The sequence below is a fragment of the Callospermophilus lateralis genome, chromosome 1, assembly GCF_048772815.1.
Source record: "Callospermophilus lateralis isolate mCalLat2 chromosome 1, mCalLat2.hap1, whole genome shotgun sequence".
Taxonomy (NCBI): Eukaryota; Metazoa; Chordata; class Mammalia; order Rodentia; family Sciuridae; genus Callospermophilus; species Callospermophilus lateralis.
Genome location: NC_135305.1, coordinates 199,537,963 through 199,659,858, shown reverse-complemented (window position 1 = coordinate 199,659,858; position 121,896 = coordinate 199,537,963). Strand labels below are relative to the sequence as shown.

The window sequence follows — 121,896 nt, the reverse complement described above, 5'->3', positions numbered from 1 at the left end:
TTTTTAAAACTAAATTTGTGATACAATAACATGTCCTTTATTTTATTTATTTTTGAGATGGGGGTTGCTCAGGTGGATCTTGAACTCATGAGCTCAAATGATCCTCCTGCCTCAGCCTTCTGAGTATCTGGGACTGCAGGCAGGTATGTGCTACCATGCCCATCGTGTCCCCTTCCCCTTCCCCTTCCCCTTTCTTCCTCTTTCTTCTTGTTCTTCTCCTCCTCCTCTTCCTCCTCCTCCCCCCCTCCTCCTCTTCTTCTTCTTTTTTTCCACATTTTTAATTGCTGCATAATAGTTAAACATATTGGTGGGATTTGTTGTTACATATTCTTATATGCACACAATATAACACTATACTTTGGCCAATATCACTCCCTAGCACTTCCCCTCTCCCTCCCTGCCTCCCATTCCTTGGTCCCTTTCCTCTTCTAATCTCTGATTTTAAGGAGATCAACCTTCAACTTTGTTTTTACATCTTTTGAGTAGTGGAAGTCCTTTTCAGTTGGTTGCAGGATCCTTTTACACAACCCTATTAGTCTTTGGTGACTTCTTTGATTTCTGGAAAAACTAAATATCCCAGCAACTTGTACATTTCTGCCTCAGATTTGGAACTAGTGATTTTCTTTACAGAGTCCTGGTTTCTTGTAGAGAGGAAAAATGTTTGGAGAGTACCTCCTGGGTACCATGGGTGCACTTTATTATCAAACCTAGAAATAGTATGTCACATCCAAGATGGAGAGAACAAATAGAACTAGAAAGTAATGAGTTCTATTGATAGTTCCAATTCATTTTTCAGAATTCAGAAAAATTTTTAACATCTTTGATTTATATTTGTATTTCTTTTTTTCTTATTCTAGTTTACACATAAAAATAATTTACACATAAATAAATGTTTTAAAATAATATGCCAAAATTACTTAGTAACAATAACTATTGAGTTCAAGATCTTTTTGTTGGTTTGCTTAAATTTGTATTCCTTACAGTAAATTCCATTATTCAAAATACTGTGTTTTAAAGTTACATAAAAGAATTTTTGTGGGGATATGCTATCCACTTGATACACTACGTTAAAACTACAAAACAAAGCATATCTAAAGAAACCTAGCTTCCGTCTGTCTTCTTTACCCTGTTTCTCCTTATAAGTAGCCATGTATGTTATTTGGTTTTCTTTCCATTCGGTCTTTTAGAAAATAGAAATAAATACATAAAACTATTTACCTCTTTGTATTACCCTAAAAGCAGAGTAATATAAACACAATTCCCACTTACATTTCTCCCATTTAATATTTCCTGGCCATCAGTCCATAATGTTATGTAGAGATACTTCCTATTTCTTTGTATAGCTGTATAATTTCCCAATGTGTGGATGCCATAGTTTATTCAATCTGTTCTCTACAGATGGACATCTTACTCCCTAGTCTTTTTTTATTTTTATTTTTTTGTAGTTGGACAGCATGCCTTTATTTTATTTGTTTGTTTTTTTTATGTGGTGTTAAGGATCAAACCCAGTGCTTCATACATGCAAGGCAAGCGCTCTGCCACTGAGATACGGCCCCAGCCCACTCCATAGTCTTACTCATAAGCAGAAAAGCATCTGAAGAAAATCTTTAACAAGGGAAACAAAACAAAAACATAAACAGTAAAAGGATCCTGAAGCATAAAGCCTTTGCAGCAGGCAAAACCAAAAAATCCACCATTAAGAGTTGCAGGGATTATGTGCATAATCATAAAAAAAATTGGGATACTCCAAAAAAGGAAGAATTCAAAAAGAATTCTTGGAAAAAGTAAAAGTTTGTTATAAAAAAAGACTTGTAACATAAAATTGAGGAAATTTCCCAGAAACTAATTCAAATAAAACTAAAAAGATGGAAACTAGCATTGATTTGAAAATTAAGGGACACTATCACAGAGACCAATATTGGAAGTCTCATATATAAATAATATTTCAAAAAAAAAAAAAAAAGAAAACAAGAAAAATAAAGGAGAAAAAACCAATTAACAAAATAGTTTAAGATCATATTTCCCAGATTGAAGAGCTTGAGTGTTAAGACAAAGAACCCACCGGGTACCAAGTAGAACGCACAAATATACCATTATCCAAGCACATCATGTGTCATTTCAAAACATTGAGGAGAAAAAGAAGATTCTTCTGTCTTTGAAAGATTAAAACAAAAAGAGGTCCAATGAAGATTGGTGATGGAATGTATTTGGAATTCTCAACAACAGTCCTGGAATTTAGAGCTCACTGGATCAAGAGCTTCAAAATTCTGAAGGAAAATGATTTCCATCCTAGAACTTCATACCTAGACAAACTAATATATCAAGGGTGGAGGTTTTCATATAGGAAAACAATCTCAAAAAATTTACTTGATGTATAACATGGGGAGAAAGGCTTCCAACAACAAATAGTAAGCAAACGTGATATTTAAAATAATCAGCTCAAAGACATAAAAGTGACTACTTCTGGGAAAGTCAGATGGGAGCGAGGGCACTGCTCTGTTAACTGTACCAATGTATAATTGTGATAAAGGTGAAAAAAATAAAAGAAGAATAATGAACAAATTTAAAAGGAAGACACAGCCAACGGGGGTGATGGCTCAGTGGTTGAGCGCAGGCCTAATAAGTGCAAGGTCCTGGGTTCCATTTCTGATCTCGTGAAACAAAACAAAACTCAGCACCCTGATGTGACTGTTTCGAGGACAGTGGTGAAAGATACGAGAAGGGAAAGTGTGACAAGCTCTTGAGGTGCTTATGAAAACTGGTGAAAAAGCCCCAGGATAGTGGCACTTCTTCACCGCGACTCACTCGCCCATCCCTCTTGGCCTTGCCCTCCTGACGTCAGAGGCTGGCTAGGCCTTCTCCATCTGGAGACTCCAGGGAGCTGCCAGGGAAATGGCAGTACTCAGCGAGGTGGCGTGGGTCTTCTCCACGTCAGTCAGTCTTTCCTCGCTCTGATCAAAACACCGGACAAGAACAACTTTGAGGAGGAAAAGTTAATTTTGGGCTTGCGGTTTCAGTCCACGGTGCGGGGACTCCACTGCTCTGGACCGAGGTGAGGAGAAACATGGCGGAAGAACGTGGTGGAGGAACGCAGTTGGGCTCACCGCAGCCTGGAAACAGAGAGCGAGCGAGAGCTGAGGGACACGAGAAAGGAACCCCAGAGGCAGCCCCCAGCCACCTACATCCTTCAGCCATGCCCCACCTGCATCCAGCCACCACCCAGTAATCCGTCCTAGTTCTTAATCCATCAAATGAATGGATCCACTGGAGAGGCTACAGCTCTCATAATCTAGTCGGTTCACCCGTGAACATTCCAGAATTGTCTAACGTGATTTTTTTTTTTTTTTGGTGGTGGGTGGTAGGTGGTGGGTGGTGAGTGGTGGTGGTGGTGGACCTCACATCCAAACCATAATACTAACAGAATTGGGCCATGTTGGGCAATGGATCCCAAGAAGGGCATGTAAAGACCCCTGGAAGTTGAAGGACCATCGACGTCTGGTAAATAGCCAGCAGCCTGGACCATTTGGAAGCTGGCAGTGGTTTCCAAGCCTTGCTACCTGTCATAGTCACCTGGGCAACTTTGAAAACCCGGCTGCCCCTGACATATCCCCTACCAATTAAATCAGACTGCTTGGGAGTAGGACTCCGATATCATGATTTTTAAAAGTTCTCGAAGATTCGGAACCATGGGAGTTTCGCGTTCGTACCAGGAGGTCGGTGGGAAGGGTAGGATGAAACTGAGCCTCAATTGCTGGGTTACTAATGGAGTCTCTTGTTGGCAACCGGGTGCCGCTGGAGGCATTTCAACGGGGAAGTGATGCAATATATTTGAGGACGGTGAATGCACAGGCGACATGGGAGGCGGTAGATTCTAGAATCAAGGAGACCACTAGATGAGACTGGGAGACCACGTCTTGACTCACAGGAAAGCACGTGGGGTGGGTGTCTCAGGCGCGTCACTGCGTTAGGAAGGCCTCTCTGCCTCTTTTAAAAAACAACACCGCTCCTCTGGCTGAAGCTCCGTGGTGGTCTTCTCCTCCCCCAGGAGGGGCGCCTGGTGTGGTGGGCTCCCCAGAAGGGCGTGAGGGCCACCAGGAGGCGGTGTAGGCCTCGGCCTCGCCCAGGGTAGAGAGCTTCCCTCTCTGGTTGGGTCGGATCCCTGTCCCAGAGAAGCTGTGAAGGCCCAACCCAGTGGAGGGTGGAAGTGGGTATGTTGCCCAGAACCGTTGGGGATGTGACAGCCTGGGGTGGCCCTAACCGTCCCCCAACTCTTTGGGTCTTCATTGTCTTTCCAGGACGTAGGGGAAGTAGGCCAAGACCTCGCTTGGTTCCTTGCCTGTTGCGGCCCGCGGGGAGCCGTGGACTCGACATGAACACTGCCGTGAGCGTCAAGAAGCCCGGGACCCCGCTGCCCGCCCCACTCCAGAACCCCCAGCGCCCCCAGAGTGGAGGGGCGAGCACACAGTGAGTATCAGCGTTCGCCCATGGCTGAGGTGGCCGGAAGTGGGAGCCTGGGCCGCTTAGAGCTGGAGGGAGACCGAGGGAAGGAGGGACGCCACGGCGGCCGTTAGCGACCACGCTGGGCTTCCCGACCACTGAGAGGAGCGAGTTGGCTGACCGCCGAGGCTGGGGCAGGAGTGTGCGCCCCGTCCCTCGAGGCAACGGGCGCGAAGCACTCGTTTTTCAAAGGCGGCCGAGAGCCACCCCATTGGAGCCCTCACATGCATGATGTGAGACACCGAAACGCCCCTTTTGAACACGATGACAAACACCCCCTCCCACCCAGCGGCGACGTGCACGTGACAGTTTTCGGGCTCTCGCAACTACGTGGAAACTTGGCCTCGGTCTGGTCTGCGGCTGCATTCCGCCCAGGCGCCGGGGTCCCGGCGCCCCCGCTCTGTTCAACACGGCCGGGGAACCGAGCCGCAGGGAGCAGGGGCCCCCGCGGGCGGCCGCTGCCCCGCGCCGCCCCTGCCCCGCGCTACGGCGCCCGGAGCTTGCGGGCTTCCGCACCGCCCGCCGCGCGCGCCCCCCGGGCAGCGGCTCCCGAGGCGGCGGCGGTCCTGGCGCGGTCCCTCCGGCCCCAGCCATGTGGGACCCGCGGGCAGCTAGGTGCGTAGCGGCGCTGGAAGCGCGGGGCGCCTCCGGCCTTCTGGGCCCGCGCCCCTGCCTGGCGGGAAACGGCCGCGCGGGGGCCGGCGACCCCCGAGGCGGCGGCGCAGCAGGCCTGGCGAGCCATCCCCGGGAGGCCGCAGCGGTCCAGACACAGACCTGGGCCTGTCGCGCGTGGGCGGGCGTGGGGGCGGCTCCGGCCTTCCGCCCCGGGGGACTAGGGCACGCGCTGCGACAGGACTGCGGCGGCGCGCGGCCTGCCTGGATCCCACCGGGACCTCGAACCTGCCGCCCTGGGCCCACTTCCCCTCCTCCGGGACCCCAGCCCGCTGGCGTAGTCCCCGCGGACGCACCCCCGGGGCACGCACTGGGGAAGGCTGGCTCTCGGGCGCTGGGTTCGGCGGGGCATGGAACGGCGCCAGGCTGGAAGGGCGGGATTCGCGGGGAACTTAGAGAACGCTGGCCTCTTCCCGGCAGGAGGAGGCCTCCTTCCCTGCCCATCCGGATGGGCTTGCCTGAATGGGGCCGCATGGCCCACCTTCCTCCCCTGACCGAGTAACGGGGCAGGGTGGCAGCTGGGGGCCCAAGACAGAGCACCAGAGTCCTCAGGAGCCCAAGCTTGCGAGAGTTTCCCAGCGTGTGCTCGGACCCTGTTGCTTTGGAAGAGCTCTCTGCTCTGCTCACTTCCCCAACCCTAGTCCCGCGCTCATGCCAGCAGGGAGCCCTCAGCCCCACTGAGATGGGCTTGCTGTGCTGGCCACCGGTTCTTCAATTTGGGGGCGTTTCTGGCCTGATGAAAGCTTTGGTGTTTCCTAGGGAAATTTTTTAGGGAGGTGTGCAACTTGAAAAAAAAAATTGAAGAGAAAGAAAAAGGGGGTTCTGTGGTCTCCAGTGTCCCTATCTGCCCCCAGCCCAGTTGCTGTTGGCCCAGTTGCCGTGCAGCAGGCAAGTTTGGACCCAAGTACTGATGTTCTCTCCTGCTGCCTAATGCTGAGCCTTCTTGTGCCAGGCATCTTTTTGAGGCAAGGCTGTTACCCTGATGGTGTCTTTTGTTGAACAACTTTGGTGCTTTCTAGAAAGTATCGTATTGTGGGGCGGGTTTGGTGGCGGGTGTCAGAAGTTTGTTTCAATTGTGTTTAGTCAAGTCTGTTTTGTAGGATTGTAGGATGGGTTCTTGAGTCCGAAGTACCCTTTGCAGGCTTTTGCATCCTCTACAGGGGATAAAGGTGGGATGGGTGTATGTGGCAAGTGCTCCCAGAGTACAATCTCCCTGCTACTGAGGGTTTTCAGTCTTTTTTTTTTTTTTTTGGATCAAGACCCACAATAGAGATTCTCACACCCATGTACATAGAGGTTTATAAAACTGCAACAAGAGCTTCTTTTGGTCGACCCTTGTTTTCTACAAGGTGAGACACACTAATTCTATTCTGTTGGACTTAATGTATTTGAAAAAGCTAATCATAATTCATTAACTTGGTTTTATGACTGACTAACCAGTTTTAGGTGACAACTGCAGAGCTACAGATGCTTTTGGTTATTCTGGTTCTGGCTGTCTATTCACAGGGTGCCCAGTTGGGCATTGTGAGAGTTCTGGGAAGGTGGGTGCATAATGATTCCTTTTTTTTTTTTTTTTTTTTTTTCATATTTTGGAAAGAAGAAGAAAGAGGAGAGTGCTTCAAGACTGCAGTAGACTTTGGACCTAAAGCTTTCAAAGGGGATTCTAAAAGTCTTTCCTTAGAATTTCACAGCTGCAGTGTCAAGAACTGAGCCTTAATTATTTCATAGAGGAAACATTTGCACCCCAGGAAGACCATGGCTTGTTAGTCATTAGCTGCTAGGAGTAGTGGATATGGTATTAGACATCTGCTTTCTTGACTTCCCTGCCCGTGACAAATAGAGAATTTGTCCTCTGGCATTTTTAAACTTTCCTTTACAACTTGGTACTGTTTTTCTGTGGTTGCTACCAAAGGCCCATTCTGTGGTGTATACCCTCTTATTTTATCTTTGCTTCTTGGAATGAAGATTCTTTTAGCAGCAAAGAAGAGTCTACAGGTCCCATGTCTGCGACATTTTTGAGAACTGAAGTGGAGGTTGGAGTGTGGGCATCTGGCCATTATTTTTAATGACCTTGAGGAATGAACCCTCCTTTGCTTTTCCAGATGGGCAAGTGAAGCTGACAAGTCAGAGCTTTGCCCTCAGAATGACTGCAGGCTCACTGGTTTTGGAGCAAGTTTCCTTGGAGTGCAGCCTGAGGTTTTCAAGGCCAAACTTCATTACAAGAAATCTTTTCAAGGAAGAGGAGTTTGGGGGAAATGAACTTTCATCTTAGCAAAGATGACACTAAGTTTCAGCAAAATTCAGTGCTGGGGGCAAGTGGTAGGATGAATTTAACGTTTTTTTAAAAAAGCATTAAAGCAGATAAAAGTCATTTTGGGAACTCAAAAATGTCATAGTGTTGAAACCAACAGCAGTATGGTTTTCTTTTCTTTTCTTTTTTTTTTTTTTTGGTTGTTCATTCTTCCCGACATTTTTGGTTGTTCATTTTTCCTGACATTTTTCTTGTTCTCAGGTTGTATAAGTAAGTATTGCCTTATTTCTTTGGTTTTGTTGAAAATATGGAAGAGTGAATGAACTGGGTAAGTCAATGATACTCTGGACTCAGTTAACCTGAATCAATTCCATTTATTGCCTGGATGTTGACTCTTAATGCCCATGCTGCAGTCACCATAGCATGCCTGTCTAAGTGTCCACGAGCCTGGTGAGCTGATGGTACTCCCTGTATGTCTTTTGGAACCAAGCCAAATCTAATATCTGTCTTCAAAGTTCCAGTGATATTATTTGGATTGGGATGTTTTTATTTAGTTAATTTTTCTGTGCTGGGGTTTGAACCTAGGGCCTTGTGCATGGTAGGTAGGCACTTTACCTTTGAGTTACATTCCCAGCCCAAATGTTTTTATTTTCTAAGCACTGAGTCTTTCTATCAATGGGATAACACTTGAAAAGGGTCAGGGTTGCTAGCCTTGGATAAACAGTGATGCTATTTTAGAGGAGACAAGACCAGTGTAGAAAATATGAAGAATTATAGCACCATACTGGGCTTTTTTTTTTTTTTTGGCAGTACTAGCGATTGAACGATAGGATCTTAAGCATGCTAGACAAGTGCTCTACCACTGAGCTACATCCCCAGACCCCTTTAAAAATTTTTTTTTTTTATTTTGAGACAGTGTTTCTAAATTGTTCAGACTGACCTCGAACTTGTGATCCTCCTGCCTCAGCTTACTGAGAAGCTAGGATTACAGATAAGCACCACTGTGCCCAGCTCATCCTGGGCAATCTTGATTCACTGTGACAAGAATGCTTAGATAGAAGCCTTGAACTGGGATGGACTTATCTTTCATGTCCAGCTGTGGCTTCCTGGGCAATCTCATTTGGTTGAGCCTGGGCCACGTCATTCTTTATCAGAGTCTACTGTACCTGGGAGCCTCCAAACTTGGTGACTTCTAGGGGTCATCTCATTCAGTTCTGAACACTCTGTTCAGGTACTAAGGATACTCATGAGCTAGCCTCCAGAATTTCTGATGTGCTCTTTCTCCTTATCTATTCCCACCTCTTTTTTTTGCTTTTCATTTTTTCAGGTCAATTTTGCTCCTTAGATATATCTGAGGGCATTGTATTGGGCTAAAGAAGGGTGTAAACATAAAACAGACCTGCTGATGATGATGAAACAGAGTTAATGTCAGGAAGACCTGTGAGAATGGGTTAGTGAAAATGTAGGCAAGCACTTGGGGTTTCTAGGTCCTGAATGCATCTCATGAGGAAGTATGGGAGGTCAATTTAGCTGTACCTAAACAAGATGAAGAGAACTTCAAGCAGGTGGAATGAGATAGATAGATAGATAGATAGATAGAGAGAGAGAGAGAGATTTTTACAAAAAAGAAATTATACTCCAAATACCAATGTAATCATAATCATAATAGTTTATCCTGTACCAGGCTCTATATAAAGTGTATTTCATATATTATTTAATTTCCATAGAAGTATTGTGAGTAATCCTCATTTTACGTCTCTACCTACACAGAATATGAGCTTCATGAGGAGAGTAGTGGTTTTTTGTCAGCCTTATTCACATATTCCAAGCATCCAGCAGAGTGCCTAGAACACAGTAGACAATCAATTAACATTTATTGATTGAGAAAATGTAGAGTCCAGGTCCAAGTCATGTAAGGCAATACCGTTCCTGTTTCTAGTAAGTAAAACTGAGACCTGGAGTTAAGTGAATTTTGCTGCCTGACATTAGGCCTGAAAGAGGTGAAAATGGGACTTGAACTCAGGTTTCTAGGCTTTTTGTTCTGTTAGGAGGATACTGAGTTCTTATGTCACCCTCTGGTGCTAGCCCCAGCCCTATTACATTGAATTGCAAAGGCCTTTAAGTTGGAGGGAGCCGGGTGAATTTGGAGTCATATGAATATAACATAGCAAGAATAGTGTTGGAGAATGTTGGGAAGGAAGGTAAGTGTTGTGTATGGAAATCTGAGCTATTTGGGCATTATTCTAAACAAGGTTAGAAGCCATGGAGAGAGAGAGAGAGAGAGAGAGAGAGAGAGAGAGAGAGAGAGAGAGAGAGAGAGAGAGAGAGTGTGTGTGTGTGTGTGTGTGTGTGTGTAGCTCTCTGTGTTTTATTTATAAGGTTAACTCTGGAGGGTGGGGGTGTGGATGAATCAACCTGGCCAAAGTCTACAGATTTTTCAAGGCCAAATCAAGGCCCTGTTTTTCAGGAAATTGTCAGCACACATGTTTTCATTAAAGAACTTTTGAGAAATGCATCCTTAGATGACTTCATTATTGTGTGAACATCATAGAGTGTATGTACACACACTTGGAGGGCTGGGAGGTCACTGAGTGATGTAGTTTAACAGGATCACCCTCATATCTGCAGTCTGTTCTTAACCAAAACATTGTTATGGAGTGCATGACTGTATTACAGAGAGACTAGGGGAGGGATGTGGAGGAGGGAATGACTGGACTGCTATTATTCATAACTCAGGATCTCCTTTGAATGAGAAAGCACCTTTGTTCAAGACCTGTCACAGGAATGCTGTGTGCCTTTTTTTTGGCTTCTCAACTTCACAAGTGTAGCTTCCAGGTGCTCCAAGGGAGAGCAGAAGCCTAAATGAGGGGAATAGCAAACTGGATTTAGCACAAATACCTGAATCAAGATTTTTAAATAAATGGCTGGAAATTATGGCTGGTGGATACTTAACCTCTTCATTTGTCTTGAGGTAGAATGTTCAATGCTAACCTCTCAGTGGTTCTTCAGATTGGCTTTTGCCGGAGTTTGATTTTAAAGCTTATCTTCTACTTTTTCCCACTCATCCTCACCTTTTGTGTACTTCATCTCTTTCAGGGATTGTGAACAGTTTTTGGTTTTAGACTTGGGTTTGAATCTTTTTAGAGAACTACATTCACTTGTATGGATATTTGGATTTTTATAATTGGGCTAATTGTATCCCTCTTTTATTGAATGTTGTTAGAAGTATTCAGGGAGAAAATGCCTGGAAGAGTTTGGCACAGGGCCTTTCATATGGTAAGTACACAAAAGATTTTACCTGTTCCCATGCAACTGTCTTGAATTACTCTCATTCAAACAGCAATAGGGAAAACAGCAGTCTGTGGCCTCTGAGGAGGTATTGTGGGTCTACCACTGCCACAAACTGAGAGGGAGGTGTTCATATGGCTCCCTCTTTGGAGGTTTAATGCACCAGTAGTAGAAACTGATCTATCTTTGCCTTTTAGTGTTATTTCTTGATAATTTTCCAGGGGTCTGACTTGGTTTTTAGGACTTGAAATGTCTATCAAGGCCCAAATCATCTGTATACTATCCAAGATTAAAATTTGATGTAAGGCTTTTAGCTTGTTTTTTCTTGAGGATGACTATCTTTAGGCAGAGTTCACATTCTTCTTTCTTTGGAGTTAAAGTATTTCTTTTTTTGGGGGGGTGAAATTGTGGGGATGGTAGATGGTACTCATTTTCTTGGAAAATGTTCTTACTTGGAAAAATAATGAGTTGGAAACTCTAATTTAGGTCCCCTTCAGTTTCTTTTGGTGTGTGCAAATGTTATTATTTGCCAGTTCCAAAAATTTAGGAACTGATGATCTATGGGATTATTCTTTACCTTAACAGTTTTGAATCTTCAGGACTATAATTGCACATGCAGATATGTGGCCTTGGATGCTGACCATTAAATTCTGAATGAATATTTTTAAATTTGTAGGTGTCTTTCTCCTTTTCTCCCCTGTTAGCCAACAGCTTTGGTGATTTTATTTCAGTTGGACTTAATCTGGTTATTTCTGGTTTGTATTTTGTGTGGTTGGCTTTAATTTGGCATCTTTATCCAGGGGAACAGCTGACAGTTCAACATTTCTTGGCTTTCCAAGAAATGGCAAGAAATCCAGCATTATTAGTGAAATCATTTAGTCCAAAATAACTGTCCCTCCAACTTTCTTCCTTTTCCACTAAGCTAATCATCTGTCTCTGATAAAGAAGCAGCCAGGAAATTATTTATTTATTCAACAATGCTGAGCCCTTGGGTTGCAGAAATAATGATTAACAAAAGACTTAGTTTCTGCCTTACGACAATAGGCTGCTGGTGAAAACATTTAAATAAATAAATGTTTAGCACAGAGTTTCTGAGACTTAGCACAGTACCTAAAACATAGATGCTGTTGTCAGAAATATATTTCCAAAAAGGTGAGTAAAGAGCTCATACAGAGGTGTTCAGAGCAGCAGCAGTTACTGTGGCCAGAGAATGGCCCAGAAAATCTGAAAGTTCCCTGGGGAAGAGCTGATGTGGATGGAGGCAGGTAGGGTGAGGCCCTAGGTGATATTGGAGGGTTTTTCATCCTGGACACAGCACATGATCTGATGGACTTGGGAAATGACTCACTGATGGTGTTGAGGAGGCCAAGCTGGAGCTGAGTGAGACTAGAACAGGGAGAGCAATGAAAAAGACAGTACTACATTAACACAGGATGGTGAGGAAGATATTTCTGGAGGGTGTGTTGAACCAAATTCAGAGATAGCTATTCTGGGGCCTGCAAATGCCCCTTTTTCTGCTTCTCTCTGGGTATAGGTATCATGTTCTCTTACTGAAGATTGACTTCTTAATGGAAAGTAAGGCTGATCCCCTCTGGAGCCTCCTACCCCAGCTTCCATCTCCAGAGGATTCTTCCCAAAGTTCCAGTTCAGAAACTCCCAGAGAAGGGCTCTGACCTGTTATATTTGGCACATGAAGAGCACAAGGCCCTGGGGCTTGTGTCTGTGCACCTTAGCTCTCCCTGAGAAGGCCTTTGCATTGAGGTGAGCAACCAAACCAGAGCATGCCTACTATGATGACACTGTCCTCTAGCTGGAAAGTGTTTCTTAGGTCCTGTAAACAGATGCTTTTCTTCCCAAAGGAACAATTCATTAGGAAAAGATTTGGGGCCATTTTCAAATATCCTAGTGCTGACCTCTCCTACTCTAATCATCAGCCTCATCTGCCTTGGGAAGTGGTCAAGGCCTTGAGATTCATAGATTTTCTTTGCGGTAGCTGATTACCTGCCTGGTAATTTCAGGTAACCCCTTTCAAAAATACTAGGGCATTGTTTTCACTAAAGGTTTTCTGTTTGTTGGGCAAACAAAACAAAGGTTCTGTAAATATTGCAGGAATTATACTCAATAATGGGCAGGGATCCTCAGTGCCTCTTGGACATTAGCTGAGCTGCCATGGACCAAAAGTAAGACTTGCATTCTAGTCTTGGCTTTCCTGCCTACCCAGAGGTGATGGGGGCAGGGAGCTGAGGTGAGTGAGCCCAGATTTCACCTTTGGTGTTCTTTACTGTGTCATCTGACTTTAGTCTTAAGAGTCTCCAAGTCTTGGATTACTTGCTCTAGAAATTGTAGTTCAAATATCTCAATTTATTAAATTCTTTCTATTTATATGATTCAATGAGGTATTGTATTAGTTTCCTAGGGTAGCAGTAAAGAATCACCACAAACTGGGTGACTTAACAGAAATTTATTCTTTCATAGTTCAGGATTATTCTGCCAACTCCTAGATCTATTCCCTAAAGATCACCACTCTCACTAGTTTCCTAAGTGCTCTTCCAGAATTTCTCTCAATAGATCAAGTGTACACATACATGCACACATTCATACACATCCTTAGAGCTCTCCAAGTTGTTCTCCAAGTTGCTCTACAAATTGCTCTACATTTTGATTTATTCACTTTAATTGCATATTTTGACATCCTTTCATTTTTATCTAGGTCTACCTTATAGTTTTAAACAACTCTACAATGTTCTGTTCTAAGCTGTATCACACTTTATCTAAACTTCTCCAGTTGTTGGACTTTCGGATTTGTATTATTTTGCTTTTACAGAGAATGAGGCAGTGAACCTCCTTATATCCTTGAATAAAATGTGGTTGTAGAATAAATTCCCAACAGCTAAATAGCTATGTTACAAGTTTGTGCATTTAACATATACCACTTCATTCTGCCATCAGCAGTACATGAGAGTGCTCTATTCACAATTTTGTTGATTTAGGGTACTATTAAACTTTTTTCAGGTCCTTTTAATGTATTCCTATAGATTCCTATACATTGTAGTTTTCATGAATTCATATATTTCACTTTTCTTTATGGTTTCTACTTTTAGTATCAGTAGAGTAGACTTCTCAAAATTGAAGATTACCTACTTTCCCCCCCACTACATTAAAAATTGCTATAATTTATGTCATTCAGGTATCTAGAATATTAAAAGGTTATGAAGAAAAATCTTCCCTTCTCCACCCTCTGCCCTGCTTCCAATAAAGATAAATAGTTTAATTTCTAGAAGTTCCTTCCAGAATTTCTTTATGCATTTGTAAGCAAATGCAAATAAATATTCTTATTCAGCTCCTCATTTATTTATTTATTTTTTTACACAAAAGGTAGTGTAGAAGGCACAATGTTCTATATCTCTTTTCTGTATCTCTTTTTTTGAAATATATTTTGGATCCCAGATTGGTACATCTTTTTGTTCTTTTTTTTTTTTTTTTGGTACTGGGGATTAAACCCAGAGGGGTTTAACCACATCCTTTTTTGTATTTTATTTAGAGACAGGGTCCCACTGAGTTGCTTAGAGCCTCACTAAGTGGCTGAGGCTGGCTTTGAACTCAGGGTCCTCCTGCCTCAGCCTCCCAAGGCGCTGGGATTACAGGCGTGTGGCACCGCACCTGGCTCTTTAAAAAATATGTTGTATAATATCCTGTTGTAAGATTCTGTGAAATCAATTCTTGGCTGATGTGTTGGCACACACCTGTAATTCCAGGGACTTAGGAGGTTGAGGCAGGAGGATTGCAAATTCAAGGCCAGCCTAGGCAACTTAGCACAATCCTGTTTCAAAATAAAAGAAGGAAAAGAACTAGGTATGTAGCTCAGTGGTAGAGTGCCCTGAGTTTAATTTATAGTCCTGCAAAACAAAACAACAAACAACCACTCCCAACCAATTCCATGTTGATGGGCATTAAAGTTAAGTCCAAATCAAAGTGATATAAACATCACTTTTTTAGATATTGGGCATATTTCTTCTTCAAGTGATTAAAGATGATCTAAAATTTGTACCTATATTTTCTTTTAGCGCTTTTCATTTCTTTTTCTCAGTACTTTAAAAAATGGGATATTTATACGCAATAAAATAGATTTTAAGTGCCCTTAGTCGATCAATAAGCACAGCAAATGTATCCATACACCTATGTGACCAATCACCCTGATCAAAATATAGAACAATTCCACTCTGCCAGAATGCTCATTCATATCTCTTTCTAGTCAGTATACCTGTATCCCTAGGCAACCAGTTTTTACTCTTTCTTTTTTAAATATCTGTATTTATTTATTTGTATGTGGTGCGGAGAATCGAACTCGGTGCCTTACACACGCTAGGCAAGTACTCTTCCACTGAGCCACAACCCCAGCCCTGACAACCACTCTTCTTATTGTTTAGATTTGCCTGTTCTAGAACTTCATCTAAATGGAATCACACAACATTTGCTATTTTGAGTCTGACTTCTTGTGTTCAGTCTAATAATTTTTGAGATTCTTTATACTGCTATGTGCATTAGCGGTTTGTTCTTTTTTATTGCTATGCTATTTTTTTTACATTCACTTGTTTTTATTCATTTGGAACTAATTTTGGCATTTGATGTGTATTTTCTATGCTGCCATATAAAATGACTACAAACAGTAGTTTAAAACAACACAAACTTATCGTCTCATTGTCTGTAGGACACAAGTCTCGGTTAACTTGGTTTGTTTCACAAAGCTAAAATTGGGATGTTGGCTGCTGGGCTCTCTTTAGGAGAGTCTGCAAAGAATCCTCAACCAAACTCATTCATGTTGTGGCAGGATCTAGTTCCTTGTAGCTATAGGTGTGAGGTGTCCTATATCCTTACTGAATGTCAGCTGGGAGCCCTTTGGTGTTTTAGGGCCACCTACGTTCCTTTACCTTCAAGGCCTACAGTGATCGACCTAGTCCTTTGTGAAGCTTGGTCTGCTACCTCTGTCCTGCCTTCATCTTCCCCTGTATCTTTCTGGTTCTAGCCACAGAGAGTTCTTTGTGTTTAAGGATTCATGTTATTTAGATTGAGCTCATTCAGATAATCCAGGATAACATCCCTGTCTTAAGGTGTATAATCCCAATTATATCTACAAATTCCCTTTGCCATATAATGCTATGTATCCACAAGTACTGGATACTGATCAGGGTATGGACATCTTTGGAGGGTCCATCACTTAGTTTACCATATGGTGTGAAGTAGAAATTTAACCTCTTTTCCAGACATTTAGCCAGTTGTGCTGATTGATTCATTTTTTTCCAGTTTATTTCAAAAGCAACCTTTATCACATATGGAATTCTTTTATAATATATATTTATTTCCTATTTTTCTGTTTTATTACATTGGTGTGTTTACTTTCATATGTGAGTACTACATTGTTAAAAATAATAATCTTATAAATACATTTTAAAATGTTAGAGAAGATTCTCTTTTGATACTTCTGTTTTAATTAAATTCTACTGGCTATTTTGGTATGTTTATTCCTTTGAATGAACTTGATAGTTCTTTCATTAATTTTTTTAAACATCTTTTTATAAAATTAAATTTTTGTTGAAAATATATAGTCATTGATATGGAAAGATTTGACATTTTATGATAACGAATTTGCCCAAGCAGAAACGTGGAGTATTTTTAAAATTCAAGACTATGTGTTTGAGTGAATTTTGCTTTTTCCTCAAATAAATCTTGCAAACTTAAATCTATTCATATATACTTTATAAAGATATTTTTTAAAATGCTCCTATAAGAATTACATGTTCATTTTTTAAATTAAAAACTTTTTAGTTACTCTAGTTTTTCTTTGAAAATCTGTAGTTTATGTTCTCAGGTTATTTTAGTCCTCTGATAATTTAAGCCTGCAAACCTCAAATCATAAAGCAGTGTCAATATAATTAACCTCCCTAGGAGTCCTGCTTCTACTTTTCTCACATAGCAAACTGTTCCATTTGTAATCTAAAATTTAATGAAAAACATGTTTTGAAGTACTGTTTAGTCGAGGGACAAGAGTGAGTCAGTCTGAGGTGAGTCAGGTCCTAAAATGAATATCAGGGGAAATTTAGGACTTTAAAGTTGGCTATATTGAAAATTCTGAACAGCTAATCAAATAGGGATCAAACCAGTGGAATAAAAGGCTTTTTTCCTTCTCCCCTTTAAACAAAACAAATTGTTTCATGAAGTCAGGAAATTTTCTTTACACTTGCTTTGCAAGGTTAACAGCAGTATTATTGGGTCTCACCTTGGTTTTGCAGGTTGTCACTCCATTTTTTTTTTAAGGGGACAAGTAGTAAGGAAACTTAGAATTTCATATTTATGGGGATGCTCTGAAGCAGTTAACAAGTTTCTAATTGTAATACTGTGGGCAGTAATAGGGGATGCTTGGAGGAGATATGAATTGAGTTTACTCAATACAACCTGTGATCCCACATTCGGTACCAAAATGTGGTACAGAAATAATTTCAAGAGAACTTAGTTCATAATTACAGGTGTTATTCATCTTTATATGTTGAGTGTTGTGCATCATAGAAAGAATGCATGAAGCTCAGAGATGGCAACAGGATAGTGCAAAGAGCATGGAAATACCCTGCACACTGAAATTCTGGGAAATAGCCTTCATTTATCCATCATGTTCACACACAAGGAATTGGAAGCTAAATTTTCCACTGAATAGAAAAATAACATTTTAGATGTTGCACCTGGATTACTGTTCTATCCAGAACCACATTCTCCAATAGAACTTTCTGCAATGATGGAGGTACTCTGGCTCTGTACTGTCAGATATGGTAACCAGGAGCCAGCCACACCCTGCCATGGAGCACTTGAGACATGAATAGAGTGACTGGGAAGCAGAAGTTTAATTGTATTTTGGTTAATTTAAATTAAAATTTCAATATATTCATGTGTCTAGAGGCCACCATATTGGACAGAGTGTTCTAAATAGAATAATAAAAGAATAGTATAGGAGCCAGATCAAATAGTAATAGTTAAAGCTAAATCACCATGTTTTTAGCTTTAAGTAACAGAAAACCCAATGTAATCAATAAGAATATTTATTGCTTCATTTTGAGACACTCTATTGTTTGGCAAACCCAACAGTCCCTGTCAACCTCTTTTTCTGCCTTCCATTATAGATCCAGATAGTTATTTCTGACCAGTGACACAGGTGGGATCTACTTAGGGACTTTGGAAAGTTTCCTCTTTTGTGGAAGAATTGAGTGGTATGGGGTTGTGTGTGGCTCTTCCCTTTGCCCTGTTACTGCCTTGAAGATTATACCTAGAGTTTTAGCAGCTTTCTTCAACCCTCCGCAGACAAACATGAGGGCACAAAGCCAATGTGTTTATAATGGTGTCACAGAAAGATGCAGAACTACTTTTACCCCCTGACTTTTGATTATGTGAGAAAATTACTGCTCCTGGTTTAAGCCATGTTCACATATTCTGTTTCTGGGAGCAGATACATCCTAACTGATGTATTCACATAAACAGAAGTAAGTCCAGAGATGGGGCAGGCTTTAACATTCTCTCAAATCAATGCCTCCCATCAGTTTTCCTGTGATTCCCTGGGCTCGGTCCTCTTTATTTGAGTGTTGGTTTTATCCTTAGGCCCGAAGCAAACTGAAGCTGAAGTTAGGGTCACATATCTACACATCACAATGTCTAGATTCACAGCCTCACATCCATATTAGACATGCCCCAAGAAATAATGATCCTTTTCTGGAAGCTTGTTCAAAAAAGTGATAAAACATTTCTCCAGAGTCCTTCATAAAACACTTCTTTACGTTTTGAGGTCCAGAACTGTGCCCCATGCTCAGTACTGAACCAATCCCTGGCAGGGAGATAGGATTTGCTCATCAAAACCTTAGAAATGGGGCTGGGGTTATAGCTTAGCAGTAGAGCACTTGCCTCACACATGTGAGGCACCGGGTTTGATCCTCATCACCACATAAAAATAAATAAAATAAGTGAAGATATTAAAAAACAAACAAACATTAGGAACTAGGAATAGAGTTGGCTTTTCTTAAAGCCAGAGGCTTTTAGAGGGGACAGAGGTAAATAACTGAATCAAAATTGGGGTTCAGTTAGACAGGAGCAGTTACTTTAAATGGCCCAAGAATGGACCCTATAGCCAAATGGGTAGATTATCAGAGCTTCCTAAGTTATAAATATCATTAAGGATCAACTTTCACATTTCTACCATAAAAGATTAACCTGTTTTTATTACAAAACCATTTCCTGGCACCAGGCTATCTCTAGAATCTAATGAAATCTCCTTAGCCACTTATCGGTAATCGGTGCCTTAGAAAATTTATTTCCTGAGCTTATTTGTGCGCTGTATAACTGAATGATGACTGTAAGGTGTCTAGGTCAGAGTCCATTCTTCTCCCAGCTCTTTGGTAGTGATATTACTAAGCTGAGAAAATGGTTCTCATTGTTATCTAGTGGTCTTACATATTGCTACCTAATAGTTACTTATTAAAAACAACACAGGGCTGGGGATATAGCTCAGTTGGTAGAGTGCTTGTCTCACACGCATAATGCCCTGGATTCAATCCCCAGCACCGCAAAAAACCAACAACACAATTCTCTATGGTTGAGTCAGATCTTCATAAAAGAGGACATTCATATGGCCCATAAACTTAAGAAAAGGCACTCAATGTTTTTAGTCATCAGGAAAATGCTAATTAAAACCACAGTGAGATACCACACTGGCTAAATTTGAAAACACTGACAATACCTAGCATTGAAAATACTGGCAGTTTATACTCTCAGCATACTGCTTTTGGGAGTATAAATCGATTCAACCACTTAGAAAACTGGTGGTATCTACTAAAACTAAACAGTGTACTTCCTCTGCACCTCAGCGATTTTCTTCCTGGGAAGGTACCCCCCACCCAGTGCAGACATTATTCACTGAGAGACGTGTACAAGAATGTTTATAACAACTTCATTCATAATTATCTCAAACTCATCAACATATGGATAAATAAGTGCTCATCAATAGAATGGATAAGTAAATTGTGACATGTTCATACAACAAAACATTGCACTGCAATAAGAGAATGGGACTGGTACTTGCAATACTATAGGTGAGTCTTACACAGATAAAGTTCAAGAAAAGAAATCATTTAAGAAAGGTACCCACTGTGTGGTTATGAGGTTCAAGGACAGGCAAGACTCATCTGTGGTTGAGAAGTCAAAATAGTGCTGGAGGAGGGATTAGATTAGAAATGGGCAAGAGGGAATCTTCTCAGGACCTGGAAATGTTCAAATACAAATTTTGGTGGGGAGTTACATGAATTTAAAAATTCAATGAGCCAGACATTTAAGACCAGTGCCTGTTACATGCATTATTGTGTTTTATCTCAATAAAAATGTTACCAGAAAAAAAGGGGGGCCTGTTTAAGATAATGGGATATGACAGATCCCTATTGTATCTCTTTTTATTACCAATGTATGGTAATTTTGATATATGTTATCTGACAATTTGTAACCCCACGTGTATTTGTTGCATAATGAGGTTATTCTTATGGTCACAGAAATTATACTGTGAATTCCACCTGCTTGTGATGCCTGCTAAGAGATGAGTTTTAATTGTTATCTTGTCAATAGGGCCAGGCCTTCTTGTGGTTTTGTAAATAATTTGTATCTTGGCTGCCTTTACTTCTGGGGTATGCATGTAAATAATTACTAGTAAAGATGGGGGAGTCTTTGGTATCCTGCCATGTTTTAGGGATTTTGGTGTAGCATAGTGTGCATAAGTTATATAAGTAAATTTCCTGTTAAACATGGAATAGAAATACAAGTCTAGAAAATGTTCCTTTACATTGATGCATTAATGTTTCTATTTCTAGATTTCTGATTCATTTCTTTTTTACTTAGATTTCCTTTTAAACTGTGGTAAAAACCACAAAATTTTTCATTACTGTTTTTAAGTGTGTTTACAGGTTAGTAGCATTAAGTACATTTTCACTGTTGTCCAACTGATCTCTAGAACTTTTTCATTTGCAAAACCGAAACTCTGTATTTCTTAGACATACCTCCACATCTCTCCTTTACCCCACTCCAGTCAGCCACCATTCTGCTTTCTGACTATATGAATTTTATTTCTGTAGACACTTAAGAGAAATGGAACTATATACCATTTGTCCTTCTGTGTCTTGTTTTTTTTTTTTTTTTTTTTTGTGTGTGTGTGTGTGTGTGGCATTTAGGATTGAATCCAGGGGCATTCTATTATTAAGCTATACTCCCAGCCATTTTTATTTTATTATCTTTTACAAAATTTTGTCTCACTAAGTTGCTGAGGCTGGCCTTGTACCTGTGATTTTCTTGCCTCAGCCTCCTGAAGTCTCTGAGATTATTGATGTTAAATGTTTTACCCCATAGAGTCAGTGACATAGAATGGTTATTCACAGGGGGCTGGAGACTATGTGTATGTAAAAGAAAATTCCGTAGTATTACATTTATATTTGAAATCAAAGCTCCCATTTGTATAATGCAGAGTAAAGTTTGGCTAAAAGACTTGAGATTGATTTCTCCTGCCCCCTACTCTCAGTCCCATGAAGTCCATCAGCAACTCTTATTGGCTCTTCCATCTGAATTCATTCTATATTGGCCTATTCTTTTCCATTTTGCCTTTGGCTAGGATGATCCAGAGACATCCCTTAGAACTTATTAATTCTTAGCTTAAAATCTTCTAGTGCTGTACTGTTCAGTGCAATAGCCACTAATCAAATATGGCTCTGTATGTATTTACTTAATTAAAATTAAGTAAAATTTAAAATTCAGTTTTTCAGTCATACTAACCATATATGTAATAACTGCATGCAGCTAGTGTATTGGATAGTGCAGAACAGAACATTTGCATTGTTAAAAAGTTGTAATGAACAGTGTTGCTTTCCCAGTTGCATTTAAGATGAACTCCAAGCCCCTCTGAAGTCCTTTACGATCCTAGTTCACTTATCTTTGTAGACATTGCTTATCCTTCAGCTTCACTTCTGCATCCTACTTACCTGTCTTCTTGAACTGTGAAGCTCAGAGCCTTTGTACATACTGTTGCTCTCTCCTGAACACCTACCCTTCGCTGGGATAACTGCTCTTCTAGAATTTTGGCTTTAAAAGTCAATTCCAAGAGAGGCAATCTTGCATTTTGACCCCTAGAAACTAAGCTGTTTTTCTGTTATATGATTTCTTATAACCTTGACTTTTTCTTTGTTAGAAGAAAAATCTATTTAATATTTTCATAATTATTTATTTAATGTTTTCCTCCCTGGGGATAGTAGCTATTCTTTTACCTTCAAACTTCTGATATGCAGCATAGTGCCTAGCATAGGTTAGGCATTGTATAATTTCCAGGGCTGGAGCATTCTGCAAGATACAGACTCTACTGGGAAGCACATGTGTTCAGTGAGTGTCTGAGATTTCACGAGAAGAGGCATGTAGGTTTAGAAAGTCAAGAGATCCTGCATATGAGGGAGGTATTTATTTATGGTGTTTACTTTTTACTGGAAGTATGACTCATAGGATGCAAAGTCCAGGACAGTTCAGAGCTGGACTAGTCAACTGGTTTTAGAATCATCATCTTGTCTTTGATGTATATGTAGTTGGGCGTGGATGAGGCTGTGTATATTAAGGAGGAATCATTTGAAGTTGATAGACAAAGGAGACCAGCTAGAATGGAACAGCTGTCAGTTTTTAGAGGCCACTTAACTGAGTTTTGGTGGGTTGGGGCAGGCAGTGAGACTGCTGAGGCCTGGTGGCAAGGTGAACAGGCCACCTTGTTCCTTTTAGCACCTGAAGAGGAAAGGCTTTGGAATAGCACCTTACTTATCCAGAAGCCTCTGAAAGATTTTGAATGAGTTTCTTAAGAAAATCCCTACTCTTCTCCTCCCACATTTGTATCCTTTCTTTTATGTGGGGGGAAAAGAAATCAAAGAAAATAAATTGGAATCTTCAGAATGAGTTCTTAGTTTGGATTCTTAATTTGAACTGTCTATAGCCCCCTGCCTGGGGAAAAGGAAATACTCAGTTGTAAGAGGAACTGTCTTTGAATTCAGTGAGAATTGTCTCTCACCCAGCATTCCAGAACTGATAATGGATCATTGACTGCTTTGGGAGTCTTTAGATTTAAAAAAAGAAGGGCACCAAAAAAAGTAAGCAGTTTTTTTGGCAAAGAGGGGAGCTCTGCTTAAGAACTCCCTTAGTGCTTCTATGGATTCCTTGGCTGGATTTAGGAATTCAGTTAATATAAGAACTGATTATCATGTGAAAAGCACAAAAATTCTATCAGTTTTACATGTACATAGGAGTGAAGTTCAAAGAAATGACCAAAGCATGATGCTTTTATATTTTTCAGACAAAGAATAATAAATCTGTGAAGGAATGACAGGACAAATGGATATCTGGACTAGAGCCGTAAATTCAAAGGGAGTTACCAAGAGATATGTGTGGGAGGAAGATGGAGAAGCTAGTGAAGGAAAAAGATTAAAGTTTGTTTACTCAAGTTCATTGCAGCCCCAGTTACTAGTATGTGGTGATCATGGTTCTTTTCCAGCCTTGGTATGTAAAGGGCATCCCTCCTGAAAGAATCTCCATGGTTTGCTGCACGTAGGGAGGCCAGGTCATATGGCCTTTCTACAATTACAGATCTTCAAATGATTGCAGTCTGAAACAACCAATATACAAATTTGGCATGTTTTGAGATGGTACATTTTTAATCCCTTTATTGTCAAGAATTCTACTAGTATCTGGAAAAGATATGAAGACAAATCCTTCTTCTGCCCATCTCAGCTCCGCAGGAATGCCACCACTTGTAATCTTGCTCTATTCCAATAACTCAATTATAGAAGTTCAAGTGTAAATACACAGCATATATACACAGTAATAAGAAGCCATAACTTCTTGATTCTGCTGTGTTTCAGACTTGTTTGTTTCAAAATCTACTAAGTACATTTGCATTTTTCTTGCTTTTGCTTCCTCAACTTAGTGAGGCAGCCTGTGACACTTTCCAACAACTAGACTTTGAACTCTCATAGCCACGTGGTAACACTGACCAAAAGCCAGTAGTGCAGCTGTGAAACTGTCTTTATGTATCATGTAGCTTTTGCATCATTAATAAAACTGAAAGCATAGGGGAATAAATGCTTGGTACCAGCCCCAACTATCATATATTACAGTGATTTTACTGGATGCTAACATTTTAGTTTCTGTCCTGGCCTGTCAGAGTGTAGTTCTTAGTTCTTGTTTAAATTCCAGAACTGCCACTTTCCCATGTGAATGTGCCAAGTAGCTTAACTTCTTTTTGCCTCAGTTCCCCTACATATAAAACAGTGATGCGAGCATGCCTACCTGGGGTAAGAATGAAAGACACAATAATGTAAAGCACACTAATAAAGTACATATTAGCTCTCAAAAGTATTCTCATTATAGTAAATTATTGTCACTTTAATTTAATAATTTTATATTACAAATTGACTGCCAGTGATTTTAAAAAGAATCAAAAGACCCAACAATTGAGCTGTCTGTCTTCTGTGGTGGAGATATAAAGCATTCTTCCTTATAATGAGAACATAGTTTTCAAGGAATCCTATTGGGAAGCAAAAAGCCTTTTTAGTGGTTGGCATTCCTCCTATCCTCTTGGCATGAGTGTACCAAGGAAAAGCAGAAACAGGTGAATGAATACCTTAGATATTTGCCTACATAACATTAGTGCTCATGTTGGTTTTCTAAAGGGGTAAGAAAAAAATTTGAAGTGAATAGCTTTTATTGTTATTTGCAAATACAGTAGAAGCATTTTATGTTTAAATTTTCAATTAGACCCTTAAAGAGTTTCATTTTAATAACATTTATGGTCTGATTATTAAGGTGATACATTGCACAGCAGTTGGAAATTCAGAAAAATATAAGGAAGAGAATTAAAACCCTGCCTAATCACAATGGCCTGGCTGTTAACATTGTGGCATATTTCAGTATATTTTATTACATTAAGTATATTTTAAATATATTTAAATTTTAATTTGATGGGCTGGGGATGTGGCTCAAGCGGTAGCGTGCTCACCTGGCATGCTTGGGGCACTGGGTTCGATCCTTAGCATCACATAAAAATAAAATAAAGATGTTGTGTCCACCGAAAAACTAAAAAATAAATATTAAAAAATTTTCTCTCTTTAAAAAAAATAATTTGACATCACACACTTCTTACATATAGCTTGTATTTTTCATTTACTAACTTTATCAATAAATGTCCTTTTATAATATGATTTTTAAAATAAATATATGGCTTTATGTGTATTTACTGATTTCAATCCATTATGTACTATGGATCAGTTTTTCACCATGGTGAACATCCGTGGGGTTGAATCTATTTATGACATAGTATATTTCTTCTGTAAGCAATGCCTCATCACTTGGGATCATTCTTTTCATCATTTTCCAATGTTACTTTGTTTAATTTTCTATTTCTTTACTTAGTAGTGAGGGTAATCCTACTTATCCACTGTTTTGGACTCTTACATATGTTGGTCAGAATATTGATCTTTTCTTGCAATGGACAGGTATTGTCCCTTTGTCAGTTGTCACAGTGATTTCCTTGTTCTTGTTTTCTAATCATGGCCAGTTTAAAGACTTTCTATTGGACAAATGGCTAACAGTATTAGAGAAACATGTCTATTCCCTAGCAAATCAGTGCCTTATGTTTTTCTCATATTTTCTTTCCTCAGTCATCTCTTTGTAAATGTGTCGTATAATTTAGAGATTATTGGATTGAAAGTATATGTAGAATTTTGTATTCTGACTTATTTAGGAGTCATGCCTCATTCTGAAAAAATGCAGTACAGTTCAAAAACCCACTCCCAACAAGCTTGGATGTACTTAAAATAAGCCACAACATATATCTGCTTGGTCTTGCTGCTTTTCCTAATGCTCTGTTGAAATTTGAAATGATAAAGACTATAAGGAATATTATCTGTTCAAGAATTGAATTGATCAACAAGATACGCTCTAGATTTTTATAACCTCTTTGGTACATGCTCTGCATGAATGCCTGTATTGTCCTCCCATTTAAGGCCCTCCTTTCTGCTTTGCCTTGTCCACTGTGATCCTGAGAGAGGGAAATCCTAGGGGACATCTCTTTTGACCTCTTCCTTTTTCCTGTCTCCTTGGAAGCTGCTTCTAGAGGCATTCTTGGAAACTCTGCTTTCCTGCCTTTGTTCCCCCTCCACTGAGTCCCAGCATGTGGTCAGGGCTGCCAGGTACTTCTTTCCAACCCCTTGGCCACACCCAAGAAAATCAGTAATGTACCTTCTTTATGGATCTGGCATTCAAACTTTTACACCACAGACATTTAAGTACCCTTATGTGTTAGGCCATAGAGCCACGAAAATGAATAAGACAGAAATTGACCCAAAAGAGGTACCCTTGAGAGATTTGTATAAGTAAGCAAGCAGTGGCAACTTCAGGTACAAACACTTCAATGCTCTTTTTATAGTGTTTTAAGAAGGGAATGGGGCAGGAGAAATAAGAGGCCTTCAGAACTACACCTGCCTTCTGCATTTTACTAAGAGGGCAGAAAGACTGTCAATGGGGTCTTGTTTATTGATGTGGTACAGTGACCAAGGACAGAAGCTTGGAAATTTTCAGATCTGGGATCAGAACTGGGAAATGCCATAGCAGATTCTTAGGAAAGTGACTTGAGCCTGTTTGGGTTTCAGTTTCCTTATCTGAACAGTGGGGATAGTACCCCCTTATGGGCTTTGGTGATGGGTAAACAAGAGAATAATCATGGTACCAGTTGCAGAAATAGTGCTCACTACCTGCCAGTTTTATGTTGTCCCATGCATGAAAGCAGCCTCCAGTAGATCATTAATACCGAATAAATGAAGTGTTCTGGCTGCCCGCAACGTCAGAAAAGAACTGAGAAGGAAAAGTTCTTCTCAGAAGCCCTGTCTAAGCCCTGTGCTGGTGAGAAGTGTTGCCAGGGTGTGGTCTCTGAAGGTGGGTGGGGCCAGAATGAACAAACTCCTCCAGGCTCTGGGCAATACAAATGTGAAGGTGAACTTGCCTTACACGGGCAGCAAGCCTTTCCTCGTCCCCTACAGGATGGACCCAGCAGCTTATGCTGAGCTTTTGAAAGAATCTGGCAACCAGGTTCTTAAGAATGGGAACTTCTCTTTGGCCATCAGAAAGTACGATGAAGCCATCCAGATTCTCCTGCAGTTATACCAATGGGGGTAAGTATTTGGATTTTATATCCACTTAAAAAAAATGAATATTCTGTTGTTTATGTTTTCTTCTCATTTCTTACTGCACCATCTTGTTTCTGTTTCCTTTCTCCCTCACTTCCTATACATTGTCAGCATAGAAATTGAATGAGAATGTTAGTGGAAAAAGGGAAACAGAAACTGAAACACAGAGGGCTGTTGATAAACATAACAAGAGCTTCTACTTCTGTCTGGTTAAGGGATCGCACTTTCTGGGACAGCTGAAGTCCCCTCTTTCTTTCATCTTCTTGATGTTCTTGCCCTTTACCCCTTACCACAGGGGCACACCTTCCAGGCACCAAGGCTTACTCTTGCTTTCCTTGCCCCTTCGCTTTAGGAGACCTGTTCTCAAACACTATAGTCATGACAGGATGAGAAATTATTGAGGACTTCAAACAGCCTTTGTTTATGTAGGTTATAGCCATCTGTTAATCCAAATTAAAACTTAAAACTGAGAAAGATTTAAAATATGTAATTTTTAATTTATTAAAAGTACCCCAAGTCTATTATGTTTTTATGAAAAATACCTACGTTTTTCAAAACAAAAGTTTGTGAGAAGAGTGACACATTTTTGCAAGTTTCCTCAGCATTTACCTTAGTAAAAGATAGTTTGCTACATCACTTGTTTCTGCATTCATTTTGTTTTGATATTACATTATGTAGCCTCTAGAAAATTCCTTGTATGCTGTAAGAGACTAAGTGTGAAAAAGGTTCATAGTATTTTAATATTATTGTTCTGTTATTTCCTGATGTTGCTGTAACAAATTACCATGAACTTAGTAGTTTAAAACAATACATATTTTTCTTTTACATTTCTGAAGGTCAGAAGCTGAAATGAATTTTGTGGGGCTAAAATAAAAGTTTTATCAGGGTGACTGCTTTTGGGACTCAGAGGAGAATCCACTTTCTTGCCTTTATTATCTTTTAGTGTCTACCTATATTCCTTGGTTTTTGTCCCCTTCCATTATCAAAGCTCATTGTTCCAATCTCTGTGCCCATCATCATAGTGCCTTCTCCTTTCCTGTAGTAGTGTTTCACTTTGTCTCCCACTCCTAAAGATCCTTGTGATTGTATCATAGTCCAAGATTATCTTCCTTCTCAAGATCCATAAACTTGTCATAACTGCAAAATCCTTTTTGCTGTAAAAGGTTATATTTGGGAGCCATTGTTTGGCATATTATGATGGTGAAAATATTTTGACCCTGTGAACAATCTGAAATGAAATGGTCTTGCAACCCTCAGAGATTTGGAGATCATTTTGGGGGAAATGGCTATAATAGATGGAGCAGAATTTGGCATCTGTGGGGTATACACAGTCTAAACATGTCTTGTGAATTAAATTACTGAAACATAGCTCTCACCTCTTTTTCTATCATCCCTGGTGTCTGAACTCTAAATGAACTTGAGTTGAGTGTGATTGATTTATGCCTGTAGCCTCTCTTGTTCTGTTTTAGCCTGGTATATAGATCAGGATTGTGTAAGACTGGGCCTAGAACTCCTCATTTAGTATAAAACATTCAAATTTCCTAATGAGGTACTGTTGCAGAGTGGTTTTGATGGTACACTGATTCCACACTGTTTGTGCTTAGATCTTAGCTCCTTCACTACTTTTGTGACCACTAATTGGGACTTCTGCCTCAGTCCTCACATGCTGCCGAACCTTCCTGACACTATCACCTTGCCTACTCCCGGCTGCTTGCTTTCCTGTCTTTGTTAGCAAACATAGGGATTAGGTGTGTGTGATTTTCTGAGGGAATCCTCTCAGGAGAATGGGACCCAGGGAAGCAGGCTGGGGCAGGTTAGAGCTCCAAGCAGGGATAATACTTTCAGGGTGGATTCAGCCTGATTCCACTGGAAGTTCTGGAGCATGAATTCTACCATAGAGCTGGTTCCACTTTCAAACCAGAGGGCTAACCTTTTCATTGCCATGTCAGTCATTGTAGGCTGTCCAGCCTCTGGGGGTTGACCTAGGGAGTGGACTGCCATAACAAAATACTATAGACTGGGTGGCTTAAACAAAGCGAATTTATTTCTCATAGTTTTGTAGGCTGGACATTCAAGGTGCTAGACGATTTGGTTCCCCTATGAAGGCTCTCTTCCTGGCTTATAGGTAGCTGCCTTCTTCCTGTGTCCTTACATGGCAGATAGAGAAGAGAGCGAGTATGCTCTCTAGTGTCTCTTCTTACAGGGGCACTAGTCTTGTTATGAGGGCCCCACCCTCATTACCTCATCTAAACATAATTACCTCACAAAGGCCATATCTCTAAAACTGTAACAGTAGGGGATTAGGGCTTCAACATATGAATTGTGGGGGGCATAATTCAGTCTGTGCATGGTGTAACTTCCTGGGGAGAGGGCAGCTTTTGTTAATCAAAGGGTAGGTCACTGGAGAAGGGAGTTCTGAGAGCCCCTAGATGGAGCCAACAGTTGCTGCAGCTGGAAATGGTTACACATGTCTGGAAAAGTCACCATGGTATCACTTAAGTTTGTGGTCATGGGTACCCTGATAATACCTGCTACCTGCTTTGCCATTTCCTGCCTTCTGAGTCTTATCCCTTCATCTGAAGGAACTCATAGGCAGTGAAATAAGCCAGATACACAGAAAACCAAGGGTGGGGACAGTAATAGAGGTGATTATTACTTTATTTTTTTTTTGTATTACCTAACTTTTCTACAGTGATTTGTATTGTTTCACAATTAAAATATTAAATACAAAAGTCGTAAGTCTTGCTTTTCTCCTTTGTGTGTTTTACATCTCAGTGGCACTTGGGCTTCTCTTGACACTGTAGTATATTTTGTATCTTACTTCTTCCAACCTGGTTCCAGTTCTAACCTTGCTACTGTACTACCTATAGACACAGGCAGGAGGGGTTCTCTGCTGTGCTTTAGAGGGCCCCCCCCCTTTGGCCATCCTCCAGCTGTGACCCTCCCTACAGGCAGGAGTCTGTGGGTTGGGGCTTCACTCACCCAGAGCCCTTGCCTCCCCTTTGTCAACACTGTGATTAGCAGAACCCTGGAGTTCCCTGCCCATAGACCCTGCTCCCAGGGCCTGCGGGAGTCTTTAATCTGCAGCCTATGGTGTGGTCATGTGTTCTGCAAGATCCTTCCTGTGTATTACTCTGCATCCATTCAGCACCAGCATCTGTGTGGAGTGGTTCCTGTAAAGGCCCAGTGGGAATTCCCCTCCTTAGCACCAGTCACCATTTTTATAACATCTTCTCCAACAATCTCTGAAAAATAAAAAGATTTGTGGAGATCAGTGGGAGATGAAACTAAGGTAATGAGAACATTTGCCATTAGAAGGTGGGAGCAGAGAACTTGGAAGTGAAGAAGAACAAATTTGTACATTGTAAATGCTCTAGGCTTTCTAGGGGGCTATAGAGGACAGATCTGATGGGTATAATTGAGACATTTCCTGCTGGAACCCTCTTCCTGATGCCAGGGTGGCCTTCAAGGATTGTTTTCCATGTTTGCTTTATTGACCACCATTTTGTTTTTTCTCACAGGGTCCCCCCGAGGGACTTGGCTGTGCTGCTGTGCAACAAGTCCAATGCATTTTACAGTCTTGGGAAATGGAATGAGGCTTTTCTTGCTGCCAAGGAGTGTCTTCAGTGGGATCCAACCTATGTGAAGGTATGAGTTGGTAGCAGCTTTGGGTGGTGACTGCTGCCCTCTTCCTCTTAACCTGCCTCTTTTCCTCCTGTCTTTTTTTTAAAGCATAGAAAACTAGTTTTATTTAAAGGATAGAACAGAGATAGACTTCTCTGAAGAGAAGGGGCCCCAGAGCTGGGTGTCTGAAAGTGGGAGTATCCTGCCCCTTTTATACATTTTAGATTTCCTTTGTTCTCATGCTCTCTCCTCCCTCCTTTCTTTGTAAAATGTACATGCTAGGTGTGCTTCTCCTGAAATTTTCTTTGTACTTAAGATAGCGGCCCATAGGGCAGGTGAGCATTACCTGGAAAAGAGTAAAACCAGTGTTAGCAAATAATTCACTTTTTTGGGACAGTGGAGCTTGGCCTCCTGGCATCTGGAGGATAGTGAGATTTTGGAGGAGCTCATATTATTCTTATATAGTTATACCAATACTTCTAATCTGTTCATGTTTTTTGCTGTTTATAAGTTTCATTATAGCCAGGCTTTCTTTCAGATGCAAGCTGGGTAGATGACATGATGCCAGTTCTTCAGAGAGAATTTCTTAGTGTAGAAATCAGCTCCTTGAGGAGAAATCATGGAAGTTTGAGAGGCTGCATTTCAGTTAAAATGCCCTAAGTGTCCACTTTTTTTGGGAGGAAGGGCTTGTTGTTACAGTGCTGGGGATTGAACTCAGAGCCTCATGCATGCTAGGCAAGTACCCTACCACTGGACTGCATTCCCAGCCCTAGTGCCCACTCATCAAGGCAGGTTCACAGGTTCTTGATGCCTCAAGGCAGACAAAAGGAGCAGAGGACACCATCCCAGCCATTTAGTATTTCACATTCAAGTTGGCAAGAGGAATCTGGTGTAAATAAAATAACAGGATTTAAATCAAATAGCAATTCTGGAGCTATCTGAAGCAAATGGCAATTAAGTGTCAAATTAGTGGTCTAGACAGTTTTTAGAGAGGCTCCACAGTAAAGTGGGAAAAGCCTAGGCCTTTCTGTCTCATGTTCTACAGTGTTCTGGTTTCAGCAGATTGGCTGAATTACACTTCTCTCAGCCTTAATTTCTTCCACTGCAAACTGAGATAATGCTTATGTGTTGCTTCAAGGATTAAGGAGACAGTAACCAAAGTTGTTAGTACTTAGTAAGTAGGAGTTATTGTTATATCCTTAGTGGCATTTGTGTATGATTACTGGAAGTAGACTGAAGTGAAAAGGGGTGGGGAGGCTAGGCCTAGTGATTACTACCACCCTGAGAGAGGAGTGTGGATATTGTACATTGTAAGTAGGCACTGACCTTAAGCCTCTCTTTTGGAGAATGAATACTTCTTTTTTTCCCTGCAGTTCTGGGGTTCATACCTATGGTCTAATGCATGTCTGGAAAGCACTCTGTACCACTGAGCCACACCCCCAGCCTGGAGGGTGGATATTTTGAAAGTCACTGACTAATTTTAAATGGGGCTAGGGTTGTGGCCCAGTGGTAGAGTGCTGGCCTAGCATGCATGAGACACTGGGTTCAATCCTCAGCACCACATAAAAATAAAACAAAAATATAGTGTCCACCTAAAACTAAAAAATGAATATTTAATAAAAAAATTTCTTAAAAAAAAATGAGAGTGCAGGTCTGGGGTTGTGGCTCAGTGGTAACGTACTTGCCTCACATGTGAGAGGCACTGAGTTCAATCCTCAGCACCACATAAAAATAAATGAATAAATAAAATATTGTGTCCATCTACAACTAAAAATAAAAAATAAAAAAATGGGAGTACATTCCTGAGAAACTCTTCCCAAAAGCATTTCAGGATTGTCTCATTTTCTAAGCAGGACAGGGTAAGGAGTAGTTAATGTTTGTCTGCATCTCAGAAGTTGTGACTGTGGCCCAAGGGGCAAGAGGTGCTGAATGATACTCCAGGCTTCTTCCTTGAGTGGCCAAACTTACAACTCTTGATAGCACAGCCACCAGGGCCATTCCTCCATTCTTATGCAGGGATTCTATGTGTCATTGTCCTCTGCTCCCCATTTCCATTGTTCTCTATAGGAGAGGAAAAAATTTTTCTCCTCTGCCTATTTTTGGTACAATAGTTGGGCCCCTATAAACAACACTGATAAGAGACAGTTTACCAGAAGGAAAGCATACAAATTTTATTTTTGATGCTGATTTTTGTGTGACATGAGGACCTTTATAGAAAAGAAGTAAACACCCCAAACAACGGGATAGGCCGTAAATGTATATGTAATTTTCAACAAAGTAATAAATTGTGTAGATATGGAAAGACAAAGGAAAAGAACTTTTAGGGCTGTGACCTGTGGGAAGGTTGATATATGGAGAAACAAATGGAAGGTAAGGACAATCTTAGCAAGGTTTGTGCAGGTCCATCTTGGAATCAACTTTCTTTCTTTCTCATGATCATACAACTTTTCTGGTAAAATATTTCTTAGGAGTTTTTGCATTTAGTCATTTAAACTCTGGGAAGGCTTCTTTTTGCATCTGCTGAATCTTAAATTCCTTCAGTTTAAAATAATCTATATGCCAAGGTGGCATATTCAGATTCCCTTCACCTCTCTTCAAAATAAAAAATGAAATCTAAATCTGAGAGTCAAAGAAATGGAAGAATCTGTACCAGCTTGCCTGGTTGGGGTATAATACAAACAACAAACATATTTTTTTTCTTCTCTCTCTCTCTCTTTTTGACTGTTAACCTGAGGTCCTTAAACTCTCTTTTTTCTTTCTTTTTGGTACCAGAGATTTAACACAGGGGTGCTTAACCACTGAGCCACATCCCCAGCCCTTTTTTATATCTTATTTAGAGACAGGGCCATGCTAAATTGCTGAGATTGGCTTTGAACTTGTAATCCTCCTGCCTTAGCTTCCAAGTTGCTGGGATTACAGATGTGCACCACCATGCCCGGCTAAACTTTAAAATGAAGATTAAAACAAATAAAAAACAATCTTAGTTGAAATGTTTAAGTGCTTTCCCTTTTATGAACCTAGTTTGTGAACACTTAGTGTATTATCTTAGAAAGTTGTATTGATAGATCCTGGTACTGATTTGGATGATCAAAATGGGGCAGGCAATGTCATTCCTAATTTAGAGTCTTTCAATTAGTATGTAGGCAAAACTAGACTTTTTAAAAATTAATCTTTATAGAAATCAAAATTTTTGCTCTCTTATATATATTACTTATAACACAGAGCACAGTAAACCTCAATGCTTGCCATTACAATTTTTTTTTCTTAAATACCTAGTAGAGATTGTGTTTATTTTGATTGAAAGAATCAGGAAACAATTTCTGTGTTTACATGAAAATCTCATTCTTTTCCTGAATACCAGTCATGGGATTTTTTTCATTCCTTTGTCTGGCCCAGACTGTGATTAGAAGTATGAATAATAAGCCACACATATAATTGGAACCAGGCCTGCTTCCTTCTCTCTGTGTCACATGTTAGATGCTGTGTACATTATAGAGTCAAACTGTGATTTATGTATTCGTTTGGCAGTTACAACATTATAGAAAGAATGTGGCACAGAATATAATTTGGAAACCCTGTAACCTGTGCTTGTTAGAAACCTGTGTCTGCCTGGAAATGAGGCTTCTGAGTTGATTCTCCCATATCACTAGTCTTGCCTTTCCTTTCAGCAGCAGGTTAGAGGAGATGGGGACATTATAATTTTGCTCTTTTTTCCTGCTCCAGGGATACTACCGAGCTGGTTATTCCTTGCTGCGATTGCTCCAGCCTTATGAAGCAGCCCGCATGTTTTTCGAGGGTCTGCGACTTCTGCAAAGTGGCCAAGATCAAGCACAGATTGCTGATTTCCTTGTTGGTGTCTTCACCACCATGAGCAGTAAGTCACACTGGGGGAAATTAACTTAAAAAAAAAAAATCACTGTTGGGATTGGGATTGTGGCTCAGCGGTAGAGCGCTCGCCTAGTACAGGTGGGACCTGGGTTCGATTCTCAGCACCACATAAAAATAAAGGCATTGTGTTGTGTCCATCTACCAAAAAAAAAAAAAATCATTGTTATTTTATTTGAGTGCCTTGTGTTGAGATAATTCCATGTTGTTTCTTCATGGCCGAAGTATGTAATTTGAATGAAACTGGTTTGCACATTAGAAAGCATTTTGGAAGCCTTGCTGGCTCATGCTTATGTAAAAACAAGGAAGTACTAATGTACAAATGACTTCAGGCTTTCGAAGTTTTTTTCAGACCCTATAAGTTTTCTGTATTGCTATTTATAGTGATTTCTCTCCTTCTCTCTCTATGTGTGTGTGTGTGTGTGTGATTTCCTTGTTTTTATAGACATGAGCCAACAAAGCTTCTGGTATATATCATTTGTCTTATGTGATTTTTGCATGCATTTCTCTAATCTGTTAAGAAAATACTCTTATTTGCTATGAAAATAACCTGGAAGGCTGATGGATGGTCCTGGGAAAGCTCCCTGCCTGGTACAGTACTGGTTTCAGCAGAGGACCCACCCACTCAATCTAGGAGGGACTCCTAGGGGAACCTTCTGAATCTCTGTATTAGATCACCACTCTGATGACCTGGCCTGTGAGATGCCCTGGTCAGTGTGTAGTTTAGGCAAAACCAGAAGCCTGTAAGCACAATGAGATGGTGTACTATCAAGTCCTGCCAATATCCAGGTCTTTGTTTTGAAGTATTGTATTTGATCAAATTTAAATTGCACTGATTTAAGATGTGTCACTAATTTATGGTTTGCCAGTGAGAACATCAGTTGTAAGACATGTTCCTATTTCATAGTATAGAATGTGAAAAAAAGTACGTATTAAGAGTTACTGAGAAATGGTCTTTGGCTTTCAGAAGTGGGAAATCACTAATAGTTGAGTCAACTGTTATCAATTCAACTGTTCCCATTGTTATTATGGGAAAGCAAATTATATGATCTGTTTGTGGAACCCTGTGAATTTTGACTAGGTTGGCCCAGAGAGGTTAGCACGGTTGCAGTGGGAAGGCTTAGAGGCAGGCACAGCCATGGTCCTCAGACAGAGAAATACAAGGTCTCCAGACAGGTGTGGGTGAGCCACAGCCAGACAGGTGTGGGTGAGACACAGCTCTCCAGTACCCGCTTTGCTCACAGTGGCCAAAGCTGGACTCTTTCTGTTAAAAAAAAATTAATATTTTATTAGTGAATTATAGTTATACATAATAGTGGGTTCATTTTTGACAAATTCATACATGCATGAAATATAATTTGCTCCATTTCAATCTCCAGTACTTCCACTTTCCCTCCCTTCCTCCGTCCCTTATTCCCCATCCTCTACTCTACTGGTCTTTCTTCTATTTCTTTATTGTTTTTTTAATTGGTGCTTTATTGATATACATAAAGGTGGAATTCACTGTGGTATAGTCATATGTGTACATGGCATAGTTTGGTCAGTTTCGTTCCATAGTTCCTCCCCTTGTCCCTACCCCCAATCTCCTTCCTCTACTCCACTAATCCCCCTTCCGTCTTCATGGGATTCATCCCCTTTTATTTTTTCTTCTTTAACTTCTGCATAGAAGAAAGCATTCGACCCTTGACTTCTGAGTCTGACTTATTTCACTTAGCATGATGTTCTCCAGTTCTGTTTATTTACCAGCAAATTCCATAATTTTATTCTTATTTATGCAAAATGGCCTCTTTTTCCACCTAATCTAGTGGCTTGGCCCATTCTCTGAACTTCCCCACTGTCTTTTCTTTATCTTTTAAAAGCCGTTGTCCTGTCAGAAGCCAGGCAACAATTATGGGAATTCAAACAACTGCTTTTTGGTGACTGTACCTTAAGAGAACCTGAGTGATTTCCATTCTGCCCATCCTGAGGGGGCAGTTAACAGGATTTCTTAGGGCAATAAATACATCTAATACTTTTTTTACCAAAGTACTTCATTTTGGAGAATATGGTCCAAATTTTGAAATTTTGAGAAATATATTTATGGAAATTTTGTAATCTTTCATACAGTGTTTGTTTGTTTAAATGTTTATTTATGCCTTGAACTTAATAACCCCAGAAGAGGTGCCATGTTATTCTGGCACTTGGCCTGTCCCTTTGGTCATTCTCATCCTAGAGTTTGAGAGGGGTGATGCAGAGGATCATGAAATGCTTTAGGTTGATGGGACACTAGGTTAGAAGAAGGTGTATTGACTAGAAGAATTGGTAGATCTCAGCTTCAGTCTTGGTTTTTGTCATGACCAGCTAAACTATATGCCATGAAACCTGCCTTCAGTGATGATAGTTTCAATCTGTTAGATAACAATAATATTTGTCACATTTTTCTTAAGTGAATTGAGTTTTGTAATTTCCCTTGAGCTTCCATTTCCTCCTCTGTAAGTGCAGAAAATAGACACTGCCTTAGTGGTTTGTTTGAGAGATTAAATATAAGCATTTATCACTGGGCCCTGCAAATAGAAAGACGAAGTAGATGTTAGCTCACATTATGCCTCCTGACTCTTTGGAGATTAATTTTATGGGTAAATGTAAAATGATTGCCACTCAGTCAATTATAAAGGACTTTATACTTTGAAATGCCTTTCTTTTTAAGATTTTTAATTACCATTTGTCTGTGTGTGGTCTACATTAACATTTCTAAACTATGGAACTTTTTTTCAGGTGACTCCATTGTTTTGCAGAGCTTTTTGCCCTGCTTTGATCATATTTTCACTACTGGATTTTCAACAGAAGTGTGGCAATCTGTAATAGAAAAGTTGGCAAAGAAAGGATTATGGCATGTAAGTAAAAGGAACTGGCTCTCTTATGGGGAAAGTATACTTTTTTATATTTATTTTTTAGTTGTAGTTGGACACAATACCTTTTATTTATTTATTTATTTTTATGTGGTGCTGAGGATCAAACCCAGGGCCTTGCACATGCTAGGCAAGCGGTCTACCGCTGAGCCACCACCCCAGCCTTGGAAAGTATGTTTTTGATGAAATTATTTCTTTCTTTTCACACTGAGGAATTGTGAAGTATTATTTGTTTATCTTGATGTCAGTAGCTTTTTAATTGAAATAGTGTTAAAGATAGAAAGTTACTGAGAAATCTTAATGAACCAATTTCTCTCTCTCTTTTTTTTAAGATAGTAAAAATACTTAGTCTGTGGCAATCTGGCCTCTTGATCTGTGTCTTCAGTGTTATCAAAGAGTTGTAAAGTTTGAATGCTAATGGTAATGTGAGATGAGGACAATGAACATTGTACATTCATTTTCATAATTCCTTGTTGTGCTTCAGCTATTCTGGGCCCCAGAGGACCTGTGTGCTGATCAGAGGGTTTCTGAATAATTTTAAGTGTCTGCAAAAACCAGGGAATAGCTGCTAAATGAGGGTGTAGGTATCCATGAATCCTAATCCTCCACTTGCTGCTTTGGTTTGATTACTTCCCCTTTGAGCTTCATTTCCTAATTTGCAAGTTGCAACATACAAACTTTTTCTTTAAAGTTTTGTTTTTGAGAATTAAGAAATAATGGACTAAAGTATCTAATAATAACATTAGCTAATACCTATTGAAGTCTTCTGATGTGCTAGGCACTGAGCTAGGAAGTTCTGTGATACCTGATATATGCTAAGTGCCCAGTGAATAGTAGTTTTCCTTGATGATGGGTTGTAAGTGCTCACGAGAATAAGGTGGCCAAGGCTGGGATATTGATTAGGAAGGGGCTGTTAGGTTTTCTAAAGTTGGACATTCCAGAAAGTTCACCAGAATCAAGGGAAAACTGTTAAGGACTCTAGGTCTAGGCAAGTTAGATGACTTTAGAATAGATAAATTCAATTTTTGGCACGGTCATAAATTCCAGTAGAAATCTAATGAAAACTATGGGGCTCTCTTTGCATTCACAGATAATTGTACATATAGATTCATGGGTTCATGGGAAACTCCATTAAGTTTAGCCATGGTCTCTTGAAGCTTACTTCCGTATTAAAAGTTCTTAGGAGGGCAGGCAGCAAGCATCAGGAAAGCAGACTAAACTCTTGGAGATCAAGAAATCAGAAATCCAGGACCCCGTTATGACATTTTGGATCTTCTCTCTTTGGATAAAAAAGGTGGACTCAGATCTATCAATAAGGATCTTTATAGCTTTATTTTTAGAAAGTTCTGAAATTCTGTGATTCTACTACTAAGGTAAATCTCTAGGAGGTCTTAGTCTTCATTAGCAGAAATGCTAATTTATACAGACTTAGGAAGGAGCTCGGTTCTCTCTTCCCAGTGTGAGGTGGACATGAATAAAATTCCATGGCCTAGGTGGATGTGAAAGAATGGGATCCAGGCAGCTTCTAATAGATTATCATTCCATGCAAACAATAAACATTAAGAATACAGCCCAAGTAGTAGGTTGTGTTAGTCAGTTTTTTGTCACTGTGACCAAAATACCCAGCAAGAACCACTTAGAATAGGAAAAATTTATTTTGGGTTCACAGTTTCAGAGGTTCAGTTCATGGTTGATTGGCTCCATTGCTCTGGGTCCAAGAGGAGACAGATATCATTGTAGAAAGGTATGGTATAAGAAAGCTGCTCAGCTCATGGCAGCCAGGAAGCAGAGAAGGGAGGACAAGGTGCCAGGGGGAGGGGGAACAAAAACCCAAAGTTATGCTCCCAGTGACATTCTTTCTACACCCTACTTGCCTAGAGTTACCACCCAGTGCAGTAGTTCATTCAAATTATTAATCCATCAAATGGATTAACCCACCAATTAGTTTGCATCTCTTATAATCTGATCATTTTACCTCCAAATAGGCCTGCATCATCTCACACATGAGCTTTTGGAGGATACCTCATGTTCAAACCAGAGCACAGTTCTGACATTTTGGCTGCAGTGGGGCCTGGTAATTCTCAAATACTGGAAACAGGCATCTCGTGAAAGCCAGACCAGCAATCAGGACTGTCAAAGGCCTAGATGTATCATCTTGGGTTAAGTGTGGTGGGCACGTGCTTATTTAAGTGACACCAAACTGAAAGAAGTTAGGAGAAAGATGAGGCCATAGTATCAATTTCTGAAGTCCTAAGTCTTTTGACAAGGGCATATATCAGGGAGGTTGGAATTGAGAGTGGGTCATACCAGAGCCTGGAATTATTCATCCTGTTGGCATACCTGAATGATCTCATTAGGGGCATTTCAGAGTATGCCTGACCTTGGAAAATTTGCTTAAATTCTCTGAAGTTAGGTTTCATGATTTTACATAAGGTCATGGTTGAACAACTGACCTTCTGGCGTGGGTGGGCCGGCGCGGGGGGGGGGGAGAGAGAGAGAGAGAGAGAAACCTGATTTGTAGTATTTGCCAATTTCCATAGTGTAAATACTCTCATCACAGCCAAGATAGGAAGAGATGTGCACAATCAGCTCACTAGTTGGTTCTACCATACCACACAATAGGGCTAATGGGCCCCAAGTACTTGGGGCTTATGAAACACTGGTATGTTAAAGAATTAATCAGGATGTAATATTTCTGAAGGAGTCAAGTCTTCTGGTCATACTTTAAGCACCTGGCAGGGAATTACTTTTTTACCCTGCTGTCACTATACTGTCTGTGTGCAATGCTGTGTGACATGGGCTGCTCCTGTCCTCAGCAGGCATTGAGGAAGTATGGAGAGAACTTAGTCTTCAGCAAGAACAGGAAGACATTGATTCTCAAGACCTAGGCTGAAAAACTTGGTAGGTAGCTTAACAACAGCAAAAAAAGGACAGAGCTAGAGCATGTTTTTTTGTTTGTTTGTTTGTTTGTTTAAGGCTTAAAATAATCTTTATGCTTTGATAACCTATGTGAAGAACATTATTACTCCAACCTTTTCTTTTTCCCCCCCTCCTATCAGTCATTTCTACTATTGTCAGCAAAAAAAGACAGACTACCAGAAAATATTCATGTCCCTGAGTTGTCACTGAAAAGTCTCTTTGAGGTAAGATGACTTCTTGAAACTTATGGTTTCAAATCAGGCCACCTCAGCCTTGTATTTGGGACTTCCCTTTCAGCTGCCTCACCACAAATTTGTTATTTATAATAATCTTAAATTTGGACTACAGCAAATCCAGGTTTTATTAATTCCAAACTTCATGGGCAAAGGAATTTTAAATTACATATTTTTGTGTTAGCTTTTTGTTGCTGTGACAAAATACCTGAGATTAACAATTTAAAAGGAGGAAAGATTTATTTTGGCTCATGGTTTCAGTCCATGGTCAGCTGGCAGCACTGCTTTAGGACCTGTGGTAAGGTAGAACATCATGGTGGGGAGCACAAGGTAGAACAAAGATGCTCACCTCCTCATGGCTGCTGAAAAGCAGAGAGAAAGGGGACGGGGCCCCAGTCCTAATATCTACTTCAAAGACATGCCCCTTATGATCTGCTTCTTCAACTAGGCTCTACCTCCTGAAGTTTCCACCACATCTTTGTAGTGCCACCATCTGGGGACCAAGCTTTTTGGCACATGAGCCTTTGTTGGACATTCCAAATCCAAACCATAATAATATAGTTGTATTTAATTTCCATAATTCTTATGATTATTCCTCTGTGTGTGTGTCTGAATGTTTTCCAGAAATATGTCTTCATTGGACTTTATGAGAAAATGGAACAGGTGCCCAAGTTAGTCCAGTGGCTCATCTCCATTGGTGCAAGTATTGAGACGATAGGACCATATCCTCTTCATGCGCTCATGCGACTCTGTATCCAAGCAAGTGAGTGTTCTCCTAGTTACACCCTCCAAGCTGCCCTCCAGCTCTTAGACCTTGGTCTCTGCTGAGCTCAAAATAAAATCAGAATTTAACCAGTTGAATGGAGACTATCCAAATGATTTAAAATTTCAAATGAATTAAAGGAGCAGCACAATGGTGTCATTTTCATTTCTCCTGGGACCTAATAGCTATAAGAGATTTAAATTGAAAGGATTCTGTGATCCTGGACAGATCTGGCAACAGGGTAATCCCTGGGACCTAAGGAAAGGACTTGGAACAGACAGATGCTTCTGGGCAGCATTCTAGGGAGAGCTGTGATTTTCCCTGCCAGCAAAGGCAGTTTTGATGGTCCTCTCCCCTCCACATTTATTTTCTCTGTAGCCCAGAGGGCCTGCTGCTGTGTTGTGGAACTTCAGCTGTGAGATCCTAAGGGAAACATGGTTATTATTGATACAGTTGGGTTCTGTTCTTTTAGACGACTGCTATTTTTGTAAAAAAAAATTTCATAAGCTTCACCATCTGGTTATAAGATTTAAATTTAAAAATATTTTTATTCTATCATTGACACATACACTCACTCACACTTTAGACAGAAGCTTGTTTTTCTTTGCCAGACATACCGGGCATCAATGTTGAACATTTGCCCAAACCATTTTAGAGCCAAAAGGTGTCAAGAAAACAAGTTCCCATCTACTTGTCTCCATAGGAATGGGAGTGGTTGGGATGGCCAGAAGCTTGAGGCCTTAGACCCCATCTTTGTTTTTGACAGATTTTTGTCTTGCCATATCTATTTCATAGGTGCCCCTGGGTTCAATCCCTAGTACAAAAAAAAAAAAAAAAAAAAAGACAGTTGAATCCAATCTTCTCAGTTTCAAATTAGGTAACTGGAATGCAGAAAAGTGTTTTCCTGGTTAATTATCCTAGTTATAATGTCATTTCTCTCCACTAGTCTACTCTTTAAGTAAGCTCCTGCTGTTATAGGCAGAATTGGTAAAATGAAGTCTTTAAGTTTATCCCTGATTGGTTTCTTAGAGGACAACTCTAACATGGTGCAAATGGTATCCACAGAGTTGACAGAGGTATGTGGCTTTCCTAGATCTCAGGAGCTACAAGGAAGGAATCTAGGGAAACACTTAAAATCTATTTCCTGTTGATAATGATGGAGTAGGGCAATCTAATCAGAGATCCTAACTTGATAACTGAAATGGAGGCTAGTGATGCCCTTTCCATAGTCTCTTTACAACAATGCCTGTCCCCACCTGCTGTCTTTGTTGGCATATAACAACCCACAGTTGCTTCTTTGGCCAGGAGCTTTTTACTCCTAGGCATCCCTTCCCAGGGAGGTTCTCCCTCAACCTTGCCTTATTTCCTGGGGACATTCTGTTCATTTTTGACTGTTGAGTAGGGAATATAAAAGTCAGCCCAGGCCTTGAAGGTAGGTCAGAGCTGTAGTACAATTCATGCCCTAGAACTGCTGGAGAGATCAGGCTGGAGCCAACTGCAGCCAAGACCATTTCTTTGCTTAGCTCCTTTCCTAACCCTGTCCTGCTGTCTTTCTCCTGAGGTCTCTGTCTTTCCCTTGATAAATCATGTGTATAAAAATCTCTGACAAAATGGTGATATTACCAAAAGTTCTCTATAGGTTCAGTGCAATGCCAATCAAAATCCCAATGACATTTCTTGTAGAAATAGATAAAGCAATCATGAAATTCATATGGAAAAATAAAAGACCCAGAATAGCAAAAGCAACTCTAAGCAGAAAGTGTGAATCAGGCGGTATAGCGATACCAGATTTCAAACTATACTACAGAGCAATAGTTACAAAAACAGCATGGTACAGGCGGGTGGACCAATGGTACAGAATAGAGGACACAGATAATCCACAAAATTACAACTTTCTTATATTTGATAAAGGGACTAAAAGCATGCAATGGAGGAAGGATAGCATCTTCAACAAATGGTGCTGGGAAAACTGGAAATCATATGCAACAAAATGAAACTGAATCCCTTTCTCTCGCCATGCACAAAAGTTAACTCAAAATGAATCAAAGAGCTTGATATCAAATCAGAGACTCTGCGTCTGACAGAAGAAAAAGTTGGCTCCGATCTACATATTGTGGGGTCAGGCTCCAAATTCCTTAATAGGACACCCATAGCGCAAGAGTTAATAATAAGAATCAACAAATGGGACTTACTTAAACTAAAAAGTTTTTTCTCAGCAAGAGAAACAATAAGAGAGGTAAATAGGGAGCCTACATCCTGGGAACAAATTTTTACTCCCCACACTTCAGATAGAGGCCTAATATCCAGAATATACAAAGAACTCAAAAAATTAAACAATAAGATAACAAATAACCCAATCAACAAATGGGCCAAGGACCTGAACAGACACTTCTCAGAGGAGGACATACAATCAATCAACAAGTACATGAAAAAATGCTCACCATCTCTAGCAGTCAGAGAAATGCAAATCAAAACCACCCTAAGATACCATCTCACTCCAGTAAGATTGGCAGCCATTATGAAGTCAAACAACAACAAGTGCTGGCGAGGATGTGGGGAAAAGGGTACACTTGTACATTGCTGGTGGGACTGCAAATTGGTGCTGCCAATTTGGAAAGCAGTATGGAGATTCCTGGGAAAGCTGGGAATGGAACCACCATTTGACCCAGCTATCCCCCTTCTTGGACTATTCCCTAAAGACCTGAAAAGAGCGTACCATAGGGATACTGCTACAACAATGTTCATAGCAGCACAATTCACAATAGCTAGACTGTGGAACCGACCTAGATGCCCTTCAATAGATGAATGGATTAAAAAAATGTGGCATTTATATACAATGGAGTATTACTCTGCACTAAAAAATGACAAAATCATGGAATTTGCAGGGAAATGTATGGCACTAGAGCAGATTATGCTAAGTGAGGCTAGCCAATCCCTAAAAAAACAAATGCCAAATGTCATCTTTGATATAAGGAGAGCAACTAAGAGCAGAATAGAGATGAAGAGCATGAGAAGAAGATCACCACTATACAGGGACGAGAGTGGGGAGGGAAAGAGAGAGAGAAGGAAAATTGCATGGTAAAGGAAGGAGACCCTCATTGTTATACAAAATTACATATAAGAGTAAGTGAGGGGAAAGGGAAAAAAAAAACAAGGGGGAGAAATGAATTACAGTAGATGGGTAGGGAGAGAAGATGGGAGGGGAAGGGAGGGGAGGGGAGGGAAGGGGAGTGGAGGGGGGATAGTAGAGGATAGGAAAGGCAGCAGAATACAACATACACTAGTATGGCAGTAGGTAAAAAAGTGGATGTGTAACCGATGTGAATCTGCGATATGTATATAGGGTAAAAATGGGAGTTCATAATCCGCTTGAATCAAATGTATGAAATATGATATGTCAAGAACTTTGTAATGTTTTGAACAACTAATAATAATAAAAAAAGAAAATAATAGAGAAAAAAAATCTCTGACTTTCCCTCAATAAATCACATGTATAAAAATCCCTGTTTCAGGCTTTTAGGGAATCTGACCTGAGCTTAAAATGAATAACTTTCTGTAATTCATCTTCTCCATTTACACATTCCTGTGTCTCCCCACACCTGTTTCTGGTGAGTGGAAACGTGTTGGATTTACCATTTATTACCTTAGTGTGGCACACATTGATTTGCTTTACTGATTTTATGTATGTAAAAAATAACATCTATAACCAATTTTAATTCCCTCTAGGGGAAAACCAGCTTTTCAGGTGGTTAATGGACCATAAGCCTGAGTGGAAAGGCCGCATTAACCAGAAGGATGAGGATGGCTGCACTGTCCTGCACGTTGTCGCTGCCCACTCCCCAGGATACCTCATCAAGCGTAAGTGGCAGCACTGTGCTGGAGGGGTGGTGTGGGCCTGGTAGTTTCAGGCTTAGAAAACCCACATAACTCACCACCACCTTTTCTCTTCCTACCTTGTGGCAGCCTCATAGGGCTAATCTTTCCCTTGAATTCAGCATGATTGGGATAATAGGCTGTATGTAAAAAGAGGGTGGGGTAAGGGGGAAGAATTGCTGGGATCACTTATTTTTTGGCTTTAAGTGGCTTCTGCAAGCTTGAATTACCCAGGAATATGGGCTTTGGCTGTGTTTGTCCCCCTCCTCCTCACATTGCATGTTACAAGTTGCTTTATTTTATGCCAGATTTGTGTTAGCTGCAGAGTTTAACTCTGAGCCAGACAATAGATGTGGTCTTGCTTTCCTGGAACTTAGAATTTAACACAGGAACTATATGTAGCCTTCCATACTTACTGGGGCCAGGCAGGCCACATGGAAGAGAGGCTGGTACATATAGGGAAAAACTGGTTCTTTGGACATGGACTTACTTAGTTTGTGAAACAAGAAGATGTTCACTCCCATAGAGCTCTCTGATGGCATCCATTTTCCCTGAAACTCTCAAGCTTGTCCATCTTTGTTTTCTGTTTTGGATGGAGGATACAATTTTTTTCCATAAAGGTAATGGGCTCTCAGACTCAGTGGAAGGGAGGTGACAGGGAGCTATGGAGAGCTTGTGTCTGCTGCCATTGCAGCCTGAAGCTGATTATGGGCACCAGGTTGGGCTGTCATCTTATAATGGCATGAAACATTGGGAATATAAATTAAAAAAAAAAAACTGTGATATCTCATGATTTTCAAATGGCTGATCAGAATTAGACATACCTGTGGAGCAGACATAGCCTAAATGACTCCTTTTGGTGGCCTCTAGTTTGGTGGGTCCTCAGAAATTGCAGCAGGTCTCAAAAATTCTCTTTTAATCAGGTCTCCAGAGGAGCTGGTGAGTCTTGTTTTTCTAATGTGGTTCCCCACTGAACTGGGACCCAGGAACCTATATGTGGCACAACAGAGAAAGAGTGTCCTTTGGCTTTTTTTTTTTTTTTTTGGTGGTGCTGGGGATTGAACTCAGGGCTTTATGCATACAAGGCAAGTACTTTACCAACTGAGATATACCTCCAGCCCCTATGGATTTTTTTTGAGATTTATTAAAATATATTTCATGATTATATAATTCACCTGTTTAATGTGTACAATGTAATGCTTTTTAGTAAATTTGCAGAGTTGTGCAGCCATCATCACAGTAAATTTTAGAACATTTTTGTTATCTCCCAAAGAAACTCCATATTCATTAGCAGTCATTCCCTACTTCCCCTACCCCACCAGTCCTAGGCAACCACTAATCTAATCTACTTTCTGTCTCTATGGATTTGCCTTTTCTAGAAATTTCATGTCAGTGTAATTGTATAATATGTAGATTTGGGGAACTGGCTTTTTTCTACTAGCATATTTTCAAGGTTCATCCATATTATAGCATGAATCAGTAGTACATCATTCCTTTTTTTTTTTTTGTCCACGGAGCTACATATTTTGTTTTGTTTTTAATGTGTTTTTTTATAATGTTATTAATTAGCTTGCATTATTTTTGGACAGTTGGCTCTTGTGAACTATGAATGGTATGTACTGGCTTCAGCATGTGCTAAAGCTAATATTAACTTATTAATTTATAGTTAAATTCTATGCCACCAATCACTATGCTGTTCTTACATATTTCAGCCCTGCAAATCATCAAGAAAAAACATTTCAAGTAAGGACTTTGCAAAGAAACATACCTCTAGGTCTCCTATTATCCATGTAGCTTGACTAACATTTGGGTATTTTATAGACGTGTCATGACTTTAGTGCTAAATTGGCAAGCATTCTAGTTTTAGTAAATGTTAGCACAAAAGGACTGGGCCAGATGCAAACTTCATCATATCAGCAAAAGCCTTTATTCAGGAATAAGTCATGCCTCTGATGGACCCACTTTCCTGGTGGAAAATGAGCCACTGACCAAAGGGGGAGCTTATGCTTATGCAGGTTACACTGAAAGGTGACTTTAATTAATGAGTGTGTCAGTTTGGGCACTCAGGAATTTGAGATCTGTTTTTACTGGGGGTCTGGGGTCAGTGGTCAGTATCTGGGATTTGTCTTTACTGGGCCAGATGGAGGGTCTGGGGTCAGCAGTCAGTATATGGAAAAGGATTTTTTTTGGGGAAGGTTTAATGCTTTGGCCTCTTCTCAGAGACTGTCATTCCAGACTTGATAGATATCTCCTTCCTGGAGCCTGTCTTGTCACTGGGAAAGAATGTATTGGGAAAGGATCAATATATTACCTTCTCCTTCATCCCCTCTCCTCAGGCCACACTATTTTGGGGTTTGTCATTTTCCATATCCAGTAATCAGCACTGTCTAATGCAAATATAATATATATTATATGAGGGACTTTATTAGATTGGCTTACATTATCAGAGGATGAAAAGTAAGTGGATAGCCAGAGAAATCAGTAATTTATCAGTCCAAGAAACTGGAAGCTTTAGAACAAGAGAGGGGCCAATGATATAGACCCTGTCTAAGGCCAAAGACTCCAAAACCCCATGGAGAGCCATTGGTGCAAGTCTGTATTGAAAGGCTGAGGAGCCTGGACTCTGATGTCTGTGGGTGACAGCATCAGAGAAACACACACACTCTAAAACGGAAAGTTTGAACAAAAGCTGGTTTCCCCTTCTTCTGCTCTTTTGTTTCATCTGAGCCCTCAGCTATTATTTATTTATTTATTTAGTGGTACTGGATATTGAACTTAGGGATTTGTACATGTGAGGCAAGGACTCTACCAACTGAGCTATATCCCTAGCCCTTAGCTTATTTGATGGTGCTGCCTACATGTGGGGCAGGTCTTCCCCACTGCGTTCACTGACACATACACCAATCTTTTCTGGAAACACCCTCATGAACACACCCAGAAATATGCTTTACTGGTTCTCTAGGCATGTCTTAATCTTCTCAAGTTGACAACCAAAATTAACTATCACAACCTGTACATAAAAACATGCATTATTTGTTTTTCTCTGATTGCATTTTTTTTTACTTAAGATAATGTCCTTCAGATCTATCCCTGTTGCTGAAAATGATAGAATTTCATTCTTTTTGTGACTGAATAATAGTCCATTGTGTGTGTATCCATTTTCTTTATTCATTCTTCTGTGGATGGAAACTTAGGTTTATTCCGTATCTTGCCTATTGTGAAAAGTGCTGTAGTAAGCATGGTGGTGCAAATGTCTCTTTGACATACTGATTGCAATTAAAGTAGTAGAATTGCTGGATCATATAGAAGTTCTGTTTCTAAATTTTTGAGGAAACTTGAAACTGTTTTCCATAGTAGATACACTTTGGAAAACAGTTTCAAGTTTTAAATTAGGTACACTAATTTACACTCCTCAAAACAGTGTATGAGTTTTCCTTTATCTGTATCCTTACTAGCACTTATTATTTTTTGTCTTTTTTATAATAGCCATCCCAACTGGGGTGAGATGTTTCAATGTGGCTTTGATTTATGTTTTCTTGATGATTAGTTATTTTGAACATTATTTCATATACTTGTTGGCTATCTGAATATCACTTTTTGAAAAATGTTTATTCAGGCTATTTGCTGGTTTTTTAGTTGGACTTTTTTTTTCTGTTTGAGTTTGCAAATTCTGGAAGTTAATCCCTTGTTAGAAGAATAGTTTTAAAATATTTTCTCCCATTCTGTAGGTTGTCTGTTTACTGTCTTTTATTCTGTTGATTGTGTCCTTAGCTGTACAGATGATTTTTGCTTTGATTTAATCTCATTTGTGAATTTTTATCTTTACGTCCCATACTATTGTGGTGATGTCCAAAAACATCTTTGCCAAGACCAATATCTAAAGTGTTTCTTCTCTGTATTCACTTAATAGTTTCATAGTCTTGAGTCATACATTTAAATCTTTGATCATATTGAGTTGATTTTTTTTGTATGGTGAGAGATAGTGATCTAGTTTCTTTTGGAAGCATATGGATATCTAGTTTCCTCAGCACCATTTATTGATGAGACTTCCTTTCTCCAGCGTATATTCTTGCTTATTTTGTTGAAAATTATTTGGTTGTAATTACATGGATATATTTCAGTGTTCTCTATTCTGTTCTGTTGCTCTCTTAAGTATATTTTTATGCCAGTATTATATTGTCTTAGTTACCATGGCTTTGTAATATGTTTTTTTTTTCTTGGTGCAGGTACTAGGGATTGAACACAGGTGCACTTGACCACTGAGCCACATCTCTAACCCTATTTTGTATTTTATTTAGAGACAGGGTCTCACTGAGTTGCTTAGTGCCTTGCTTTTGCTAAAGCTGGCTTTGAACTCAGGATCCTCCTGCCTCGTCCTCCTGACCTACTGGGATTATAGGTGTGTACTGCTGAGCATGGCTATAATATGTTAGGCGTGGTAATGGTTACAACTTTGTTCTTTTTTCTCAGGATTGCTTTGGCTATTTGGGATTTTTAGTGATTCCACACAAACTTTAAGATTTTTTTCTATTTCCTCAATGAATGTCTTTGCTGTTTTTATAGGAATTGCATTGAATCTGTAGATCACTTTTTGTAATATGGACATTTTAACAATGTTAATTCTTCTGATATATGAATATAGGATATCTTTTCATTTTTTAATGCCCTCTTGAATTTCCTTCATCAGTGTTTTGTAATTTTCATTGTAGATATCATTCATTTCCTTGGTTAAATTTATTCCTAGATTTTTTTTTTGTAGCTACTGTGAATGGTATTTCTTTCTTGATGTATTTCTCAGCAATTTCAGTATTTTTGTATAAAAAAGCTACTTATTTTTATATGTTGATTTTTGTATCCTGCAACCATACTGAATCTATTTATTAGTTTATCAGTTTTTCTTTGTGGTGAAATATTTGGTTTTTTTCTATATATAAAATCATGTCATCTGCCAACAGGGATGATTTGACTTCTAGTACTGTGTTAAATTGATGGTGAAAGTGAGCATCCTTGGCTTGTTATCTTAGAGGAAATTACTTCAGCTTTTCTCTATTCAGTATGGTATAGGCTATCTCTTATTGTGTTGAGGTACATTCCTTCTACTCCTAATGTTTTAAGGTTTTTTTTTTTTTATCATGAAGGAAGTTGAATTTATTGTCTTTTTCTGTGTCTATTGAGATGAGAGTATGGTTTTTAAATCTTCATATTTTTTATATGGTGTTATATTATGTTTATTGATTTGATGAGATATATTATGTTTATTGATTTATGTATGTAGAACCATCACTATATCCCTGGGACAAATCCCACTTGGTATGTAATCTTTTTGATGTGCTGTTGAGTTTGATTTGCTAGTATTTTAAGAATTATTACATCTATGTTCATTGGGCTATTTGTTTCTAGTTTTCTTTTGTTGTTGTTGTTATTATGTTCTTTTCTGATCTTGGTATTAAGGTAATGCTGAGCTCATAGAGTGGTTTCAGGAAGGTTTTCTCCCTTTTCATGCTTTGGAATGGTTTGAGAAGAATTGGTGTTACTTTTTTTCTTTATAAGTTTGGTGAAATTCAGCAGTGAAGCTTCTGGTTCTGGGCTTTTTAAAAAAATGTTATTTATGTATTTATTGGTACTGGTCACATCCCCACCCTTATTTTGTATTTTACTTGGAGACAGGGTCTCACTGAGTTGCTTAGTGTCTCGCTTTTGCTGAGGCTGGCTTTAAACTCAAAATCCTCCTGCCTCAGCCTCCTGAGCCACTGGGATTACAGGCAAGAACTGCAGAGTTAGGCTATGATATTTTTGGGGGGAGACTTTATTTCAATTTAATTTAGTTACTCCTTACTGGCCTGTTCATGTTTTCTATGACCTTATTGTTCAGATTTAGTGGGTTTTGTGTGTCCGGAAATTTATCCATTTATTTTAGGTTTTCTAATTCATCGGTATATAGTTATTTGTAATAGTTCCTAATGATACTTTGTATATATGTGGTTACCAGTTATAATGTCTCCTTTTTCTTATCTGTGATTTTGTTTATTTGAATTGTTTCTCTTTTATTCTTGGTTAGTCTAGTTAAAGTTTTGGCTTTTGTTTATCTTTTCAAAAACCATCTCTTTATTTTGTTGATCTTTATCTTTTTAGTTTCTATTTTGCTTATTTCTACTCTTTGTTATTTCTTTCCATCTACTAATTTTGAATTAGATTTTTCTTGCTTTTCTAGTTCCTTGGGTTTTATCATCAGTTTTTTTTTAATCTTTGTGTTTTTCTTTTTATTTTGAATGTGTTTGGAATTCCTATCAAATCACCTGTTTATACTGCTTTTATTATCTCCCATAGATTTTGGTATATGTGTTTTCATTTTCATTTAAGAAATTTTATAATTTTGCTTTGATTTCTTTCTTCTTTGACCCACTAGCTATTTAAGAGTATATTGTTTAATTTTCATGTATTTTTACAATTTCTTAAGTTTCTCGTGTGTGTGTGTGTGTGTGTGTGTGTGTGTTACAAGGGATCAAACCTAGGACCTTGTGTGTGCCTAGGCAAGTGCTCTACTTCTCAGCTTTAACCATAGCCTTCTTGTTTGATTTCTGGTTTTATTCCTATGTGGTCAGAGAATAAATCTTGTTTGATTTCTAGTTTTATTCCTTTGTGGTCAGAGAAGATACATGCTATTATGTTATATTTTTGAATTTGTGGAGACTTGTTTTGTGCCTTAAAAAATGGCAAATGTTCCATGTGCTGGTGAGAAGAATGTATTTTGCAGCTGTTGAATGAAATGTTCTGCAAACTTCTATTTGGTCCATTAAATCTATAGCATAGTTGTAGAAATATGACAGGAGGAAATGGCAGAGGAGAGCTACTTAGTTCATGATAGCCACGAAGCAGAAGAGAGAGTGAGAACTCAAGGAGCCAAGGACAAGATATAGTCCCTAAGGAACATCCAGTAACCTACTTCCTCCAGCTTTGCTCCACCTGCCTACAGTTACTGCCTGGCTATCAAATTATTAATCCGTCAAGTGGATTACTCCAATGAAGAAATTACAACTCTCATAATCCAGTCTTTTCACCTCTGAACATTACTGCATTGCCTAAAACATGAGCTTTTCAGGGGGACATTCCTAGATCCAAACCATAGCAATATATTTTGTTCTTTTATTCTGCTTTTCTCATTTATCTTGTGGTTTAGTGGGATTTTTATTGATAGGGTTTGATTTTATTCTTGTTCTCTTTTGTGTATCTTAGTTTTGTGTACTACTGAGTTTTGTTCTACTATGTGTTTTCATTATGGTCATTATCATTGTTTTGCTTCTAATGTAGGGCATTTCTTTCCCCTTCCTCCCTCCTTTCCTTTCCTTTTCTCTCCCTTCCTCCTTCCCTCCCTCCCTCCCTCCCTCCCTCCCTCCCTTCCTTCCTTCCTTCCTCCCATTGAACCCAGGGCCTTGCACATGCTAGACCTTAAGTATTTTTCTTGTGGTGTCCATCTGATAGTGATGAATTCCCCCAGTGTTTGCTTGTCTTAGAAAGTCTTTATTTCTTCCTCATTTGGGATAGATAGCTTTGCTGGTTATGGTATTCTTTGTTGGCTAGTTTTTCTTTCAGGACTTATCATATACTGTCCTATTCTGTTGAGAAAATTGCTGTTAGATTAATGGGGATGCCTTTATAAGTGACTTGATACTTTTCTCTTGCTGTTTTCAGCATTCCTTTTTTGTTTTGTTATTTTTGACAGTTTAATTATATATGTGCCTCAAAGAGAACTTTTTTGTTTTTTTGGATTGGGGGAGTCCTTTGAGATTCTTGGACCTGTATACCTGTATCTTTTCAAGCAATTATTCTTGTTGAATATATTTTGCGTGCCTTTTCCTTCTCTTATCTTTCTGGAACATTCATAATGTGGATGTTTGTTCACTCAATGGTGTTTGACAGTCCAATTGTAGCCTATTTATTTATTTAAATTTTTAAATTTTAATTTGTTATACAGAATGCATTACAATTCATATTACACATATAGAGCACAATTTCTCATATCCCTGGTTGTACACAAAGTAGAGTTACATCATTCATGTCTTCATACATGTACTTAAGGTAATGATGTCCATCTCATTCCACTATCTTTCCTACCCCTACGCCCCCTCCTTTCCCCTCCCTCTCCTTAGCCCTATCTAGAATTCATCTAATCCTCCCATGCCCTCCCCTCCCAACCACATTATGAATCCACATCCTTAAATCAGAGAAAACATTTGGCATTTGGTTTTTGGGATTGGCTAACTTCACTTAGCTTTATATTCTTCAACTCCATCCATTTACCTGCAAATGCCATGATTTTATTTTTTTTCAATGCTGAATAATATTCCATTGTGTATATATGTGTATACATATTCCATTGTATACATTTTCTTTATCCTTTCATCTGTAGCCTCTTTATTATACATAGTGAAACCTTTCCAGCTCTCTGAAAGTTGAGAGAGTAAAGGTGAAGTAAAGAGAGCCCTTTCTGTCTCCATATAGATGTATACAAAGGCTGCCTCTATGGCCTTTGCTAAATAAGGCCTCTCAACTTTTATAGGCTGCTTTTCCTCCTTTTTCCTTCTGTTTCTCCTTAACTCTTTTCCTCTTTCTATTTTTTTTAATCAGGGAAACTGTATTATTAAAAAACAACTTTATTTTGAACTAATTTGAGACTTACAGAAAATTTGGCAAAAATTTTCTTATGCCTCCACACAGTTTCCTATAATGGCAATGTTATATAATCAAAGTTTAATTGTTAAAATCAAGAAAATAACATTTATATAATACTGTCAATAATATACAGACCTCATATGAATTTCACTAGTTTTTTTCACTAAAGCACCTTGTCTGTCTCAGGATCCTACATTACACAGTTTCTTCCAATCTGTGACAGTTTTTTGATCTTTCCTTGTCTTTCATGACTTCGATTCTTTTGAAGAATATTGGTCAGTTATTTTGTAGACTGTGAATCAGTTTGAGATTATTTTATATTTTCTCAAGATCAGAATGCATTTTGGGTAAGAATATAGGAATTATCTTGTGTTTTCAGTATATCATATCAAGAGATTCATTCTGTCAATATGTCTTATATGGTTAACCTTGATTTTTTTTGGTTAAGGTGTGATCTTTTGGTCTCTCCACTACAAAGTTACTAGCTTTCCAAATTCTAGTTAATGAATACCTTGGAAGAGATACTTCAAAACTATGCAAATAATCCTGTTACTTCTTAAAAGTTTTGAGGCCAATTATAGTATCCATTGGTAGATTTTGTCAGCAGTGGTTATTACTTTAATCTCAATATTGATTTTTATCTTTTTTGTTTGGAATTCTCTTGTAATTAAGAGCTGTTCCTTCTGCTCATATGTTTATTTTTTTATTCTTTTTAATTATACATGACAGTAAAATGTATTTTGACATGTTATATATACATGGAATATAATTTCCCATTATACTACTGTCATTACTGTCATGTATAACTAAAAAGAACAAATAAAAAATTAAAAAAACCTTCCTATTCCTGTGGTTGTACATGATATGGAGTTATACTGATGTGTATTCATATATGAACATAGGAAAGTTATCTTTCTTATTACCATCCCCAGCCCTTTCCTCATTCCCCTTTGTCTAATCCAATGACCTTCTATTCTTCACCCACATATTATGTGTTAGCAACCACATATCAGAGAGAACATTCAGCTTTTTGTTTTTTTGAGATTGGCTTATTTCACTTAGCATGATAGTCTCCAGATTCATCCATTTACCAGCAAATGCCATAATTTCATTCTTCTTTATGATTGAGCAACAATCCATTGTGTATACATACTACATTTTCTTTATCCATTCATCTGCTGAAGGGCACCTCGGTTGGTTCCATAGCTTAGCTCTTGTGAATTGAGCTGCTATAAACATTAATGTGACCGTGTCTCTATATAGTATGCTGATTTTATGTCCTTTGGGTATAAATCAAGGGGAAAACTGGGTCAAATGGTAGTTCCATTCCAAGTTTTCTGAGGAATCTCCATACTGCTTTCCAGAGTGATTGTACCATTTTGCTGTCCCACCAGCAATGTGTGAGTATGCCTTTTCCCCCACATCCTTGCCAACATTTATTGTTACTTGTATTGATAATTGTCATTCTGACTGGAGTGGGATGAAATCTCAATGTGGTTTTAATTTGCATTTCTCTAATTGGTAGAGATGTTTAACATTTTTTTCATGTATTTGTTGACCATTTGTATTTCTTCTTTTGTGAAGTATCTGTTAAGTTCCTTTTTATTGATTGGGTTATTTGGGTTTTGGTGTTACGTTTTTTGAGTTGTTTTTATATCCTGGAGATTAATGCAGTTATCTGAGGTGCAGGTGGCAAACATTTTGTTGCATTCTGTAGGCTCTCTCTTCACTTTCTTGATTGTTTCCTTTGCTGTTAAGAGGCATTTTAGTTTGATTCCATCCCATTTATTGATTCCTGATTTTACTTCTGTGCTTTAGGAGTCTTGTTGAGGAATTCGGTTCCTAAGCCAAAATGATGGAGATTGGCTGCCCATATATTTATTTATTCAATTATGTCAGTATGGTCTCATGGATATTTATTTTATTATATGGAATAAAATCCAATAGCATCATTTTTTTTTTTTGCTTAAATGTCTCCAGCTTTAGCTATGAGTCACTCCTTCAGATTAACCCCTGTGTTTTTTCATCAAACCTCCATCTATTTTTGAGCACTTCCTCACAAGCACAAAATGCTTCAAGCTCATCTTGAGTTTTCCTTGTCCCAGCTCTGGAATCAACCACTCCACTTCTCTAGGAATCTCTGGTTACTATTTGGAGATGATATTGAAAACAAGATCTAGTAATAAGTGTGACATTTCTTTCTTTCTTTTTTTTTCTTATTAAATAACTATTTATTTATTTATGTTTAGTTGTAGATGGACACAATATCTTTATTTATTTTTATGTGGTGCTGAGGATCAAATCCAGTGCATCACACGTGTGAGGCAGGCACATTACCACTGATCTATAGCCCCAGCCCAATTGGTTTGGCATTTCTAATTAGAGTGTCATTTGTTTCTAGGACTTGCTAGAGCTAAAATATACATGTGTATAAACTAACCTAGGATACTCACATCTATATTACTGAATCTATCTGCATATGTCTATATAAAAAACCTTGAGTTAAACACATGGTCATTTAGCCTTTTAAAATTTGTAACATAAAAAAAATTGTAACATCTCTCATCTATACTATATTTATTTGTTTATTTGATTCTGTGAATTTCAGTCTTGCTAATTTATACCTCAGTGAGAAACATTTTTATTGTATAGATTTATATTTATTTAGTCATTTTATGTTCATCTGTGCTTATTTTATTTTTTATCTTTAGCCTTTGAACAGTGAGTCAAGGTACTGTTCTTTCCCACCCACTTTACTGTGGTTTTGTTAGTCATTTGTAGATTGCTTAGGCTCTTTTTTTTCAGTGTTTGTCCTATATTTTGTTTTTCCCCAGTCTTATTAGTTTGTTTGTTCATACTTGGGGTATGTAAAGAGCATGTGAAACATTGCTGTGAGATTCAGACTCTCTGGGAGTCTGACCTTTCCAAAAGATGTATTTAGAGAAATACATCCTCCTCATTTCTGCTCTACTCCCTCCATCCTCATTTCCCCTTCTTTGTGCTCCTTACCTGTCCACCCCTGTAAATAAACTGTCTTTAATTTCAGGCTTCTTCTTCCTTTTGCAGCAGTGAACAGATACATATGTATTTTATTACATCTCCTTTTTTGGGTGAAGAGTCACATTGTACAGATACACTTTGGTACTTCGCTTTTCATTAACAGTATATCCTGGGGAATGTACTCCATATGAATTCATAGTGTAGTGTAGTTTAGTTATATATTCAAGTTTTCATGTAGGAGGGTTGCACCAATTTCATTACCACCAATAATGTATGAGAGTAACTCTCTTCCCATAGCCCTCCCAACAGAATTTGTTGTCACATTTAACTTTTTTTTTCTGGTCTGATAGATGAGAATTGTTCTCTTGGTGTCATTTTAATTTGCATTTCTCTAATTACATTGGATCATTTATACATTTGAGAACTTTTAAAATATTTTTCTTTGAAAAAGAATATGTAAAAAAGCATATTTATGTATTTATATCTCTTCCCTATTTTTCTATTTTTTTGTCCTTTGTCCTTGATTTTAAAGAATTCTTCCATTTATCATCTCTTTGTGGTATATGAGTATTTTTCTCCCAGTTTTTCAGTTTTCTTCTGACTTTATCCTTTTTTGTCATACAATCACAATGAAATTAACTTTATCAATCTTTTGTTTTATTCTTCCCAGATTTGGAGTCAAAGTTAAAAAGTCTTTCTCCACAACAAAATTACAAAGGAATTTGCTGATATTTTCTTCTTTTTATTTTCTGCCTGTGTGGGTTCTTTTTATTTATTCCTGAACTATTGGAATTTAAGGATGAGTTTTATCTTTTTCCAAATGACTTCCTATTTGTCTCACCTCCATTTATTAAAAAAAATGGTCTTTGACCTCAGTGATTTCACATACCACTAATTCTAGACTTTCTCTTTTATTCTACTCTTCTTTTTGTCTGTTGATGAATACATCAAACTTCTTTGAATCACCTCTTTAAAAACCAGTTTAAAAATTTAAAGTACACTCGTACACATTAGGATGGCTAAAAGAGACAATAACAGGTGTTGTGACAATAATATGGAAAAATAAGAAAGTTCATTTGCTGGTGGTTAGAAAAATGGCTCCTCTGCTTTGAAAACACTGTGGCAGTTGCTGAAAAAGTTCAAGTTACCATAAGACCCAGAAATATGCTCCTAAGCACATACCTAAGACAAATGTAAAAGTGAACAACAATTTCTAAAATGATTATTTATAGAAGTGTTATTCAAAATAGCCCCAAAGTGGAAAGTACCTAAATCTTCATCAACTGATGAAAAGATAAACAAAATGCAGTAGATCCATACAATAGAATATTATTCAGTCATAAAAGGAAGTACTAACACAGGGTGAAATATGGATGAATCTTTTATTTCACTTAGCATCAGATGCTAAGTGACAGAAACCAGACATAGAAGGCCACATTTACATGAAATGTCCAGAATAAGAAAATTCCTAGAGGTAGAAACTAGATTACTGGTTTCCAGGGGTTGGTAGATAGGGTTGGTGGGAGATAAGGAGTGACTGCTAGTAAGTATGAGGTTTCTTTTTGGAATGATGAAAATGTTCTAGAATTTGATAGTAGTAATGGTTGAATAACTTTATAAATATTCTAAAACCTGTTGAATTATATACTTTAAAACGGTGAATCTTATAGCATATAACCTATATCTCAATTAAAATATTTAGAGGAAAAAATAGAAAGTTCAAGCACTTGGTAAAAACAAACAAAAAAACCCCCAAACACTTAAAAAGGATATGTGATAAAAAATTAATCCTTTCCACAATGTCAGTTGCCAAACTTTTTTTTAAGTCTTGTCAGTGTGTGTATTTATAAAATAATTTTTCCTTTTTCAAATATAAATGGGCATATGATACATTCTATTCAGTAATACTTTTCATTGTACAATATATCTTGACTATCTTCCCTAATAGTAACTTGATAGCTATGTCATATTTATAACCCCTTATAATATTTACTGTTACAACCATATGCTATTAATTAAGATTTAAATGTGTTTTAGTTTATTTTGCTGTTGCAAACAGTGCTCAGAGATCATTCTTTTTATATTTTTATGAGTTGATAGGAATGTATCTGTAAAATGATTTCCTAGTTGAAAAATTTGTTTGAAATTGTTTATTTATTTAGATAAATTTTAAATAGATTACCTTAGAAAATAAAAAATACAAATAGTATATGCTGAGAGTCTCTATTCTAACACTGTTCTTCCATCTCCTGAATACTACTAGTATCTTATGTTTTCTTCTGCAAATATTTTTGATGTACATAAGTTTGTGTATGTTTAAAACATTAGCATGTTGGTATATTTGGATTTTGAAAGCTATTACTAACTTGAACCCAAGAAATGTTGCCCTAACAGTGAATAGGATTATTTTCATATTGGGTATTTTTTGATAATGTAGAGTCAAAAACTCTTCACATTCTTTAATCTCAGCTGAATTTCAAATCTACTATTTGAAATAGTCATGACATCAGTAGGACCTTAAAAATCTTTAGTTCTGTTGGTATTTTGGTAGCTGCTGGTTGTTATGATGGCCCTGCTGGCACTTCAGCAGAGTGATTTGAGAATCCCAGGAAAGCAGAGTCTCAAGGAATCAGCAGAGCTGGGCAGCAGCAGACCCCAAACCTAGAAATGGTCGTCTTCTAGAATTGAAGTAAGAGCTTGTTCCGTTTGGGTAAGAGCTTGTTCTGTGTGGCTTGGTTAGAACAAGATACTCAAATTAGTTTAGGCAAGGAAGGGAATTTATTGACTCTTATGAACGAAAAGTCCAGAGTTTGGTTCAGATGCTTGCTGCAATGGTGTCTTCAAGAACGTGTCTTACCTCTTACCTCTGCTTTCTTCTGTGCTAAGTTCACTGTTAGTCAAGTTCCTTTTCAGTTGAAGCATCAGAACCTTCAGACTTACTTTCTTTCTGCCAATTTGTCAAACTCAGCCAAAGAGAGGAAACTCCTTCCAATAGTTCAGTAAAAATATTACAAGTATGTCTAATTGACCTGACTTTGTCACATGCCCTACATGAACCAATCACTTGGCTGGAAGAATGGACTGATCTAATTGGCTAAGTACTGGTTAGGTGATATCACCTGAAGGGCATGATGAGACAGAACCAGTAGGATGGAATTATTTGATTAGGTAGGTGGTGGTGAGGCCTTCATCCCTTGAGCTGGTGGGTGGGATAGAACCAGCAGGGAAGAATGATCTGATTAGTCAGATCCTGGTGAGGTATTAGCTCTTGGGCCAGGGAGTTGGATTGGAGGTGGAATGTGACAGGTCTTTGTGTCTATCTGATATTTAGTCTCATCAAATCAGGTAGGCTGAGAATGAGCAAGAGGCACTTTTCCAAAGGAAAACTGTCCCCCCCCCATACCCACTCAGGAAAAAAGGGAATGAATACTAGACAGGCAAAAAATTTTGTCACTGGGCTGGGGTTGTGGCTTAGTGGTAGAGCGCTCGCCTGGGTGTGATTCTGGGTGTGATTCTCAGCATCACATAAAAATAAATAAATAATAAAAATAAATAAATAATAAAGATATTGTGTCTAATCACAACTAAAATTTAAAAAGAAAATTTTGTCAGTGGCCTTCAGATTTTACTTCTTTATCCCCTAAAATAATTTTGAAAACATGTGTGCCTATTTATGTGTTTTTAAGTTGATATCTGGAATTTTTAGCATGGAAATCTAAATAATTGTAAGAAAGAATTATTTTCAGACTTTTATATATGTTGCTATTTTGAAATAGAACATCTTACTTCTTGTATATAATAAAATATAAATGCCACAGAAATTTTATATCCTCTAACATCTATTTAAAATTTTATAGACAAGCTCTTTAATAGCAAAAAATATCAATTGTGCATTCCTCTTTTTGGATCTTTCCCATTTTTCTTTTTTTAAAAAAATATTTATTTTTTAGTTTTAGGTGGACACAATATCTTTATTTTTTTAATGTGGTGCCGAGAATCAAACCCAGTGCCTCACGCATGCTAGGTGAGCGTGCTACCACTTGAGCCACATCCCCAGCCCTTTCCCATTTACTCTTCTAAAAGAAATTTACCCTAATATATTTTACGCTGGAGTACCTTATTGATCATCCAGTATTATTCTTCTGGAACAAAAATACTCATGTAACTTGAAATGTTAAAACATTTCTGTGATTGTCAGGTTCTAAGGGCTAAATATGTTTTTTGAATAGAATTATGACTAAAATTATTACCACAGAGCTAATCAAAGCATAAATATAGTAAACATTTTTATAATTGTTAAACATAAAAATAAAGTTTTAGAGGTAGATAGGGGTGGATTGCAGTGCCTTTTAAAAGGGCTTTTTCTGCATCAGTTTTAATTGTCCCTTCATTTGGGGCAGTATAATATAGTAATTATACTAGTTTTCTATACTGTGTAACAATATAACCAAAACCAGAGTGGCTTAGAACAATACCCATTTATTAGCTCACAGTTCTATAGGTCAGTAGTCTGGTGTGATGTGACTATTTCAGCTCATTTTCTGGCAAGGATGAAATCAAGCTATTAGCCTCAGCTATGTTCTCATTCTGGAGTTCTAGGCCCTCTTTCAAGCTTATTGGTTGAGCTGGCAGAGGCAGTTCTTCCTATGTTTCCTTGATGGCTGACAATAGAAACTACTCTTAGCTTCTGCAGGCCACATACATTTAAATGTCTTATGGTCCCCTGCATAACCAGCTGGGGATTTCTTGTGCACCAGATTCCTCTCATACTTTGAATCTTTGACCTCTTCTCTTTCTGAGCTCTAGAACTTTGACCATTAGGACTTTTGTGATTAGGCCAGGCTGATATGGATAATCTCCCCATCTTCAGGTCAATTGATTTGGGATCTTAATTATATTTTCAGAGTCTCATTACAGTAGCACCTAGATTAATATTTGATTGCATAACTGGGATAAAGTATTTTTTACATTAAGGGTCAGGAATCTTGGTGCCTTATAATTTTGCCTACTGCAGTAAGATCCTTGAAGGGTAGGAAGTATGTATTTATTTTTGAAAAGTGAAAGATAGGCAGTTGTAACTAGGGAGATGAGAAAGGAGAACACTATAAGCAGGATGATATTTGGAATAAAGATGCCTTGGCAGGCAATGAGTTTTATTAAAGATTAGGTACGAAAGTTGGAGGTCAGGCTTTGATTTGTTTAACTCTGTGCCAACATAAGTCTTAGTGTACCTCCAGAGATATACCTGTTCCATTCTGAAAACTGTTGCATTTGTGATCACAGAGACACCTTGATGCTTGGCAAATAGAGTAGAGCAGCAAATGAAGCTTACAGCTAGAGGCTTGGGGCTGGGAGGGTGGAAACAATGACAACAAAAAACCCCGATGCCAAAGCAATTGCTACTTCTTTCTTCTCCTATCCCCAGATAGGCTTCTTCTTGTTCTTGTTCTTGTTCTTTTTTTTTTCTTTCTGGAACAATATTCTGTTTCCTCTCTAGGGAATAAAGAACTGAAGTCACAGCTTGCTCTTATCCTTACAGCTGTAACTGTTGCCTAGTAACCAGATTCCCCCTCTCCTTGCTTGTTGCCAAGGAGAGGGGAGAAAGGTAGAGAGGAGCGCACTTCTGAACCTCTTAAAAGCTATTGTCCTTTACACTCCACACAGGACTCCTTGCTTTGGGGAGTTGGGTGGACTGCCCTAATCTGGCAGTTTAGGTTCCTTGAACAGAGGGAGCCTGATTCTTTTGTCCTGGGCAACTGGGAGGAAGAGCACTCATGGGGACGTCTCCTTATGGAAGGAACCATGACAGTCCCCCCTTCTCATTTTGGCCTGCCCTAGGACAAACAGAGGATGTGCAGATGCTCCTGCGCTTTGGGGCAGACCCCACTCTGCTGGATCGACAATCTCGGTCTGCTGTCGATGTCCTGAAGAGGAATAAGAACTTCAAAGCCATTGAGAAAATCAACAGTCACTTGGAAAAGCTGGCTACATGTTCTAAGGACCTATCAGGTACAGCTCCTGTAAATTAACTTTTTTGGGGGATAAAACTGATACTGTGATATCAGATACAAATCAGTTTATCTCTTCTTGGGACACATAGATCTAAGTGAGACCCCTCTTCTCCAACATTCAGAAAACTGGTATGCTTTTTTTGGAAAGATAGGATGAGACAACTCTTATTTAGAGGGTATCTATGCATTCTGGGAACTTTTCCAGACCCACCTTTGAACAGTATTGGTGATTTTTTCCCCCCACATATTCACACAGTAACAAATGAAACATACAGAGTAGGAGATGACAAAAATCAAGTCTACTCCTCAGAAAAGAAATTACTGCCAATGATTTAAAATGTATATCTATTTCTGAATTTATTGACTTGGGTTAGTCTGTATTGACAGACTCTCCTGAATAAGAGAAAGCATTTAACTATATCGGTCCTACTTGTTGAATTTGATCTGATAAGGTTACTTGTATCATTTATATTCCATTTCTTAACTGTGAATTTTCTATGTTTCATCTATAGATTGAGTCTAAAAAATGAGAACAGTGGGTGCATGGTAGTATTATATAAATGTTACCCTTTCTATAACTAGTGGCATGGCTGGACTCACAGAAATCAATCACTAAATGTCCTGAAAACTTTGTTCTTTGCATGTGATACTCTTAAAAACATCCCAGTTTAATGAAATATGTATGTATTTTTATGTTTCTTGTAGTTTCTTGCATTTATGTATTATCTGTTACCTGAATAAGTTTCTTTCTTGATCTGCTAGAGTAGCTACTTCATAAGTTTTTACAAGGGCAGCATCGATGGTAGACTTAATAAGTTCTTAAAAATGTCTTTATTTTTTTCCTCATATTGATTAACAATTTGTTTGAGTATAGGCATTGTATTTCATTGATAGTAAGTGTATTTTATTCCATTTTATTATTTTTGTAATTAGAATGAGTTTTATAACCAGTGATATGTTAAAGTAATGGCAGTTTTTTCTTATGTCCAACAATCTGTGCTATCTTTAGATTTATGAAATACATTATATAACCTTGTTACAGCTTTGAAGAAATTGTTTCATTGCCTTTTATCCCCAATTTCTACTGATTAGAAGTCTGATGTTAATCTCATTTTTCCTCTTCTAGAATTTTTCTGTTTTTGAGTTCTCAAATTTCTTTCAGATGTATCAAGATGTGGGTCCTTATTCATTGTTCTTGTTTGGCACCTGTTGGTACATTTTAATCTGTCTTTCTTACCTTAGAGAAATTATCTTTTAATATTTTACTACTCTCCAATGTTTCTTTTCTCTTATTGCTACTATTGTTAAATGGGCAAGTTTCTTGAATTAATAATAAATGTCTTTCAACTTGTCCCTAATATTTTCTCCCCAGATTTTTAACTTGGCTTTTAGCTTTTCCTTTTATAACTCAGTCTGTCCATTGCTACATTTTGAATTTGGAAAATCATAGTGTTAATTTCTAAGAATCTCTTCTTCTTATTGTTTCTTATTATAGAAGCTTATTCTTATTTTGCATTTATCACATCTTCTTGAATTACATAAGAATATAAATTGTATATACATGCAGATATATAAAGAATGTATATGTGTGTGCATGTGTATGTATGTGTGTATATCTATCTCTGTCTCTATCTATCTGTATTTATTTATTTAAAGAATGTTCTCTTCTCTTCCCTGAATTATTGCTTTTAGGGTTAGTTGATTCCTTTTCTTGGTTCTATTTTGTGCTGTTGCTTTTCCTTAATCATCTTCTGTTCTTTGTATTATTTATGTTTGTGAATGAAGTAACACCTTGATCAATACTTATTAAGTGGATAGTGTGCATAGTTAAATTTGTTTCTCCAGAAATATTCCCTCCCTGAAATGGGTGGGTGCAGCTACTCTGTAGGTGGAGAGCATTGAGGTGGGAGGGAGTCTGACGTCTAGGGATTAGATGTAGAGTATGGAAAAGTTTTTTGTGGGGAGGTTGAAGCTGCTTTTCATTTAATACACCCTCACTGGAATTTCCCCATTTGTTTCAATTTTTACTCATTTATTTTAATATCATCTGTCCTTTCCATGAGGCCATGATAATGAGGAAAGAGAAATGTTTTTGCAGAGTTCTCTTTTTTTTTAATGGATGTTCTTCTCAAGCGATGACATATTATGTTTAGATTTTAAATGACCTCATGTTTTAAGGAATTATGATTTTGTCTTGAGGTTATATAATTAAGAAACCATTGTGAAGTGCTGAGAGTTTGTGTACATGTTGTCAGTTTCAGAATTGTTTCTCCAATTTGAGAAATTAAAATAACCACAGGGATTACTTAGCTAATTAATTTCTAGGTTTTAAAATAATAACAACAAAAAGAGAACTCCTAGTTAATAGAAGAAAATGGCTGCTTTGTTTGCAAATTTATCTTTTATTAATTATGATTTTAATTCTTAGAATAATGGGTATCTTTAGTGTTATACTTCTTAGCATGACATTAATTTGTTATTAAAGTTTTAAGTTTTGATTGTTTGTTTCCTTGTATAATAGAATCTTTGAATACCTGCTAATCCAAAAAACATCTAATTGTCTGAGACAAAATTTTTTCCCCTTTTGTGGGACTGGGGATGGAACCCAGGACCTTGGACATGCTAGCAGGTGCTATACCCCTGAGCTATACCTGCAGCCCTGAGAGATGATTCTTAATCTTATTTCGATCTTCTTCACCAGTTAAATCAGTAGCCTCTGTTTGGAACCCAGAGAAGAGACTCAGGAGAATCTCAGCCTGTCTATATTCATTACAGTTCAGCTTACTTGCTTGGCAGAAAAGCATTCTTGAGAGGAATGTGCACTAATTCAGACCTGCCATTTGACTCATCAGGTAGCCTGTGATGGCAGTGGATACATGTAAGCCTAAAGCCCCCTGACCTCCTTGGCAAACTTGTTGGATGTTTGAGTATTTCAAAATTTTCTGAAACATTGACCATGAAGACTTTCATGACATGCTAAAGGAATATTGAAAGACTATAAACAATTAATGTGAAAAGAACTGAACTGATACAAATTTAAAAAGAAGAGGATGATAGTAGTCAGGAAGGGCCAGTAAATCAGAGCCTTCCCGTATTCCCTAAAAGTACTTCTGGCAGCAGAACCCTTGTAGAAGTCTTCAAATATCTCTGTGTGTAATGATATCTGGATGGGAGAGACATTGTCCGAAATATCAGTGTTCCTTTATACGTCCATATGGCTGTATATAGTTGTAGTATACTTTTTGTTTCTAATATTTTGCCTGTTGCACAAACTTCAAAACCTAAGGTGGGACTAGGAGATCTTTCTAGACCAGTTCTATGCGATATAATTATATGAGACGATGGAAATATTCTGTATTTGTTGTGTCTGATATAGCCATTGGTTACATATACCCATTGAGCAATTAGAATGTGTATGTCTTTTTTATTATTATTTATTTTTCCACATTTTTTTATTGGTGCATTATATTTGTACATAATGTTGGGATTTGTTGTTATATATTTGAGCAAAATGTGTATGTCTTGTACATCTGAACAATTGAAATTTTATTTTTCTTTAATTAACTTTTATGTAAATTAGTGTCCACTATATTAGACAGTGTAGTTTTAGACTTCATCTATCAAAAGTTCTTTATATTCAGAATAGTGATCAAGAAAATGGTGGGAGGTTGAAAGGAAAGTTCCCTAAGAGCCATGGGAATGAAGATGGATTTACTTTATTTTTATGGACCATAATTCCTCCCCATCTTTATCCATTGAGGGGACAGAGGGAAATGTCTTTGGAAACAGCTGCTGCTGGGGTGTTTGTACTCCTGTTCTTGAATAAAAAGTCTCACCCAATGATTTTGATTTTTTTTTTATATCAGTGGTCCTGAGTGCAGTACATTTAGGACATGAAGTTTTATTCACTTAGATGATAAATGAACATTTCAATTTCAGACTAGGATTAAAGATGCTTTCTCTCTTGATCCTTTCTGAGATTCTCTGTTCCCCATTTTGCTGAAAACAGTGGTGCTGATCTCTTTGGATAGGGCTATCTTTGGCATGGAGATAAAGAAATAAAACTTAAGAAATAAAGAGTCTTGTGGAAGATTTCTGGTTCTCTAAACCAGAGCTTTTCCAACTTGTTCATGTATAAATATTTGGAAGCCTATGTTAAGATGCAGATTTTGATTCATCAGGTTCAGCGTGAGATCAGACATTCTACATTTGTCTCAGTTGCCAGGGAATGTCAGGGACCACTTTGAAGAACAAAACTTTAATCCTTTATAAATAGTCAAGATTATAGATTATTGCCTTTACTTGCCTTTTATGGCCACCAGCAGATGGCGACCATGTCCACTTTCCCTAGTGGCTGTTGCTGCTCAGCTCTTAGGACCAAGAACAAGCAGATTGGAACCTTTGTCTTACTAGCACGGTGCCTTTTCAAGTGAGCTCAAGTTCAGACCTCTGAGGGGAGCCAGATGTATTTTGCTCAACACCAAGACAGTGCTTCTTTCCAGTTAATGCAGATGTCGGGTTTTGATTTAAAAGATGTCCATCGCATTTTCTCCTTTTTATAAACCTATGTTTTCATTTGTTTTAGGAAATGTATGAAATTTAGCAAAGGAAATATTAATTTTTATAAATATACCTCTAGGAAAATTAATATATTTGGAATTTGGTCATTTAGTCTAATTCTATGCATTTATAATTATGACATTTTTATTTTCTTTTATAAAAATGGAATGGATATATTAATTGAACCTGATCAAATTGTGTGTAATACAGTTTATCAGTTTTGTCTTTTATACCTTAAAAAAGGTATTTTGGGCAAAAATGAAATGATTTATTTCTATTTCCTAATATTTCCCAGCACTATTGTAACTTCAGAAGATCTCTTTAATTTTTAATTTCAGATTTGCTGATATATTTTTGCTAAATATGGTAATTATAGAGAATTATAAAAATATAGTGTTATATGGAAACAAAATTTATTGTAATCACACTTTGGCTTGTTTTCATTTAGTCTTGTTATTGTTTAATTAATAGTCATCTTTAAGAAAAATCTGTAATTATAATGCATAAGCAGCTTCATATCCTGATGTTTCTTTGTCTCTTATTAAGCTTGTAGGAAATTTAGGAAAAAAGAAAAAAAAAAAACCAGAAAATTTTGGTGTAATAAACAAGTCACCCACCACCTTACTTCCCAGGGACACCATTTGTCATATTTAGAACTTTCCTTCTATGTATTTTTGTGTCGTCAGTAACATTCTTTGATTTTTTTTCCTCTAATGCCTAGAGGTTTCTCTAATTAGGAACTGCCTTCTTAACTATCTAAACCATCTAATGTATTTATAATACTGCATCTAATTATCTCTATTGTCAGCTTAGCACATTTCTGTTCATTTTCATGTGACTTTTATACTAAGCCAGTTTTTCTGGAGAAAGAATGATCTGCCTGAAAAGCTTTTAATGACATGGTACAAGGGGGCAAGCAAAGGAAGTTCTTCTTTTACCAAAGGTCCTATTTTTTTTTTCTGTACTGTAAGGTTTTATTGTTTTCTGTGGCTTCATAGGTATTTTAGGATGAAGGTAGGAGGATACGTCCAGGGATGCTAGCCAGACATCATTCCACCACCCACATGTTTTCTGTCTCACAATAAACTTCTAGCTAAGATGATGTGGGCTCATCTGGCAAATGGTTACCTTTTTCTCTTCTCTGGAGTATTGTAGATTTTACTTCTGCCTGGTGTCGAAGCTCTCTTGATTTGATGGCAGTGAATGTTTGCCCCAGAAGTTGGTGCATGGATATTTCTGGTGTTCTGATTTGATTTGTTGAAATGGTAATCCAGGTGTGAATCAATAAGGTTGGCATTCCCTGCCTGCCCCATTGGATCCTTTTTACCATTTCTGTGTACTTCCTAATCTTTGAGTTTCTTCACTTTGAAAAGCCAGTTCCTAATTAAGGCTTGTTTTGTTTTCAAGAAATGTCTTTGAGCTTATAGAGCCTGTTTGGCTCATACTCCTTCAAACCAGAGGTGCCTAGGAATTTCCACTTTCCCATTGCAGCCCGTAGGCAGTGACTGATAGATGTGAAAATATGAAAACCCATTTCCCTTGTCTTACGTGGAGACAACTCTGAGGTCTGATTCATACTCCAGAACTCCTCTATGGGATGAGGCAAGGACACCCTCTGTGGGACTTTGCTTGAGCTTACCTTCTCAGTTGGATTCCTCTTCCACTTTTCTTTGGCTTCCCTACTTACTCCTTTGCTGGTTTTCTTCCTTAATAAACTACTTGCACACAATTCTTTGACTCTGGATCTGCTGCTGGGCAATCTGTTTGAAAATAACAATGTTTTCATTATTTGCACCCATTTTCAAGTAGTCCATCTCTTTTAATGTGTCTATACTTTGATAGAACATGACATGGACATTAATTTATGTCTTTACAACCATGATAGCACTTCTACTGTGAGTCAGGCACTTTTCCTTTGGTGAGAAAACAGATGTCCACCTGTGCTCTCCTATCTGTTCAGTAAAAATGCTTTTTGAGGATATAATTTGATTTTAACATATCATCAATAGGTGTTTTGTCATTGTGACTGTTTCCTTGAATAAGTTGAATCAAGGAGATATTATCTTTCTTGGCCAGGAAGATGACTCCTTACTTAAATTGGCCTTTCCAGGTTGTCAGTAAGACATACAAATTTGAATGGCTATCAAATGGTTAGATGATGACATTGCACCAAGCCACCTTTCTGCTGTTTACTTTGCTGAATTATTTTATTAGTTATCTAAACAGACTACCCCAAATTTATTGACTGAAAAAAAAAGCATTTGTTTAGCTCTAGATTCTGTATGTCAGCAGTTTAATATGGGCTGTTCCTACTGTCTTAATTGAACTCCTTCAAGTGTCTGCAGTCTTTGCTGCTCTTGGCTGGATTCTTTCACATCTATGAGGCCTCAGTTTGGACAACAGATTTCAATTTGTTCTATGCTGTCTCTTATTCCCCAGCAGGCTAGCCTGGACTTGTTCTTGTGGCAGAGGCCAGGTCCAAGAGCCAATAGAGGTATAAAAAATTTCTTGATACCCAGGCTCAAAACTGGCACAAAAATCACATCTACTGAAATATACTGGTCATAGCAACTCTATAAGCCAGGCCAGAATCAAGAGACTGGAGTGGAGAATAATCCACATTTCTTGATGGAAGGAGCTGCAAATTCACGTTGCATAAGATGTGAAAAAACAGAGGGGAAGAGAACTGTGGTTATTTTTTCAGTCTACCACAGCCACGATCTCTGCATTCAGAAGCATCACGTGGTGGTGTTTTGCAGGACTCAGCAATGGTGATGGACCCACTAGTGACAGCGACATTTTCCGGAAGACCTCTGAGCAACTGGTGCAGTACATGAATTCAGGAAACCGGTTATTGCATAAAAACTTTCTGAAGCAGGAAGTAGTTCAGAGGTTTTTGCGCCTCCTTTCTTCTTTGCAAGGTATTTTTCTTCACAACATTCAGTTGTGTTAAAGATGATCTGTGCCCATTAACTTGCTTTTCCATGGACTGGGGATGTAGCTCAATGGTAGAAAGTATTCTTAGCCTGGGTTCAGTTTCCAGTGCCACAAAATTCAAAACCAAATTCTATTCTAGTATCTTTTAAAAATTGTTCTCTGAAAATAAAGGTAATTCAAATAACACAAAGTTCTTCAGTGAAAAGTCTATCCAGGCTGCATGATAGATATTAGTTTCTAAATTCCATCCCCAGAGGCAACCATTGGTACTAGTTTTTCATGTAAACCATCTTAGTGATTCTTTGCATATGCAGTCCTTTTTTACATACCATAGTTGTTTCTTCTATAGATAATGGCTAAATGTTGGAGTATAGGTTATTTTAGAATTGAATGTTGATTTTGTGTTTATGCTGATACCAGGAAACTTCCCCCAAAGAACTGTAGATGACAAACTTTGGATAATTATGACATGTTTTAGAAATTCTAAGTTGCTGAAACTTAGCATTTTAAAAATTGACATTTCATAAGGCTGAGATGTCTCAGTTTTATACAATGTATGGGAAGACATGATCAGAAGAGCCAGAAATGCTTTTCAGGATATATAGCAGACCCTAGTATTTAAGGCTTGAAATTTTGTGTTTGAGTCTTAGCTCTACCACTTACTCCATCTATGACTTTAGTTCAATTACCCGCTTCTTTAAACTTCAGTTTTGTCATCCTGGACTCAGCTGGGGAGCTAATCTCATGAGATAATGTATAGATCACTTGATCCAAAGTCCTCTACATAAAATGTTAATGCCCATTAGCTTTTAGGGTGAGTTGAATGAAGTTGTATTGTAATATTGGGCTCGTTGTATATGAAAGAAATGGGTCAGAGACAAATGACACACTCAAGACCCAAGGATGGTCCCTCCTTATATGAGACATATTAGAAGTGGACATTCTGTACAAATTACATCTAGGGAATCCTCTTGGTTTTGGACTTAATGTCATCTGACACATGAAGTCATTTCTTTTATACTTAGGGTTATAAAAATAAAACTTGACCTTGGTCAAAATCTTATCACAGATGGGAATGTTACTTTTGGAATGTCCTTTGTTTCTTAAGATCTATGTTCCTGGGCTTCCTTTGTTTCTCTTTGGGGGATCCTCTGTCTCTGGCTAGGGTCTTTCTCTTTTTCTCTGTGTTCCATACTATTTATGTCTTTCCTATTGGTCTTCTCACAGCTCTCTTCCAGAGTTCAGTCTTTAATTCAGTCTTTAAGTTAATTTACTTAACTCTTTTGATTCTTTATCTCTTTTTACTTTTTCTTCTCTCCTATTTGTGTCCTTAACTGCTCATAGGGTGGGATGTTGATAATTGTTTCTGTTGGAATTTACAGAGCCAAATTGGTTTAAGTTGTCAAAAAAGTAACTTTTTAAAAATTTTTACTTTCATGCTAGAAATCCACTAGCACCCATTCCCTCCCATCTTCAACTCCGCTGTCCTCTGGTCAGCTTTTATCTTAGACTCTCAGTGGGAACAAGTCTAGATCTCTTAACCTGTGACTCATCCAGCATTTCTGGACTTGTGGACCCATTTCTCTTTCATGGCAGTTGGAAGAAAAGTCCTAGGCTTCACTTTTGATCACAGTGTGTACCTCAGAACCAATAATTGATCAGGAGGATGGAGAGTCTTGATTGGCTCAGGCCCAAATCACAGGCTTCCCTATCCCTTTCATATCTTAGTAGAATACTGGAGGGTGGGAGTGTGGTTACCAGAAGACCAGTGAATAGATTCTGCGAAACAGAAATTGTGAATGTTTATTTTAAAAGTTTGCCTTTTATACTTTTATTCTAATCCTTGTTAAAATAAGATGATAGACTTGCCTATATTTAATTTGTTCTTATTTTAAATGAATATTTAAAATATTAAAATGAATATTCATTTTAGAAAAAAATGGGAAGCAAAAACTAGCAAATGCAAATCACATTGCTCATGTTTAGGTAATTTTTATATTCTTCCATCTGCTCTTTCTCCCTACTTTCTTACTGGTAGGATTGTCAGACCAAATACAAAATGCCCAGTAGAATTTGAATCTCAGATAAACAATTATTTTAGTGAATATTCCAAATATTTCATGAAATACACTAAAAATTTACTTGTTCATCTGCAATTCAATTTTAATTGACATCCTATATTTTTATTTGTGAAATCTGGTAATCTACTTACTGAGGATCTGTTTTAAAGTTTTTCTCCCTCAAAATTCATCAAAAGTTTGGCATGGGATAACCATTATCCTGTCACTGGACATCAAAGACCAGATGGCAACATTTAATGTAGCATGATACAAAATTCAGAATGAGGGATCAACTACCCTCTATTATCCTACAACTCTTGACTTTTTAATTATCTTCTAGTGTTCCCTGTAGTTCAGTGCTTCTTAAGCAGGGCATACTCTTAATATTATGAAAAATTTAAGTCAGGATTTTGCCTGTCTCAAGTGTTTGCCCTGAACTCAATCAAGTATTCTGCCTTAAGAAGCAATTGTCAATTCTTCTATCTCTGAGGCCAGGCTCTGTATTCCCCTACGGTATTTCTAATGTCCTCCAGAAGCCTGTGAGGTCATTGGTTACACTAATGTTCAAGAGTGCTTAAGTGACTTACTCAAAATAATTAATTATTTATTTGTTTTTAGTTTTGCCAATATATCAATAAAAATATTGATCTGTAATCCTTGTTAGTTGCATATAAATATTGGGTTGTAGTTGGGGGAGGAAGAGAAATCATATGAACCGTTTGTGGAGTGTGGTTGATTCTTATTTTTAAAAGAAATTCCTCCTGACCTGATCTGTGACATTAATCGAGACTGCGCCAACACCTTCATCAAGTTCTTACTGGAAAAACAAAAATGGTCCGAAGTGCTTCTGCTGTTAACACGCAAAGTAAGTGGGGAGCCACCACCCGGAGATTGCCTCATCAAGGACTGCAACCTCTCAGACCTGGACATCTGCACCATCATCCCCCACCTCAGTGCCTGGGACCAACGGAAGACACAGCTCCTGGGCCGCCTGATAGACAGTGGAGGTGAGAATGCCCAGATGAAACATGCTGTAGTATTGTCCAGGTTGTCTGGACTGGTGGTCTGGCTTCTTCTTGCTTTTGGAGATACCATGAAATTCTGCCTCATTCTCTTTTTATCTTCATCTTTTTGAAGCAGCTATGAGGGTCAATGGATTTTTCCATAGGAATTCTGAATTTTTGTGAATTTCAGTAATCCCTGTTCTCTTTCTGTCATATATAAGAAGAATTAGGTGTATGGATGGTCCTTGGCTCTGGTTTAGCCCACAATGCTCATTTCTTCCTGGCCTCTGGCTAGATTTTCCCCTGCAGGGCTTTCGAGCAATTCTTGTGGTATTCTCTTCTAATCAATGGATTGGGATTTGAGATGCTTGTTTTTATTGTGAAACAGCCAAGGAATTGGTGGGTGGAAAATCTGTCATTTTAATCAAGAACAATCTCATATAACTGGGCATATGTCCGGAGTGTGCAGACATCTTGCTAGGTTGGGTTTTATTTAAAAATTAATTTAGAAACACCAACTCCTTTCCCAAACCTCCACTCATGTAAGAGGAAGTGCCCTGCCCTTTATAAGGAGCAGTAGCACTAGGTCCTCAGTCCTCAGAATGCCATACCCAGTGTATGTAGGTCCTTTAGGCATTGCTCTACCCACTGCTTTCGGGAGGTAGAGGAAAGCCTTCTACAATTTATTTCTTCAAACCCCTATGTTCAGTGTTACTTTCTTTGCTCAAAAACTATAGTTGTCTTGGTTTACTTTTTTTATTCCTTGGTTCAGAGCCTCTCCTAGGATCTAGTGCTAGGAACTAAGTCCCAGAGGTAAATGCATAGCTGCTGCATTTATCTACAGAGGGTGAGGCTGCCTTGGTGGAGTTCAGAGAGCCTGTAGTGCAGAGGGTGTGTGTGGAATGAGTTCAAAGGAAGGTGATATTGGGGGCAGATAGGTGTCAGGGAAGATAGCAATTGAAGGTAGAAGCTTAGTAGAAGAAAAATGTGGGGAAGGTGTTCATGTCCTGCTCATTGATTGTGTGTCAGGTATGGTATTATGCAAGCATTAGGATTGCCATTATTCTGCCCTGTCCTCACTCTGAGGCAATGCATAGTGGGAACTATGGGCTCTGTGGTGGCATGAGAGGAGGGGCTGGAAGGGGGTTGAGGCCCACAGACAGAGCACTTGGAGCAGCAGGGCTTTCAGCCTGAGGGTACTGGGGTGGTAGGAGGATCTTGGTAGTCAGGTCAGCAGCAGCTCCTCCTTGGCATCTAAATAGCAGAAACAGTCCCTTTCTCTTCAGGTGAGCCAGGATGTACCTCTTCCCAGGATGTCACTCACAAGTGCCCTTCTCTTCTGCCTTCTCCAGCCTTGCCCGATGGTCTGCAGCAGAGCCAGGAAAGGCCACTTCTCATGTGCCTGAAACATGAGGACTTTGAGTTGGCTTTTCTTCTCTTGACCAAGGGTGCAGACCCCCGCAGTATTTCTCTCACTGAAGGGGATACTCCTTTGCATGCAGCTCTCCACATCTTTTTAGATATCAATGGTAAGCATTGTTTTTTAAGTCATCTTTTCCTTGATGATTGTTTTAGTTAGCTTTGCATCACTGTGACCAAAATACCTGATAAGAACAACTTAGAGGAGGAAAAGTTTATTTGGGGCTCACGGTTTGAGAGTTCTGGTTCATAGATGACTGTTCCATTACTTTGGGCCCAAACTGAAGTAAAACATTATGGGGGAATGATGTGGCAGAGGAAAGCTATTCCCCTTATGGCAGCAAGGAAGCAGAAAACGAGAAGGGAAAAGGCAGAGGGGGCTGCAGAGAAGTTGTATCCTTCCAGGGCATGTCCGTAGTGACCTATCTCCTCCAGGCTCCCCACACCTGCCTATAGTTACCACCAGTCTGTTGAAACTGGGATAAGCTGATTAGGTTACATCTCCTATAATCCAATCATTTCACCTCCAAGTATTCCTATAACACAGGAGCTTTGGGGAACACTTTATATCCAAATCATAACAGGGTTGGAAGCTGGAAATTAGAACTGGTGCTGTGCTTTTTGATCTTTCCATTTGGGAAAATCATTGTCTGAAAAAAGTCCATTTCCTGGACAAGCATGCCTATATCTCCTGACCTCTCACCCATAGCACAATGAGAAGACGTGACCATCATGATGAATGGTCAAGGTGGGCACATTGATTTTTAAATTCCAAAGTTGACTATTGGTAGCTGACATTTATTTACACCTTTTTCAATAATCCTGGCATGCAGGATCACTAGAATATTATAAGGTGATTTCAGGACTTACTCCTGACATTTGAGTTAGGGACTTCTTTGTTGTCAAGAGCTATCTTGTGCATTGTAGGATATTTAGCAGCATCCCTGGTCTCTTCCTACTAGTTGCCAGTGGTATCCTCCTGGTTGTGACAGTCATGCCTCCATACATTGCCAAATTTTCTGTGGAAAGTAAATCACCATTGTTTGAGAACCCCTGGGTTATTTAATTGGGTATCAGACACCTGGGGGAGGTCAGTGTTATGAGATGTCCCAGGCTGGCATCTTTCTCAAACCTAGGTCTTCTGATCCCTGGGAAAATTGGCTTAGTACTCACAGGATTTTTTTGTGTCTTTCAGCTGACATTGGCTTTAACTTCCTTAGCCATCTCTTGGATTTATTCTGGTCCAACCCCACTGAATATTACTACCTCAACCCTAACATCCAGGACAGCAATGGGAATACCCTCATGCACCTCCTCTTTCAGAAGGGCATGCTGAAGCGAATGAAGAAGCTGATAGACCTATTGGTGAAGTTTGACATCAACTTCAATCTGAAGAACAAAGAAGGCAAAGACGTACGGCACCGGATTAAGAAGAATGATGCTCTGCTTTTGGCCTGGAACAAAGCTCTGACAGAGAACAGGCGGAGGAGCAGGCAAGACTCTGCTGCCCACCTGGGGAAGCTCTCAAGGTCTTCCACTGCTGGTCATACATCTCAGCTCAAGTCTCAGGGTTCCTTCAAGTCACTGCCATGTGGCACCACTGCCAGAACCCCCTCTGAAGGAGCCACAGTTCCTGATAGCTGGGAGACTCTCCCTGGTGCTCAGGTGACCAGGCAGGAGTCTGAGGCTATCAGGCCACGCTCCTTGAGAGATCGCCTTGTACAGGACATCACAGTTTTGATTCAGCAGGTTGAATTGGATACAGCTCTTCCAGAGGACTGTCCTCAGTGCCCTGAGCCTCTGGAGGTAGGAGGTGTCATGGAAGTAAAGAAAGATAAACTCCAGCGAACCCTGAGTGTGGGGAGATCTGACAGTAGTGGGAACAATTCTGCTGTCCCTGAGGCAGGGGAAGGACACGCTCAGGCAGGTCCTGGGGCCTCACAGCTTGTTCCTGCTGGCAACAGAGGGAGGGAGGGCAGTGATGATCAGGACAATTGGAGCATGCAGGAAATTGAAGCATGCCTCCAGGATTTTGATAACATGACCTGGGAGATCGAGTGTACTTCAGAAATGCTGAAGAAGCTGTCCAGTAAGGTTATGACCAAGGTCATAAAGAAGAAAATTATCCTTGCTATTCAGCAGCTGGGGAATGGTGAGTGGACCCAGGGCCTGCAGAAGCGCCTAAAGCACCTGAAAGGAAACATCCGGCTCTTTGAAGCTAAGCTGGACAAAGGAGCTAGGATGTTGTGGGAACTCGCCATCGACTTCTCCCCTCGATGCAGTGAGAACCCAGAGAAAATTATCGCTACAGAAAGAAACACGTCCTCCATGGAGAAATCAGGGCGAGTCTACACGGAAATTATCCGGATCTGGGACATTGTCTTAGATCACTGCAAACTGTCAGATTCCATTATGGCCATCTGCAGTGCCTACAACCGGGGATTGTCCTGTGTCCTGCGTAAAAAGCTGAAGGGTATCAACAAAGGCCTAGTTTCAGCTAACATGAAAATCCAAAAGCGAATACCCCGCTGCTATGTGGAGGACACAGAGGCAGAGAAGAGCAGGGAACAAGTAGATCCAGAGTACTTTCCCCCGGCCAGTGCAGTGGAGACGGAGTATAACATCATGAAGTTCCACAGCTTTAGCACCAACATGGCCTTCAACATCCTCAATGACATGACAGCAACAGTGGAGTACCCTTTCCGAGTCGGTGAGCTTGAGTATGCTGTGATCGACCTCAACCCAAGGCCACTGGAGCCCATCATCCTCATTGGTCGGAGTGGCACTGGGAAGACAACCTGCTGCTTATACAGGCTATGGAAGAAGTTCCACATTTACTGGGAAAAAGCTGAGCAGGCAGGAAGCCCACTGCTGGCCAAACAGATGTGGCCAAAGAGAAAGTTGGAAGCAGAACCCAGAAAAGAGGGTCCAGATAGGGAGCAAAAAGAGGAAGAAGAAGAGGATGAGGAAGAGGAGGGTTCCTTTGAGGTGGAAACACTAGACAGTGTAGAGGAGGAGCAGGAGAGTGAAGCCTGTGCAGGGGGAGCTGGGGTAGAGGCAGTGGGGGATGGCCATGGGGTGGAAGGGTATACATCAGATCATCCCCACCAGCTGGAGCATTTGCATCAGATCTTCGTGACCAAGAATCATGTCCTATGCCAGGAGGTACAAAGGAACTTTATTGAGCTTTCCAAGTCTACCAAAGCCACCAGTCACTATAAACCACTGGAACCCAATGTTCACAAACTCCAGGACCTGAAAGATGAGAACTTTCCTCTGTTTGTCACTTCCAAACAGCTGCTCCTCCTGCTTGATGCTTCTTTGCCCAAACCATTTTTTCTGAGAAATGAAGATGGAAGCTTGAAAAGAACCATCATAGGATGGTCCACTCAGGAAGAGTTGACCATCCCTAATTGGCAAGAAGATGATGAGGAGGCTGAGGTGGATGGGGACTATAGCGAGGAGGATAAAGCTGCAGAAATGCGTACAGGTGACAGTGACCCCCGTGTATATGTGACGTTTGAGGTGTTCACCAATGAGATATGGCCCAAAATGACCAAAGGGAAAACATCCTATAACCCTGCACTGATTTGGAAAGAAATAAAGTCTTTTCTGAAGGGTTCTTTTGAAGCCCTCAGTTGTCCCTACGGGAGACTAACTGAAGAAGCATATAAGAAATTAGGGAGAAAACGGTCCCCCAATTTTAAGGAAGACCGGAGTGAGATATATAGCCTCTTCTGTCTATATCAGCAGATCAGGTCCCAGAAAGGTTATTTTGATGAGGAAGATGTTCTGTACAACCTGTCCCGAAGGCTGTCGAAGCTCAGGGTACTCCCCTGGTCTATCCATGAGCTCTATGGTGATGAGATTCAGGACTTCACCCAAGCTGAGCTGGCACTGCTGATGAAATGTATCAATGACCCCAATGCCATGTTCCTCACTGGAGACACAGCCCAGAGCATCATGAAGGGTGTGGCATTCCGCTTCAGTGATCTGCGCTCTCTGTTCCACTATGCCAGCAGAAACACTGTGGATAAGCAGTGTGCTGTCCGCAAGCCCAAGAAGATCCACCACCTGTACCAGAATTACAGGTCCCACTCTGGTACGTCTAGCATGGCTTACCTGCTGGGTAGGTGTGTGGGCATTGACCTGGGTGCAAGGGAGCTTTAGGACAGCTCCTAACATGCTTTTGCAGCTAAAGCAAGAGTCACATTTTGGAGTTTGTTAGTAATTACACTCAGGAACAAGAAATCTTATGATTTCTGCCACCACTCAGTCAAAAATCTATAATTAAAGATGTGGTTGGGTGAAAATGGACTTCAAGTAATTCTTCCTAAGGAACTGCCATGGCATGCAAACATTTCAAGGGAATGCTTAAGCTGCTTTGAGAACTTTTGTTAAAATACCTTGGAAGAACCTGTTTAATCTGGGTGAAGTAATATGCTAGTTACAAGTCATTAACCTTTAAAACAGCTTTTCTCCCAAGGAGGAGCAAAAAAACTGGGGTGCTTTTTATTTTATTTCAGTTATACCCCTTATCTGTGCCAGGTGTGATGCTAAACAGCTTACATCTAGTACCTATGCTTAATCCTCACAACAGCCATGTGAGGTAGATATCGTTCACATTGTATAGTAGGAAACTGAGGCACAGAATGTTTAAATAATGACACCCATATCAGAAAATATCCTTTATGGTTTATACGTGTTTAAAAATATTCTTTCCATTCTAAACTATTCATGAACAATATATGGTGTTATTTTATAGATTTTAAAACCTTATTCAATAAGATCATTCCTGGTATGCCTTTCTTCAGCTATGTTTTTGCCATATAATGTGTTTTTGAGATTTCTGCATGTCAATTACATGGCACTTGAGTTTATGCATTTCTTATTTTTTAAAATATTTTTTTTAGTTGTAGATGGACATAATACCCTTTATTTTATTTATTTATTTTTATGTGGTGCTGAGGATCAAACCCAGTGCCTCACACATACTAGGCAAGCCCTCTACCACTGAGCCACAACCATAGTTCATGCATTCCTGACTTCTTGTATTAGTACTGTATTTTATGATTGTTCCACAATTTGCTCTCCATTTTCCAGGGATGGATATTAGATTCATGTCAGTTTTTTACTGTGACATAATCTTTGCCTAGTTTTAAAATAAGTTGTTTTTTTCTTATTGCTTTTTAATAATTCTTTATGTATTTGCCTTCACATCTTTTGTTGATTTTATATATTGCAATTTTTTCTCCCATTATGTGAAACATTTTATTTTTTCTAATCTTGATATATACATTATATATATCTATCACAAACATTTATTGAATATGTAGTGAATATATATGCTATGTTTAGTGAATATTTTTCCCATTTTAAAAATTATTTTTCAGGTTGAAATTCACATAGCACAAAACTCATCCATATGAAATGTTCAATTTAATGATTTTTTAAAATAAATTTACAGAGATATGTAACCATCACCACTATGTAATTCCAGGACATTTTTATCACCTCAGAAAGAAAACCCCATAGCCACAGGAATTGCTTCTCATTGCACTCTTTGTCCCATTCCATGGCAGCAGCTCACCTTTCCTTTTCTGTGGATTTGCCAACTGTAGACATTTTATTTAAATAGAATGATACAGTATGGGGTGATTCCTGTCTGGTTTCTTTCACTTAGCACAATGTTTTCAAGGTTTACCCTCGTTATAGTGTGTATCCATATTTCCTTTATATGGTTGAACTTTTATTCCTTGAGTATGGCTACATAAACCATTATTTATCTAGTTTCCTGAATGATATTTAAGTGGATTCCAGTTTTTTAGCACGATGAACACTTGTGCTCTTGCATTTTATGGTTCTTAATGAAGAGGAAAACACAATTGATTTGCTTAGATGCAATAGTTTCCACTGATGCTCATGATTGCTTTCTGTTCTGTACTTTTAATAAAGTATAGAACAGATGGTAAAAGTCTCCTTTACTATTTGGTAACAGTAATGGGATATATATGTCCATTTTATGGTGTTCTATTTAGACTATTATAATCTATGTATGTTAAGCAAAGAACACATGACCCCTAAGAGAAATGGAGGGATCTATGAAAATGTACATTCAATCCAGTTTCAGTCTCATCACTTGAAGGTGTTTATTAACTTCTCAGACCTGGGTGCCCACCTTGTAAAAGTGAGATTGTCTCATTTGTCTCACTGGGTTGTTGTAAGGATTAAACGGAATGATTTCTATGAAGATGACTGTTGTATGTTAGATGTTTAGTCAATATCAGTTTCACTTAAATTAGAAAAGAAATGGGACCTGTGGGGAAAGTGCTTTGGAAAATATTTTCCCCAGTTCTGACAAGTTTTCTTAGTGTAGTCCTCTCTCAGCTGGCTATAAACCTGGAGGAAAAGGTGATAGAAGCCTTGGGTGTTGTCTCCAGCTAACATCCAGAGCTTCTGTTACCATGGTAACTTTGCTTCCAGTACTCTGAGCACCAATGAAGGAAGATAGGGTAATTCTTGTTTTCTTATGATAGTCTATATTGGTTTCTTTTATGGGCATTCAAACAGCTCTAATTATTTAGATTGCCTTTCTGCCTTGACTCTTCTTTAGGAGGTAATTTTCTCTAATGGGACTATACTATACAAAACTCTCTCAGCACAGCAATGCATCTCTGCCTTCGTCCATTGCACTCAGAGTAGTATGGAGCTTCACTGATAATCAAATGAGTACTGGAAATAAGCTTGTAATTATACAGTTATACATATAGCTGGCACATGCTCTGGGGGCGGGGTGTGGAGAAAACAAAGCAACAACAACAATAAAGCAAATAAACCCAAAAAACAAACAAATAAACCCCCAAAAGAAAAAACTCAACTATGTTGCACAGTATCTGACATGTGTCTTCTGTTTTATCTTAGGGATCCTCAATCTGGCATCAGGAGTAGTGGATTTACTTCAGTTCTACTTTCCAGAATCTTTTGATCGCCTTCCTAGAGATTCTGGCCTCTTTGATGGTCCAAAACCAACTGTTCTAGAGTCTTGTAGTGTAAGCGACTTGGCAATTTTGCTAAGAGGGAACAAAAGGAAAACCCAACCCATTGAATTTGGTGCCCACCAGGTGAGCTCCTTGGGATTGTATGTTTTGTAATAAAAGGAACTTTGCAATTGAAAAAAGTTTGAGAGGCTGAATTATTCCATAAGGTAGAATTCAGTAGTCTATATCCCAGAGTGGATGAGCTCCAGAGATATGTGAGTATGACTAAATTGTTTTAATATTTCCCTTTTCCTGACTGACCAAATCCATGCTGGCTGTTTCTCTTTAAAGACATTATTTAATTGCCTCCCACTGAAATAGATGGACCTTTATCATGGTTTTCTTTATAGAATTTGATATTGTTTTGTTTTACTTCAGGTAATTCTTGTTGCCAATGAAATGGCAAAGGAGAAAATTCCGGAAGAGCTGGGGTTAGCACTTGTGCTAACAGTTTATGAAGCAAAAGGCTTAGAATTTGATGATGTTCTCCTTTACAACTTTTTTACTGATTCTGAGGTATGTCACACTGATGTCTTTTCATATAACCTGAACTGAAATTCCCATTCTGGGGAAGAGAATTTTGAGCCGAGGATAAGTTTGTCACACAGGTGTCTTTTTGTGTTTTAAAGTACAATTTATTTAGTGTGGAGGTTGGGTTTTGACAATGGCTATGGGTTGTTTCATGGCATGTCATGGGCTGGTTCTCTTTGTTCCCAGGAAGGGTACCAGGAAAACCAGCCCATAACATGCTTTGTCTTGTCTTCATCTTCTGAATGCCTAGGATTCAAGTGCCAGTTTCCAGTTTTCATTAGCTACTGTTATCCTTGGCTCCCAGGGATTCCTAAGTTGGAGCAAGCTCTAAGGAGAGCCTTACAAATGAAGGCAAGGTTAGCAATGTCCATCCTATGAGAACAGAACTGGGCAAGGTCAGTTCATAGACAACTTCAGGAAGACAAATGAGGCTTGGCTCCTTCCTGCTGGATCAGGTAATATGGGGAACAAAAACCACTGCCCTGCCTGGGATCTCTCTATGGCATGGCTTCACTATCACTGCTTGCAGCCCAGGCAGACCAGGGCAGCCAGAGAGTCCCCAGGTTGACCCCCAGTGACCTCTGTGTCAGCCCATCATTTTGAGTTGACTCTTGAGTCCTTATGATGGTTTTGCCCTTCAGCTTAGTTCATTTTGGGGAGAACCACCAAATAAAGAGCATCATTGCAGCTTTCCTAGCTATTGGTTTGATTTTACCATCTTTGGGTGGGGACTCAGGCTGATTGCTGACTGTGCTGTGGAGTCTTTTTTGGAGACTTAGCTGGCTGTGTCCTGGTCCCATTTGCAGAGTTCTCACTACATATTGTGCATGCTTGAAGGGGCAGTTTTATACCTGAGTCAGGAGCACTGTCCGCTTTGACACCTTAAATCTGCCCCAGAGCTGAACCTAGAAATAGAATCCTTTCATTTTTTTCCTGATCTCTTTTAATGTCATGTTTGCCTTAATACCTATGGCCAATATTATTATAGGTGTTTTACAGTTTATAAAGTATTTTTTAAATGCATTGTCTGACTCCACCAACCCTTTAAAGCTATGTTTATTATCATTTTATAAGGAAAACTGAAGGTCACTGAGGTTAAATAAATTAACCATAATTATAATATAGGCAGTAGGGCCTGAAGACAAACTCATATGCTTTGAGTTATAACTCTTTCCCTTGTACTCCCTTTCTTTTAAAGCTTCACATGTGAATTGGCTGTCAGAACCTTCCACAATGAGCATATACTTGAAATTCCTTATATACATCCCTTCTCTATCAAATTTTGCCAATAAAATCAGATGCACACTTACTAACCCTGGAACGATTTTGCATCCGAGGATTACCTTTTTTATTCTAATAATACATATATTGGTCATGGCTGGACTGAGGCTTTCTTAAAAGAGGAAGGAAGAAGACTTTGTTATTTCTGTTCTTTATTAAAGTGTCAGTTGTATGCATGTGCCAGTATGAAACTCAAGCATCTGGATTTAAAGATCTGTAAGATATGGTGGGTTCTGTTGGTGAACGAGTAATCTAGTTGTTTGGTCTCAACTTGATCCTGGAAATAAATAAGGCTGAACTCTGTGCTCCCATTAATGGTTCAGGGAGTTGCATGAAATTAAAAAAAAAAAGAAGGAAGAGGAGAAAAGGGGGGCACACCCCCCAATCTGAATCTTTTGGTTACATCAGCTTTATCCTATGTACATGGTAGACTTCTAAAACACCTTTTGATGTGGTACTTCCCAACATAAATGTAATCGTGCATTCCCGAACACAGAGTTCACCTTTATCACTTATAGTCTCTAGCCATAAAGCATCTGTCAGCAAATGAGAAGAAATGTTTTAATAAAAGGAAAGGGAAGAGAGATCAAATATATCTCCAGCCTTTATGGGCTGGGGCCTAGGGTTTCTTTCGAGGTAACTGGCTGATAGTTGCTGATAGTTGTTGTTATTGCTCTTTGACATGGGCAACTGTGAGGAGCTTTTCTCTTTTACCTTGGCCTCTTTCTCCATCCCTGTTGATATTTCAGGCAAGCATTCTCTTTGCAGCATCTGTTGCTAGGGCTTGTGAGGTGTATGGACAAGGGTGGGGAGGGGAAGGCCTTGCTGTCCCTGTTTGTGATTCTTCTTTCTAGAGGATTTCTTTTGCTGTTAAACCATGTGGTTGCCAGGGCCACCTTATGAGATGGGGAAGGAACTAAGGAATGTTATACCAAATCTTTCTCTTGTGGGATGCTGCTTCATCTTTGGGGAGGGGCAGTTATTTTCTCAGTTACCCCCAAACTATCCTTCTGGGGATTTGGAAGTATAATTACAATTTACACTCTGCTCCAGTCAGTGGGGTATCCTTCTTTTAAGCTCATGTGTGAATGGGATGTAAGGGACTTTGAAAACCCACAGATTTTATGGGTTAGATAACTGGTTTGGTCAATGGACTTTGGACTTCAAGAATAAGCCCCTCAAAGGTAGGTTTGCTAGTAGAATCTAAGCGTTCGTCCCACAGGAAGAACCTGGAAGACTTTTACATGTTGCTTTTTTTTTTTTTTTTTTGCCACATTGCTGTAGGCCAACATTCTTTCTACAAAAACACATGTTCACATATTCCTAAAAGTCTCCAACTTTGATTCATGGAAACAGGTCAGTCATGTGCCATCTAATCAGCTTTTGCTTCTCTCCTTGCAGTTTTAAAATATACTGTGCTTCCCCAGCCCTTTCAAGGTCAGCCAGTTTGCACCTCACATTGCCTGTCAGGAGTGTCCTCTCAATGTCAAGCACTTGTGTCTGTGTCTACTTCCTTGGCAAACAATTCTGCCAGCTAAATAGCTTCACAAAAAGGATAGTAATAAATAGTCTTGAAGGTTTTTTTCTAAACCTTTCAGCTACTTAAATGATTTCCTGATAAACATCTCTTTTTAGAATATAGTGATTAATTCCATAATTGATTAGTAGCATAACCATTCCTCTTTAATTGACAGTATTTAATGCATTTAACATAATTTAACTGCATATTTTAACTTATGGGGTGACTTAAAGCAGGTAATTAACTATTGACTTCATCTTTTCTGCATTTTAGATTACATAGATGTTATGTAGATGGCAAAGAATACCATTTTATAAAAAGAAAAGTAAAAGCTAGGAGAGTTAACTAGATACTCTTACAAGGTACAGTAAATTAGGAATTTTGTACTCCAAATACTGCATATAATCTAGGCACTTCAGCTTTGTTGGGATCTGAACACTACAGTCTGCTGGCCAAATCCAGCCCACTGCCTATTTTGTACATTCTGTGGACTAAGAATTGATTCTAAATTTTCGAGTTATTGGAAAAAACTCAAAGGAGAATAATATTCCATGGCACATGGAAATTATATGAAATTCTATTTAGCATAGCTTTATTGGAACATAGCACACTCATTCACTTACATGTTGACTGGCTGCTTCAGCACCACAGTGGCAGAGCTGAGTAGTTTCAAGAGAGGCCATGTGACTTGAAAAGCAAAAGTTATTTATTATCAGACCCTTTAGAGAAGAGAAATTTTCTAACCCTTGGTCTACACAGTGGTTTTGGGGTTTGGGTAAAAGGGGAAAAAATGTTAAAATGCCAAGCACTCTACTAGACACTTGACATTGATTATCTTATTTTCCCTACAAACTTGAGTGGTTCTGTTTTTGTCATTTTACAGAATGTATGCAAGTTCACATAGTTAATAAGTAGAAGACCTGCATTTTTCCTGTCTGATCGCAGAGTCTGCCTTGTACAGTGCAACCAGCAGCACCTGATTTTTCTTCCATCCTTGGTAGAATAATTTAGGTAGAAAAATTTGCCACATATCTTAATTGCTGACCCTAAGTGGCATTTCTTAACAATGTTGTAAGAAAGGATGAGAATTTCCCTGCCTATAGTACTTGTTGAAATTCTTTCATTAGAATAATTTCCTGGGCCCTTAGTGTTTTTCCCCAAGGTGGGCACTTTTGAGCTATGTTGGCCAAGTGTGTATGGGACCCTGCTTGTCAACCTTAGTCCTGCTCCCTTCTATTCTGAGGCCACAGGATGGATGCTTCCTCACAGCTAGGATTCAAGTCTTGAGCCCAACTTCACTGAGTGAGCTAATCTCCATGAAGCTTGGGGAGGCAGTTCAAAAGCATATTTTGTTGGTCTTTAATTTGTCATTGTTGTCCAGGCTTACAAGGAATGGAAGATCATTTCCTCATTTACACCTTCATCATCTGACTCCAGAGAGGAAAACTGGCCATTGGTTGAGGTACCCCTGGAGAAACCAAGCTCTTCTCAGACTCGGCCCCTCATGGTGAATCCAGAAATGTACAAGGTGAATTCTGCCATTTGTCTACACACTAATTTGACATGGAATTAGTAAACAAGGCCTATAAGAGAAGATGAGATGAAAAAAATAGGCTTGCATGTTACTGGTCCTCCTTTACATCAGCAATGGGCTGTAGAGAATGGGAAAGGAAGGGACAGGGGTGTCAGTGTTGGTAAACTCCCTTTTTCTCAGCACAGAGTTAGGCTCAATAGATAAGGTATTTTCTAAAAGCAGAGAAGGGAGAGTAGTTCTTTTTGTTCACCTCTGAAACTCAGCTCTATTCAGAAATTTTGATGTGGTAATACTAATGATATGTGTAGCACTAATGATAGCTACAATGGTTTAATTTTTAAAAACAAGTCACAGCAATTATGTAACACGTAACCATTGTGGTAAACTGAATGAAGGGTGCACTGTCTTTGTAACTTTTTACTATCTTTGTAGCTTCTGATGTATATATAATTGCTTCAGAATTAAAACTTTAAAAACCTATATCAGATTCAAAAGTCATCCTGTGTTGATGGCATGCTCACTTACTTTCTCTGTGGGAAGGGATAGAGTTTCTCATAACTTTGCTAGAGCCTGGCTCACCTGTGCTGTAGTCACTGAACTCCTGGGCTCCTGTTCACAGCTGTGCTGGGCTTCTCTAAAATTTAGTTTTCTGTTTTTCCAAGATCAGAGTGACCCTATTGAAATGTATTCCATTGCAACTGTAGACAGAAGGCTCATAATCTTTGTCCTCAATTTTATCACCAGCTCCTTAATGGTGAGCTTAAGCAGCTGTATACTGCCATCACACGGGCTCGGGTCAACCTCTGGATCTTTGATGAAAACCTGGAGAAACGGGCTCCTGCTTTCAAATATTTCATTAGAAGAGATTTTGTACAAGTTGTGAAGACAGATGAAAATAAAGGTAAGATCTCATTAAAATAGTGTTGGAAGAAGCACATTCCTCTTATCTGCTCTTATAATCAGGTTGAAAGGACATAGCTTTGTTGTTGCTGTTCTGTTTTTGCAGTGCTGGAGATTGAAACCAGCACCCCATTTATGCTGGGCAGGTGCTCTAATATTGAGCTATGCTCCCAGCCCAAGGAGTAGGTTTTTTTTTTTTTTTGAAACACTTCCTTCCCTTTCCACGATCTGAGAAGAGAGAGCCCTTACTTATTTGTTAAAGGTGTGTGGGAAAGCATGGTTGTGGTGAAATTGAGAGAGTTAACTCATTCAGGGAAGATCTTTTATTTGTTCTTTAAAAGTGAGTGCTATGATCAGAGAAATGAAAAGTTATGCTGCAGTTGTGTACAATGAATAAAAATGCATTCTTCTGTCATATATACCTAATTAAAATAAATAAATATATAAATTTATTTAAAAAAACAAAAAGCCAAATTAAAAACACTGACGTTAAGTGGCCAAATAATAAATGTCAAACTTTGTGGAAAACAAAACAAAACAAAAAAAGTGAGTGCTATGGACAGAGGTTGAAAGAAATAGATCCTATTGGGAGACTACAAATTGCTATGAGCTTTTGAGCAGTTGAATGGTGATATCTATCAACATAAAGATAGCACAGCCCTGTTTATAATTACTCGAATCTAAAAACACACCTAAGTATCCAGTGTGTTTCTTTCAGAGGATTCCATGTGACAATTAAAAAAAAAGTAAGATGAATTTCCATTTACTGATATGGAAAGATGTTCAGGGTTTATTCAAGATTTAAAAAAAAAAAAGCAAAAGTTAAAGCAGTATAGGGAGGTCAGGCCCAGCAACCCGTGGAGGGGCACAGCTGCCCCACACGCCTGCAAGGTAGGCGGAACCGTAACCACCGACAGAACAGGCCCAGCGGCCCGCCAGACACATCGCCCCGGTTGGGGGAGGGGCAGAGTCGCCGCGCGCCTGCAAGGTAGGCGGACCTGCGACCCACCAGCAAAACAGGCCCAGGAACCAGCGGAGCGGCAGAGCCACCCCCCACGCCTGCAAGATCTCATTAAAATAGTGTTGGAAGGCGGACCTGCGACCCACCGGCAGAACAGGCCCAGCAACCTGCGGAGGTGCAGAGCCGCCCCACGTGCCTACAAGGTAGGCTGACCTGCGACTCACCTGCAGGTCAGCCACAGCAGCCAGCGGAGGGGCATAGCTGCCCCACGCGCCTGCAAGTTAGGCGGAACTGCGCCCCACCAACAGAACAGGCCCAGAAACCCGCGGGGGGCAGAGCCGTCCCACGCGCCTGCAAGGTAGGCGGACCTGAGACCCACTGGCAGGTCAGGCCCAGCAACACGCGGAGGGGCAGAGCCGCCCCACTCGCCTGCATGGTAGGCAGACCTGCGACCCACCGGCAGAACTTGCCCAGAAACCCGCGGAGGGGCAGAGCCACCCCTGCGCCTGCAAGGTAGGCGGACCTGTGACCCACCGGCAGAACAGGCCCAGTGGCCCGCCATCGCCCCGGTTGGGGGAGGGGCAGAGCCGCCACCAGCGTCTGCTAGGTAGACAGACCTGCAACCGACAGAACAGGCCTAGCGGCCCGCGGTAGGGCAGAGCCGCTGCCCGCGCCTGCAAGGTAGGCGGACCTGCAACCCACCGGCAGAACAGGCCCAGTGGCCTGCAGAGGGTCAGAGCCGCCGCCCGTGCCTGCAAGGTAGGCGGACCTGCGACCACCTAAAGAACAGGCCCAGCGGCCTGCCGGTGTGGTAGGCACATTGCCCCAATTGGAGGAGGGGCAGAGCCACCTCCAGTGCCTGCGAGGGAGACTTTGCAACTATACAAGAGCAATATAAATATATAGGGGGAAAAATCAATAACATAACAGTTTCACCAAGCAGAAAGAAACGCGGACAGTATGAAAAGACAAGGAAAGAAAGGACCACAAGCAATGCAGGTCAACTCAACTTAAGAAGAGGTAATATCTGCAGCAGATGGAATGTCAGATAAAGAATTCAGGATTTACATGCTTCAGATGATCTGGAGTCTCAAGGAAGACATTAGACAGAAAATCAGACAATGAAAGACCACTTCGACCATGAATTACATAAACAAATCCAAGAAGCAAAAGATCAACTCTACAGGGAGATAGAGGTTATAAAAAACAAACAAACAGAAATCCTAGAAATGCAGGAAGCAATGAACCAACTTAAAAACTCAGTTGAGAATACTACCAGCAGAGTAGAACACTTAGAAGATAGAACATCAGACAATGAAGACAAAGTATTTCAACTTGAAAAGAACATAGACAGCTCAGCAAGACTGTTAAGAAACCATGAGCAGAACATCCAAGAACTATGGGATAACATAAAGAGACCAAACTTAAGAGTCATTGGGATACAGGAAGGTATAGAGGTCCAAACCAAAGGAATGAGCAATCTATTCAATGAAATAATACGAGAAAACTTCCCAGACCTGAAGAATGAGACAGAATCCCAAATCCTAGACGCCTACAGGATGCCGAATGTGCAAAATCATAAGAGATCCACACCTAGACCACATTATAATGAAGATGCCCAATATACAGAATAAGGAGAGAATTTTAAAGGTACAAGAGAAAGGAAGCAGATTACATTTAGGGGTAAACCAATCAGGATAACAGCTGATCTTTCAACACAGACTCTGAAAGCTAGAAGATCCTGGAATAACATATTTCAAACACTGAAAGAAAATGGGTTCCAACCAAGAATTGTGTATCCAGAGAAATTAAGCTTCAGGATGGAAGATGAAATTAAAACCTTCCACGATAAACAAAAGTTAAAAGAATTTGCAGCTAGAAAACCATCTCTTCAAAACATCCTTGGCAAAATATTACAGGAAGAGGAAATGGAAAATATCACTGAAAACCAACAGCGGGAGGTAGTACAGTAAAGGGGGGAAAAATAATCAAAGAGGAAAACAAACCATGTTTAGTAACATAAATAAACAAATATGGCTGGAAGAACAACCCATATTTCAATAATAACCCTAAATGTTAATGGCTTAAACTCACCAATTAAGAGACAGAGGCTAGTAGAATGGATCACAAAACAAGACCCAACAATATGCTGCCTTCAGGAGACGCATTTGATAGGAAAAGACATACATAGACTGAAGGTGAAAGGTTGGGAAAAATCATATCACTCATATGGACTTCGGAAACAAGCAGGAGTGTCCATACTCATATCAAATAAAATAGATTTCAAGCCAAAGTTAATCAAAAGGGATAAAGAGGGACACTACATACTGCTCAAGGGAACCATACACCAACAAGACATAACAATCATAAATATATATGCCCCAAACAATGGTGCAGCTATGTTCATCAAACAAACTCTTCTCAAGTTCAAGAGTCTAATAGACCACCATACAATAATCATGGGAGACTTCAACACACCTCTCTCACCACTGGACAGATCTTCCAAACAAAAGTTGAATAAGGAAACTATAGAACTCAATAACATAATTAATAACCTAGACTTAATTGACATATATAGAATATACCACCCAACATCAAGCAGTTACACTTTTTTCTCAGCAGCACATGGATCCTTCTCAAAAATAGACCATGTATTATGTCACAGGGCAACTCTTAGACAATATAAAGGAGTAGAGATAATACCATGCATCTTATCTGATCATAATGGAATGAAACTGAAAATCAACGATAAAAGAAGGAAGGAAAAATCATGCATTACTTGGAGAATGAACAATAGGTTACTGAATGATCAATGGGTTATAGAACACATCAAGGAGGAAATTAAAAAATTCTTAGAGATAAATGAAAACACAGACACAACATATCAGAATCTATGGGACACATTGAAAGCAGTTCTAAGAGGAAAATTCATTGCTTGGAGTTCATTCCTTAAAAAAAGAAAAAACCAACAAATAAATGATCTAATACTTCATCTCAAAAGCCTAGAAAAAGAAGAGCAAAACAACAGCAAAAGAAGTAGAAGGCAAGAAATAATTAAAATCAGAGCTGAAATTAATGAAATCTAAACAAAAGAAACAATTGAAAAAATTGACAAAACTAAAAGTTGGTTCTTTGAAAAAATAAATAAAATCGACAGACCCTTAGCCACGCTAACGAAGAGAAGAAGAGAGAGAACTCAAATTACTAGCATACAGGATGAAAAAGGCAATATCACAACAGACACTTCAGAAATACAGAAGATTATCAGAAATTATTTTGAATCTTTATACTCCAATAAAATAGAAGATAGTGAAGGTATCGATAAATTTCTTAAGTCATATGATCTGCCCAGATTGAGTCAGGAGGATATTGACAACCTAAACAGACCAATATCAATTGAGGAAATAGAAGAAACCATCAAAAGACTACCAACTAAGAAAAGCCCAGGACCGGATAGGTATACAGCAGAGTTTTACAAAACCTTTAAAGAGGAGCTAATACCAATACTTTTCAAGCTATTTCAGGAAATAGAAAAAGAGGGAGAACTTCCAAATTCATTCTACGAGGCCAACATCACCCTGATTCCTAAATCAGACAAAGACACTTCAAAGAAAGAAAACTACAGACCAATATCTCTAATGAACCTAGATGCAAAAATCCTCAATAAAATTCTGGCGAATCGGATACAAAACATACCAAAAAAATTGTGCACCATGATCAGGTAGGATTTATCCCTGGGATGCAAGGCTGGTTCAATATACGGAAATCAATAAATGTTATTCACCACATCAATAGGCTTAAAAATAAGAACCATATGATCATCTCGATAGATGCAGAAAAAGCATTCGACAAAGTACAGCATCCCTTTATGTTCAAAACTCTAGAAAAACTAGGGATAACAGGAACATACCTCAATATTGTAAAAGCAATCTATGCTAAGCCTCAGGCTAGCATCATTCTGAATGGAGAAAAACTAAAGGCATTCCCTCTAAAATCTGGAACAAGATAGGGATGCCCTCTCTCACCACTTCTGTTCAACATAGTTCTCGAATCACTGGCCAGAGCAATTAGACAGACGAAAGAAATTAAAGGCTTAAAAATAGGAAAAGAAGAACTCAAATTATCACTATTTGCAGGTGACATGATTCTATACCTAGCAGACCCAAAAGAGTCTACAAAGAAACTATTAGAGCTAATAAATAAATTCAGCAAAGTGGCAGGATATAAAATCAACACACATAAATCAAAGGCATTCCTGTATATCAGCGACAGATCCTCTGAAATGGAAATGAGGACAACCACTCCATTCACAATATCCTCAAAAAAAATAAAATACTTGGGAATCAACCTAACAAAATAGGTGAAAGACTTATACAATGAAAACTACGGAACCCTAAAGAGAGAAATAGAAGATCTTAGAAGATGGAAAAATATACTCTGTTCATGGACAGGTAGAACTAACATCATCAAAATGGCGATATTACCAAAAGTTCTCTATAGGTTTAATGCAATGCAAATCAAAATCCCAACGGCATTTCTTGTATAAATAGAGAAAGCAATCATGAAATTCATATGGAGAAATAAAAGACCCAGAATAGCAAAAGCAGTGCTAAGCAGGAAGTGTGAATCAGGCGGTATAGCGATACTAGACTTCAAACTATACTACAGAGCAATAGTAACAAAAACAGCATGGTACTGGTACCAAAACAGGTGGGTGGACCAATGGTACAGAATAGAGGACACAGAAACCAATCCACAAAACTACAACTATCTTATATTTGATAAAGGGACTAAAAGCATGCAATGGAGGAAGGATAGCATCTTCAACAAATGGTGCTGGGAAAACTGGAAATCCATATGCAACAAAATGAAACTGAATCCCTTTCTCTCGCCATGCACAAAAGTTAACTCAAAGTGGATCAAGGAACTTGATATCAAATCAGAGACACGGCGTCTGATAGAAGAAAAAGTTGGCTACGATCTACATACTGTGGGGTCAGGCTCCAAATTCCTCAATAGGACACCCATTGCACAAGAATTAATAACTAGAATCAACAAATGGGACTTACTCAAACTAAAAATTTTTTTCTCAGCAAAAGAAACAATAAGAGAGATAAATAGGGAGCCTACATCCTGGGAACAAATCTTTACTCCTCACACTTCAGACAGAGCCCTAATATCCAGAATATACAAAGAACTAAAAAAAATTAGACAATAAGATAACAAATAACCCAATCAACAAATGGACCAAGGACCTGAACAGACATTTCTCAGAGGAGGACATACAATCAGTCAACAAGTACATGAAAAAATGCTCACCATCTCTAGCAGTCAGAGAAATGCAAATCAAAACCACCCTAAGATACTATCTCACTCCAGTAAGATTGGAAGCCATTAGGAAGTCAAACAACAACAAGTGCTGGCGAGGATGTGGGGAAAAGGGTTCACTTGTACATTGCTGGTGATTGGTGTGGCCAATTGGGAATTGGTGCGGCCAATTTGGAAAGCAGTATGGAGATTTTTTGGAAAGCTGGGAATGGAACCACCATTTGACCCAGCTATTCCCCTACTTGGTCTTTCCCTAAAGACCTAAAAAGAGCATACTACAGGGACACTGCTATATCCATGTTCATAGCAGCACAATTCACAATAGCAAGACTGTGGAACCAACCTAGATGCCCTTCAATAGACGAATGGATAAAAAAATGTGGCATTTATACACAATGGAGTATTACTCTGCATTAAAAAATGACAAAATCATAGAATTTGCAGGGAAATGGATGGCATTAGAGCAGATTATGCTAAGCGAAGCTAGCCAATCCCTTAAAAAGCAATGCCAAATGTCTTCTTTGATATAAGGAGAGTAACTAAGAACAGAGTAGGGATGAAGAGCATGAGAAGAAGATTAACATTAAACAGGGATGAGAGGTGGGAGGGAAAGGGAGAGAGAAGGGAAATTGCATGTAAATGGAAGGAGACCCTCAGGGGTATACAAAATTACATACAAGAGGAAGTGAGGGGAAAGGGAAAAAAATATAAGGGGGAGAAATGAATTACAGTAGAGGGGGTAGAGAGAGAAGATGGGAGGGGGGGAGGGGGATAGTAGAGGATAGGAAAGGCAGTAGAATACAACAGACACTAGTATGGCAATATGTAAATCAATGGATGTGTAACTGATGTGATTCTGCAATCTGTATACGGGGTAAAAATGGGAGTTCATATCCCACTTGAATCAAAGTGTGAAATATGATATATCAAGAACTATGTAATGTTTTGAACAACCAACAATAAAAATTTTAAAAAAGCAGTATAGGTAGAATGATTAAATTTTTAAAGAATTTTACATTATACCAATATAAAAACTGCATATGTATAGCATAGAACCATTATTTATACGCACGTGTGTGTGTGTGTGTGTGTGTGTGTGTATGTGTATACAAACACTATTTGAGTGTTCTTAACTATCAAACCTAATTCAGTTTCTGAGTATGTGTGTTAGGAGTGGGGTTTGTGAGACTTTGAGATAATGGATTGTCTACATCTTTTAAGTTCCCAAGTTTCACAAAAGGAGAACGAAGAGTTCAGATAGTAAGGGATTCATCAGAGTTAATCTGTATCTATTCAGTTCCTGTTATGGGTTATAGGAATCTAAATTAGGAGAGTTTGGAGAGAGAGAAAGAATGTGGACACCAGCCATTTGTAATGGTTACTGCTGCTGTTAAGACTGGGGGACACCATTTACCTTTTATCTTTATGACTTCTATGCTATTTGCAGGATTTATAAAAACTATTATCATGTGTTATTTTCATAATTTACCAAGACTAGATAATTAAAAAATGAAGTCAAAATGTCCTGATGGGATAGCTGTAAAGAAGTAATCAGCTCTTCATAAAGGAAAAAGGTTAGTCTTTTTTGAGAGCTAGTTGCTGAGTCAGCTCCTCTAGAATCTTAGTTGGTTCTCTAAGGGTAGAGGAAGGACCAGGCTCTGCTACTGTGGAGAAGTTTGCTGTATTCCTAAGCATTCCTTAGCTGTTTTGTGGAGACTATTTTTGGTTATTGCTGATGGCTCAGTTGGGTACCAGGATTAGATGTTCTGTTGGAAGGATCTGACTGTTGTGGTGTGAGGGAAAAAGTCAAAGTCTTGGAGTTTGAAAACCTGTCTTCTCCTAAAACCTCTTCATTCAGGTAGCCACATGACCCTGTTTAGACCCCACTTTCTCTCCATGGGCCTTTACCTCCTCCACTAAAAGGAAAAGGAATGGTCATTCTCAATTTTTTAGCATGGTCATTCTCAATTTTTCCTGCAGCTCATATTCCTTTTAACCCCACAATATCAACATAGGCATTTTTTTTAAATTTAAAAATTCAAAATGAAAAAGCATTATAATTTATGTCTTGGTAGCATAGGAATGCAAGAAAAAGTACAGTCTTAATTATGAGTTAGAGTTGCACATGGTTAAGTCTTTCAGAGTACCTGTTTCCCCTGAGCAGGAGAACTTTGGGTGAATATGGCAACTTGCAATTTATGTTTCTTCAACATGAAGCCTGCAGAGTTCACTGGCCCTGTTCAGAGGTAATACAAGGTTTTGCTGAGGGAATAAAATCTCACCAGGACAGTAATAGCATATGTGGAGTCAGAACAAGACACTGTGAAGTTATCTGTACACAGTGCCACAGTGGATAGTAGAGAGAAAGCAATGGAGGGATCAGGCTCTGAAGCCTTCATCGGTTATTGCACCTTCTAAAAAATCTGGCCTGTCTGCCTTACTTCTCTGATTACTATTCATTGGCCTGGGTTATCTCTGACACCCAGCTCTGATTTGGGTCTTCGTTGTCCTAGCATGTGCTGTCTTTCTCATGCTTCAAGAAGCTGTGAGTTTTTGCTCATTGCTAGTGATACTTTGGGGGATTTGTTGGGGGAAGACTGATACAGTCACCACAGGCTAACATGGAACAGAATAGTGTGTGTCCGGCAACAAGAGTTTGCCACATTGCTTTCTATGATGAGGGCAAAGTCTACACATTGGGAAATACACATAGTTCCTGGGTTACTGTGGTTCATTTTAGGGTTTCTCAACTTTATTATGGTACAAAGTGATACTCTGTAGAAACTATATTTCGAGTTTGATTTTTTTTCCCCTAGACTAACAATATGTGGTATAGCATTCCTTTGTGATGCTGGGCAGAAGCAGTGAGCTACAGCTGCCAGGCATCCATGCAATCACAAGAGTAAACAATCAATTTCTCTAAAGTATACCATGTTGCTAGGCCATGATGTCAGTGGATTAGGCGTATAAAGTACATTTTCAACTTATGATATTTTCAAATTTCAATTTACCATGGGGTTTATCAGGATATAATCATCACAAGTAAAGTTGCATCTGTTCTGTAAAACCCTGTTATCTTGTTCCTTGTTAAATTCCCTGCCTGGGAGCTTGCAAAGAGCTACGTGGCTTTGGATTTTTCAAGGAGTTAGTAATTACTGTTGTCTTCTGATTCATAGACATAAAAAAGGAAAGTAGGCAGAAATTTAAAAAACCAAACCACATTCTTTTTCACCTCCACCTTTTCCTTCTGAAACCCATACCCACCTGGCTTGGTAAGCTAAAATATATCTTAAAAGAAGACTAGCAAGATAACATGGGTGTATTAGCCTGCTGTGTCTGCCATAACAAAATCCCACAGGCTAGATGGCTCAAATGTGTTTCTTACAGTTCTAGCAGCTAGAAGTCCAGGAGAAAGGTGATGGCGGGGCTGGTTTCTTCCAAGGCTCCTCTGTCTTGTAGATAGCTGCTTTCTTGCTGTGTCCTCACACAGTTTTTCCTTAGTGGGGTCTCTGCATGTCCTTATTTTCTGACATCAGTCAGGTTGGGTTAGGGCCCACAATAATGGCCTCATTTTAAGTTAGTCACTTCTTTAAAGGCTCTGTTACAATCTGATATAGTAGAGTTTAGTACTTCTACAAATGAATTTTGGGGGACACAAAATACAGCCCACAATAACAAGTATGAGTGAGTGAATGCTCAGAGAAGCAAACCTGCTTTTCTTTTTCATTTTAGACTTTGATGATAGCATGTTCGTTAAGACCTCAACTCCTGAGGAGTGGATCGCTCAAGGAGAGTATTATGCCAAGCACCAGTGCTGGAAGGTAAGGGGCTGGACCAGCAGCCAGTGGTCAGGATGCTTTGTGACTACTAGCATTTTCATGCCTCATAGGCAGGTTTCCTATCATCACAGGTATCAACAGGCTTGTGCCACTTGTTCTTAAACATTAGGCCACCTGAAGATGAGGAGAGCTACTTGTCGGTCTCCCTCCCCTGTCAAGGCAGACCTTAAAATCCTTTCCTTTGGCCAAGTATCAACATGTGCTGATAGGTAAATGGAGGGTCATGGCCTTTGTTCCACCAGAGAACTCTTTTATTTATTTTTTTATTCTGTGCTTAAAAGCTTTTGTTGTCGTTTTAAAGCAGTAACAGATTGGTTTTTTTGTTTGTTTTTCCCAATTGATCAGATATTGATTGCACTGCCAGTGAGAGTCTGGTGAGCAAGGATGTACTTGTCACTAGACTGAACTGTGACCCACTTCCAGCCTCAAGCCTTCCTTTAGGAAAGGAAGTGGACCTTTTGAAATATTGAAACCAAATTAAGGAGCCCATCACTTTCCCCACAGTCAGCATTCCTCCACCTCACAGGGTCTCAGGTGGGGCACCATGGCAGTTATCTCTCAGGAGGTAGTGGTGAGGGTATCTTCACCTGCAAGTCACAAACACCCTGCTAGAAGAGTTGTGGGTTTGTTTTTATTTTTTGTAGTTCAACAAAACAAACATGGGCCCAATGTTATTCTTTATCTTTCTTGTGTCATCTGTAGCTCATAAGAGATATTCCCTGCTATGGTTGAGTAACGTATGCTGCAGTGAGTTCAAGCACCCAACCCCCTCAGTAGCAACCCAAACAGGAATAAGGGCAGGCACCTTCTTTTTATGGATTCTTTTTTTTTTTTTTTTTTAAATCATGAAATTGCCAATGGCCTTCCTCATACATCACACTATCACACGCCCCCCTCCTGTTTGCAAGGTCCAGCTCTTCATGTGGTATAGGAAAACTGTCTGCAGTTTCTATTGCTATTTCTGAAGAAGTGTTTTGAGATGATGATTCTCTGGAGGGCTTTTTTTGTTCTAATAATCCTCTTCTCACCAGAATTTCATGGAGCTGGGCCTAAGTGAAGGGACTGGGAAGTGATAAGAAACATGAAACTATAAGCCAGAACTTACCAGAATCCATGATGTGAGCTGTCTGTGGTCTGAATGCCTATAAGAAAGAATTCCCAAAGTCTCCTTGGTCTCATTTCTTAGAAGAGCTTTCTCTGCTGTGGCAAGGAAAAATAGTTAATGTCCACAGCAAATAATTCACATCTAGTGTTTATTTGTTACCTGTTGCTGCATAACAAATGGCTTCCAAATTTACTGGTTATAACAAGTTAATTATGTTGCTCCCAGTTCTGTGGTTCACAATGTGAGTTTAGCTGGGTTGTCCTTCTGGTCTCAGCTGGGCAACTTGTGATTCTGCATTCAGCTTCCACTCACTAGGTAGTTCTGGGGTTGACTAGCTCTTGGAACAGGTGAGGGGGTCATTGGGGTTCCTAGACCATCTTTCCTTCATCCTCTAGCAGGCTAGTCTGGACTTGTTCATGGGAGGCCAGGGTTCAAAGAAGGTGAGCAGAAGTACTTGGCCCCTTGAGGCCTGGCCTTGATGCTGGACAAGTGTCATTTCTGCTGACTTCTGTTGTCCAAGGAAGTCCCTTCCACATGAGAAGGGAGGGGAGATAGGCAGCAGTCTGAAGCTGAAAAGTTACTCTATAAAAGGTTGTGGCAGAAATAGGGTAGAGTGAAGGACCATGGCTACTCTTGCAATATGTTACATGAGGTGAGAAAACAAAACTTATACCATTATAAGTTTGATTTGTCTGGAAGGCAGTTTCAAATATATGTACTATTTAGCTGTAGAAATTGATCAAGTCCTAAAACTTTATTCATTGCCTATCCTTGTTATAATTGAAAAGAAATACTGAACATTTGGCTGTTGTTGTAAAACCAAGAACTTTTTTTGGTGAAATAGAGGGTGAGTGGTAGGGAGGGAAGGAGGAGAGAAGATGGGCAGCAGGTGTTGGATGATATTGGAAAATTCCCTTTATTCCCCTCAGAACTCTTTGGTATTACCCATTCAAAAATACTTTTGAATGTTTGAATTTAAAATCTTTTTAGGGAGGCCATCACAGATGAGAATGTTATAAAAAAAACTTCTCCTCACCTGAATTTATTTTGATCCTACTAAAGGACTTCAGGACTCAGGTGGTTTGTTGAGTTTTTGGCTGCATGTCATGAATGTTTCAGAACTACCACACAAGATTGAATCATTCAACAAATACTTGCCCTTGTAGCCTACACTTTGAGACATGGTATGAGCATTGTTGTTTTAGAAAAGAAGCTTTCTGTTGGCAATGATTGGGGTGCAGACTGACTCCCCTATGACATTTGCCTGCACACTTCTAGACAGTGAGCTTGGTAACAGATCCACATGCTCCAAATATCTTGATATTTCTACTCCCAGTACACATACTGTGATTGTTTCACCAGCACCACAGTTTGGCTAGTTGGGCACCAATTCCACCATGTGACCAGCACGCTGGTTTCATTAAAGAGTTTCGTAGCATAGAAGTTAACTAGTGAGATCAAATTAAAGACATATAACTCTCAAATTACCTTTTTCTTGCCCAGCTCAGAGACGGCTCTCCCCTCTGGCTCCTGCCTCAAGGCACCTGGTGGAGCAGGGAGGTTTACTCAGGACTAGCAGGAGAGAGAGAGAGCACGCCAGGGACTGGCCTTTTATTGGGGAACAAGAAATCCAGGGGAAAATTCCATCCAATGAAGGTCGAGGGGGGCAGCATTCCAAGGTCAGGGTTAGTGATTGGTCTCAGGGACAGTGGTCAGTTACACCCCCACATGGACAGGCTCTTGCACCTGGAGAGGGCAGGGATTAGCTCCGATACAGTTTGGCCAGAATGCCTCACACCCAATCAGGGAGGTGCCCAATCACGTGCGAGAATGGCTTCCCACACCACAGTATAGCTCTTGTAGTTAGCAGCTGTGTTAAAGCCCACAAAAGGCACAGGGTGACTTTGAGCCAATTGCTCCCTGGCTCTGACCTAAAGTTGATATATGTAGCAAGGATACCTCTTGCACATGGCTATTGGAAAATTAAACTTCGGATGTCATTATGGTGGCCTATAAAAATTAATAGTATCCATCTTTTCCATGGCTTCCGGATACTTCCTAAATAAGATTTTGAATGTGTTGGCTGGTACATTGTTGGGCTTTATCTTCTGAGGTTACTCTCTTTGGCATAACTGTACCTTTCTGTTCCTGCTTCTCACATTGGGCTGAGTAGGGTATAGTGCCTTATCAATCTAACCATATAATGCATACTTGAACTCTTGTTCTGTGTCACTTCCATTAGTTTTCTGAGAATCAAACCCCTTTGCCTATTTCAGGTTGCAGCCAAGTGTTACCAAAAAGGAGGTGCTTTTGAGAAGGAGAAGTTGGCCCTGGCCCATAACACTGCCCTGAATATGAAATCCAAGAAAGTTAGCCCCAAGTAAGTTTACTAGCAATGTGTCAGTATCATTTCAGATTTGCTCTGATGAGAGCAGCAGGTTAAATATATTGGTATTAGATCAACAGTGTATGGAAATACTGTTTTGTTTCCCTTCCTCCAGGGAAAAGCAGTTGGAGTATTTGGAACTGGCTAAGACTTATTTGGAGTGCAATGAACCAAAGCTGTCCCTTAAGTGTCTGAGTTATGCCAAGGAATTCCAGCTCTCTGCCCAGTTGTGTGAGAGGCTGGGAAAGGTAAGACCTCCAGCCTCCAATTGCTCCTGGGAGAACTGGGCTTCACTTGAACAGAATGGGGGATGTGACCCTTCACCTCTGCTTGTGGCCCTTTTCTTTCTCTACCTACTCAAGCTTTTATAAGGCTCTGAAGATACTGTGTGTGTGTGTGTATGTGTGTGTGTGTGTGTGTGTGTGTGTGTGTGTGTGTATCTATGTCTGTGTTAACATTCAAGGCCTGATATTATCCAAGGGAAGCCAAACATTTAAATCACAGGGCCGATGAGTATTGAATATTCCTGCCTTCTCTTTCCCTGTGTTCATAGTCTGAGGTTAGCTTGGGCAAGTGGCCTGATGTTAACATGAAGGTTTTTCTATGTTTCTGGTAATTACTCTAGATCTGCTCTGTCCAATCCAACAGCCACATGAGGCTATTTAATTTAAATTTTAAATTAATTAGAATGTACTACAATTAAAAAAAATTCACACCCTCAGTCTCACTAGCCATATTGTGAGTGCTCATTATTATAGAATACTTCTATCATTGCAGAAAGTCCTGTTGGACAGAACTGCTAGTCAGGAGCAGTTATTGATGGAGAGTCAACCAGCTGGCAGTGGGCTGCAGACTGTTGTCTGAAGCAAGATTAATACAGAAGAGGGAAGTAAGCAGTTAGAGATTTTTACAGCTGTTTGGTGTTGCTGTGGACATCCAAGTGGTGGTTGTTTTCTTGTTAGTTCATTTTTCAGTGTATCAGTGGTGATGGATTAGAAATTTAAAACAATTGGTCTTTTTACCAGAAGGAGTTGGAGATGTGCTTTAGAGTGTCCAACTGAGCTGTAGCATCTCCCCTATGTCAGGTTTCATGATCCTCCAGTATAAAGACTGGTTTCCATGTCTTTGTCAAATGCAGTAATTCCTAGGATACTCAGAGCACCCTGGCCCCTGGTGCTCTGTGTCACTTCCTAGTAGTGGAACCTACTAGGAAGTTTGAATGGTGACCTAAAGTCAGTGCCTGAGAAGAGAAGGCCTACTAACACTGCCTTCCCTGCTCCATGATTATTATAGTATGTGACTTCTCAAGATATGGGAAATGGAGACAAAATAGGGAGGGACACTGGAGAAAACATTTCAGTGTGGGTGGAATTTTGGGTCATATATTCCACGAACTAGAATAGTTTCCAACCTCTTCAAGTTCTTTAGTCTCTGCTCTCCAGTTGTTAGTGCCACTATGTTGAACTCTGAGCAGTAACTACACTCTTTCCTTTCTGCCTATCAGAACCTGCCAAGACTGAGCTAGAGATCCTTCCCTTGTCTGCTTACCCACCTTGATTGCCTAACCTGTCCAGCACTGCCTCTGACAGTGGGGGTAGGGGAGACCAGTGGATCATAAGTATAGCCCCCACAGCCTTCTCCAGTACTGCAGTTCCTTCAAAGTATGGAGGCTATCCTGTTCCTGGAGGATCAGCTTTCCCTCTACCTTTCTGCTTGCCCAAGTCTGGTTTCTAGGTCTTCTTCTACTTTTTCTTTCCAGCACATTCCAGCAGTTCTAAAATCGATTCAGTGAAGAATCTGGTTCCTATCTTTGATGAGGCCCCCCCCGTCCCTGGAAGGTCATTCAATTCTCAGCCAGTATTGTGATCATCTCCCCACTTTGATTAGCAAGATTAAAATTGACCACCTTGGCAATAGCCTTTCATAAGTCATCAGGCCCAATTGTCTTCCTATTCCCAGCTCCCAAATGCATGTTATCTGTGCCAGTTAGCTGTTCACTGCTGCAACCAAAATACCTGATGAAAACAACTTAAAGGAGGAAAAGTTTATTTGGGGCACATTGTTTCAGAGGTTCGGTCCATGGTTGACTGGCACCATTGCTTCCAGCCACACTTCATTTGCCTGCAATTATTACCTGGTAATTCATTCAAATTACTAATCTATCAAATGGATTAATTCATTGATTAGGTTACAACTCTCATAATCTGATCATGTCATCTCTGAATATTCCTGCATTATCACATAAGCTTTTCAGGAGACATTTTATATCCAAGCCAAGCCATAACACAGCATAGCATAGCATAGCATAACATAACTCTATCCCTGGGAAGAAATGTTTGTGTGGGTGCTATGGGAGTGTAAGTCCTCCTTTCAGGGCTTATGCCTAGCTTGTGTCCTGCCTCTCTTCAGGAAGCAGTGTTGGTTTCCCTGGAAACCTTTCTGTACCCTTTCTGGAATGGGAGGTACAGCCTCCTCCGAGCAGGACAACCAGAGGAGGAGTTGCCACTTAAAGCCAGCCCTCTCTTTTCTAATTCTCCTATTGGACACGCACTTGACATCCAGTAGGCTTTCATGTATACACATGGATTTTTCTCTTGAGTAATTGGCATTGACGAGGGAGGAAAAGAGGGATGGTTAAATGTAGGGGTTGTAAGGTTTTGTTTGTGTGACTGAGATTGGTCTAGAAGCTCCCTTGTCTATGAGGTCTCTGGATGTAGAAGAAACTCGCATCTGTATCTGTTTATTTTAGCACTTCATGTATCTTATCTCATTAAAGATGAGATTTGGTGGGGGGGATCATCACATATATTTTATTTGTTTCATTTTTATTTTTTCTCTTTGAGCCTAAGATGCAGCAAGTACAGTTTTGAAATTAAACATTCAACAGATAGACCTCCTACTGTGTGCCAGGTGCTTTGTGAACAGGAGACCATAAAGAAGAGAGCTCAGTCTTTTCAGAGCTCCCCCCCCCCATCTCCCTGTGCAGGAGAGATATAAATAGATAAATAAATAGTATGTGAGATGTCAGTGAGGATGAGTGCTAAGAAGAATAAAACATGTGAGGGGAGAAGGGTTTGCTATTTTAGATAGTGGGGTCAGAGAGTTAACTTTTGAGCAGAAATTCTGAGGACAGCTGCTGGCAGACCTTATGGCCAGACCCTTATAAGCAAAAACTGTGAAGTGGGAGAATTTTGGCAAGTTTGAAGAATAGCAAGGAAGCCTGCCTGGCCAGAGTATAATGGGGAGGGTAGAATTTGTGCCATGAGTAAGAGAGGGTAGCAGGAAGAGAATATGTGGGGACTTGTTGCCTGGGGTAGGACCACACTTTATTCAAGTGGAATGGAGAGCCTGGGAATGTTTTGAGTGGAGAAGTGACATGAAACTAATTAAGTGCTCTGTGGAGAGTTTTAGAGGGCAGTAGAAGTGGAAAGGCCAGTTAGGAGCGTAGTCTGAGATGATGGAGTTTACACTACATGATGGTGGTGGAGGTGGTGGAATGGGGTCATAACTGGAAAATGAGGGGTTAGGTGATGGCCTAGATGAGAAGTGTAAGAAGGAGAGTCAAATATATGTTTCTGTTCATGGAAAACCCAACTTGTTGGTTACAAAGCCCAATCATTGCATTTTATTTGTTCATTCTCTTCCTCTTCATGGCCAGTTTCCATTTAATAATAGATTTAATATTATGTGTCCATGAATGCATGTGTTATTGAAGAAGTGTACCTAAATAGCATCTTGTTCTGTTTTTCACATTTTCCAGCACCATGGGGTGGCACATCTCCTCATGGTACTGTGTGAACCTTTTATGGCATGTATTGCTAGGAGTGGACATCCACACTACCAAGTGTGACCATGTTCCTTTCCAGAATGGCCATACCACTTTGTGCATGAGATTTTTATGTTCCCTTCATTCTTGACTATGTCCAACACATACTGATTTTCTTTTAAAAAGTTAAGAATACTTCAAATAAAGGTAAAATTTTACTCTGTCCCAGATAAGAGATGCTGCTTATTTCTATAAGCGAAGTCAGTGCTACAAAGATGCTTTCAGATGCTTTGAGCAGATTCAGGAGTTTGATCTAGCACTCAAAATGTATTGCCAAGAGGAGCTTTTTGAGGAAGCTGCTATTGCAGTGGAAAAGTAAGTGTCTTCATTCTCTCCCATCTCTCTCCATTCTCCTGCTCTCTCTGGGGGGAGGCTGCCCTGGGTGGTATTATCTTGCTGCTTCTGAAGTGCCTGGGATATAATGACCTCCTCCCACTTGAGTGCCGCCTTGGTACTGAGTCAGGAAGTCCTTGAGACTAAGACTGTTTTCCACTCTTGATAAGTTTTGACACAGTTTCATGAGAGGGGGCCAAAGAAGATGAAGGGTTTGTTATGAGTGTGTATATAGCAGGCTATACCCACTCAATCAGCAGAATAAAGGAGGACCCATCAGAGCTTCACTAGTCTCACATGAATCCATGCATACCTGGCGAGGGAAGAATCATGCATTGGATAAGAGGAAGACTGGTACGATTGCTGATGTGTATATAGCACCCATGTCATCCTTTCTTGTTAATTGCCTTCAAGTTTATTGGAGTTGTATACTCAAAATAATTATCATGCTTTTATCAGAGCTGATGGGAGTTTTATTCAAGGATAATTTTGACTGTGTATGAATTTTACCCTATAGATTGGCTTTCAAACTTCATTCCTATTTGCTTGAGTTGTAATGGCACTATATTTCACTAATTATGATACTAATGCCTGATTTCTTTGAAGAAAGAAGATTTTATTATTTATAATTATTATACTGATAACTATATAGTGAAGCACTTATAAAAAATGCTTGAATGCTTGATAAGTTTAGGTCTTTTAAAAAATATCTCCATGTGGGAGTTTTATTTAAATTACTCTGTGCTATATTTTGAAGGAAATTCCTATTGGTTGGGTGATAACAGGTTGATATTTGCATGACCTGTTTTTTCAGGTATGAAGAAATGCTAAAGACCAAGACCTTTCCTATTTCCAAGCTCTCATATTCTGCCAGTCAATTTTATTTGGAAGCTGCAGCAAAGTACCTGAGTGCAAATAAGACCAAGGAAATGATGGCTGTCCTCTCAAAGCTAGACATAGAAGACCAGCTGGTATTCCTTAAGTCTCGAAAACGCCTAGCAGAAGCTGCAGACCTGCTGAACAGGGAAGGTCGGAGAGAAGAGGCTGCACTGTTGATGAAACAACATGGCTGCCTCCTGGAGGCTGCCAGACTCACAGCTGACAAGGACTTCCAGGCCTCCTGTCTGCTGGGGGTTGCCCGCCTCAATGTGGCCAGAGATTCTGACATAGAGCATACCAAGGCCATCCTAAGAGAAGCGCTTGATCTCTGCTATCAAACCAGCCAGTTGTCTGGCATTGCAGAGGCCCAATTTCTGCAGGGGGTAATTCTGAGAGACTTCCAGAAGCTCAAAGATGCCATCCTCAAGTTTGACACGCTCAACCATTCAGCTGGAGTGGTGGAAGCACTCTACGAAGCAGCCAGTCACTGTGAGGCTGAGCCTGAGAAGGTTCTGGCCCTGGCTCCAGGGGGCTTGGAAGTTCTTCTCAACCTGGTCAGGGCCCTTAAGAGAGTAACTAACAATGCTGAGAAGGAAATGGTCAAATCTTGCTTTGAATTTTTTGGAATTTCCCAGGTGGATGCCAAGTATTGCCAGATAGCTCAGAATGACCCTGGACCCATATTAAGAATAATTTTTGACCTGGATTTGAACTTGAGAGAGAAGAAAACGAAAGATCATTTCTTGATAATGACTGACCAAGTGAAATTAGCCCTCAACAAACACCTTTTGAGCAGGTTGTGTCAGATCACACAGAGCCTGCTTGGGAAGACCTACCCAGGGATCTGTGCGAGGTTTATTGTAGGTTTAAAATGTGAGGATGAAAACTGTGAAGATTTTCACAGGCCTTTGCGTCGTTGTGAGGCCAAGTGTTTGGTTCAGTCGAAAATGCACCTGGTGGCAATCAATGGATTGCTTTTAGAAGCCAAAAAAGTATTTCCTAAAATCTTAGCTGAAGAACTTGAAGAAATAGATTATATTTTGTCTACAGATACATATGGCCTTTGCAAATCCTTTCTAAATGTCCTCTTCCCTAGGCATTTCCATCAGAGAGTGCTGTCAGAAAACCCCATGGCATGCAAAGAAATCCTCAAACCAAATTACAAATCATTCCGATCCTACAGGTTTGCCTTGAAAGAGTACATCCATTCTCTATTTCAAAATGAAAGGGCACGCAGCCGTCGGGAGTCCACAGACCTGTGGCTGAGCGCCATGCAGGCTTTCCTTCTCTCCTCCAGCTACCCAGAGGAGTTTGGAAAGCTGCTCCACCAGGAGGAGGACAACTACAACAGGGAACTGAAAGCTCTGGAGTCTGAGAAAGAAGAGAGGGGCAGGGGGAGAAGCAGCAGGATGAAAGGAATAGAAGGAAAATTTGGCATGCTGGTACCCAACAAGGATGACGAAAGTGCAGAGAAGACCCATCTTTGCTTCATCCGGCTGCTGGAGAATTGCATTGACCAGTTATATGTGTATAGGAACCCAGAAGACTACAAGAGGCTCTTTTTCCGTTTCATGAACGTCCTCATCAAGAGGTGCAAAGAACCACTTATCCCCAGCATTGGAAACACAGTGGCCCTGTTGGAGTTCCAGTTCATCCACTGTGGGGTGGTGCTGGCCCGCCTCTGGAAGAACGCCATCCTGTGCCTCCCCAAGAGCTACATTGCACTCCTGCACTACTGGGAGTTCCTTTTCAGCAAGAAGGACAAGGAGCTTGGGGACGTGTTCTCCATCATTCAGGATTACAAACCGAAGGATGTGACAAGAGCCATTCAGGACTTCCGATTTCACCTATCCTACCTCGTCAAGGTGCTATGTGGCTATGAGAATGCAAACTTCAATGTCCTGCTTGATGCCTTCAGTGAAATAGACTATGTGGTCTCAGGTGAGGCTGAGCGGACACTGGTGCTGTGCTTGGTGATGCTCGTGAATGCTGAGGAGGTTCTGCAGCCATTCTGTAAGCCTCTTCTGTACCGCCACTTCCAGGAGATTGAGACGAGGCTGCAGCTAATGAGCATGGACTGTCCAGATCAGGTCCCTGAGAGGCTTCGGAAGGTGGTGAGGCGAGTGTTAATGGCTGTCAATGTGAAGTCTGTGGCCGAGGCACTCCAGGATCTGCTCTTTGAGCGAGACGAAGAGTACCTGATGGACTGTCACTGGCGGTGGGACAGTGTGCACACCAAAGGGTCTGTGGTTCGTGGCCTCTGTCATGAGGAGGTCAAACTAAATCGCTTACTCTGTGTGGGCCCAGTGGACTATTTTGCTGAACCTGAGTGTGAGTTTGGTCAGGATGAGACAGATGAGCTGGCACTGGAAGACCGAGACCACCTCCTGGCTGCCATCCTTTCACAGAAGCAGCGGAAGGCCTCCATCCAGCGCAAGTTGAGAAGAGCATGCCTGGTGGTGTCTGTCTGCATCAGTTGGAGGAGACGAGTTCAGACCGAACGTGTCAGGGAGGAAGCTAGAGAACCTGGGGTTGGGAACTTCAAAAGGGCTGATGTAGACAGGACCCAGTGCGACCTGTGTGGGGTGAAGTTCACCCGGAGCCCTGAGAACTACTTCAGCTCCAGCAAAGCATTTGAAGGAGCGGCTTCAGAGGCTGTGGTCCTTTCCAGGGCTGAGCTGGAAGGAAAGGAGTGTCGGGAGAGGACCAGCGAGTCTTATGAGCAGCACATCCGCCTAGAAGCCCACCAGAGGCAGCAGGTGGCTTACCAGAAATACTCAGAATTTTTCCATGCGAAGGTAGACCCAGCCATTGATGAAGGCAAACTGGTAGTACAGGACATCGAGCAGAGTGTGTGGATCCGTAGTCACCTGGGCTCTAAAGAGCATAGCCACATGCTGCAGAGGAAGGTCCAGGAGCACATCAAGAGGGTTTCAGATTTGGTGGAGGACCTCTACAGGCGAAAGGCCTGGGCTGGAGGTAAGAACCTGTGGAGATGGGGGTCCAAACGGTGTTAGGCATGTTAGACACTCAGAGTTATGCTGTTTGTAGTGAGGGCCGACTTGGGGGGTGATGGTATCTTGGCATTAGTGGAAATATAAGTAAAGAATTTTTGTCCTCAAATTATGGCAAAACCTCATTGTTTGGGCCACCCATTCCCCAATTAAAAAATTGTGATTATCTTTGGCCCTACAGATGAGAACATGGTTTGTTTCCACAGACAGGTAACTAATTATGTGGAGAAGATATAGAAAGAATGTTTAAAGTCTTGAGAAAACTCTTTTAGGGTCTCCCAATTCATTAGTTCGGTGCTCTTTTCTTGAGCACCTATTATGTGCAAAACCCTAGAGTAAGATCTGGAAGTGCATAGCTGGTTTCTTTTATGTAGGAGGGTCCCTTCAGTCATACTCCAGCGTGGGCTTTGAATAATGAGAACTATTATGTGGTCTTAAAATCAAGTGTCCTCCAGCTTTCTTATAAGCTATTTCTTAGCAATACTGGGTGGAAGTTATGTATAAAATGAGCAAAATTGCATATTTTAAAATCTTCTATAATTCAGACACTCTCTTCAGTGTAAGTTTTAATGACATTTCAAGCGCAAGTTTCCTGGAAGGGTTTGTTATTGGCAGTCTCTGCAGATGTACAGTAATGGCATAGGGCTAGCATTAAAGGCAGCTTTATGGCAGCAAAAGGCCGCTTTAGGTCCCTTACCTTGTAAGGAAGCCTCTTTTCAGAGAAATAGCAGACACACTAGCTCTTGGGCATGGGCACTTTGGCTCTAGTGCATGGTGTTCTGGTTCCTGCAACAGTCTCTTGACTCAGAACCCTTGTTCCTTGGTTTCTTCAGCGGAGGAGGCAATGACTCATCTGGTCAAAATTCTGGTCCTGTCAGTCAAGGATGCACAGGAGTGGTTGACAAAAACAGAACTCCACTTAAGGGATGAAGGTAAGGAGTCCTTTTCTCCACAGACAGGTAACATTTTGGATCCTGTCTTTTTGTTGTTGTTGTTGTTGTTGTTTTGTTTGTTTGTTTTGTTAAAGATGGACATAATACCTTTATTTATTTATTTATTTTTATGTTGTGCTGAGGGTCGAACCCAGTGCTTCACACATGCTAGGCAAGTGCTCTACTGCTGAGCCCCAGCCCAAGCCAGGATCCTTGGTTCTTGATGCTGCTGGCTCCTCAGGGAATGTGAAGTAGGGCTTCCTCTGATATCAGTAGCTGCTTCTCACTGTCTAGAAGTATCATGACAGTAATAAAACTATTAGCAACATAGTATTAAAGTTTCCCCATCAGACTGTGAGGGCCATTATTCTGGGCCCATTTTAGTTGCTAGAAACCTTTTGCTGCTAATTGACTATTATTAATGATGTTCAGTCACTGCACATACTCAATACAGTGAAGGCCAAGGATAGGCAAAGTATTGTAAAACCATCCATTGATAAAATATTTGCCTTTGTTAATCATTCATTTAAGTCAGTGAATCTAGCTGGGCATGATGGTGCATGTCTAATCCCAGCAGCTCAGGAGGCTGACGCGGGAGAATTGTAAGTTCCAGGCCAGCCTCAGCAACTTAGAGAGGCCATAAGCAACTTAGCAAGATCCTGTCTCAAAATAAAAATATAAAAAAGGCTTGGGAACATAGCTCAGTGGTAAACACCCCTGGGTTCAATCGCCAGTACCAAAATTTAATTAATTAAACACACAAATCTGGGGATATTTTCTGAGCGTATAGTATATACTAGTGCTGTGTGGGTCTGGAAATATGCTTGTGAACAAAACAAACAAAACCAGTGGGGAAGCTTGCAGCATCTTTCTATAGAGGGTTACAGGACTGAGAAGAGCGATTCAGGTTTCTTTGTTGGCAGTTGGAATTTCTTGACAAGTTCTGTGGGATGCACTGTGTCTTCCCTCTTGCCCATTCCAATTACTGCCCCTTCCCAGCTGGACCACACTTCCTTTTGCTCTGAGGATTTCATCAGCTTTGAATGCCCTTCCAGATGCTGCTGGGAAATCCAGACCCCAGCACTGGGGAAAACTTGAAGGGACTTGGCACAGATATCTCTGCCAATTAAAAATAAAAACAAACAAACAAAAAAACACCCTTTACCATATAGTTCCTTCTGGGTACTATAATTTTGTGATTGTTTCAAAAGGAAGGTAATTAGTATACCAACTCAAGAGTATGGTTGAGTTTGCTTGATTTGCCACTTAAATGGCTTCTAGAAAGGCCAGAGGAACCAGCTAAAAAGAATTTATTCTGAAGAAGGGTGTTTACTTTGTCTCTTCTTGGGAAGCAATATCAGTACTCAAAGGAAAATTCACTTTGGCGGCACCCTAATAGAAAGCTTCATTTCTTTAATATAAAATGATTACAGAAATATTAGGTTTTACTAGGAGGTTATGTTTTACAGTGGAATAAGGGAAAAATCACCTTTGTCTTGTCTCTGTTTCATGTTTTTTTTGTTGTTGTTCCTTTTAGGTATTGTTCAGGAAGATGATTATGAAAATGAAGTTGAAGACTTTGGTGAACTCCGTCCTAGAAGACGTTCGCGAAAATGTGGAAAGCAGAGAAAATACTAACATCTAAACACAACTGCTGCCTCCTAAACTTTCAGAACATTCCATCCTGTCTTAGAATTCTGAATGCTGGAGGGCAGAAGAGAATAAGACTGTAAATTAGCATTAAAAAAATAGAGTATGGGGGGTGTCTAACACCACCTTTGCTTGTTGTTATTTCTCTTTCACTGGTGGCTTAGGGTCTGATTGCTCCCTCACCTGCAGGTACCTTGTAAATGTTTTCCAAGTTAAGGTCTAACAGTATTACTCCCGCTAGACATGTTCAGGTTAGAGGAGTCCTGTTGAAGGGAACACTGGGACTCCTTGCCGCAAAGCTCCCAGGCTCTCTGGTTTAATCCCTTCATGACAAGAGTCAGTAGAAGGGGGTTAGTCATTTAAGATAGACACCCCTCATCTCAGAGTTGCCACTGCCTGGGGCCAGGAAATCCCTCTGTGGATTCTCTCATTTCCTGCCACACTGCTGCAGCAGTGAGTAGTATAAGAGCTGTGTGTGCCCAGGGTCCATGTGGGCCCTACTGCCAGCCACCCCGAGCCTAGGTCGCATCCTCGTTATCTCTGAGCCCACTTGTAGCGTAGTTCCTTCCGTTATATATGTTAGTCTTTTCTCTGTATGGCAACTTTTCTGCCCTCCCTCCCTCCATCTTTTGTGACCATTCTCAGCTACCTGTGCAAGTCACGATTAGACTACCTCAGAATGTAGTCCAGAACTCACCCAGCATCCTTGGGACGCCCTTTCCCTCTAGGGGAATGTTGCCTGGCGTTCCTGGCCTGCCTCTCCAAGGTGGTCCTAATTCCACTTTGGCTATGGTGCAGACATTACAAAAAGTATTTTGTATGTAGCACTAGGTGTCCAGATTTCTTGGTTTCTCCCTGGCATGTTTGCCTCCCAAGCTTAGGTTGACATATTGATGTGTTTCTACCCACTGAGCTCACGACTGTGGGATAGTGACCTGCAGAACTGCAGGTTAGAAACAAGTGGGCAGAGGAGGAAGCCAGCTCTACAGTGCCAATTCTTCAAGATTTGGCTGTGCATCACTGCCATGTGGCTGAGAGGCCCTGTAAGAGGGGCTTGCATGTGGGCTGTTTGCAGGAGGCCAATGTCCCCCTATGCCCACTGAGCCAGCACCATTGATCTGGTCCTTGGGAAGCCTTCATGCCTCTCTGATGGTTACTGCCCACCCTTAGCCCACTCATCCCAGCCTGGTATGAAAGGTCAGGTTCATGTTAGTCTTTGATTGTTCTGTCCTCATAGCCGAACCAACTTCCCCCATGTAGCTGCTGCTTTAGCTGCTCAATGTTGTCCCTTCCTTGTCTTTCTATGTCTTTCAATGACTTGTTTCCTTGAAATGTTTGTTTCTAATTTTATTAGGTTATGTTTCTAATTTTTATTCCAGGTGTTTTTATAAACTTGCCAGAAAAAGAAAAGGAAAGAAATCAAATATTGCTGTATTATCACATTTTTATAAAGTTAAATCATTTCTCTTACCACTGTCCTGTTGTTTATTTCTAATCTTTACTAAGAGAAAAGGGGTAAATTTTGAAGATGGTTCCTTATGGTCAGCTGATTGATGCTGGCCAGTGCAGAAGCTTTCTGTGCCTGCTGAAATTAAGAAATCCAGCGTTAGAGAAACACAGCTCAGTGAAGGGACACACAGGTGGTTGGAGTGTTCTTGTGGGCCCTCCTTGTGCATATTCTTTCCAGTCTGGGTGCTCTTCAAGCATGTGGGGTTTGGAAAGTAAGGAGCTTTGCCACTGTTACACCAGGACATTCCCTTGGAGCTAGGAGACTGTTTCCTATTACTTATGAGCCATGTGACTTGGAGAAGGTCAGATCTGTTCAACCCTGAGTACAGCAGCACCCTTGGGGCCTCATGATCTAATGTGGTGGGTGGGTGGGAGACGTGTGTGTGTGAAAATACTGTGGTGATAGAAATGTGCCTTGAATAGAGGTGGTAGCAATACTTATATAACCCAGCAGAGCTTTAGTTTCCCCGCTTTGAGAAATTGGTCTAGAATTCCTTCCTGCCAGAGTGGTTTCCTGAGCCATTGCCATGGGTCTGATTACCCTCAGTCCTGGTGTTGTGATGTCATTGTTCACTTGTGTGAAGTGAGCCGGACACTTGAGCCTTAGCAAGTATTCAGTACTATTCTATTTTTTTTTAAAAAAACATTTTTAGTTGTAGATGGACACAATACCTTTATTTTGTTTTTATTTCTATGTGGTGCTGAGAATTAAATCCAGTGCCTCACACATGCTAGGCAAGTGCTCTACCACTGAGCTACACCCCTGGCCCCAATCCCATTCTTCAAAATGAAAGGCTCAGCACAGGAGCAGATGATCTGGTGCCTTCTTTATTGGCACTGTTCAGTAGAGCTGCCTGAGAGAGCCTCCCCCTACAATCTGTCTAAACTCATAAAGGTCAGAGCATGGATGTGGAGGTTGGGAGGGGAGAATGGAGTTCAGTGAAAGAATCAGAAATATCCATGAATGACCTGAGTTCTGGAGCTCAGTCTGGTAGTGGGGCTTTGCTAGAAGTTAAGAATGGGGGTGTATCTCAGGGATCCTAAAGACTGATGTTGGGTTCTGAACTTCACTAGGGAGGGCTTGTAGAACTCAATATGTAGTAGTCATGATTGTGGTTTGTAAAGCGTGCTAGGCACAGTCAGTAAAGGCAAAGTTCACATAGGCAAAGTCCAGATACTAAGTACAAGCTTCTGAGTATCCATCCATAGCCACATGGAACATGATTAGCATATTTCCACCTATGAATTGTGGGAGCACACGTGAAAGATTGCCAGTAAGGGAAGCTTATTAGTAACTGAGCACTCAGGGATTTTACTGGGGGCTAATCATGTAGGCAGCTTCTGCCTAGCACATGTCAAAGTGCCAGCCTCAGAAGGAAAACGTGTTCAGCAGAAACTACCTTTCTGTGTAAACAGTTTAGGCACTGCCAGTCACTCTTACCAGTTACAGGAATGGTAACCTTCTCGAAATACAAGTTCCTAATGCCAGCCAAGGGCTCACCTTGTGCGCAAGCCTTTTAAAGGCTTCTCGGTTGAACCATCTTCTGTATGGGGGATTTCCTTAAGTTGAGGCTTTGTCATGTCATCCCATGTTGCCTTATGGTTGTTTCTGTATCCAGTGGTTAGCTAAGTTCATATGTGATTACTCTCTCCTCAGTCAAGGGAGTGAGTGTTTAGGGACAGTTTATTCTAAAAGCCATCTTCCTACTGGTCTTAGACATTGGTTCCACTTCCTTGCATTAAGTGGTAGCCATTCTTAATGCTATTTGGATCCTTGAGTTCAGCTGGGGATGGGGGAAGCCTTACTTATGCCTCTGGTGGCTGTTCTCTCCCCTTCTCCCATCAACACACACATGCTTGGGTCTGAGCATTCTGGCTCAAGAACACTTGTTCTCAGCACCATAGTCCAGTCTTCCAATGGCTGAAGGAAGGATGAACACCAATGAAGGAGAAACAGCATCTACACTCTGCTAATGCCTTACCTTATCACCGGTAGGAAAACTGGTGGAGGCTGAGATGGTGTGACTTGTCCTAGGTTACAGAGCCCATTTGGGGAGGGTTGGGACCTAGACCAGGGTTTTTCTGATGCCAGCCAGCACTCTTTCCACTATGGACTTGGGTGCTGAGGTCAAGATCACATGCCAGCAATTCTTTCTCAGGGCCCTTCACTTCCACCAAATATCAGTGCACAGAGCATGCCACCCCTTGGGTATTTAGAAGTAGCTTATTCCTTTCAACCTCTCCCTTGTCTTTTTTTTTTTTTTTTTTTTTTGGTACCAGAGATTGAACTCATGGGCACTCGGCCACTGAGACACAGCCCCCACCCTTTTTTGTATTTTATTTAGAGACAGAGTCTCACTGAATTGCTTAGTGCCTCACTTTTACTGAGGCTGGCTTTGAACTTGTGATTTTCCTGTCTCAGCCTCCTGAGCTGCTGGGATTACAGGCATGTACCACCGTGCCCAGCTTCCCCCTTGTCTTTTGACAATAGTGTTTTTCTGTAGGAAAATGGAATGCCCTGCAATAAGTCTGTCTTACTGCTGCCCCCCAGGAGCAGCCTGGACTCTGACCCCTCAAAAGAGGAGCAAGAAGATGCCAAAATGCATTTCTAGTAGGTAGCCCAGTCCAGCACTGCTCCTGAAGCTGCCGGCTTTCCTCTCTTCTGTGCCCTCACCCTTCACTACCCTCAGTATTGCGGTTCACATCACGAATCTCGTGCTTTGCATCTCTATCCCCAAACCATGGCTCAACATACTGTGATCTCCTTTTCCTAGCCAGCCTGCCTCAGTTACTGTGAGTGGAAACACGTAGTTCAAAATGAGCCCTAAGTTCGCTGGGCACACTTGCCAGCAAGACCACTGCTCACAGAACTCTAGGTAACTGACAACTGCTCTGGGATAGTGTGGAAAGAGGGAATATTAATGCTCATTGGTCAAAACTGTCACCAAGCTGTCCCACTGGTGACCAGCTATCACTTTCTCTAGTGTCAATAGAGCAGGCTCTACTGGGCCCTTCCAAAGGGTGGAGTTCATTGCCACCAGATAGGTGCATGGATCGTGGGATGTGAGAGGAGTGAGGCCAGGAGACGGACCAGTCTTGGATTCTCTCCTCTGAAACAGAAAAGGGCTCCCAAGCTGGACAACATGATCGCTCCTGTGGCTGAGGAAAATAGTTGGATATGAGCTTCCTGAGTCTTCAACTGACACCAGTATCAGTTTGATAATCACTTTGATAATCCTGGGGTTTAATGGTCTAGCAACAGTGTAATAAGCATGAATCTTGGTTGTGCAAGAAACGTCACATTTTCTTTAAATTAATTCAAATCCCATTCTGAACCCTAATGCTTTTTTTCAACCTGAGTCATTATTGGAGTGCCTTCTGCTTCTTAGAATCTCTTAAGTATCGGAAGGGAGGTTGAAGCAGTATGGGTAACATGAGGGAGGCCCCCTCCCCTTCAGTTTATCATGACTGTCACTGACACATACTCTGTCCCAGCTGGCAGGGAACCTGAGATGGTGGCGGCTTTTCTCCTTCCCAGCTGAGCCTGGAAATGCTGGGAGCCGTGGAGGCATTTGGTCTAGTCTTCAGCTCAATCTTTGGGTCACCATACCCACTCAGAGGTTATCTCACCTCCCCATTGTATTGCAGTAAGGATGACAGCAGGTCCCTATTGGTCATGACACACACATCTGCCTTATCTTTGCATTGAGGGGGCCTAAAATTATGGCTACTTTCCTGAAAAGGAAAAAGGGAAATACAGGGAGAGCAGACACAAATGTAGAACCAAGTAGGGAGTTGAGGGCACTGGGGGAACTCCAAAGACAGTCATTCTCTATTCCTTCCCATCCCTGTATGTGTGTGGCACTCTCTTCACCAGAAGTAGAGTCTGCCTCCCTCCCCTCTGACCAGCTTTAGCCAACAGACGACAGCAAAAGTAACACTGTGCCCACTCCAGGTCTTGCCTTTAAGCAGACCTAGTAAATTTGGGGGTAATCCAGCTGGCATGGAAGGATTTGACCACCATGCTGTGACAAACCCTAGCATTGGAGAGGCCATGTGTAGAAGCCAGGGGGCAAGAGTCCAAGGCACCACTCATGCGAGTGAAGCCCTCTTGTTTTAGGCTCAGATGCTAGCTGAATGTGGTTGAGTAGTACCCCTCGCTGATGCCCAATTGAAAAAACCATCACTAGTTGAGATCTCCCCAAATTTCTGACCCCTAAAATTATGAGAATTAATAAATAATAACTGTTTCAAATCACTGTTATACAGCAATACATAACCAAAATGAGGGACTATTGTGTACTATTAGGCCTATTGTAGCCATGATTTCTGAATCTTATAAGAATTCTCCAAAACATACTTATTTATATACCCGTAAAGTAAGAGGTGAGCCTGGGTCTGGGGAGCAGGTGGGTGGCAGAGCAGCACTCCTTATTGGAGCCCCTGCATTATAGTCTGCCATTGCAAGGAAAGGGCTTCATCCACCTTTTTCCCTGGCTTGGTGGGAATCCTAGTACGATAGTACCTAGGACCCTAGGACCCTGAGGGGATCCTAGAATCCACTCTTAGCACCAAGTTTTTGTTATCTTGGAAACCAGCAGTCATGACTTGGTTGCCAGGGCAACCTGTAGGCAGAGCAAGTTAATGTTACGGGTTCTCATCACTCCTGGGGTCTGGTTCCCTGCGGGGCACTGGCAACCAATATGGTTGGCTGTCACATAAGGAAGACCTATCTCTAAAATTTGTAGATTATGAATGGGGACTTCTGCCCAATCCCTTCTCTTCCCATCTTTGCTTAACCCACTCCATAAAAGGCCTCCCTTGCATGTGTGGACATGGCAGCCACGTGTCAAAACTCATTCCAATATGTCTGCACACTCTGTTCCCCCAGTAGTCACCCTTAGACTCCTCAGACACAAGACTTTAGAGGAAAGAGGCTCAGGGATGAGGGCTTTGGGTATGTATTCTTTTTGCTGGTTCAGGTGACAACAGTTAGCTAACAGCACAGTGCTGTACCACTCTTTTTGTTCATTTCTCCTCATGCATCATTTCCTTCAGGGTCCTTGCAGGACAGGAATCTAGTATTATTAGATTCTCTAGCTACAAAACCATTAAAACCTCAGCGTCTAATCTCTCTCTCTGTCTCTCTGTCTCTCTCTCTCTGTCTCTCTCTCTCTGTCTCTCTCTCTCTCTCTCTCTCTCTCTCTCACACACACACACACACACACCAAAATAAAATAAGTTCTCCCTTGGCCTTCCCCAGCAGGGTTATCTGGTGTCAAAACTCATTCTGGGTCTGGGATGATTTAAATGTGTTCCAGAATCAATTCCATCTAATTGTCACAAATCTGTGTCCCTGAGGTCCTTCTCTCAGAGGATGGATAAATCAATGCATCAGGTAGCTGCTCTCCTTTCTGTCATAAATCTCTCTCCTAGGCAACTGAGATGGCTTTATCTGACCTTGTCAGTAAATCTGCTCCAGAGATTCTCACTGAAAAACAAAAGGCCAGGTAGGCGGCATGAGGAGCCATCATGAGAAGCCACTCACCAACCCCCCAAACAGTACAGAGAAGAATTCATTGCAAACCTCTCTGTTTAACCTGGTAGACTTTAATTCCTTACTGCAGCAGAGAAACCAGGTCTGCCTCAGACAGCTGATCCTCACTCCCACACACCACTGTGTTTCCCCACTCAGGAAGGAGGGGGAGAAGCCATCAGCAAGGTACCAGGCGTACTTTAGGTAGGCTGTTGTTTGAAAGCCTATCACTGGTGCTGAAGCCTTCTGTCCCTGTTCAGAAGTCTTTGTTCTCTGTTAAGACATATGAGTCTCATTCTTCTCACTGTGACATGATCTGATTATCTGATAGGACCTTTAGGGGCATTGGGTTGCAACAGGTAAACAGGGTACTATCGCCATAATATTTTGAAGTGACATCTCAGATTAAAATTAGGCTTCTTATACTGACTGTGAATCTAGACCCCTTACTTAAAATCTCTGAGTCCATTTGGAAATTCATAAAATGGAAATAATAACACAGCCTGGTGGCTTGATTTCATGACCTTAACCTCCCTTCCTTCCCACCTTCCTTCCATAGATGGACCGAAACCTCTAAAAGAGTTCATGTAGGGATTTGTTTCCAGGGCCAAGAAGTATGGTCACAAGCAACAAGGAGCTCTGGGAACAAAGCTGGGTCAGCTTTTGTGTGCCCTTTACAGAGGTGGGGACATTTCTAAGAGGGCTTTGTTCCCAAGGACCCAACCTCCTTTTAGAGACTGAGTCTATTTTTAACCCACATTTTAGTGATTCTGCAGGACAGCTGTTTCAGGGAAATATGTAGGCCAGTCTGTGATTTTAGGAGTCATCATTTTTAAGGTTAGGGAGTGGGATGGGGGAAGAGAACTAGAATAACTCTGGAGTTTCCGGAGGCATCCACAGAGATCTACACCTACCCCAAAGACAGCTGCACTCTAATTTACTTTACAGCCATTCTGGAGTATCCGGATGAGGTGAGCAGAGGAATACTCGTGTTATACATCGAGTGTGTTCATTTCTGTCCTCTTTTCAACCCCATCTGCTGTGACCAAGTCATGATGGAGAAAAGATCGACAGCACCCATGTTGCAGAGCCTTGGCAAAGGTTTTTCCCACAGTCTGGAGATGGAACATGGCCTGTGTCACTGGCACTTCAACAAAAGCTATTATAACTAAGGGTGGACTCACCTTTGGATCCAGCATTCTTTTTCCTTTTTAAAAAATTTATTAAAATTTACCATCCTAGCCATTTTAATGTGTAGTGTTCAGTAGTGTTAAGTACGTTCGCGTGGCTGGGTACCCAACCTCTGGAAATGTTTCATCTTCCAGAACTGAAACTCTACCCACTGAACACCGACTCCCCCTTCTTACCTCCCCCACTCATCCCCTGGCAGAAGTATCACCTTCTGCTTTCTGTCTCTATGAACTTGGCCACGCTACCTACCTTATATAAGTAGAATCACACAGTAGTTGTGTTTTGTGAATGGCTTGTTTCACTTGGCATGGTGTCTTCAGGTCTCTTCTATGCTGTAGCAAGTATCAGAATGTCCTTCCTTGTTTAAGGCTCTATTCTACTGAATGTATGTACTCAAAATTCCTACTCTGATTAATGTTAGAGAAACATTCCTATATGTGCCCAAATAAAGGTTCACTTTAGGGGTGTTTGGGAGACTGAAAAATTGGAGATGCTTTTTTAAAAAAGATCTAAATATGCTGGGAGGAAATGTGTCAAAGATCAATTGCTCATGAAAACCCAATCTGTGGAAGAGGCTCTGTGTTTCAATCCACTTTCACCAAAATAAATAAAGATGCATTTCTAGATTAGTGATGGTGATAATCTTGAGTATTCTGTAAGAGTTAGATTTTTTTAGAAACAGGATTATTTGTGCACACACACACACACACACACGAAAAACAAAAACAATAAAAAAATGTTTTTAGAAATCAAAATGGATACTTGTAATCCCAGCAGCTCTGGAGGCTGAGGCAGAAGGATGGCAAGTTCAAAGACAGCCTCAGCAACTTATTGATGCCTTATACAACTTAGGGTGACCCATTCTCAAAGTAAAAATTAAAAAGGGCTGGGGATAGGTGGTCAGAAAAGAACACACTTTGGTGTTTGCAAAGAGACACTTAGGTTCTTACAAAATCATATTAAGAGGTATTGCATGGGGCTGGGGTTGTGGCTCAGTGGTAGAGCGCTTGCCTTGCACGAGTGAGGCACTGGGTTCAATCTTCAGCACTACATAAAAATAAATAAGTAAAGGTATTGTGTCCATCTGCAACTAAAAAAAAATATATTTTTAAAATAGATCTATTGCATGTATTCCATAGCAATACATGGAAAGTATGGCCTTGTGGTTACCCATCGAGGTCCCATGTGGCTTTGTGCCTCTCATCCAACTGACCAAATATAACTGGTGTACATCTCCAGCTTTCCAGAAATAAGAATGAATCTTAGCTTCTAAGTTGTCCATTATTTACACCTAATCATGTTATGTCCTGCTCTTGGTAATCTTGACTCTACCTTCCATCTTATTCTCTGAGAGCATCTTTGCCTCTGAGTCTCATAATTGACGGCTTCCTCGGGGCCTTCCCTGGATTCTGTCTGTAATAGCAGCTACCATTTTTTGAATGAATCCTTCATACTGGCTCATACAGGTACTGCCCAGGGACTACTCACAACAGTCCCACTAGAGAGTTGCCATTATGATAGCCATCATACAGGTGGAGACGGAGGATCTAAGATCTTTGTCCCTCTGGAGGACAACTCCAGCATTAGCCCATGCAGTAACTTTGTAGAGAAATATGGTGGAAGTTTTCTTGAGGATATGAATATTTTTCTTCCATCTTTTATCCCATAAATTTCTTTATTTCCTTCAAGTAAATATCCACATGCTTCCAATTCCTTGGGTCCTTTCGTTATTTTGATGCTAACCTTGCAGGTGTTAATTTGGTGCCCCCCATTCCCG

General features: G+C 40.0%; 1 protein-coding gene across 1 annotated transcript; it reads left to right on the top strand.

The window, feature by feature from the left end:
- The first annotated feature begins 5,045 nt into the window (after positions 1–5,045).
- Trank1 (tetratricopeptide repeat and ankyrin repeat containing 1) lies at positions 5,046–113,256 on the top strand. The gene is made up of 24 exons (XM_076843394.2): positions 5,046–5,112; positions 26,836–26,967; positions 30,504–30,630; positions 34,330–34,480; positions 37,246–37,364; positions 40,439–40,522; positions 41,156–41,294; positions 45,021–45,152; positions 62,676–62,846; positions 70,168–70,329; positions 73,158–73,412; positions 74,762–74,938; positions 76,024–78,930; positions 81,750–81,949; positions 82,244–82,381; positions 86,578–86,724; positions 87,475–87,631; positions 97,652–97,740; positions 101,140–101,243; positions 101,365–101,497; positions 105,245–105,390; positions 106,223–109,266; positions 110,135–110,233; positions 111,771–113,256. The coding sequence occupies exons 1-24, from the start codon at positions 5,090–5,092 to the stop codon at positions 111,869–111,871; spliced, it is 8,937 nt and encodes a 2,978-aa protein (XP_076699509.2). The 5' UTR covers positions 5,046–5,089; the 3' UTR covers positions 111,872–113,256.
- The last annotated feature ends 8,640 nt before the right edge of the window (positions 113,257–121,896 follow it).

What these genes read in the sequence shown, in the direction of transcription:
- Trank1 (XM_076843394.2), top strand. Translation starts at nt 5,090, where the DNA reads ATGTGGGACCCGCGGGCAGCTAG. An exon ending in GGGATCCAACCTATGTGAAG is followed by an intron (nt 30,631 to 34,329) that starts GTATGAGTTGGT and finishes TTCCTGCTCCAG; the next exon opens with GGATACTACCGAGCTGGTTA. An exon ending in ACTTTTTTACTGATTCTGAG is followed by an intron (nt 82,382 to 86,577) that starts GTATGTCACACT and finishes ATTGTTGTCCAG; the next exon opens with GCTTACAAGGAATGGAAGAT.